The sequence below is a fragment of the Bubalus kerabau genome, chromosome 10 (assembly GCF_029407905.1).
Source record: "Bubalus kerabau isolate K-KA32 ecotype Philippines breed swamp buffalo chromosome 10, PCC_UOA_SB_1v2, whole genome shotgun sequence".
In the NCBI taxonomy this organism is placed as follows: Eukaryota; Metazoa; Chordata; class Mammalia; order Artiodactyla; family Bovidae; genus Bubalus; species Bubalus kerabau.
The window spans coordinates 67,583,203-67,727,381 of record NC_073633.1 but is presented as its reverse complement, the minus strand read 5'-3'; the positions used below and the strand labels follow the sequence as shown (position 1 = coordinate 67,727,381).

At 40.7% G+C, this 144,179-nt stretch overlaps 1 protein-coding gene and 1 non-coding gene across 9 annotated transcripts; one reads left to right on the top strand and one right to left on the bottom strand.

The window, feature by feature from the left end:
- The first annotated feature begins 72,319 nt into the window (after positions 1–72,319).
- SEMA6D (semaphorin 6D) lies at positions 72,320–130,809 on the top strand. Of its 8 annotated transcripts, XM_055538048.1 has the most exons (20): positions 72,320–72,612; positions 73,518–73,711; positions 115,477–115,640; positions 116,034–116,145; positions 116,711–116,771; positions 116,882–116,944; positions 117,050–117,151; positions 117,385–117,475; positions 118,368–118,487; positions 119,160–119,248; positions 119,968–120,185; positions 120,285–120,416; positions 120,731–120,886; positions 120,978–121,151; positions 122,448–122,588; positions 122,684–122,761; positions 123,188–123,288; positions 123,648–123,704; positions 125,183–125,350; positions 127,083–130,809. In XM_055538048.1, the coding sequence occupies exons 3-20, from the start codon at positions 115,532–115,534 to the stop codon at positions 128,369–128,371; spliced, it is 3,261 nt and encodes a 1,086-aa protein (XP_055394023.1). In that variant the 5' UTR covers positions 72,320–72,612; positions 73,518–73,711; positions 115,477–115,531; the 3' UTR covers positions 128,372–130,809. The 8 variants fall into 8 exon arrangements, with proteins under 8 accessions (XP_055394023.1, XP_055394024.1, XP_055394025.1 ...); XM_055538049.1 differs by lacking the exon at positions 73,518–73,711 and having other exon boundaries at positions 115,481–115,640; XM_055538050.1 differs by lacking the exon at positions 73,518–73,711 and having other exon boundaries at positions 125,183–125,338.
- TRNAH-AUG (transfer RNA histidin (anticodon AUG)) lies at positions 96,334–96,405 on the bottom strand. Its single transcript has one exon. It is a non-coding gene; the product is annotated as a tRNA-His (tRNA).
- Positions 130,810–144,179: the final 13,370 nt, after the last annotated feature.

The window sequence follows — 144,179 nt, the reverse complement described above, 5'->3', positions numbered from 1 at the left end:
CTGGTAAGGAAAAAACTGATTGCTTGCTTTGGATAATGTGTTTCAGGAATTCAGAAAAGTGGAAGATCGTTAGTACAAGTCTCATAGAAGTCAGGAGTTGAATGGAGTCTAGATTATCCTCTTGCCCTTCGTACCATGCTCTTGAGATCTGTCACCAAGACCTGGATGTTTGGCCTTTACCATCTCTTTTCTATCCATTTCCTCTTTTTCCTATTGCCACCATCTCAGTTCAAGGATGTGAGCCCTAAAGAAACAGCTGGGACTGTGGTGACTTGAAAGAAACCTGGAAGCCTATAGTTCTGGTTTTGCCAAAAGAGGTGCGGAATTCTCTGAGTCTAGTGAGATAAATGTGAAAGCATTTCATAAAAGGTAAATTTCTGTAGAAATGTATAGGATGATCACTCTCAACCCCCAGCCTTCACTGTATGCTCCTATTTTCCTGTCTCCAAACAATAGCTCACATCAACAAGGTAATCATTTTCCTAAAGTGTCCCCTTGATTATTTACTGCTTCTTTCTAAAAAAGTTAATTTCATTGTATTATTTATTTACCTACTTGACTGCGCCAGGTCTTAGTTTCGGCATGCAGGATCTTTCGTTGCACCATGTGGGATCTAGTTCCCAGACCAGGGATCAAACCCAGGCCCCCTGCACTGGGAACACAGGGTCTTAGCCACCGGGCTACAGTGAAAGTCTCTGATTATGTTCTCCTTAATGAGAAAGACATCATCAGGCTACACAGTTAGATCCCAGACTCATGTCCCTGCTCAACTTTATCAAGCAACCTCCACCCTCTGTGACCCTGCCTTCAACCCAGCGGTACCAGTCACTCCCTTGTGCTTTGCAGCCACTGCATCTTGCCTTTGCCTGAACGGATCTTGGAGGATGAGAAGTTTGTGTGCCCGTCAGGAATGGGCTGGTTAAATACTAGAGCACTGCCCTAATTTCTCAGGTTGGTGGCGATCCCCTCCTACTCTTACTCTTCATAACTTTGTTTCCTGAATCCTTTTTTTTTTGTCCCTGACATCGTATTCTGCTCTACCTTCACTAGGAAATTTTAATTCCTGATGGTCAGGAAATAATTCATTTGGAATTCTCTACTCTTTTCAAACAGTGCCTTGCACATAGGCACTTCACTCAGTTTAATATTGAGTGAGTGAATGCTTCTAAGATAAGAGAGAAGAACAAAAACCAAAATATATTGTTTTCAGAAGCTATGCCACCAGAACTTTCTGGGGATTTTTTGAGCTTGCAGAGGACTAGTATGTGAAGAGTTAAGAAAAGTTTTACTAACAACTGCAGCTGTTTGTGGGGGAGCTCAAGGACATTATGAGATTAGCAGGAATAGGACTTTGAAGTCTGTGCTAGTCTCTGGAATTCCCCAGTCCCCCTCTCCACCCCCAGCTCCCCGCTTCTCTTCTTCAAAATCCCCACCCCTCTCCACTTTCCAGGGAGTGTTAAAAATGTAACTATGGAATTATGTAGCTAGATAATACTGAGTACTTTCTGAGTCGTATTTACACAAAAGTCCTTCTTGGGCATTCTTTGGTCCTCTCCAAGCAGAGACTGTACTCTTATGGCATGTAGTATTAAAATAATGATAATAATAATAAAATTTTACATGTTGCTTGTGTCCCACTCATCTCACAAGAAAGCAAGGCCCAAACAAAGATTCAGAGATTCAGTTGGCTCATTGGTGTCTCATTTATTAAAGGAAGTGGTCACTTTTGGTCTCTGATTTGCTTCAGAGTTAGATTTTCGCCATAATACTGTTGCCCACCAATGAATGGAAGTACTTGGGGTAGGGGGGGAGGCTTCAGTCCAGCTATAATAAACCTGATTTTAAATTAAATCAGCATTCAGTTACAATAACCAAAATTATTTAAATATTGAAACATACAGAAGCCTAGTACTCCTTGTACATGAAGTTTGTGGTGCCAAAAACTCAAGAACCCTGGTAGATGTACCCTGTGTGCATACTTAATACTCCTAGTTCTCTTGGCTAGGAAAGGGTATGATAAAAATACTTGTCTTCTTAGAAGATAAACATGCCCATACACCTGGCAAGATAGAACTGAGGGAAGATCGGTTTACAAGGAAAATGCAAGATAATGAGAAATTTTCTTAAATCAAGGCTTTACATAGAAAAACTTTAAATAGAACTGTAACCTGAAGCTATTCACATGTAAGCATTCTTAATGTGCGATGGAATCTGCACATAAAAAGAAACTTGACTCCACAGGAATAATAGAGACTCTTCAAATAGACGATGAAAATAAAAAAGTCACAAAAAGCAGAGAAAATCGACTGCTGGTACTTATTCCCTAGAACCTGTGCACTTTTCCCAAACTTTAGAAAAAATGCCAGCGCCTTCACAGCAAAGCCTGATGAGAACAGAGTTGATGCCACCGGCGGCTCCTTAATGTGCTGAATGTTCCTTTGACGGACTTGCTCTTTTCTATACAGAGCATGAAGGTTCTCCAGCAGCCACTTAGAGTCTCAATGCCTCTGCAGAGCTTTGCCTAAACCCTCTCCCCAAAGCAGTAATTATTGTCTTTGTGATTCAATGAGGTGCATTAAAAATAGTTATTTAATGTGCATTACCAGTATTTTCTATGCCTTGTCTACACAACAATAATGTAAGTTCCTCGTTTGTTTGGATTTTTTTTATTTTATTTTTAAACTTTACATAATTGTATTAGTTTTGCCAAATATCAAAATGAATTTGTTTGGATTTTTAATTACTTGTATTCATAGGAAATGGTTCCATGGTGGTTCAGATGGTAAAACAAACAAAAAAAATGCCTGCCATGTGGGAGACCGAGATTCAATCCCTGGGTCAGGAAGATTCCCCTGGAGAAGAGAATGGTTGCTCACTCCAGTATTCTTGCCTGGAGAATCCCATGGACAGAGGAGCCTGACGGGGTGCAATCCATAGGGTCGCAAAGAGTTGGACACGACTAAACGACTAACACTTTTCACTTTTACAGTAAACAACCACACAGAGGGCCTGCATGTACACAGAAGACATGCTTATCCATGAAAAATGGAGAATTAATCAAGAATTAAGAGTGCCTCATCCATTCCTAAATCAACATAAGGCACCTTTGATACATTCAACACATAATTAATGAGACTTACTTATATTGTCCCAGGTACCCATCACTTCATGGGAAATAGATGGGGAAACAGTGGAAACAGTGTCAGACTTTATTTTTGGGGGGCTCCAAAATCACTGCAGATGATGACTGCAGCCATGAAATTAAAAGACGCTTACTCCTTGGAAGGAAAGTTATGACCAACCTAGATAGCATATTCAAAAGCAGAGACATTACTTTGCCAACAAAGGTTCGTCTAGTCAAGGCTATGGTTTTTCTTGTGGTCACGTATGGATGTGAGAGTTGGACTGTGAAGAAGGCTGAGCGCCTAAGAATTGATGCTTTTGAACTGTGGTGTTGGAGAAGACTCTCGAGAGTCCCTTGTACTGCGAGGAGATCCAACCAGTCCATTCTGAAGGAGATCAGCCCTGGGATTTCTTTGGAAGGAATGATGCTGAAGCTGAAACTCCAGTACTTTGGCCACCTCATGCGAAAAGTTGACTCATTGGAAAAGACTCTGATGCTGGGAGGGATTGGGGGCAAGAGGAGAAGGGGGCAACAGAGGATGAGGTAGCTGGATGGCATCACTGACTCGATGGACGTGAGTCTGAGTGAACTCCGGGAGTTGGTGATGGACAGGGAGGCCTGGCGTGCTGCGATTCATGGGGTCGCAAAGAGTTGGACACGACTGAGCGACTGAACTGAACTGAACTGAACAGTAACTAGGCTCTGAAAATTCAGTGGTGAAAGAAATAGGATATCTGCCCTTGGGCATTCACAATGATTTGGAATTTTATCTTCCATATAGATAATATTGATGTGACTATAAATCTTCTACCAAAGTCCCACAAAATGAGTATTGTCCTAACCTAAAATGAGGAAGAAAAAAAGGATGATGATTACTTTTCCTCTCCAATTTGAGAGACTCATCCTCTTTCCCTTTAAGTCAATGGTGTTAGATTACCATTCACACCACTGTTCAGTCAGTTTTTCATTATATGTTGGATCTTTACCCTTCTCTATATAACTTGCATGACCCCTTTATTGAGATGTAGGAGTGAATGGGCTTCAATGGTAACACATCCCTTGCAAATCAATGGAACTAAACCTGGCTGCACATTTAAATACCTTAGGATGCTTTTAAATACATTACAGATGCCTAGTTCTCACCCACAGAGAATCTAATTAATTGGCCCAAGGTGGGATTTGGGTGTTCATATTTTTTTATTTCACTTCCTAGGGGATTCTGATGTGAAGCCAGGGTTGAGAATCACTGTTGTAATCCCTGATTGTTCATAAGTATATTCTTAAATCTTTCTGAATAGAAAATCAGGAACCTAACAGGGAATATTATGTGCATAGGTATTGTTTCTATATTTACTAGTATCTTAAATAAGATTATAAGAAGTCCAGGAAAATTGCATGGATCAATATCATATTAAAGTGACCATGCCCATTATTTTAAATGTTGCAAAAGTTTGAAAGAACCATTGTAGTAAGGACAGAGGTCTTAGGATTAAACAAGCAAAGCTCTACAAATTTTTAATGTGTTCTTGAAATTTCTCTATTTCAAAGTGTCTCAATATCTCAGCTTTCTCATCTATAAGTTAGGGATACCAAGGTTTATCTTGGAGAGCTCTTTTAAAAGTTAAATGAATATTCAAGTACAATTGATCCTCACTATTCCCAGATTCAGTAATTGTAAATTACCCTACTTGCCAAAATTTATTTGTTATTCCAAAATCAACACTTGTGGCATTTTCCTGGTTAATTGTGGACATGCAGGGTGATGAAAATTTTGAGTTGCATTCCCAGCTGAAGTTGGACAAGACTATACTCTGCCTTTTCATTTTCATCCTTCCGACTGGAAACAGTTGTCCTTTCATGGCCTATTTAGTGCCATGTTTTGTTTGTTTGTTTTACATTTTTTGCTCTTTGTCAGTAATTTCACTATTTCACAAAAGGGCCCCCGAGCACAGTGCTGTGTGGTGTTCCCAAGTGCAAGCAGGCTGTCGTGTGCATTCTAGAGAAAATGCGTGTGTTTGATAAGCTTCACTCAAGCATGAGCTCTGCTGTTGGCCATGAGTTCAATGTTAATGAATCCATGAACATTGACAAATATATAGTGAATAAGGTGCCTTTGAACAAAAACACACACATATAACAAGGTCATATATTGATCCATTGACGTTGTGACAGGCTCACAGGAACCTAACCCTATGTTTACTTGATGAGCAATGGTTCGATATTCTCTACGACTTTGTTTGTGGTGACTTTATAGAGTATAACTACCATGAATAACACGAACTGACTGTGTAAAGTGTCTAACATCTTGCCTAGAACCTAATTCTTGCTAGAAAATGTTAGTTTCTCTGCTCCTCTCATGCATTATTAGTTTTCATCTTTAAATTATTTTCAAATTAAGTCCAGATATCAATGGATGCATTGATTCTATTTGTAATAAAATCCTTATCTGTAAGGACAATTCCATGTGAGCATATGCTGTCCAGAATTGAGCCTTTCATAATGGAGAAGGCAATGGCACCCCACTCCAGTACTCTTGCCTGGAAAATCCCATGGACGGAGGAGCCTGGTAGGCTGTAGTCCATGGGTCGCTAAGAGTCGGACACGACTGAGCGACTTCCCTTTCACTTTTCACTTTCATGCATTGGAGAAGGAAATGGCAACCCACTCCAGTGTTCTTGCCTGGAGAATCCCAGGGACGGGGGAGCCTGGTGGGCTTCCATCTGTGGGGTCGCACAGAGTCGGACACGACTGAAGCGACTTAGCAGCAGCAGCAGCATAATAGTGAGACTTCAAGAAATTTTTCAAGCTCAAAAACCGCTAGAAAAATGTTTAAAAATCTTTTGTCAGCAAAAAAGGTTCCCAGCACCAAATGCTACTAATAAAAGCTGCCTTGTGGAGGGGAAGAGCCTCTTGATGAAATGTTAAGCCTGCAAACAGCTACAAAACACGTGGAGAAGGATGGTGATCGTGGATGGTAACATCAATTAGAAGCACAGACAGGCATGGGAATGAATAGACATTCTTGACAGTGGAAAATAGTGAGTGACAAGAGGCAAAAAAAGAGAACAGCTACAACTATTAGGACATAAAGAATGCCCTATGTAATGCCTGTAACCCTAAGAGAGTATCAAGCTACCATATTGAAAACAAGACATCAACAAAGTACTGTCTTGGTCACCCGTTTACTGAATGTCAGAACTACTCTAAATACTATGCTACTCCGAACACTAGAATATGTCGAACCTCTGCAATAGATCAGAGCGCTGGAAAAAATATGCAGTTTGATTTGTCCTCCTCTGGTGAAAGGCAAAAGATGGAAGTATAAAAGTAATGCTGATAACATTTATAGGCAAAAATGGGTGAGCATAAATAAATGATAACAAGTCAACTGAGTAGTAAGCTTTTAAGCCTTAACAGCAGAATTAAGAATGGAAATCTATGAAATATTTGTAGATTCTGAGTATCTCTGTACATATTGACATATTTAGGATTTCTAAAGAAGCAACATGATTCCCCTTCTATTGAAGTTGTTTTTATATCCTTTAGCAGAGTTTTATAATTTTCTTCAGCTTGATCCTACTCATGCTTAGTTTTTTCCTACGTTTTTAACATTGTTAGTGTTGTCATGAACAGTACTTTTTCTGCTTGAACTTTGAACTAGAGGTTACAAGAATACAAGGAAGTTTATGATTTTTACATTTCCTATTTTTTTTTAATATCTTTTAAATTTTAATTCCAAAAGAGAAAGAATATATCTAAAAAACAGTGCATATTCTCTTCCTTTGGAACATTTATACCTTTTTTGATACAATACTTAAGCTAGTATTTATAGGAAAATTTGGGCTTCCCTGATAGCTCAGTTGGTAAAAAATCCATCTGTAATGCAGGAGACCTGGGTTCAATCCCTGGGTTGGGAAGATCCCCTCAAGAAGGGAAAGGCTACCCACTCCAGTATTCTGGCCTGAAGAATTCCATGGACTGTGTAGTCCACAGGATCCCAAAGAGTCAGAAACAACTGAGCAATGTTCACGTTCATAGAAAAACTTATTCTGTGCAGTGACAGAAGGATTTAATTTCTTTTTTTTTTTTTTTTTTTTTTTTTTTTTTAAATTTTATTTTATTTTTAAACTTTACATAACTGTATTAGATTTGCCAAATATCAAAACTTTATTCTGACTTGGATGTAATATTTGTCTTTTATGAAAATTATGGTAATGGTTGGTTTGAAGTAGAAATCTTTATGATGCTAATGAAGTGTTATTCTTTACCTAATATGTTATTGCTTTTTTAAAAAATGAGAAGTCCTTAAATTTTATACAAACTTTTCAACATCTCAGTAAATTTATACACTGTATCCTTTGAAAAACAAATGTAATTAATTGTATTAATAAATATACCAAACCATCCTTGGTTTCCTAGAGGAGGAGGGAAGAGCCTTCACAGTTATAATGTAATATTATAGTATATAGAAAAATATATTTTCTCAATTCTTAGAGGCCATCAATTATTACAATAAAGAACCTTTCAAAGAGAAAAAGAAACATTACTATGTAAGATATACACAATGGACTATAAGGTGCTTCTCAATTTCAAAAACATTAAAATGTAAGGAATGGATAGCTTAGAATTAAAGAAATACAGTCAAAGGCTTCTGAATTTAAATCGCAAAGATTAATTTTTATTTTAGCAATAGAATTCATAAATAACAAACAAAGCTATCTTTGTTCAATTTTGGTATTGAATTATGCAGTCTTTCCTTCCCATACTTATAAAGATTCGATCCATCATCTTCTAAAATCTGTAGGGATACTTATGTAACCATAAGTAATCGCATTAGTCACAATATTCTCTACAATAGTAGCAATTTGTGTTATAAAAGAAAAAGTTAATTATATTAGGCACATTCTGTTTAAGAAAGCATAGGAGACTATCATTCAACTTCCCTAGATACACACACAGACACACAGCAGTTTAGAATATAAAAAAAGAAAAGATACCCTTCTAAATAACAACAAAAAGTTATTAGGAATAAACTTAACAAGAAATCAACATGATTTGTCAAAACTACTGAGGAACAAAAAGGGCATACCTTACCCTTGAACAGGAGATCTTAGCATTATTAAGATGTCAATTTTCAAATTAGTGAATTTGATAGAATCCAAATTAAAATACCAATGGAATATTTTAAATTAGAAAGAATCTAAAGTCCTCATGGCAAACTGAACACATGGAAATAGCCAGGAAAATAGAAATAATAAGTGAGGTATAACTCAATTGTTGTATAAAAGTATTTCCACGTTTAATAATTTGGTACTAGCACATTATATACAAAGAAAAAAAATAAAATAATATAGAGTACAATTCCAAATACGTATAGAAAACTTGGTATATGATAACTTTAATGTTAAAAATCAGTGAAAAACAGGACTTGTCTAATAAAATGGTAGTGAGAAAGTGGCCAGCCAGCTGCAAAAGAATAAAGCTACATCTGTTACTAAATACAAATGGATCCACCAGTCAAATGTTTTTTAAAAATGAAAGTATTAGAAGAACATATGGGATCATAAATTTTGTGGGAGTTTTTTTGTTGTTTTTGTTTACAAACTTGGGAGTGGGAAAGGTTTCATAAGCACAGAAGTGATGACTAATAAATTTGATTAGAAAAATTAAAAGTCCTCACATGACAAAAATGTTTTTTTAATTAATTTATTTATTTTAATTGGAGGCTAACTACTCTACAGTACTGTGGTGGTTTTGCCATACATTGACATGAATCAGCCATGGGTGTACAGATGTCAGCCCAACCTGAACCCCCCACCATCTTCCCTCCCCACCCCGTCCCTCCGGGTTGTCCCAGCACACCAGCTTTGAGTGCCCTGCTTCATGCATTGAACTTGGTCTGATCATCTGTTTTACATATGGTGATATACATGTTTCAATGCTATTCTCTCATATCGTCCCACCCTCACCTTCTCCCACAGAGTACAAAAGTCCATTCTTTATGTCTCTTTTGCTGTCTTGCATATAGGGTCATTGTTAACTGTCTTTCCAAATTCCATATATATGTGTTAACATACTGTATTGGTGTTTCTCTTTCTGACTTATTTCTTTTGTAAAATAGGCTCCAGTTTCATCTACCTCATTAGAACTGACTCAAATGCACTTTTTTATAGCTGAGTAATACTCCATTGTATATATGTACCACAACTTCCTTATCCATTCATCTGCTGATGGGCATCTAGGTTGCTTCTATGTCCTAGCTATTATAAACAGTGCTGCGATGAACACTGGGGTACACGTGTCTCTCTCAATTCTGGTTTCCTCAGTGTGTATGCCCAGCAGTGGGATTGCTGGGTTGTATGGCAGTTCTGTTTCCAGTTTTTTAAGGAATCTCCACACTGTTCTCCATAGTGGCTGTACTAGTTTGCATTCCTATCAACAGGGTAAGAGGGTTCCCTTTTCTCCACACCCTCTCCAGCATTTATTGTTTGTAGACTTTTTGATGGCAGCCATTCTGACTGGCATGATTTGTATGCCATAACAGAGGGATGATTTCCTTTATGTATACAGAGTTCTGAAAATTCAATAAAAGACAGGGTGAAGATCATGAATACACAGATTAAAGTACAAATGGCTTATCAATTAAATAAAGATGGTTAACCTCACTTAAAATTAAACATAAATTAACAATAAAATTTTTACCCAAACATTAGGAAATTCTGAGTATACATGTTGGCAAAGGTGTAGAAACTGATACTCTCATATTGATTTGATATAACTTCTGTAAAGGGTATAAATTTGTGACACATGTTATAATTTGACTAGTACTACTCTGCAACCCAGAAGTTGCTCTTTTAGGAATTTACATAAAATATATAATTGCACATGTTCTTAAGTACAATAACAAGAGTAATAATGATAACTACCACTTATCAAGCATTTGTTATAGAACAATTGTTATTCAAAATGCTTTACATATAGTACCTATTTAATCCACTCAAACATCCTATAAATTATACATCAATTAGGAGTGCTATTAGCTGCAAATAATTAGTAAATTCTGTTTCTTTGAGAGTTGGACCAGAAAGAAGCCTGAGCACCAAAGAATTGATGCTTTTGAATTGTGGTGTTAGAGAAGACTCTTGAGAATACCTTGGACAGCAAAATGAAACCAGTCAGTCCTAAAGGAAATCCGTCCTGAATACTCATTGGAAGGACTAATGTTGAAGCATCAGTGAAGATCCAATACTTTGGCCACCTGTTGTGAAGAGCTGACTCATTAGAAAAGACCCTGATGCTGGGACAGATTGAAGGCAAAAGGAAAAGAGGGTGGCAGAGGATGAGATAGTTAGATAGCATCACCCACTCAATGGACATGAATTTGAGCAAACTCTGGGAGATAGTGAAGGATAGGGAAGCCTGCTATGGTGCAGTCCATGGGATCACAAAGAGTCGGACATGATTTAGTGACTGAAAAACAACAATGCGGTTTAGTAGTGCATCATCTAATTAAACGAGAAGTTTGGAAGTAACTGGTCCTAGGTGCAAATCTGTGGTGTAGCATTCCGGGCTCTGGTTGATGTCTTAGCAGTCCTTGTGGCCTTCTCATGGTGCCAAGAAGGCTACAGCAGCTCTGATCATCTCACACATCAAATGGTAACGTTAGAAGCAGGGAACAATCCAGCGTCTCCTTAGTCCATCTCTTGATCAGGAGCAAAAGTCTTTCCAGAATCCTCACCCAGCACAAACTTTCACTTACATTTCACTGGATAGTTAATATTAATTGCAACATTTATTGAGTGCTTAAGAAGTATGAAAGTGAAGTCACTCAGTCGTGTCCGACTCTTTGTGACCCCATGGACTGTAGCCTACCAGACTCCTCCATCCATGGGATTTTCCAGGCAAGAGTACTGGAGTGGGTTGCCATTAAGAAGTATGAGACCCTGCTATATGTTCTTTATATACATTCACTCACTCCTTTAATCTTCACAGCATTTTTTTAATGCAGTAGGGACTACTATTATAATTTCTTGCATTCAATGAGTTTAAGTAGCTTCTCCAAATTTACACTGCTGGACCCAGGATTCTGACTTCACAGTCATGCTTTTAACCGATACCATATCTCCAGATCTTGCGTCTCTGCTTAAACTTCTCACTGACAAAGGGCATTCTCATTGCCAATTTTGCTAAAATCAATCATTGTTTATCCTCTAGAGCTGGAAGAGGGGCTCAACTTGGCTGAGTATATTGTATGGCCACCAAGACAAAAGTCAGTGTTCTAAATCTTAAACAAGGAGGAAATAGCCATTGGGTAAACAATCAAAAGAATCTATGATAAATATGTGCTATTGTTGTCCCCAGTAAACAAATAAGGAAACTGAAACATAGATTAAATAGCTTGCCTCGGGTCATGCTTCTTGTGAGGGACCTGAGATATTTCTTGAAAATGCCTGGAAGTGATCTAAATGTGTATGAATAGGAGACCAAGTTAAATAAATTATGGAGATTGATGTAATATGATAGTTTGTAGTTTTTTTTGAAAATGGGATAGATCAATATGTAAATATGTATAGTGGACCCAGTAACTGGGGAGTGGAGAAAAATTATTTTGACGGGATAGTTTTATATAATATTTGAATTTTTGTCATATATATGTGTTGCTTTTTCAAGTAAAATATATAATTTATTTAAAAACTAGTTTTGATGTTACAAATGGTATTTTTCTGTATCATTTTACAAACTTCCTGAAGATCTTGAAGAGTTGATTTTTCACTATATTTCTTTACACTTGTTTGGACAGTTTACAGGAACTCATGTTTTCAAATGCAAATTTAAATAATTTGAAAAGCAATCAGAGTCTGCTGTTTTCATCTGTTAATAAAGTCAGGTTTTGGATAAAGAAACACAGTATCATTTGCCAAATATCTTCTCAGAGCAAAGGAGAGCCAGTCCGTTTTGTACTCTCAGTGACAGATATATTCTTTTTCATATTTACTTCATTTTCTTAGGAAACCAAGTAAAAGAAAAGTAGATTTTCTTTCTTAATCCACTTCAGATGCCAGTTTCATCCTTGTACATTTCTTAAAGGAACATTTACCTGACAGGCTCCTTTCCTCCTCCGTGAAATTTCCAATATGCTCTTCCCCTGGGAAACTGTTTCATAAGAGATGTGTATGAAGATTGAACTCGACTCTATTTGTTTTTGAGATGGCCTATTTTACATGGCTCCTTTTTAGATTCTTTTACATCTTTTTTCCCTACTTAAACAAAAATGAAATCAAAATTGATGATGATGAAAATACTGATGGCGTAATCTCTGCCTACCAGACTAAATTAAGATTTTCTAAATCCATTTTTGGCGTCGACACCTTGGCACTGCCCTGCTAAATCTACAGTCCTTAAGATTTTCTGGGTGAGGGGTGAAGCTATGGAAACTGCGTGAAGAGCTGGCTTCTTACATTCTCTCCTGAAGGGAGGAACTCAGAGAGAAAAGCAGTATTAGTGAAAAGCTCATTCCAGGAAGTGAACAGAGGAACTGAAGCTCTGGCTCTGTGGGAAAATGGAGACTTTGAAGGTAATAATGCTTGTGCGTCCAAGAAGAATAATGACCAGTTTGTGTCCTGAGAAGGTGATGCTGGAGTCCTTTTGTGCAAAGAAAAGCCATGTTGCCTAGTTACAGAGAGATTTTGCTCTAAGTGTCGAAAGTTCAGGCAGGAGTAGAGTTAGAACCCACATCCCTAATACAAAGCAAAAAGATTTTTAATGATGCTAATACAGAATTTTGTTATTCAAACACAATTCTTGTCCCAATTGGACAATTCATTCCAGGAGTCTTGCACAAATCATGGTTGAAAGAACTCAGGTGCTTCTTCATTTCATTATTTGATATTCCTAACACTAGCAATAAATTGACATGAGGCCCCTTCCTAGCTAGTCACTACAGACTTCAAATGTGGTATGCAAATCACAGATATGTATCTGACTTGATTCACCTTGGAAGCACAAGAAAAGCCAGGGTGGTTGTATGTTAGAGTGAATCAGTGTGTGTCGAGGTGTTTGGGAAAAAGATAAGTTGCAGTGTCTCCAATGCTGAGTTGAAAAGAGATGCAGTGTTGGAGCAGTAGTATTACCCCCAATCTCCCTCTCACAGGCAATCATAGTCATCTACGTGTGATTGTGTTGTGTTATCACAGTCTTTTAAGTACCATCTCCCAGAGCAGCAAGACTAGTAACATCAGAATGAAAGTTCAATCATCTCTGTGATTCTGTCATTCTCTTTTAATGAACCGGTGAAACCTAAAATTAGCCAAGTCTTTATGAAATAGGATTTGTCTCTGTTTTAACTGTGAGTGACAACATTATAAAATTAGAAAGACCAGAAATTCAGTTATTAGTTCATCACTCTTTGTGCATTCTTCTTAAAATGTACCTTCCTTTGTCTCTATCAGAACCCAAAATGCATCCAAATACATTTCAGCAATAGCCTTCCCCAATAGGCATTCTCTGTGTTTACATATTTACATCACTTCTTGGGAGTTCATTTCTTTCAAACTTGTATTTTAAACAGACAATATATGAATTCAGTTCAACTCAATACATATATTTTGAGTTGAATAGAACACAGCATTGAGTTGAGCAGTACACAAAACAGATTTTTTAAGCAGATGGCATTCACCTAGATTGCAGGGTTCAGTTGTGAGAGAGAAGAGGGAGCGCAAAGTAAGTGGTTATTGTTCACAGACAGAGACACATTGACTCATGCAGAATAACAGTCATAGATATGAAAAATCAAAAGTGTGTATATTTTGGGAATGGCAAATATTTCAGTTAGGATGAAACAGCCCTATGTTACATGATGGGGAGAAGTAGACTCAAAAAGTAAATTGAGATCAGACTCCAGAAGTCCATAAAGATCAGAGTGAAGCACTCATCATATATTTTAAAGCAATTTTGATGATCAGATGAAGTAACATGCATAAGGTATTTAGTAGTGCCTGATACAATGTAGGTACCCAAACAAACACCACCTCCTTTAATTTTGTGGGTAGTTGGGAGCTTTAGAGATTGCACAGACACTAACAATTTCCAGAAGGAACGCTGCAAGAACATTGTTCACTTTGAAAAAGGCCAAGCATGTTCAGCAAGGGAAAATTACTTTGTTCCAACTAGCAAGATACTTGAAATCTTTCTCTCCTCTGACCAGTGAACTGTTTATTCTGACTCAATACAGTGTCACTAAAACTGAATTATCTTATTTCTTCATCCTGAATTAATCCTGGATTGATGTCTGAAGCACTAGATTCAGGAGTTTGCTTTATTTTGTTTCCACAGTAGTAATGGGGTCAGGAGCTTTGAAAAGAGACCTTTTCATGTAAACCAGTGATGGACCTTCTGGTGTCCGTAAATAAAAGCCTGTGAGACTTGATGTCACAGAAAGGGAGCACCTGTGATACAGCGATCATAGTTCTTCACCCAAATTCTGAAACAAGATCCATCAAAAGATCTTGATGCGTCTTTGAATTCAAGGCAGCCTGTGAAATGTAATTTGAAAAATGAACTGCTGAGTTTTCCAAATGTTCTAGCAGTGGATGAAAGAAGAGAAAAAAAAAGTTTGAAAATTCAACTGTCCTTCACAAAAATCTAGGCACACAGATATGATATTGAAACTCTTCTAAACCAGCTTGTCTTGTTGGGAAATCCAGCTCCACAAATCAAATTGCCCATGGATACCCAGACTACAAGGAACATTCATGGGATCAGAACCTGAAGTCCTTAGACTTCTGGGTCTGTTCCTATTTATTGTGTCAGACTTCTTCATCTTGGCCAAGTAGATATTTTTCTTATGAATAAAAAAATCTAGAAATCAGTGTTAGAACAAATCTGAAGGCAGGTAACACTTGGACACGTTAATAGAGCCTCAAAACAAAACAATGTTCAACACAAGGTATTATATCTACAGCAGATATTACTTAATAATAGTTAGTCCCTCTCAACTAACATACCCCTTTATACCCACATATACACACACATAAAATGGTGACACTCATTTTACATTTATAAAGTGCTTAACTTATGCCTTACAAATGTATGTACAACTACAGAGGAATTTTCTCTGATTGGGTTCTTTTTGAAGATTCCTCTATATTACAGCTGAGTTCTGTTTATAGAATATCTAGTGAGCTCCTACTACATGTGCCAGGCAAAATTCTAGGGAGCAGTGAATCCAATTAAGAAGACTTCTTAACTTAAAAAAGGCAGTTCAGTTCAGTTCAGTCGCTCAGTCGTGTGCGACTCTTTGCGACCCCATGAATTGCAGCACGCCAGGCCTCCCTGTCCATCACCAACTCCCGGAGTTGACTCAAACTCAACGTCCATGGAGTTGGTGATGCCATCCAGCCATCTCATCCTCTGTTGTCCCCTTTTCCTCCTGCCCCCAATCCCTCCCAGCATCAGAGTCTTTTCCAATGAGTCAACTCTTCGAATGAGGTGGCCAAAGTACTGGAGTTTCAGCGTTAGCATCATTCCTTCCAAAGGCAATAAAATAGTTATTTAAGATCTAAATCAGTACTATGACATGAACTGAACCGTTTATCATGTATTACATCCATAAAATGGGACTTCCCTAGCAGCTCAATGGTAAAAAAAGAAAACCCACCTGCAATCCAGGAGATATAGGTTTGATCCCTGGGTCGGGAAGATCACCTGGAGAAGGGCATGGCAACCCACTCCAGTATTCTTGCCTGGGAAATCCCATGGACAGAGAGCCTGGTGGGCTACAGTCCATGGGGTCACAAAAAATCAGACACAACTTAGCAACTGAGCATTCACGCACAGACATAAAATATTAAAAAACAAATACCATACTAATGTAACTGTAATTTGTACCAGGGGTCTATTAATCCCTTCTCAACAGGAAGTGACCCTGGGCAGATCTTTTAGCATCTCTGTGAAGTCGCTTCCTTAAGAAGAAACGAGATATCTCTCCTTAGGAGAAATGAGATCCCCTTCTTGGTCCTGCTTTTCATTTCTCTTTTCCTCTGTGTCCAGTTTTCACTGCTTCTGTCCTCTTCACTTGAACCTCACCAATCTGTAGCAATTAGCCACTTCCTAGGGTCAGAACTGAACAACTAATTGCAAAGTTTACAAGCATTTTCTTTGTGGTTGTTTAAAACTCGTCTCTAGAGTTGGGTTTTACCAGTCAACTTTTTATGCTGTTCACAGCATTTGCATGGATTGGACAGATAGATGCAAATGCTGGGCAGTTTCAGTCGACATCTGCAACCATGGCTGCTACAGAAATGCTGTTACCATGGAAGTATTGTATTCACCTCCCCAGCTTTACTGGGCAGTGAGGGAAGTAGGGAAAAATTCCCAGGCTGAGTGTCACATAGAAGATCCTTTTTCCTCTCAGAACCACTTTATACTTCATAAGTTCATTTCTTTCTCCGCTATCCATGGCAAATGTCCATTGACTAGGTGTGGTTTGTATTTGACTTTTCAATTTAAATTGTGTTTATGAATTATTCTTGATATTTTCAGCTCTTGAGTAGGAAGAATAGAAGGTCAAAGGAAAATTCTTCTCCACTCTATACGTGGCTTTAGATCGTCTCCACTGCTCTTGTGTTACAAGGTGCTGCTTTCCATCTCCCCATTCTATCCTTTCTGCCTTTTCTCCTGTTCATGTTTTGGTGTTTCATTTCCTGCTTTTCCTGCCCATCCTTTCTCCCATCTTCTCAACAAAACAGAACAGCAGGTGGACAAAGAGCAAGATGTTAGAGAGAGGATGTGGGCAAACTTTTCAGTCCCTTTTTAAAAAATGTTTACCTTTAGTGACTAGAAGAACTTAACTAGTCAGCATTAAATCAGTTTTAAGACTCACATTTTTACAGATGAAGAAACAGCCTTAAGGAATTAAATTTGGCAATAATACAAGCCAAGAGTATCCAGAATAAATTCAGTGTTCCAGAGTTCTTCCTATTGTTGGATCATGTGTCCCAGTTCTTAGAGTGTAAAATCAAGCCAGCAGTTAAACAAAATTGTATATGACACCTCTTTCTAAACTTACAAAAAGTGCTTTTGTTTACCAGTTCCTACTTGAAAGCCCTGTTCTAACAACGTTTGCATCTTCACTCCATTATGAGAGTATTGTGAAAGAAAACAAGAAATAGGACTGTCATCCTCCTTCAGGAAGTTGGGCCCAGACATGTCTCTGTATGTAATGGCAAGGCCAGTGCCCTAAGAAAAACCCCTATTTTACTCCTGTTGAGTAATTGTACTAGGAATTATATTTAGCACCAACCTGGCTGGGGTAAATTTATGACATTTAAGGGATAATCCCATGCTTAGTCACCAACTCCTTTATTTTCATTTAGGAGACTTGGGGAGGCTGCACCTAAGAGAATGCTTTCAAACAAGGCAAGTGCTATGTATTTGTGGCATCCTTCCAAAGGCAGATCTGTGTAGGGGGAGCAACACAGAGACACGGATCATAAGTATTCACAGCCCTTAGTAGGCAGAGTACAGTACAGTACAGAAGACAGTAGTGAATATTTTCTGCTCTCATAGAATTTTTTTTCTTAGAGTTACCAAAATGCAGCTAAATTGCTCCCACTATGACCCACTTGTAAGAGTCCCCTGCTCTTTTTGGTTCTTGTTCCCTAGTCTCTACAATTAGCAAATGAAGCTTTACAATGTGAATGCATTTTGCATCATCTTCATCATCATGACCCTTACCTGGTCCTAAATGGCCCTAAACAAACTGCCACGCAGGATGTCCAGCTACCCCGAGGCTGCCATCCTGGGAGAGAGCCCAAGCCACGTGGAGAGGCCACTCCCAGGCTGTCCAATCAGCAGTCCCAACTGAGCTCAGCCTTGGAGTCACTGCAGCCTGGTCATCCAACATGGGCGTGAAGAAGCCACCAGATTATTTAGGCACCAGCTGTTCAGTCAACCCCAGCCTTCAGGTCTTTGCAACTGAAGCACCAAAAATCCTGGAATAAAACCAGGCCATCCCCACTGTGCTCTCTCCTAATTCCTGAAGCCCACTATCTGCCTGCATAATCAAAGAGTTGTATGACGACACTGTATCTTGGGTGGTTTGTTAAAATCAAGAATAATTGATCAGCCTCGTCATCATTAATGAAATTTTCACTCTAAAGTTTTGGTTTTTTGAAGCCCTAAATGATTGTACAGAACACTGGGGGGTATTTAAAAATGCTCTTCAAACATATACCCATGTATATGTATGACTGAGTTTTCACTGCTGGGTTTTCACTGGTTGTTCACCCTGGGTTGTCTACCTGAAACTATCTCAACACTGTTAATTGACTATACTCCAATATGAAATAAATAGTTTATAAAATAAAAAGGTTAAAAAAAAAACGCTACTCAAGTACAGCATAATCAAATTGTGTGTGGAGCTATAAGCATTCTCTAGAGCATCAGACCTCATGCTTCCTAAAAAGCTACACGAAGATTAGATTGGGTGATCCCCATGAAAACCCAGATAGTTCCATAAACTGTGACACTGAGGGAGGTATCCAGGTTCTGGGGACCTAGTTGGGCAGGCTCCCAGATAGGAAGGTTTTGCCTTCTCTTTTTTATTCCTGTTTCTGTTCTGACATTTTTAATAGACTTAATTCTCTGCTTAAAAATCTTAATATACACAATTAATTAAAATGTTCATGTAATTTGTTTTGGAAAAATTAAAGCCTTAGTATTACTACTGTACAGTATTTCTTTATCTCCAAGCCCACTCCCAAGTGTCACTGATTTTATTTCCCCTTTAATATACCTTGTACCTTGGAATATACTCTGTAAAAACAGTAATCTAAAACAAGGCACAGTATTAATGGCTCTGAAATAACTTGGGTCAGTTTGTTCTGTGTCATACTATAAACATCTTGTTGATCTAACACTGGAGATCGTTAGACTGAAATGAAGCCAGACCTATTCCAGCCTGGTCTTGGCCAACTAATTCCCACCCTGCTGTTTATAACATATACGCTATTCCAACAGCTTATGTATAAAGAGCTGGGTAATATATAGGCTCTATTCTGTTTCTGGCTGCTTTCTCTGGTTTCATACATCTCAGAAATTACAAAATCAATGAGACAAATGCCTCCCTGCCTTCCATCTACCTCTCTCTGCATGATCCACTTCAAGAAACCAAAAGCTTATTTGAACCTGCAGAGTGAGACCCTCTGAAGATTGGGAAGCAATAGTCTCTTCCAATAAATACCTTAATATCATTGTTCTTAGACCTAATGAATAGTTTCCTCTTCCTTACCATAGCCAGCCTCTGTCTGCCACTGCAGCTTCATCTCTCCCAACTTCCCCACTTTGCATTGAGATGCTACCCTTTCTGAATGCTCTTCCTTCAGTTCTAACCCAGGCAGAGCCTTGCCTCCATGCTATTCCTCTGCTGGAGAACTCTTGCATCTTCAGCTTTCCCTCCACCCTCAGCCTTCACCTACTCTAAGTCAGCTCCATTCTCACTGTGACTCATTTATTTACGGCTGTGCTGCGTGGCTTAAAGGATCTTAGTTCCTCGACCAGGGCTTGAACCCAGGCCCTTGGCAGTGAAAGCACAGAGCCCTAACCACTGGACTTCCACTCCTTCTGATTAAAAAAATATTCAAACATACAGAAAATTTGGAGAATATTACAATGAACATCCATATAGATTCACCAACTGTTATTTTGCTACCTTTGGCCTCATTTACATCTTTCTTTGTTTTAAACATTATTGAAGTGTGGTTGATCTATAATGATGAGCCGATTTCATCTGTATCTTTCTGCCTTTCCCTTTTCTGGGTGGTTTGAAAATATGTTGGACAGAGCAGTCAGGCCATTCTTTCCCTGATTCTTTGAGCACAGAGCTCCTCAGAACAAACACTTTTTAAAAGGACCATCTTTTGAAGTCCTTTCCGATACCCTTTCTCTCCCCATTATTCACGTATACACCTTGATTCTGGCATCTGTAACTCATACTTGATAGATTATAAGCTTATATCCTCTTAATCAGCTGTAAGCTCCTAAGGGCAGGGCTCCTTTTCTTATTATTCTCTGTCTCATCAGATCCTAGCCCAATGCCTAGCATATGGTACATGTTTATTACCTGTTAGTCAAATAAATGAATGGCTGAACGAGGGCCATCCTCTCTTGGTTTCCTGTCCCGGGACTCCAAACCCCTCACCTCCTTGGGCATCGGCCATTCCTGCCTTGACAATCTGGAGACTGCCTTTCTCATTCTCAGGGCTACTCTTCAGAACTCTTATCACTCTCTCACCCTAAGCCTTGCTTCTTTTACTATCAAAAGATGACCCAGCCTCTCATTTCACATATGTCTGTCAATTCTCACATCAAAGTCCTTTTCCTCCAATGCCTGTATCTGGCCTTTCCTTTTCAATTATTTCAGAGAAAAAGACATCTTCCTTCCTTTCCTGTGGACACTCGCATCTGTGCTTCATCACGTCCTGTTCTATGTGGTGTACAACAAACTGCCTCAGGGTCTGACCTGGATTTGAGTCCTAGCTCTAACATTCTGCAGCTGTTTCCAGCCTCTCTTCTTCCAGAATATGGGAATTATATCGTTGCTGCTGCTGCTAAGTCACTTCAGTCGTGTCCAACTCTGTGTGACCCCGTGGACGGCAGCCTACCAGGATCCCCCGTCCCTGGGATTCTCCAGGCAAGAAAACTGGAGTGGGTTGCCATTTCCTTCTCCAGTGTATGAAAGTGAAAAGTGACAGTGAAGTCGCTCAGTCATGTCTGACTCTTAGCGACCCCATGGACTGCAGCCTACCAGTCTCCTCCATCTGTGGGACTTTCCAGGCGAGAGTACTGGAGTGGGGTGCCATTGCCTATAAGTAATTGTAAGTTTCACTCACTGCTCTTGTGAAGCAACTACCTGGCGTGTGCTAGCCATTGAGTCTGCACTAGTTCTCATCTTTGCTTGGTTCCCCAGACCACATCGAGTTCTTTTCCTTGTTGGGTATCTTTGGACATGTCACCTTTGTCTGAAGTGTCCCTAGCAATTCTCCACCTCGAGAAATTTCTGCCATCTTTCAAGATCTTGTTCAAATAGCACAGTCACTGCAAAGCATTCCTGGAGTGTAACCCTCTCTCTTCTTGAACTTCAGGAAACAAAGACTAGACTCAGTCAATCCTTCTCTGTACTCTCTTAACCTTCCATAAACACTTTTGCAAAATATTCTCTGTGTTACACTGTGAACACCTGCCAAGGGTCTGTCACACTCACTTCTCTGTGAGCTGTCCATATCTTCGTTTGTCTTACACACCCACGTGCTAACCCCAGCACCAGGAACATGGTCTGTTACTCAAGGAACAATTATATTTTACAAAATGTCCTGAATGAGAAAGGTACGGTTTCTGCATGTCGGTTCTTGCTTGGTTAGCAAAGTGCCTTACTGAAGAACCAAGGTGAAGGCTCCTGGGGAGTCTTGGCCAGTGCACAGTAGAAAGCCATCTAAGGAAGAGATCTAAGGAAGCTATGCTTCAGTGATGTCTTCCTATCACTCCCTTGAAACAATGCTTAGAAAGTTTTCTGTTCTTGTGATGAGTGCAAGAAAAATCTTCTAAGGGATGAAAACAATGAAGGAACTGAAGAACAAAAGGAATCTCCAGTGCATCCTTCCTAGACGAACACACACTCTTCAGCACCTAGGAACCCAGCCAACTCCTTTTCTTTCATTTGTTTTTAAAGACCCGCTATTAAATTCCCATATCCAGTGCTTTCCTTGTGGATATCTGCTTTTTCCTCCTATTGTGTTAGTTACCCAGCAATAGCCATTCCTATCTTTTTTTTTTTTGTAATAAGAAATATTATACAGCAGTATTTTATAAGAATTTTGGTTTCCATTTAATTACTTTCAGTAAGTACATTTAGTAAACCAAGTTAGCATTCCTGAGAAAACAATGGTTTTGTCAAGATGATAGCTTTGAATTTAGATTATATTTTGATAATAGAATATAGAAAAAAAATACCCTTATGTTTTTATTCCATTTTCAAAGAAATTGGTGATGGGTTTTTCTCTTCTAATTTAAACATTTCCCTGCAGTGTTGATAACTCAAAGCAAATCTCATTATACAAAGTGCATAAGAAGTAGAAAAAGCTGCTGAATTGAGTTGAAAAATGAAACTGAGTAGTTTTGGCTGGATATAATAGCTGTTCCAAGAATTTTAAAAATACCTATCATTTGGCTTCTCACTATACTAGGCGATGTAGGGTATACAAGAGAACTGTCAGTGGTGGCCCATACTCTCAAGGGTGTATATAAATGTGGGCACAAGTCAAATTATGAAAGAATGCACTACAGTATTTATTCCTATGCTGCTGCTGCTAAGTCACTTCAGTCGTGTCCGACTCTGTGTGACCCCATAGACGGCAGCCCACCAGGCTCCCCTGTCCCTGGGATTCTCCAGGCAAGAACACTGGAGTGGGTTGCCATTTTCTTCTCCAATGCATGAAAGTGAAAAGTGAAAGTGAAGTCGTTCAGTTGTGTCCGACTCCTAGCGACCCCATGGACTGCAGCCTACCAGGCTCCTCCCTCCATGGGATTTTTCAGGCAAGAGTACTGGAGTGGGATTTATTCCTATAGCAAGTGTCTATAGAGGTATAGATGAAATCCACAGGAAATGGCCGGATGGAAATCTTTTGAGAACTAGAAAGAGAAACGTAAGCAGGGGAGCAGGTAGGGTTGAATAGGTAGGTAGAGGGACTTCACACAGAAGAAAAGTGATCATAGCTTTGGGAAGTACAAAGAATAGACCAGTCTTTTTGTTGGAGTACTGGGTAATGGAAGGAATAATATATTTGAGGCTGAGGGATGAAGAAGGTAATGGCAACCCACTTTCCAGTATTCTTGCCTGGAGAATCCCATGAACAGAAGAGCCTGGTGAGTCCCAGTCCATGGGGTTTCAAAAAGTCAGACATGACTGAGCGACTAACACTTCAGCAACTTCAGGGATGGAAAGCTTGGGCTGACCAAGTAAGGAATCCAGACAGTGGGGATCCAAGTAGTAAGTGAGCAGCAAAAACATGCCTTTTACTGCCACAAAGGATGGATTGAAATTGGAGAAGATTGGAAGCAAGAGTAGACGTTCAGATACTATTACAATATTTTAAGTTTGAAAACCTGGTGGTGGTAGCAATAAAATGGAATTGAAGAGATGTGAAAGAAGAAGCTATACAGCTTGGTGACTGGATCAATATAAGGGCAGGAAGAGAGAAAACGTGAGTAGAGACAAATAAAATACTAGTGCTTACAGTGGAATAGGGAGCTGAGACATCCTGCTTTAAGGACAAACATGTGTGGGTATGCTTGTAAAAATAACTACCACTATTATTTGAGCATTTACTGCATGCCAGGTAGTCTGCTACTAAGAACAGCAAACTTTAAGTCCTATGTGCCAGACACTGTTCTAAAAATGCTACCTGTATGAATTCATGGAAGACTTTTAAATAAATCCCTATGTGATATTATTATCACATATAATCCTTATAATATTTCTATGTGATATTTTTATCTCCCTTTTACAAAGGATTTCCTGGTGGCTCAGACAGTAAAGGTCTGCCTACAATGCAGGAGACCCAGGTTCAATCCCTGGGGTGGGAAGATCTCCTGAAGAAGGAAATGACAACCCACTCCAGTATTCTTGCCTGGAAAATCCCATGGACAGGAGGAGCCTGGTAGGCTACAGTCCATGGGGTGGCAGAGTCAGACACAACTAAGCGACTTCACTTTCACTTTCACTTTACAAAGGAAGGAACCGAAGTAAGAGAGGTTAAGTGACTTGCCAAAGGTCACACACAAAGTCAGGACTCAAAACCAGGTAGCCTGGCTCCACAGTCTGAACTCTTAACCACTCTACTGTGCTGCTGAGCATTTTACATGCCTCAACTCATCACACTGGACAGAGAAAAACAACAGTGAGAAATGGCTTTTCTGATCATTCGTATTTTACGTTATCAAAAACTGACTCTTAGAAAGTGAAGTATTGTGAGGAATGCCAATACTCTATTGACTGTCCCTGCATGCTAAGTGATTCAGTCATGGCCGACTCTTTGCGACCCTATGGACTATAGCCCATTAGGATCCTCTGTCCATGGGATTCTCCAGGCAAGAATACTGGAGTGGGTTGCCAAGCCCTCCTCCAGGGGATCTTCCTGACCCAAGGATCAAACCCACGTCTCTTACATCTCTTGCATTGGCAGGCAGGTTCTTCACAACTAGTGCCACCTGGGAAGCCACTCTATTTGTAGACCCCCAGCAATTATGAGAGAAGGCAAAACCCAAGATCTATGTAAAAGTCAACCACATGGAAATTGGAACCCTCAAAGTAGTGGAAATAGGAACATAGAGTTAAATCTTGAGTTTTTAAAAGAGTATATGCCAATAATACTTTAACTTGAAATAATTACATTACTGATATAATTTATTCTATTACCAAGTTGTATTAAAATGTTTATTGGCAATTGTGAGCACATGCACTAATGATTTCAATAAAAAACATTTGGACTAGGTTTTATTTTCCTAATTGCATCAGCTTCTCTTTCTGGTTAAATAATGATAATTATATAAGTTTGATATGAACATTTCACTCAACTTGAGTTGCTTCTTTTCATTTTCCCACTGTAGGCAGTGTATTAATAATTATCAGAATAATTCAGTGCAACATAATAAATATGACCTAATAATATTTAATCACATTAATAATGTAAGTGGCAAAAATTAAATGACATTCAGAAATGTTCCTAAAGTTTTAATGAATCAGTTGCGTTATCAGAAAGGCAAGGAACTTTTTCAAATGGGCTTTGTATTGCAAGACAACTCCTTTAGTTTCTGATACCAGAGACAGAAAGATCCATTATCCTTCTGGTTGCTGTTGAGAACAGAAAAGGACTACTTCTGTGTGTTTCATCAGGTCCTAACTAGCTATGCCCCTAGTCTGGCACTCTTTCCTACCTCTAAAAGATCCCCCAGTGGCCAGATATCCATTTGAGCCACATCCCCACTATTACTGTTTGTGAAGGGAAAAAAAGAACTAAATTATTTACAAGAGTTAAATCTGTACCCAATCATAGGAAGCCTGAGGCTAAAAATCTGTTGTATACTTTTCTCCTTTCTGAAATAATATTAAGCTCAGGCATATATAATTATACAGAAACCACTAGGCTACGAAAGATGAGAAAATATAACACAATTATCTCTTCACAAACCTTTGCTGAAATCTGACAGAAATCAACAGGAGCAGAGAACACTCCCTCCCCCTCCCCTTTTCCCTCTGCAACTTAACCCCTGCTTTCAATCTGGGAATGGTGCCTGCACTCCTGCCACACAACCACTGGGCTGGTCCAGAAAGCATTCCATGGGAGATGTCACGTTCAATCCAGGGATAAGGTTTGCAGGGAAGTTTGTTGTTTTGATGCAATGGCAACACTGTGAGCTTCATAATCAGCTGAAAACCAGCCCAGTACTATGGGGCAAAGCCAGCTCTGCTCAGGAACTTGCCATGATGCTGTGGAGAAAGGAAGGAGAGCTGTTATGTGAGGATGTGGGGGCTGGGGGTGGGGAAATGAACACCAGGATAACTGGGAGAAGAAAGAGAACGAAAAGAAACCAAGGAGTTGATTTCTAATTTGCCAACTAACCCGATGCCTGCAAAAATGCCCTTCTGTCCACATAGGAAAACTGGCAGGCGTAGTGTGTAGATGTCTCCTTGGGAGAAGCAGTGCAGTGCTTCCTTCCCTTTGGATACATCTTTGGGCTTGGCCCTCGGTGAGATGCTTTCTCCAGCTCGTTTTCTTGTAACAGCTCTGTCTCTCACTTGGTTCAGTCTTTGCATCTTCTCCTTTTGGCAGTTTCATCTAACTTTGTCCCCGAACACTCTCTGTAGCTCTCCCACCACACTTTGCAGCCTATGGGACAGCCCCAACTCCACACCAAACCAGCTCTGGCTCCCAGGACCCTGTGCTGGGCAAAGTGTCGCCAAGGCACATTGACTTGAACCCTTGAAATTGGGAAAATTTGGTTGCAGAATCATTTCCAAATAAGAACTCAGCATCTATTTCAAAAATCAGTCTAAGGGTAATTTTCAAATCTCTGAAATATCTTCAAGCCTGTTTTTTCCTCCTAGTAGAAAGGAGAGTGACAAGGAAGGGTTGGAAGGAAAGTGGCTTGTGGAAAGTTCACCTGATTGCTTGGTCTGCATCATCATTGTCAGAAGTCATTGGGGCCACATTAGACCCTTGTGATTCTCCTTGAATAAAACACAGTTTTGATAAAGCTTGATTCATGATGAAAATATCATCAATTTACTATTGTTTGATTAAAAAAGGATATATTGAAATTCCCACCTACCGGGTCACCTTTGCCTCCTTCACTGATGTTCTGACTGCCACAACTCTCTCTCATCCTATTTGTAGCCATGGTGGTTGGTAGGATGAGGATTCTGTTTATCATCACTTCAGATCACTGATTAGACTTTGCCTTTTCAACCAGAACACTAAATTATAATACATCTTCAGAAGCAGCACAATCCAGCCAAAAGCAAGCTTAAAGGGGAGGGATGGCAGCTGGACAAGACTGGGGCTTTTGTAGTCCCAGAAGGAACTGTGTACATGAGGATTAAGGTAGAGCTAATCATAGGAGCAAACTATGGAAACAACACCGTTTTGCAGCTGCCCTTTTATTGAAGAGTCACAGGGCATCTGTAGCCCTTCACCAGCAGAAGCTGAAATTCCTATTAGTTGGGGGGTTAGTGAATAATTAGCACCTGCCAAATTTTAGGTCTCTTGGAAGATCTCCTGGCTCAGAGATGTAAGTGAAAAACTAATGGAGGGCCTGCATGTAAGCAAATAAAGCAAGCTGAGTACCTAACAGCATATCAACAATGCAAAGTACAGAGCAGGATTAAGAGGTGTTTGATCAAGGAGTGACCAGTGTAAAGCCATGTAAAAATGTTTCTTAGATTACTTGCTTTGTGGTGTTATCAACACTATTATTTCCCAGTTAGTGCATATAATTTAATTGACTTAATTTTCCAATTTTCTGATTCTTCTCCTTACCCACTGCTATTGGCAGATCTGTGTGCCCCTAAAAATTCATGAGCTTCCCAGGTGGCTCAGTGATAAAGAATCTGCTGCCAATGCAGGAGCTGCAAGTTAAATCCCTGGGTAGGGAAGATCTCCTGGAGAAGGAAATAGCAACCCACTCTAGTATTCTTGCCTGGGAAATCCCACGGACAGAGGAGCCTGGCAGTTACAGTTCGTGAGTCACAAAAGAGTCAGACATTACTTAACGACTAAACAACAACAACCAAAGGTCATACATTGATGCCCTAGCCTCCAGTACCTCAGATGTGACACTATTTGGAGATAAGGCCTTTAAAGAGGTAATTGAGTTAAAAGGAAGTCATTCAGATGGGTCCTAATCCAATCTAACTGGTGTCTTTATAAGAGGAGATATTTGGGGCACACAGAGAGACACTAGGTTGTGCAGACACAGAGAAAAGATACCATGAGGACAGGGCAGGAAGGCAGCCCCCTGCAAGCCACGGAGAAACCAAACCTGCCATCACCTTGATCTTGGACTTCCAGCCTCCAGAACTGTGGGAAAATAAATTTTTGATGTTTAAGACCCCTCATCTGTGGTATTTTATTACTGTAGCCACAGAAAACTAATATACTCCCTCCCTAAGAAGAATTGATGTCACTTAGCCTTGTGTTTTGCTGTATATCAGAAGAATTCCAAAATAACAACTTTCATGCTAAGTCAATTCAGTTGTGTCCAATGCTATGTGACCCTATGGACTGTAGCCTGCCAGGCACCTCTGTCCATGGGGAAATAGCAACTTACAAGGCAATCAATATTTATCTTGTGTGGCAATTCCGTGATCATCAGGGGTCAGTCACCTTCTGTCTTTCTGTTCCCCTTCCCAGCTCTGGCCTCTGTGATGGTTCTGGGCTCATTTGTCTCAGGGTTTCCTAACCCTTTCCCTGCTCTTCCCTGTGCTGTAGGGAAACTGACTCCTGCAGCTTGAGTTCGCTTGGTTCCTGGGATCATAGACTTCTGGCTGCATTTCTGAGCCAGTGAGAGGCACTGGCTGGAGTTTGGGGCACAGGAGGAGGGAAGAAGACTTTCTGCCTTGGGCTGCCCCTCTGAAGCAGCCGTGTCTTCCTGGGGCTCCAGCTCCAGCAGGGCAGGTCCGTGGTGTTACAGGTGATATGGGATGATTCTGCATTCTGGCTCTAGCAACACTGTCTCCTCTTTTGCCTTCCACTGTGGCACTGGTAGTGGTTACCTTCTCTTGCTAATCTTTAGGTCTTCTCACCATTCTGTTTAAGCCTCTCGGCTTTTCCATATGTTTTTTTTTTGACCATGCCATGGGGCATGTGAGATCTTCCCCAACCAGGGATCAGACGTGTGCCCCATGCATTTGGAGCACAGAATCTTAACCCCTGGATTGCCAGGGAAGTCTGCCTCTCAGCTTTTCCAATACCTGTTGAAGCAGTTCCTTGCTTTGAATTCCATCAATGTTAAATACAAATTGTAGTTTTGTTTTCCTGGTTAGACCCTGCCTAAAGCAACTTTTGGGCTTCCCAGGTGATGCTAGCAGTTAAAGAACCTGGCTACAAATAAAACATAAGAGACCCAGGTTCAATTCCTGGGTCAAGAAAGTCCCCTGAAGGAGGGCATGGCAACCCACTCCAGTATTCTTGCCTGGAGAATCCCATGGACAGAGGAGCCTGGCGGGCTACAGTCTATGGGGTCACGAAAATGTCGAAGTACTTCGGCATCTCTAAACTTGATTTCTTTCTTATTAAGCTCTATGAGATCTGATACTTTTAAGTACACATAGCCCAATATTTCAAGTTTTCCATGCAGACAAAAGATGGGAAATTACAATCTGTGCAACTTCAGGAATTCTGACATTGAGTTGTTACTCCAGTCAAACTCAAATAGGCTCTCACTTTCAATTCTGTGCAATGATGGAGGGCTAATTAGATTACTCTGCCAATCCCAAGTAACTATTCACAAACAAGCTATTAGTGTGGAATCTGAGAACCAAAGGATAGAGAACTATTCAGATTATCTGAATTATATTTCAGATAATCTGAATTATATTTTGCAGCATTAAAATTTCAATTTCTCTATTACAAACCACCCCAAAACTTTCATCTTGAAACAAATATTCATTTGTGGTTAGGCTGGACCCAGACGGGGTGTTTCTCTCTTAGGGTGTCTCATGGAGTCACAGATGGTAACTGGGGGGTTCCAGTCTTGTGAAGTTTGGCTGAGCTGGACATCTAAGAAGACTCACACTCTTGGCTAGAAGTAGATACTAATCATGGGCTGGGAGCTGAGCTGGGGCTATTGACTTGTATAGCCTACGCATAGCCTCTCCGTGTGGCTTGGACTTCTCACAACACTAGAACTGGGTCCTAGAGGTGCACTAGAGCGCCCCTAGAGGCTCAGGTAGAAGCTGCTCAGATCTCTCACAACCTAGCCTTGCAAAGGAGAAGGCAATGGCACCCCACTCCAGTACTCTTGCCTGGAAAATCCCATGGATGGAGGAGCCTGGTAGGCTGTAGTCCATGGGGTCGCGAAGAGTCGGACACGACTGAGCGATTTCACTTTCACTTTTCACTTTCATGCATTGGAGAAGGAAATGGCAACCCACTCCAGTGTTCTTGCCTGGAGAATCCCAGGGATGGCGCAGTCTGGTGGGCTGCCGTCTATGGACTTACACAGAGTCGGACACGACTGAAGTGACTCAGCAGCAGCAGCTTTGCAAATTTCCCATGTCACTTTGCTGCATTCTATTGGTCAAGCGGATTCAAGGGGAGAAGAATCAGCCTCCATATCTTAATGGGAAAATGGCAAAAATCACACTACAGACACACATGTGGGAATGGATAATAAGCTATAGCCATTTTAGAAAATGTAATTTGTCATAGTTACTGAGAATCAAGAGTTTGGTGTCCATTTCTGTGTGACTTTAGTTTCAATGTCTTCCCTCTCTGGGTCCCAGAGCTTCAATTCTTAACTGAGAGAATTGAACAAGATACACTTGACAGTTTATTCACACTAAAGACATCCAGCGTTTGGCTCCTTGTGAAAGACGACATCTGTATCTCTCTGAAAACCAAGAAATAGTATAAAAGGCAAAGCTTAAATTGCCAGCAATTCTCATAATGTAGCTTTTAGACAGAGAATGTAAGAAATTAGATGATTAAAGACTTTTCACAAAAGCACACCATGTTTGAAAGCTGTAGAGCAGCAAAGAAGCATTATAATTGTACTAAATTAAAAAAGCCTCAGTAGAAAAAGGGAGTGTGAAAATGGGGAGTATCCTTTCTCAACAAGAACCACCCTGTGAACATTAATTTTCTCCTGCAAATCTCAAAGCATTTGACACATTCACTAGCCTAAGGTTTTACTATTTTCTTTTTATTGGAGAGGCACCACTGGCACAAAGAATGTAATTTTATCATAGAAAGTTAGAGCTGAAGGGGACCTCAAGTTCATCTTATCCAATGGAGTGATACAGGGCAAAAGACTACAAATTATATACACCCACTGAGATCGTAATCTAGAGATTAGATGATTTCCTCAGCATCCAACAGTGAGTCAGTTGTGTCAAAAAGGTAAAGTTCCCAGCTTCTCAGCAACAGACTAGCAGAAGCCCCTTTCTTAGCCCCTGACATTCAAAAAAATGCTTTATGATTTCAAGATGTTTTTATTTCCTCCCTCCCGCCTTCCCTTCCTTCCTTTTCTTTCCTTCCTTCCTGTTTTCCTCTATTCTTTCTTATTGATATATTATGTATCAGAAAGTGCTGCATAAATTATTTCAGTTTATCCTCACACCAGCTTTGATGGTGCTAAATACTATTGTCCGCACTTTACAGCTGAGGGGAATGGGCACTTGTAAGCGAAGAGACTGGCCAAAACCACAGAGCTAGTAACCAGCAAAGTGTTTCAGGTGAGGCAGTGAAGTATTGACTTCTATTCCAGCCCACTTTCTCTTTCCTTTTAGTCCTAAGTATTGCTCTAATCACTAAGATTTACTGTCTTTTTTCTATGTGTTGGGTTCGGTATGAGTTTATTTTTTATAGTTTATTTAATCCTACACATAATTTCATATCTTTATACGACTTTCTGTTCTTACCCCAAAGAACTGAGGTCAATTGCATAAATGCAAGTTACCTTTTCACATCAAAACTTAGATATTTATTGGTAAGTTGGAGCTTTGCCCACTGCTCAAAGGACTCAGTACAGACCACTGCTAGATGGTATAATAGAAAAAGAATATATATGCAAAATATACCTCTGACAGGGTGTTAATATCTAAAATACACAAGGAACACATGTATCTCAATAACAAAAAGACAAATAACCTGATTTTAAAATGGGCAAAGATCTTGAGTAGACATTTCTCCAAAGAAGATATAACAATGACCAACAGATATGTGAAAAAAAACACCCAACATCATTAGTCTTCAGGAAAATATAAATCTAAACCACAAGGAGATGTTACCTCACATCCATAAGGATGGCCGTTATCAAAACGAAAAAGAAAACAAAGCGAAAGCTGAAGATGAAGTTGGCAAGAAAATGGAGAACTAGAACCCTCATACACTGTTGTTTGGAATATAAAATGGTATGTCATCTATGGAAACTAGTGGGGAAATTCCTGAAAAAACTAAAAGTAGAGCAATCATATGTTCCAGCAATCCTACCTCTGGGCATTTACCTTAAAAAAATGAAGTCAGGTTCTCTTAAAGATACTTGCATTTCCATCCTTATTGCAGCATTATTCACCTAGCTGAGAGATGAAAGCAACCTTTAATAGCCATTGACAGATGAATGGATTAAAAAAATGTAGTATATACTTCAATGAAATACTATTCAGCCTTAAAAAGGAAGGAAAATCTGACACATGCTACAACATGTATGAAAATGAAGAAAGTGAAGTCGTGTCCGACTCTTTGCAACCTCATGGACTGTAGCCTACCAGGCTTCTCTGTCCATGGCATCTTCCAGGCAAGAGTACCAGAGTGGGTTGCCATTTCCTTCTCCAGGGCTTTTTCCAACCCAGGGTTCAAAGCCAGGTCTCTTGCATGGCAGGCAGACGCTTTACCCTCTGAGCCACCAGGGAAACTTGAGTACATTAAATTAAGTAATATCAGTTATGAAAGATGAAAAAATTTTAAAGATGTGCTGTACAGCCCTGTGCTTATCATTAACAGTACTTCAAGGTTTGTTGAGAGGGTAGATCGCATATTATGTGTTATTTATCACAAATAAAAAAGAAAAACATTTGAGTGAATGAATAAATGGATGAATGAATGCCTGCTTCAGATCAGCCTTTGCTACTCAATTACTGTATGACATTGGACATGATATTTAACTTCTCCAAAGGGAGAGTTGGACCATAAAGAAGGCTGAGCACCAAAGAATTGATGCTTTTGAACTTGGTGTTGGAGAAGACTCTTGAGAGTCCCTTGGACTGCAAAGAGATCAAACCAGTTAATCCTAAAGGAAATCAGCTCTGAATATTCATTAAAAGGACTGATGCTGAAGCTGAAGCTCCAATACTTTGGCCACCTGATGCAAAGAACTGACTCATTGGAAAAGACCCTGATGCTGGGAAAGATTGAAGGTGGGAGGAGTAGGGGATGACAGAGGATGAGATGGTTGTATGGCATCACCGACTCGATGGACATGAGTTTGAGCAAACTGTGGGAGATGGTGAAGGACAGGGAAGCCTGCCATGCTGCAGTCGATGGGGTTGCAAAGAGTCAAATACAACTTAACAACTGAACAACACCACCACCAACAACAAATCCTTAGATAGTAACATCTTTTTTAAAAGTGGTGATGAGTTAAAGATTGGGCTTGTGGTTGCCAAGGAGCAAAGTGGGGAGGAGAGAGAGGGACTGGGAATTTGGGGTTGGTAAATGCAAACTATTATATTTAGAATGCATAAGCAGTCAGATCCTACTGTATAACACAGGGAACTGTTTCCAATCTCCTGAGATACACCATAATGGAAAAAATATATTTTAAAAATGCATATATGTGTAAAACTGAGTCATTTTGCTGTACGGCAGAAATTAGCATTACATTGTAAAGTCAAATATACTTCAATAAAAAATTAAATTAAAATTTTAAAAGTGGTGATATGAAATTGAAATGAAATGATTATTAATTATAAAGGATTATAAAATGAAAGATAAGTTTATTACTGTTATCATAAATTGTATTAGCATTTCCCCACCTGAAGAAGAGATTGTCATGGGGATGTGGTTGATGTTGGCAAAATTTTTCAAGTGTAATCGGTAATAAAAGTATTTAGCATAAAAAATACTCTCTAAGAAAAAGCTTTTAGGTCTAATGGCCTACTTGTTTCAAATAATATTCAATTTTTATTATAGAAGCCAAGTTTCAGCTCCATAACATTAATCTTACTAAATGTCACTGAGTAAGGTATGATTTAGGGGACATATATAAGCCCTGAAAGGGTAAAGTTAGCTCTTGGGTTTCTTCTCAACCAGTTAATATGTCAGGAGACAAAGATGCTGCAGCCTGACCTGAATTTTTGTGTCAGTTACATCTGCAGTATTCACATCATTTTAAATCATATCAAAAGAAAATATGTGAAGAATTGGTGACCCCAGTGACTTGATTCCCTCTTTATTCCCCCATTTCTAGGACTTAGTTTGTGTATCCCATATATCAAGTCTTGGATGGTTCTTTACCAGGATGGCTTAGCCATATCATTCTATGCAAGCAAAAAGCCAATTAAACTATTGCAAATCAATTGGTGTTATGTTCTAAGAATGATACAATTCTGTCAAGTAATAATATCCTAGTTAAGCTGAAAATGAAATCAGTTTTGATGTAGTTTATATGGCCTGAGCAGTACACAAAACTTTGCTCACAAATGTCCATTGAGAGAAATGAAAATGGAAACCCTAGACACTACACAAACACCATTGGAGAGGAGGAGGAGCGATTTCCCCAGCAACAGATCATGCTCAACACTAATGCTAAGCACATAAATGCTGTTGATTGATTTCCTGAACACAATGAACACACTCAGGTTTAATTCCCATGGCCACATCAAGACTCCAAACAGCAGACCATGAAGAGAAATGATTAGTCTGTGCACATATTTTTATGTCAATTTCTCCACCTAAAAGCAATGATGTTTAACTTCTGAAAATAGAAAAGCTGGTAGTTTACACAAATTTGAAAATTCTTAAATTTGCATTGTATTATAAACTCAGCATTAGGAAAGCATGGCACTTTGGTATTTAACACCTACGGAAGGCAATATTAGTTGTATATCTTCATTCTTCTCAGAAAAAAATCAACCTTGAACATTTTATTTGTATTGATATTTGACTTGTTTTTTTTATAAGTAGACAATATGCATCTAATGTATTATTATTAGTGTCAGCATCACATACCAGTGTTAGCATAGCTGTACTAGCACATGGATGATTCATTCTTCTCTGTGAGTCGAGGCACTGGGGCCATGGCTGAGGGAGATATTGACTGCACAGAAGAAATGCATTGTGTCTTCACTGAGTTTAGTTCTGGTAACATGTAACTAAGCTTACTATTTTTCAAGCAGCGTGCATTTAGTGACCCTGTTAATACCTAACAATAGCAAAATCCAAGAGATGCTGAGGACAGATGATCAAGAGGCAGAATTCTTTAAAGGGATGGATATGTTTTGTTTCAGTTGATACAGAGCCATCCTCAGGAAGACAGACTCAACAGTCTTCACACTTAAGCAGTTTCAGCAAAAAGAAATGCATTACAGGCCCCATTCCCCTCTTCCTAAAAGATGCTGATACCTTCTTGCAGCCACATCAAATGCTGCCTGCATCAAGAGAAGAGTCATGCTTGCATTGGCTTCATGTGGGCTATGCAGTTTTATGGAGTATTCCCAGTCTAATAATAAAAATAACAGCAATAATAACAGCTACTAACATTTATTCAGTGTTGACTATATGTTGTTTGGTACTGTTCAAAAAGTTATGGGTATAAATGTGTGTGTGTGTGTGTGTGTGTATATATACATGTATTTAATGACTATATATATTTTTATGACCATATCATATATTATCATTTTTTTTTCTTTTTAAAAAGTTGAGCTAGGGACTATATCCATTTTACAACCAGTAGGGAAGCACAGAGACATGAAATAGAATGTAATCTCCATGAATGCAGGTTTTTTTCACTAGTTCACTGCTGTTTCCTATTCTTTTATAATGTTTGAAACCTACCTTGTTGAGTAAATGAATGAATGAATGAATATAGTTTGTCTAAGGCTACTATGCCAACAATTATCCAATTATAATTGAAAGTTAAATGTTTAGCAAATTTTAAGACCATTTAATATGAGGATTCTATTTTTAAAAATTTATATTTGAAGATTTATCACAATGATAATCAGTTTCAATGACAAATTCCTTAATTATTTATTCCCATGATATTAATTAAGATTAAATAATGTTTTGAAAGACTCACAACCTTATTCCAGGCCTTCTCAAATGTTTCTACTGAAGAATCCCTACAATCAGATGAGAAGGAAACTTTCTCTTCAAGGGGTCTTGTTGTATATCATGAAAGACCCATTGAAAGCATTAACTATTTTTGGTGAGTCATGTTTTGTCATAAAATTCATGACAGTTTTGTGAAATATCATCCAATAAGTTTTCTCAGAATCCCTAGAAGACAGAGCCTTTAGGCAGGTTCTCTCCTGTTAACTCTTCAGTGTTGTTAATGCAATCCCAGGGAGCAAGAGGGAAGGAGAAAGGGCATGAAGCGGAGAAGAGAAAGTAAAATGGGGGACATTGTCGAAGTAGCCATTCAGATCAGATCAGTCGCTCAGTCGTGTCCAACTCTTTGCGACCCCATGAATCGCAGCAGGCCAGGCCTCCCTGTCCATCACCAACTCCCAGAGTTCACTCAGACTCACGTCCATCGAGTCAGTGATGCCATCCAGCCATCTCATCCTCTGTCGTCCCCTTCTCCTCCTGCCCCCAATCCCTCCCAGAATCAGAGTCTTTTCCAAAGAGTCAACTCTTCTCATGAGGTGGCCAAAGTACTGGAGTTTCAGCTTTAGCATCATTCCCTCCAAAGAAACCCCAGGGCTGATCTCCTTCAGAATGGACTGGTTGGATCTCCTTGCAGTCCAAGGGACTTTCAAGAGTCTTCTCCAACACCACAGTTCAAAAGCATCAATTCTTCAGCGCTCATTACCTATAGCAAAGGAAACTAATGTGCTTATCTGACGGAAGTCTTTTTAAAGGCAATATGGGGACTACTGTGTTGCAGAAAAGTTCATTGGAAAGTGTGAGGGGAGGGGATAGGGAGAAATTTATCTACTGGTCTCTTTCCATATTTATTACAATCTGTCCCACTGGGAGTTAACTCCTCTGCACTATGGATTGGACCATATAGACCCTGCAAGGAACCATGGAGCAAGCCACGTCTATAGGTGTGGTAGTTCTTTATCTGAGTCCAGAAGTAGGGGGAAGGTCCTGAGATCACTAGTGGGAGCCTCAAACCAAAAAATCTCTAGGATCCTAGAGGTAGGTGAGGCCCAGAGGGTCTGAGGCTGACAATATGAGGAATCTAATATAACTCACAAGTAAAAACTGACATCAGGGAGTGGCACATTCCTGTTACGGCTTTGCATCTGCTCTAGACTCCACTCAACATCTTTAGGAGAACTAGTAACCAGAGGAAAAGCACAACCTAATTATGGGGAGCAGATCTGAGAATAGGCCAGAAGAAAAGTACATACTTATGGCCACAGAGCCCACTGGAGAATAGGTGGGCTCATAGAGAGGAATAGAAATGACAATATTGGATATTGTTTGTTTAAATGAAAATGTGAATATTTACTCTCAGCCACTGTCCAGATATAAGACGTGGATGGTACATTCCTGCACAGTGGCAAGATATTAAGAGGACTTTAGTCATTTATAACCTCCCTGGCTCTTAGGTGGATAAGTCATATTATAAAATCATTTGCAATGGTTCACAAATAAAATCAAGTCCTGAATTGGGGCCAAAGAGAAAAACTTTCAGTGTTTACATGTTTTAGAAGAGTCATTTCAGTAAGTTCCAACCTTCTTAAACTTTTGAAAGTGCTTCAATGACAGTTTCATCCATAGACATGAAGAATTATTATCTAAACATAGTTGACTAACTTCAAAATTTTTCAGAGGAATGATGCACATAGATTACATGATATGAGATTCTGAAAAAATCTCAAAGAGGTTTAGGACATTCAGTAATAATGCATTTACCTAGGTTACTAACATCGTGGACATATAAAACAGTGTAAAAGTATCACACAAGTTCTCTGTTGCCAAATGTGGTGAGGCCTCAGGGTATCTCCACTGTCGTTCTTTTCGTCCTCCTGGTCAGTCACCCTCCCAGCCCCCTCCAACTCTCCTTTCACAGTTGTCTCCCGGCATATGGTCTCCTTCTTATTTCCATATGTGTGTCAAATTTCTTTTATGAACACATAAAAGATAGTCTTATCAAAACTGTAGGTGACATAACTAAAGTAGTGTTAATTATGACAGACAGAACAGTCCAAAATAATTTGAAAGACTTAAGCAATGGAACAGACCTAGAAATACCTTTTTTTACAGAAATAAAGTGGAAGCTCCTACACTGGTGAACTTCTACAAATAATTCTGAACATTTGCTATAGGCCTGCCACTGTGTCTGTACTATGGATACAGTGATGGGCAAGACTGAGAGTTTCCCTGCCCTCAAACATCTTACAGTCCAGGAGAGACTCTGAGCAGGGAAGGAAGATCATTTAGCAGAACTAAAATGTGTGGCTAAGTGCTATAGGAGTAGAAACAGTGTTGGGGATACCCAGTTTATCTGGTACATATCTTCCAAATCCCAAGAAGTGACATTTAGGCTAGAATCTAAAGAAAGATTGGGGATTAGTAGGTAAGGCAGAGCTGTAGAGTAATTCAAAATAGCATGTGTCATGGTTATTCAAAGAATTGGAAAATGTAGCAAAAGTCAGATCATGAAAGTCCTCTTAAGCCACGATAAGTGATTCCATTTTACTAAAAAAGCAGTGGGAGCACACTGAATAGTTTTAAGCAAGAGAGTAATATAGATCAGATAGGAGTCTTGGAAGTATCAACCTGGAAGCATGTGGAAGATCGACAAATGTAGGAGAAATCCAGGCAGAAGAGTCTGATGACCAGTGGGAACAGAGAGAAGACATGTCTTAGGTTGAAGCAATTGGATGTCTTTGCCAAGTTACTGAATATGAGATATGAGGTGGTGGGGAAACTCATTGATGATTCTGACATTTCCAGCTTGAGTGTGTATGCTTATGCCATTCGGTGAGATGAAAATATTAGAGGGACAGCAGTTTAAGCAGTTTAAGAAAATAATGACTGAAATTTGAGTCATGTGGAATTTATGGGCCATCCCAGTAGAGATGACCAAAGTACAGTGGGACATAAGAATCTGGAGCTCATGAATGAGTCCAAGTTCATTGACTGAACTATGTATATGAGAGTCAACATATACATGATGACTAAAACTATTGGTTTAATGAGGCCAGAGTATTAGAGATAGAATATATAGGAAATAGGGCTTGACTATACATTCACTAAGTTCACAGAGTCAAGAACACAATGTGGCTAGCAAATGTGAAGTAACGATAGGATACATAAATGCACAATTTGGCTCCAAAACAAGACAGTGGAGAGCTCTGTTCTTCTTGGGGGTGATCAGGCCATGCTGAGCATCATGTTAACTGGTGGGTACCACACTACAAGAAGATTCAGAAGAGGTGGTGGTGATGAAGAGATGGAAAACCAAGCTAAAACATAAGAATTACTTATAAGAATAAGAAGCAAGCATGAATGTTCAGTCTAAATAAAAGACGATTCTTCAAATATTAGAAATGCAGTCATATAGAAGCTGAATTAAAATGATTTTAATGATAATGATAAAAATAATACCAGTAAAAATATTCATTTTTCCACAATTATTCATTAAAGTCATGGAGATAGTACACTCCTTGTCACTGGGGACATTTAAACGTCAGTTCAGTGAGGACCTGGAAAGAACTTTGTGGCTAGAACGACAAGATCAGGTAGATGGGTAGGTTAACAACCTTTAATGTGCTTCCATATGTAACTAATGAGTGTGTGCTCAGTCGCTCAGTTGAACTCTTTGCAATTCCATGGACTATTGCTTGCCAGGCTCCTCTGTCCATGGGATTTTCCAGGAAAGAATATTGGAGTGGGTTGCCATTTCCTTCTCTAGGGGATCTTCCAGACCCAGGCATCAAACCCATGTCTCATACATCTCCTGCATTGGCAGATGGATTCTTTACCACTGAGCCACCTGGGAAGCCCCCATATGTAAGCAGTACCCTTCAGTTATTCAGATTTATCACATACATGTGTTAGTGAGATGAAAGGACTTAAAAAAAGAGGACTTCTGGGGAGGCAAAGGAAATGAGTCTTGGCTGATTGTGCACGTTGGCAAAAATGGTATAAACTGATTGAGTCATAGATAAGCCATTTTGAATCGTGACAGTTGATTCAAATATTTTAATAGATTTAATACTGCTTAAAGACCCACCCAGGAAAAGGAAAAGGAAGGGTTCCAATATGATGGCAAATATCAGCTCAGACTTGACATTGAAAGGTAAATGGATGATATATGTTCACATTCATCATCCTCAACAGTTACACTTATATTCAGATTTTTTTAAAGTATGCTTCTAATTTTAGTCACCCCTTTGCATTATCATTTTTATATGGATAGTTGGAATATCTTTAGGCCCTGCTGACCTGTTCAGAAAAGGCTGAAAACTTGAACATTGCTCTAGGAAGGCAGTCCCAGACAGCATGTGACTGAATTCCATGGTAAAAATTGGTTTGGTTCCTTCCTGAATGAGGATGTAAAATTATACCAATCAGGTGGCAACTCCCAGAGAATTTGGTCACAAAAAGGCTTAGCCATTTGGTTATATCTTAGAGTGGGGATTCTGGCCTTATAAAGTCAGCTTCTAGTTCAGTGTGGTGATTGGAAAGAACATTAGAAGGTAAGCAGATGGCTGGATTGGTTTCCTTAGTGTCTTTTCCCTAGTATCCCAATGTAAAGGCTTGCCCTGGGCACTGAATAAAATGAAGAGCCTTCAATGAAGAACCCCCATCAACACAAAAGCTCTAGCAAAGGGGGGGATATGGCCTCTACAAAGCCTAATTTCTCTGGCCCCACCACCAACCCACAGCCACTCTGCCAACTTATTTGGGAAGTAGGCTGACTGCGTATTTCAGAGCAAGGTCCTGACTCCATCCTGCCCCATCTCCTTGGCAGGCCTCTCCTCAAAGCCTCGGCTTCCACGGTGTCTGATGACATGAGCTTGCTGGGGCACACAGCTTCTCTGTATCCATGAATCTGCTCATCATTTCTTTTCTGTTCACAGCTCCTCGGGGGTTTCCTGGGCAGCAGGAGATTTGCTATGGGGCGGGGAAAGCAGGGATTTAGAGCAAAGTGTTTCCCTGAAACATACTGCCTGGGCAGGCTGGTTCTGCTGTTAAAAGCTCCTCCACGGCCATATGCCTCCATTCCGCTATTAAGTGGAGTGTTACTGTCATACAGACAGAGGCGCCGGCTCCCTCCATCACTTACACCCTGTGCTGCCCATCTGCACGCATGGCATTTTGCCCATTTATGAGTTATAGACCAGCTACAATAGGAAACAACTTGCATCTACTGCAAAGCTCAGAAGCTTCAAAACCTAGGCAGTTCTCCCTTGTGGATTTGAAGTCACTGCTTCCAGCGCCTGGCCCATAGTTAAATGATTGTGTACCTGTTCTTGATCTGTTTCAAGCTGACTGTGTATGGTGCCGAAAGGGAAGGAGTGGCAACTGAATGAGTCAGTCTTTCATGATAGATGGCAAGAAGAGGAACTGCAGATGTTAGAAATGCTATAGTTGTTACATAGACAGCACCCACTTCCTAGCTTGATTTCAGGCTTTATCCACATTCTCCACAAGGAATTCCTCATTTTCCCAAGAATGGTGGGGGTGGGATGGGAGTAGAGGGGTCAAAGACTATCCATTTCCATTCATGTGTGTACAGATATTCTGTAGACTCCACAAGTTGTTTCTTTTGATTCCTCCACCAGGAGGCACAGTAATAACAAAGCATTAACATGTTATACCTTCAAAATCCACTCAACAGACTTTGGCACTGCAGAGTGGGTCCCAGTGGCACCAAACTTAGAGTTCCCAAATCATAAGCAAACTTTGTTCCAAACATCCTCTGTAGATTTTTGTTTCAGAGTTAGTTTTTAGAAGTTGGAACTTTTTTTTTTTTTTTTTTTTGAGAAATGATGCTGTTTCTTAACATTTCATTTCATAATAATTTTGAACTTTAAAAAGTTACAAAAATATACACAGAGCTCTATTATACCCTTCATCCAATTTCCCTCTTCATGTTACATAACCATGGAACAAATAATCCATAATCCAAACCCAGAAATCGACACTGGTACTTTAGTATCAGTAACTACTCTGTAGACTTATTTGAATTTCATCAGTTATCCCTCTGATGTCCTTCTTCAGGTTCAGCAGGCAGTCCAGGGTCTGCCTTGATCTTCCTTAGTCTCCTGTAATCTGAGATGGTTCTTCATGCCTACAGGCCACTTTTGAAGAGTACTGACTAGTTATTTGTTAGAATTCACCTCAGATTTGAAGTTAGCTATGTTTTCTCTTGATTGAAATGAGGTTATGCATTTTTTCCCCAAAATTCCAATGAAACAATATTGAGCCCCTCTCAGAACATCCTATCAGAAAGTGCTTGAAGTTAATATGTCTTATTACTGAGGCTATTAACTTTGATCTCTTGGTTCCAGTGGTATCTCCCAGGTTTCTCCAACGTAGAAGTTACTGTTTTTCCATTTGAACTGTTATTTTTTAAAGCTAGACTTTCAAGATAACACTCAAAACCTATGTAACCCATCATAGTAAACACTGCGCACCTCAGGGTGCTTGAAATAAACAGAAGACAGAGACGCTGAAGCATACTTTTTCTCATCTGTATCTATATTTACTGGAGGTGGTCGGCAGCATAAACACTCACTCTGTCCCTGTCACTGTCACTGATGCATTTGTCTGAAGTTGCAGGATAATACACTGAGTTCAGAAGCAGTTGTTACTCTCGTGATAAAAGGAGAATGATGTGTCAGATCATCCTCGGTTTGAATCATAGATCTGTGGTTTTGGACAAGTTATTAACCTTCTCATCTACAACATAGTGATAATAAGATCTTTCTTGCAGGATTGATTTGAATATTAGACAACATAAACTCAAGGTTTCCATGTAGGGCTGTGCCCACAATAGGCACTTAATAAAAAGTATTAACCGCGTCTGATGGGAGACAGGTGTATGTCATGAACGTTGGTCAGCTGTCCATTTTCATGAAACCTTTGTTAGCCTGGTTTGCTCACTCCTTCACTCAGAAAAATTTATATTGAGTGCCCACCAGAGGCTAGGTGCAGGTCATATAGTCCTTGCCTTCATGGAACTTACTCTCTAGTGAAAGAAAAGCCAGTAAACAAATGGAAAACATATAAAATGTGAAACTCTTAGAAAACTGGGAGAGGGAACACATGTTGATGGAATGGTAAAAAAAAAAAAACAACAAAAAAAAAAACATCATTCAGGAGCTGACATTAACTGTGAAGCACAAAGGATAGCACAATTTCTCTGTGCAAAGAGACAGGGAAAAGCATTTCTAGTAGACGGAACAGAAAAGGCAAAAACTCTTAAGATGCTTGGGATGTTTTCAAAAAAAGAAAGATGGCCAAAGTGACTGGAACACAGTGAAGAGTTTAACAGTTACTTGTACTAAAAGCTGAGTGCCAAAGAATTGATACTTTTGAACTGTGGTGTTGGAGAAGACTCTTGAAAGTCCACTGGACTGTGTGGAGATAAAACCAGTCCATCCTAAAGGAAATCAGTCCTGGGTGTTCATTGGAAGGACTGATGCTGAAGCTGAAGCTTCAATACTTTGTCTACCTTATGCAAAGAACTGACTCATTGGAAAAGACCCTGATGCTGGGGAAGATTTAAGGCAAGAGAAGGACACAACAGAGGATAAGATGGTTGGATGGCATCACCAACTCGATGGACATGAGTTAGATCAAGCTCTGGGAGATGGTGATGGACAGGGAAGCCTGGAGTGCTGCAGTCCATGAGGTTGCAAAGAGTTGGACACAACTGAGCAACTGAACTAACTGACTGCACTAAAATAGCCCAACTCTTCAGAAAACTTATTCACATATTTTTTTCCTCTTAGTTAATGACTGTTTAGAGTTCTGTTCAGCTTTAGGCATTTATCTAAGTTACGGGTGGTGTTAGAAATGAGTTTTTCACCGCACCCAGTCCTTACCTTAATTCTGCTCATAAATGAAAGTGTTATTTACTCCAAGGAGTTTTCCTTCCTCCACTGTGAACATATAAAAATATTGAATGTACACCCACTTACCATCTCTGCTTTCCTGTGTCTTCCATGCCAACCACCATTCTGCTGCCCTAGTAATGATCTTGCCTAGGTCCACTTGCTGATTACACACATTTCCTCTGCTTAAAAAAGTCCCTAGGCATGCTACAAGCAGCATTCCTTCAGCACAGAGAGTTAAGCTGTGAAAACAAGGTTGTCTAGCTCTTTAAATATTGTCACGTTACATTAAAAACACATTATACCTGACTCTCCAATGCTCAGAGGAAAGCAGAGTCATGTAAACCTGTCAGAAAATTCTTGGCTGGCTGAGCTGGAAAGGGTGTTTCAGTTTTCTTGGGGTCTGGTTGCAGATGTGACCATCGCAATGCATACTAATGACCATCTCTTTTCTCATTATGTAGCAATGACCCTGAGAACTCATTCTGGTATCTCACTGCTCTGCTTCAAAAGCATCTTACGAAAAGTGCAGTCTGCAATCATTGACAAAGAAGACGATATTTACAAATGATTGATTTTCTACAATTATAAAAAGCTTTGATTTGAATGGAAATTTTGCTAAAAGACTTTCCCTCCTGAGAATATTTGCCATCTTATAAAGAACAGTATTAGTGTTGTGTGGACTGAATTGTGTTCAAACCCCCACCACCAGCTGAAGTCATAATCCCCAGGACCTTAGAATTTGACCTATTTAGAGATAGATAGGTCTTTATAGAGGCAATCAAGTTAAAATGAGGTCCTTTGGGTAGGCTCTAACCCAATATGTTGTTGTTTTACATGCAAGTTGTGTCTGATTCTTTTGTGACTCCATGGACTATACCCTGCCAGGCTCCTCTGTCCATGGGATTTCCCAGCCAAAAATATCGGAGTGGGTTGCCATATCCTCCAGGGGATCTTCCCAACCCAGGGATCAAACCTGTGTCTCTTGTATTGGCAGGCGGATTCTCTACCACTGAGCCACCAGGGAAGCCCTAATCCAACTGGCATCCTTATAGAGAGACATTTGGAGACAGAGATGGGCACAGAGGGAAGGCAGTGTGATTAGACATAAGGAGAACACTGCCACCTACAAGCCAAGGAGAGAGACTTGGAGCAGATCCTTCTCTCACAGCCCTCAGAAGGAACCACCCCTGACAACACCTTGATTTCGGACTTCTGGGCTCCAGAATTTTGAGACGATAAATTGCTATTGTTTAAGCTCCCGATCTGTAGTAGTTTGTCACAGCAGTACTAGAAAACTAATGCAGTTGTTTATCACCTGGGAAAGAAGAAAAATGAGAGGGAGAAATCATTGAAAGTGAAATAGGTCTTCTATCTCAAGTACATTCCCTACCCCCACCATCACCAGGACCCCCCTGTTGCTCTAACGCAGTGATTCTCGGTTATGCCTGAACATTATTAGAGTCACTTGGAGAGTTTTGAAAGAAAATTTGACTTCCTGGGCACCCCAGGCCAATTGAAATAGTATGTCTTGGAGCAGAGCCTGGGATCTGGTGCTTTTAAAAAGTTCCCTAAATGATCCCCATATGCACATAGATTTAGAAAGCTTACGTTACTTTCATGCAGTGCTGTGTGTGGCACCCAGGCCAGCAGCATAAGAGTCACTTGGGAAACTGTTAGAAATACAGAGTCTCAGGCTACACATCAGACCTACTGGGTCAGAAACTCTTGGAGTTAGGTTTCAGGAATCGGTGTTTTAATGAGACCTCCAGATGATGCTGATGCATGCTCACATTTGCAAAACACTGGTCCAGTCTTTTGATATTTCGTATGATGGTAGCTCATGAGAATCTGAAAAATTATTCAAGTTTTCCACCAACAAAAATGTATATATGCACAAAACTTTGTGTTTAATATCAGATAATGAACAATCTACCTATCTGTTCCATGCATGTTTCAGGGTCAAAAGATACCAGCTTAAGAACTTGAGACTTTTTCTCTTTACCTCCAACTCACCAAACCATAGAGAAGAGAGTTTTTTACCCTTTCTTAATTGTGAATGGGCTTCCCTAGTGGTTTAGATGGTAAAGAATCCACCTGCCAATGCAAGAGATGCAGGTTCAGTCCTTAATTCAGGAAGATCCCCTGGAGGAGGGAATGGTAACCCACTCTAGTATTCTTGTCTGGGGAATCCCATGGACAGAGGAGCCTGGCAGTCTACCAGCCATGGATTCACAGAAGAATCAGCCGTGACTTAGTGACTAAACACAGCAACAATGATTGCAAAATAAGCAGACTTCCAGGAAAAAATCTTCTCCCCCGCCCCCCTCACATGTCCCTCTCCAGCTAAATCAAGGGCTGGCAGAAACCTAGGCCTCCTTCTTTGGGCCATCGATCTCCATACTGAGGTTTGCACGCCTGTAGCTGAGCTGTGCATTCACTCACCTGATAACAAATGGCGATATTTTTCCTAGGCTCACATGAATACAAACAACCCAGCTGTGCAAAGATCAGCGCATGTGTCTGTCGTGGCCAGTGAGCTGCAAGTTATTGTTTGCAACAGGGCACAGGAAGAAGACGGCAGCTTTTCTTACATCAGAATCATTTTTATATGAAAGTGACAAAGATGAAAAGTCATGGCAGAGAAGGTTGGTAATTAAAATACATCTGTAGCCAATTACAGTCTGTGTTGCAGTTACTGAGATCATGAAGTTTGCCAGTTACAGAGAGAGGATCCAGAACCCCAATCATGACGGGCTTTTGAGCAGGGCATTGCCTTAGGCAAAAATTAAGTTAATATTGATGGAGATTATTTATTCATTAAATGGCAACATAGTGCCTGACACATTGCCCCCAGGGCTTAAAACCTAAGTTCCGCATATACGCATACAGGCAAATTGCCTCGCCACTGGTGGTCAATGCTTGTTTGATGGCTGTTCTCAAGGAAGTCCCTTGTCTTGAGTCCAGATGTAAATCAGACTTCTGTGGACTCAAGCTGATTTGTGATACCAAGGCCAAATCCAATTCTACTTTTTAAAATTGAGAAAAGAAAAAAAATAAAAGTAATGTGTTCCTTTCCCCCTTTGCCTTTAAGAACCATGTGATCATAGCCATGTAAGCTATGCTCCTTTCAGCGAAGCCTTATTTCAGACCCTAGTAGATTATGGGATTTAAAAATGTAGAGACAGTTTAGGCATCTTTATGCCCTTGCCGAAGAATTGATGCTTTTGAACTGTGGTGTTGGAGAAGACTCTTGAGAGTCCCTTGGACTGCAAGGAGATTCAACCAGTCCATTCTGAAGGAAATCAGCCCTGGGATTTCTTTGGAGGGAATGATGCTAAAGCTGAAACTCCGGTATTTTGGCCACCTCATGCAAAGAGTTGACTCATTGGAAAAGACTCTGATGCTGGGAGGGATTGGGGGCAGGAGGAGAAGGGGGCGACACAGGATGAGATGGCTGGATGGCATCACTGACTCGATGGACATGAGTCTGAGTGAACTCCAGGAGTTGGTGATGGACAGGGAGGCCTGGTGTGCTGCGATTCATGGGGTCGCAAAGAATCGGACACGACTGAGCGACTGAACTGAACTGAACTAATTCCCTTGCAAGGTGCCATGAATAGTCTCAGCTAAAAGCAGCTAGAAGAGATTCTCTCATTTGAATTTGGAAACCTGATAATCTCTAACTAGGAAAAGAGAAGTCATGTACACACATGTGCACAGACACACACACATGAAGATTTGTAGATCTTGTTAAATGAAGTTCTTAATTCTTATCATCATCTGATGCCTTCCCTTCAACTGTCAAATTTTCCAAATGTAACATCTAAACGTAACATTTATTATTTTTCTATCTAAGAAAATATATAATGTATTTTAATCCCCAAAACTAGTATAGGAAGAAAAAACTGAAGTCACATGAGTAAAAGTCCATATTGGTGTGGGATTTGAATGTCTGTATGTGACAGAAAGTTGATTCATATTGGATTTTTGTATGTTTTAGAGCCTGAAATGAGTTATTGATCTGTGATAAAGTAAACTGACATTTTTGTAACCCACTATGCCATCGGTATATCCAGTAAGCGCAAGTTTCAGTAATATATTATTAGGATCAAGTCATTGGTAGTTTTAGCAAGCATTTGCAAACATTTGTTGCAGAAGAGAGCATATACATATTTACAAGTGAAAGTGTTAGTCATTCAGTAGTGTCTGACTCTGCAACCCCATGGACTGTAGCCTGCCAGGCTCCTCTGTCCATGGGATTCTCCAGGCAAGAATACTGGAGTGGGTTGCCATTCCCTTCTCCAGGGTATCGTCCTGACCCAGGGATTGAACCTGGGTCTCCAGCATTGCAGGCAGATTCGTAACCATCTGAACTACCAGGAAAGCCCCATATTTACAAATTTTCAAATGTGCATGTGTATCTACGATGTTTTATTCTCTTCTCTACCTACTAGGAAATATACTTTTCTTTAGCATAAGTTTTCTCACCTCCAATGTGCTTCCTTGATGTCAGTTGATGATGGATTAAGAGGATGATCTAAACTGCACTTTTTCCAGGCTTTTATTAGGGACTTAAACTCTTGTTTTCAGTCCAGAGCCTCTTTAGATGACTCAGCCTTCAAATCTACCAGGTTACATTATGTATTCCAGGTATTGGTTGGAAGTTCTACCATCTCCACCCAGCCCCAGAGTCAAAGTTGCCTGACCTGGCACTGAATTTCTGAACATCTCTAGAGCAACGAGCCCACTTGTTCAGTTCAGGAGGGAGAAAGGACTTCCAGCGGTTTCTCTCAGCCTGAGCAACACACTGCTCTCTGGGATGTTGCTCTCAGGGACTGCAGCTCTCCATTTCTATTTTTAGAAGTAGGGGAGGGAAGGGGGAACCAGAGGGGTTCTCTGTGGTGAGAAAAACTTGGCAGAAGCTCCTAGTGACTTCTCTTGCTGCCAAGATGAAGAGAAAGGACGGAGGCCTGCTAAGGATCTGACATCTGCTCTGCAGCTTCTTGGAGGCCAAGCACTGTCAAAAGCACTTCACCCCCAGCCTTACCATGTGGGAATTAATACTCTCATTTTGCACCTAAGACACTGAGACTCCAAGGGTTTGGTTATTTTCTCTGAGTCGCACGAGTAGTGATAGGCCCAGCTTGAGAACCACTGCTCTAGGCATGGCCTGCACATTTCATGGATATTCATACAATAATGATGATAATAATGCCTCTCTCATGGATTTGCTATAAACACTCACATTTGTAAAGTATCTATTTAAGCACTTGACACAATAGGGACTCAATCCATGGAAACTGCTATTATTATTATTATCATCATCATAATCACCATTATCACCTTGTTAATACTACCCAGGCTCCTATTACTATGTGATGGTGTGCTTGTCACTTCAAAGTGTCTAGTAAATTTTATAAAATTATCTAATTACCAAATAGAAAAAAGATATATTTCCTGCTTCTCATCACTCTCACACCACACCCAGGTTTTAAAGAACATGCTAGAGTGTGTCAGGAAGGGATTCCCCAGTGGAAATGGTAAAGAATCCACCTGCCAATGCAGGAGACTCAAGAGACATGGGTTCGATTCCTGGGTGAGGAAGATCCCCTGGAGAAGGAAGTGGCAACCCATTCCGATTCTTGCCTGGAAAATTCCATGGACAGAGGAGTCTGGCAAGCTACAGTCCCTGGGGTCACAAAGAGTCAGACATGACTGAGCATGAGCACACATGTAGTGTGTGTCGGTAGCGCTTCTCTTGTGCAGGAAGGGTAGGGGCAATGCATGTCTGTGAATTGGCTGGAGACAAGAGGACAGAATGTAGGGACCTGAGGATATCTCTCCTTGCTGCCAGAGCCGAGAACCACAGGAAGTCCATGACCGTACACAGATGTATCCTGCTGTCCTAGAAAGAGTGAATCCTGCCTCGCCTTCCCCTCTGAACTCTCTGGAAGAACTTCCCAGGACACCCAGAGAGCCCACAGTGATGGCTTGTTGTGCTAGCTAACCTCTTGCCTTTTCTTTCCCACTGGCAAAGGTTGTGGCAATCTGTCCCATTGGTTGATTGATTCCAAGGTTGATCCTATTTTTACTTATTTTCAGATAATAGTCCAATAAATTATACTTGTTAGAATTCAGACTCCAAAATCCCTTTAGCCCATCACTTTTCAAGTATTCCTCAGTCTCTTTCAAAATCTTTTTTCCTATATCGAGAAGTTTGCTGACTTGAGATTTATTCTAATTAATCTAATTTTATGTGTAACAATAATTAAACCTTTCTCATTTTTCCACTTCAACCTACCTACCCTTTCCTTTAGATAAGCCTCCCAGCATCTTACTGCATATACTTATCATCTTATTTCAGACACAGCCCTGTTTAAGGGCAGCCCTGTTTGGTAGCAGATGCTATGACTGAGTGCCAAGAAACTTGGATTCTATTTCAACATGGGGCTTCCCTCACTCACTAAAGCCCAAAGATCAGTAACTTCCCTGAGCCTCAGTTTTCCCATAGTGAAACAGAAAGCTTAGTCAAAGATAGTCTAGAATCCATTCAGGTTTTAGCCTATTCTATCAAAAATCACTTAGTCTAGAATCCATTCAGGTTTTAGTCTATTCTATCAAAAAAATCACTTAGTCTAGAATCCATTCAGGTTTTAGTCTATTCTATCAAAAATCACTTGACCTTTAACATATGCATGGAGAAACTGTGTACACTTTTCATTTCCCCTCAGAATAACTACCACTTATTATTAAACTATGGGTTTGGTGAGATCCCTTTGGAATTACATATTTTTGCATAATCCATGAAATTTAATATTTGGACAGTGCTTATGATGAAGTGGGGGAATGAGCAATAAACAGTTAAAAGAAAGCTGTGCAAAATGTTTTGCCTTTGTCTTTATGTAACCAATGGAAGTGATGAGAAAATGAGAAAAAAAAGGGCCAGAGTAAGCTGAGGTATTTTTTAACAGGCAAAATAATTAAACTCTCTGATGGCAAGAACAAAATTTTATAAATGCTTTTTGCTTCTACTTTAAAACCTCTAGCAATAAAAATAAAACTTTCTTTAGACTTCCTTAAGGCATGGCTATTAAAATCCTTCTACCAAGGAAAACTTCTCAAGAGAGAAATGAAAAATTTTTTGATGTGGATGGAACCTAAAAAAGTGAATCTACTAAATGAGCAACATTTATAAACTTGATTATTCTCTTCCTGTCTGTAAATCACCTGTTACTTTCTCTCCTCCTTTATTTGTTCCTCTGGTTTAGCTGATTCACACGTGTGAAATAGAAATACATGGCACACAGGCTTCCAGTCCTTCTTGCTGCACCCATGGCAGGCATAACTAATCAATCATAGTCCTCTTTCCCCACGCTTTCTTCTGCAGCCATAGCATCTTTGCCAGAGCAGCATCCCATGCAGTCACTATCAGAGCTGGCATAATGCATAACACTTACTTGTCCACCAAGAACTAGAGGCTAACTAGGTCCCTAGTAGTATGATTTTCCAGGCCTGCCACCCCCACAGTAGTAGCTTTGTCCATCATATCATTCAATAAAGTTTAAAAATGGCTGTGAGAGCAAAGGCAGTTATAAGGGAAGTTACTATGATTATGAAAGAGGGAAAACATGAAAAAAATATAATTAGTAAATTGCTTTTTTGCCAGTTATCTATATAATTTATTGAACATCTACCCTGTGCCCAGGTCAGAGATGATGAGAAGGGTAAGCCTGTGCTAGCCTTTTGAAGGCCTTTATTTCACTCCTCCTTTAATTCAGCACTATTCAGGACTTCCCTTGAGGTCCAGTGATTAAGAATTCACCTGCCAATGCAGGGGTCATGGGTTTGGGCCCTGGTCCTGGACGATCCCACGTGCCATGGGGCAGCTAGGCCCATGTGCCACAGCTGCCAAGTCCACCCTCTGGAGCCCGCGAGCTGCAACGACTGAAGCCAGCGGGCCTCGAGTCTGCGCTCCCAAGAGAAGCCACAGCAACGAGAAGTCCATGTACTGAAGCTAGGGAGCAACCTCCACTCGCTGCAACTGGGGAAAGCCCACCTGCAGCAACGAAGACCCAGCACAGGCAAAAAGAAATAAACATGTTAAAACCCACTATGCAATGGGTACTTAGATTTCATCTTGAAGCTAATCTCTACATAATCATAATGATCTCAGAGAGAGCATTGAGCTGTCCTGAAGAGACATCTTACTAGTTTCCTGCCTAAGAATTGAACCTACCCGCTAGTCCATCAGGGGCTAGAGGCTAGAAGCAAGGTTCCCTGGTTCTTACCCCGTTTGAAAGTGAAAATGTTTCAAGGAGGCAAAAAGTGTAAAACCAAGTACAAAGTTCATTATTAGAGCTATAGCACAGCATATGGGAGAGCACACAGAGAAATAGTTTGTTTATCGAAGAGTTGACTCATTGGAAAAGACTCTGATGCTGGGAGGGACTGGGGGCAAGAGGAGAAGGGGACAACAGAGGATGAGATGGCTGGATGGCATCACTGACTCGACGGACGTGAGTCTGAGTGAACTCCGGGAGTTGGTGATGGACAGGGAGGCCTGGCGTGCTGCGATTCATGGGGTCGCAAAGAGTCGGACATGACTGAGCGACTGATCTGATGTGATCTGATCTGATTGAAGACTGAAGCTAGACAGAGCTACACACTCAGAAAGGGTGTGGGCATCCTTCCTAATGAGGAAGAGCACAGTAAAGAGATGACTTAAATCACTTATGTAAGACAGTCCTTCTGGGTCTTTGTTTCCATTTGACCAATTATCTCATTTCTTTTCCCACACTTGACCTGTACGAGGACCCTCCCCAACATGCACGAACAACTTATTGCTAGGATGGATGTCACTGCAAAGGCCTGTGGGGGTATATCCACACTTACTATAGAGTGGAGCCCCCTCCCTTTTGACCCCAAGGAGCCTTCGTGCATATGTGCATATAGAAAAGTTTTCCTTGACCTCGGGAGTGGTCATCTTATCATTTTATTTCAGCAGAACTCAGCTTCTGTCACTAGCTTTGTCTTTGGAGTGTCTGGGGGTGAACAAAACTTCAAATTTACTCCACTTTAAAAGCACCAGTTGTCCAGTCCAGGAGCCCATCTATCTTCTACCTCAATAGGATTTAGGTAAAAAAACATGAGACCCAATAATTATTGGAAATCTGCTGTGTGCCAAGTGCTATGCTAAGGGCTTGACCAATGTGATATCATTAAGTCTTTAACAACCCTATGAGGTTTGGCATTATTCCTGTTTTATACATGAGAACATTAAAATTCACTGAGGTAAAGTAACATTTCCCATATCAGCCTTTTCCAAGGAATTGGGATATAAACCCAGCTTTATCTGTCTCTATGCAGTGCTCTTTCCACTATACCAAATTACCTCTAAAAAGACCTGAAACATTTGGCACTCTTTTTATTAACATATCAGCAAACTGAATCCTGGAAACATAAGTTAGCAGCAACAGAGAGTAGTGGCTGTCTCTTAAGCTATGCCTACACATGTTGCTTAAGTTACCCTCTTATATCTACTGTCAACTCAGTAGGAAAGGAAGGGAAATATTTAGGAGAGCAAAGCCAATATTGGAAAAACAAGAATACCCAATTCAAGATTTTCCTACTTTCCAATCACCTTCTTATAGCAGAATGTTTGTCAGGGCTTCCCCAAAATGACTATGGTGCAATGTGCGTGTATGTTTAAGGAAAAGGACAGATGGGACGATTTTGAATACGGCTCTATGAATTAACATTAAAATGTTCTTATTTCATATTTGCATTTACATTTTTGAAAAAGACACAATCTATTGAAATAATACCCTAAAAGAATTTATAAATTCTAAAGCAGGTGTACATATTGTTAATCAAGTGCTTAATGTTTACTCTAGTTAGCCCATTAGCTAACTGTAATTTATAACCTGCTGTATTGTAGTTTTTATAGGCTATATGTTCATTTTATAGTGCTTCAGAGCCTTTTGTGTAATCAATAAAAATATTTTCATGCTATTTTTATAGGAACAGAAATACAATTTTGCTATTTAAAGTAAATATAAAGGTTTGCATTTGCATATTTGAATTTATGACATTAACTACTGCTGTAACTTATATCATACTCGATAACAACACATATTTAGTCTGCTATGCAAATGTTCATGTATGTCACTATGTTTATGGAAAAGAGAAAAGAGCCCATCATGAAACAGCTCACTTTCTGACAACTTCCAGAAACTTCCTGTAAGATGGCTTTTACTCTTTGAACTTTCTCATGAAAGAAAGTAGAAAATTAATACAGTAATATAGATGTGTGTGCATGCGTGTACTAAGTCACATCTGACTCTTTCTGACCCCGTGGACTATAGCCCGCCAGGCTCCTCTGTCCATGGGTTTCTCCAGGCAAGAATACTGGAGTGAGTTGCCATCTCCTTCTCCAGAGTATCTTCCCAACCCAGGGATTAAACCTGTGTCTCTTGCATTTGTAAGTGTGTTCTTTACCACTAGTGCCACCTGGGAAGCCCACAATAATATAGACACACCTGGCAAAAAAGACTCTTCATGAAATATCCAAATCCGTAATAGAGATAAGAATAACTGGCCCAGTTTTCTTTCTATCATTTTGGAGAGGAGGGAAGATGGAGTGGGTTTATGTGTGTATTATTATGTGAGAACATACTGAAAAGTTTTACAAGGCTTTAGGTTTTCTTAATCAAGATGAAGCTTTTGTTGCTAATAAAATTAATCCCTACTCAATGAAAGAAGAAAAATTCTAATAGTACATAGAAGTACATAGAAGAAAGTAAGTTTCTTTCTTACATAAAGACAGAAAATTACGTTTTAAAAACTTAGGAATTTTAACATTTTGATTTATACACAGACACTCTCCTCATTTTGGCTTTGTTTTTCAAAAATGAAAGCATATAAAACAAGAGATTCTACAGCTTATCTTTATATATTAGTATATAGTAGATATATTTATATGCACAAAATAGTAACATGTTTTATCACTTTAATAGTTGTATAGTGTTCCAGTGACTGAATACAACCCGAATTTAAATATTCTCCCATTAATAGATACTTTAGGTTATTTAAAATTTATTTTTATCATAAACGGACTGAAGTATATGTGTGTGTATATTTATATATATACATATATATATATATGTATATCCGTGAGCAGTTGCCTAATTCTTTTTAAAAGAAGTAGTTCACAGAGATGGACTGTATAGTTAAAAGGATCAGCACATCTTATGTTCAAATATATAGTGTCAAATTGTTCCCATCAACACATTCAAGAATGCTTATGTTCCCATACATACTGAACATTCTATTCTTTAAAATTAATGTCAACCTTATTGAAGAGAAATGATAGCTCATTTTGATTTGCATTTTGATTACTAATGAAAATGTTACCCCTTTTATAGATCAGTTGGTTGAAATCACCTGCTCATATCATTTGCCTTTTTGTTATTGGCATATTTGTATTTTTTTATTATTGAAGTATACTTAATATATTAAGAATATTAGTCCTTTCACTTGCAAAAGAATGAACATAGACCCCTACATCATACCATAAAAAATTAATTCAAAAATGAATCATAGTGTAAAAGCTAAAACTATTATACTCTTAGAAGAAAATATACAAGTAATATCTTGTGACCTTGGTTTAGGCAGTGGTTTCTTAGATATGACACTACAGCATAAGCAACAAAATACAAAATAGGTAAGTTGGAGTTCACTGAAATTTTAAACATTTGGGCTTCAAAGGACACCATCAAGAAAGTGAAAGACAACCATGGAATGAGAGAAAATGTTTGCAAATCATATATCTTTAAAGGGACTTTCATACTTAATATATAAAGACCCCTTATGCCTCATTAATTAAAAAGGCTAATAACCCAATTTATACATGGACAAAAGAACTTGAATAATTTCTCCAAAGAAAATACACAAATGGCCAATAAACACATGAAAAAATATTCCACATCTTTAGTTACTAAAAAAAAATGCAAAGCAATACCACAGTGAGATTCTATTTTGCAACCACTAAGATGCTGTGACCCAAAAGAAAAGACAGTAGCACGTGTTGGTGAGTACATGAGAAATAAGAACTCTCACACATTGCAGATAGGAATATAATATTATTCAGCCAATGTGGAAAACAGTTTGGCAGTTCCTCAAAAAATGAAATATAAGGTTATCTTAACAATTCAACATCTAGTTATATACCCAAGAAAAATGAAAACATATGTCCATGCAAAATCTTATATATGAATTTTCACAGCAATATTATTCATAATAGCCAAAAAGTTAAAATAACCCAAACGTCCATCAACTGATGAATAGATAAACAAAATTTGATACACCTATAGAAGAGAATATTATTCAGCCATAAAAATAATTAAATACTGATATGTTATACAACATGGATGAACCATGAACCTTGAAAATTTTGTGCTGAGTTAAAGGAGCCAGACACAAAAGGCCACATATTGCATGATTCCATTTGCATGAAATGTCCAGAACAGGCAAATCTAAAGACAGAAAGTAGATTCACAGTTACCAGGGACCGGGGAAGGAGGGATGTGGCATGCCTGCTTATGAGTACAGGGTTTCTTTTAGGGCCGATGAGATGTAATTAGACTGTGCTGATGAGTGCACAGCTCTGTCAATATGCTAAAAAACCACTGAATTGTATAAGAGAATAAACATTATAACTTGTGAATTATATCTCAATACAGCTGTTATTTTAAAAAAATAATAATAATAATCCTTTTGTTCTTTCAGTTTCCAGGTGATATTTTCAGGTTTTATTGTATTTTCCACTGTATATAAACTTTTGCATTTTTATAGTAAAAAACTAATCTTTTTCTCTGATTTTTGGTTTTGAGTCATATGTAGAAACTTTATCCCTATTTGAGGTATGTGGAAACAATTATTTACACTCTTTTTAAAGTTTAGATATTTGATCCATTAGAAATTTATTTGGAGGTAGGCAATCAAGTGTGAAATAGGATTCCAGCTTTTTTTCCAAATTGGATAGCCAGTTTTTTAATTTGGTTATTTAATAATTTATCCTTTTGCTGTTGTTTGACATGCTACTATATTTATATTTAATTTGCATATTAAGATGAATTTAATTTGTACTTTAAAATGTGTGTCTATCCCTATACTCTACTCTGGTCCATTGACTTGAATGCTTCTTCCTGCATCACTGAAGCACTGTTTTAGTTGTTGTAGCTTTAATATGCACATTTTTGCATGAGTAAGCAAGAGTTATCTTCTGTCTGAAACTGTAATTCTAAACGTTCTTTAAAGTAGTCTTCAGTACCTCCACACACACAAAAAGCAACTGGGAATTCAATGGCACCCCACTCCAGTACTCTTGCCTGGAAAATCCCATGGATGGAGGAGCCTGGTGGGCTGCAGTCCATGGGATCGCTAGGAGTCGGACACAACTGAGTGACTTCACTTTCACTTTTCACTTTCATGCATTGGAGAAGGAAATGGCAACCCACTCCAGTGTTCTTGCCTGGAGAATCCCAGGAACGGGGGAGCCTGGTGGGCTGCCGTCTATGGGGTCGCACAGAGTCGGACACGACTGAAGCGACTTAGCAGCAGCAGCAGCACACTATATTTAGTCCTAAGCCACTTCAGTCACATCCAACTCTGTGCTGCCCTATGGACTGTGGCCCACCAGGCTCCTTTGTCCATGGGATTCTCCAGGCAACAAAACTGAAATGGGTTGCCATTTCCTCTTCCAGAGGATTTTCCCAACCCAGGGATCGAACCCACATCTCTTATGTCTCCTATTTGGCAGACAGGTTCTTTACCACCAGCACCACCTGGAAAGCCAGACTGTATTTAGTGGCTTTCCTGGTAGTTCAGGTGGTAAAGAATCCACTCGTAAAGCAGGAGACCCCCAGTCAATTCCTGGGTCGGGAAGATGCCCTGGAGAAGGGATAGGCTACCCACTCCAGTTTTCCTGGGCTTCCCTGATGGCTCAGCTGGTAAAGAATTCACCTCTTGGACATATTTATCACATTGAGACTTCTTATATAGAAATTAAATCTCATTTTTCATTTACCCATCTCTCTTTATGCACCTCAAAAGGACATGATAGTTTTCTTCATATATATCCAGCACATTTCTCTCCAAGTGTGTCCTCAGGTTACCTATGTGTGATTTTCCTTTGTGAATGCAATATTTTCCCATTAAACATGGCAATATCTGTGTGGTATTTGGCTTATAGGAAAACTGATGATTTTTACATTATTTTATGAACTATTGATCTTGCTAAACTCTCTTATCCTTCTATAAATTTTACCATGTTTGCTTCTTTCTTTCTAATATCTATGATTATATTTTACTTTTTTGATTTATTGTTTGGGCAGCACATTCAAAATCATAGCAATAGATGACTGATATCCATGGCTTTTTTTTTTCTTTAAGAGGAATTCTTGGATTTTAACACTAAGAACCATATTGGATTTTGATTTGAGCAGTTTACATTTTCACCATGGTAGAGAATTATCTTATTCTAGTTTTGTTTCAGAGCTGTACTCAAGAGGTATTTAAAATTTTTAATATCTGTACAGTAGTAGTAGGAATACATTCACCTTTCTGGTAGTAATCTCTGTGTTATCACTCAAATTGTCCTTTCAATAAATTTGTATTTAGCCAAACACTGGCCTAAGCACTAGGGATACAAATATGGTGCCTGCTTTTTAGCACTCACTGCTGAAGACAATTTCTTTTACTCTCTTTATACTCTGAAGAGCTAACGGGACACAACATAACAGTGGATCACTAAAGCAATGGTGTCCATGAGAGAGGAGAGAAAGACACTGGAGAAACAGGTCACTGATGCAGAAGGAAAAGAGATAAGGGTGGTGCATAACATTTATCAAAACACCCTATGAGCTATATGACTGCCATGGTGGTCTTTGGACTTTAGTAATGCCTAACCTTAATAACCTAATCCTTAACTGCAAGGAGATCCAACCAGTCCATTCTGAAGGAGATCAGCCCTGGGATTTCTTTGGAGGGAATGATGCTAAAGCTGAAACTCCAATACTTTGGCCTCGTGCGAAGAGTTGACTCATTGGAAAAGACTCTGATGCTGGGAGGGATTGGGGGCAAGAGGAGAAGGGGACGACAGAGGATGAGATGGCTGGATGGCATCACTGACTCGATGGATGTGAGTCTGGGTGAACTCCGGAAGTTGTTGATGGACAGGGAGGGCCAGCGTGCTGCGATTCATGGGGTCACAAAGAGTCAGACACAACTGAGCGACTGAACTGAACTGAACCTTAATATATAGTTTTACAGTTTTACTCTATAAAACTTACATGCATTCTCACAAAAGTACTCTACTCCTTACTCCTACTCATGTTACATATTATACCAACATTACAGAAAAGGAAACTGAAACTTGGAATTGTTGGGATACTAAAGCTAAGCAAAAAAACAAAATCTGTGCTCTTTGCAATCACTGTAGTAAAATAATTGAATAAAGTAATATATGGTTTTATGATTTCCATAATCTTTGGCAGAGGGTTTTAGAATTCATTCTTCCCTGATTTTTTAACCTCCCTCCCCCCAGCAAAGTCCCCATTTCCCACTTAAACCAGACAATCACTTGTTAATCACACCAGGCTTCCCAATCTTTGCTTTTCCCAATCCCTCTGAATTGTAGGAATCCCTAAGGCCAGTCTTCTGTGAAAGTCCTATGTCCTTGTCCCACATTGACTTGTGCTGATCAAAAGGCAAGGGAGGAGGTACTCCAATCAGGACCAGATGCTCTGCTGCAGTATGAAAAGACATTGGTTTTTCCATCAAGCCCTGAAGGCTTAAGGCCGTTAGCAAGAAGTCAGAAACCTTTTCATGGTAGCCATGCTCCTCAAACCAAGCAGAACCTGCTTCCGCAAAGTGGGAGTTGCCTCAGTCCCAGAGTCCTTTTTCCAGTCCTCTCCTTTGACGGAGCACACATAAGAAGAGACTATTTGGGCAACAGGATGTTGTGTTTTTCTGCCTTTCTCCAACTTAAGGCATATCAGAGGCAGAAAGTGGTAGAGGGAGCTCAGGAGGCCAGATCAGCAATTCAGTCCCTGGTGAAAATTGCTCCAGATCTCACAGCTGAAGTGGAATCTTGAGAGCTCTCTGGCATATTAAATATTCATCAAAAGCCAAACACTACTTTTTCAACATTTGACTGATATAAGTGTAGCTTTGTCCCATCTCTACTCTTGTGTTGATCAGATATACATCACGCTAAACTACAGTTTTAATGAAGTCAGTTTAAACGATACGGAAAGAATCTTTTGTAGTTTATCCCTGCCTTTTGTTTCCTCTTAATTTAACCATAAACTAAATGGATTCATAAAATGTTTATAGAGGGCAATAAAGTGATGTTTTTAATGCAAAGGTTGCTTATGTAATTAAGCATACATTCTATGACATTCTGTGTAATTTGAAATAGTTTGCATGAAATTAACAAATACTTATATCTATTTTATTTCTTCTTCTGTTAATGGCAAATAATAAAACAAAAAGAAAACAAGTAAGTTCCTGCCTATGTAAGTACCTACATTTTGGAAATTGAAACTGCAGATGTTGCTAAAGACTTTTTCTTGGAAATGTCTCATTAAATTTAATTAGATTCCTTATTTGTCTTCCTTTTCTTTCACTCTTTTGCTCTACTTTTCTGCCCATCTCTCCTTTTTCTCTCCTCTCTCTCCTCCCTAAATGTTAGGAAAACACTATGTATTTTTAAGTGACCTATATAATATAAATGAAAAACTAATCACTATAAGAAAAAAATAAAGTGGCTGTTTTTCTAATCCTCTAAATTTGACAGTATAAATTTTCTTGAAAATACTGTTACTTCAAAGCTCACTGTGATCATTACATAATATGACAATAATCATGGCTACCACACTCACTTTTCATAAACTTTCTTTTTCTAAATAAGAAGGAAAACTGTCCTTGAAGAATTAAAGTCATATTCTATTTTATCTAGAACTTTTGTAAGGAGAATTGGAAATGATCTAATCTTTATCATTATAGCATTTCATCACCTAACTGTCAGGATGTGATTTCTTACTCTGAAATGATCCACTCTCTATTATATTTCATGTTAACATTTCAAATCAAGTAAAATGGTGATGTTCATGTTGTCCAAGATAATTTAGAGAAGAAGCCACTGAATTGTATTCCTCTAAGTTCACTTAGAGTTTAGCAGCAAGTATTGATAATCAGAGCCTACAGATGCCTAATTTTACATGGAGTGATAATGGTTTAAGTAAACTAATTTGTGGACATTTTTCCTCATCTAAGAATTAGATGAGAAAGGACACTAAGAAAGACAGAAGTTCCCTTAGCAAACCTAACACAATGATTTTGGATAGTTTCACAGAAAGTTTTTAAAGTATCCATCAGCATTTTTTATAAAAGTGTCAGGCTGAAAAGATATCACCAGTCAGCTCAAAAAGGTACTAGATAAAATATGATGAATTGCCACATCTATTTTTTCTATGTTTGCAAGATATGAGTGAGAAGTGGGAATAACCCCATAATTCTCCACTGTGTGGTTTCTGTGTTGGAGGAAACAGTCCAGAGGTGGGAAGGGTAAAAGTTTCTCAGTGCGTCTGAGGACATGTGACTTCAGAGTATATTCGTTAGCCAGGGGCTGCCCTGGTGGCCCAGATGGTAAAGAATTTGCCTGCAATGTAGGAGACTGAGTTTGATCCCTGGGTCGGGAAGATCTCCTGGAGAAACCAATGACTACCCAGTCCAGTACTCCTGTCTGAAGAAGTCCAATAGTCAGAGGAGCCTGGCAGGCTACAGTCCATGGGGTCACAAAGAGCTGGACACACGGGACAACTAGCACTTTACTTTCAGTCATTCGGTGATTCCCTCTTACTCTCTGTAAGTATTTAGCTCATTTAGATTTTGGTGTTTCTCTGGAAGGTAGAAGTTCCCTTGTCCACTAACTGTAATTATAAGACCAGTTTCCAATTTTCTGTTGGATATCCCCTCAGGGACACCATACCAGCACTTTAAGCTCCACTTAGCCAAAACTAAACGTAATTATTCCCCCTGCAACCTGTTCTACTTCCTACATCCCCATCACTTATAATATTTCAACTTTTCTTAAATTCAGGAAGACAGAAAAACTTGGAAAAATCTCCCACATCTCCACCTCTGACATTCAAAGATCAGCCCACTCAGCTGCATCACTCATATACATAATCCTACTTTTCTATTGACTCCACCAGTTGTCTTCTGTCATGACCCCTAATAGCATCCTGACTTCTCTGATGCCTCCTGTTTCTCCAAGCTGTGCTTCCCTCTTGAGAGCTGTCTCGCAAAAGTATAGCCTAGATTAGGATGACCTTTTCCTCAAAACACTATGATTTCTAAACTCTCTGAGTAAAATTTTCAAATTCCAGCAAGTGCCAATTCAGAAATACCATACAATGATCCTATCCTGAGCTTTCCGTCACATCTCCTCCTTCTTTGCCTCCAGAAACAGCAGTCATGCCCCAACTCCACCATACCCCCTACCACCCACTTCCACTTTTGCTGTCTTCGAGGTCCACAGTACTTTGGCCATAATCCTCTCCCTTTGACACCTGTCTCTCAGAGTGCTGGGCTCAGCTCATATGATCCCACATCATTAAGTCTTTCACAACCATGCTATTATTCGAGCCTTCTTTTTCTGTCTACAGTACTCTTTCTCTGCTTCTGGATGTAGCATCTCCAGCATGCTGCCACATATGATGTTAGCCTCTTGCATATTTTGTTTCTCCAGCTAGGATGCACACTCTGTCACTCATTCCATTCACCAAATGCATCCAGGCTTCCAGTCCCCATCACTGTTCTAGACAATAATGATACAAAGAGCTACTTCTCTCTCTCCAGAAGCTCAGTCTAGTAAGTGATAAAACAGGTCAGTAATGTGATATGGTGAAATAAGTATAATAAGGAAGTCCAAAGGGCAGGGGATACAGAGACCCTGTGATAAGCACCAACTTAGATTCAGAAGACTCAGGTTCAAGGTCTGGCTGTGCTGTGTAAGTTGTGATAAATGAATTTCCTTGTTTCAGTTTTTTTCATTTGCAAAGTTAAAATCCCTACCACTTAGTGTTCTTGAAGGCTCAAAATAAAATTAAGTAGTGTATTTGCATTTGTTCCACCAGATTCACTCTCTGTCCTCTTCCTCTACTCCTTGCCTCTAGAAGTTGACCTCTAAGCAAGGTGTTCCCCTCCACATCACCACTGTGTTTCCAGGTTCCAATAAATGCTCCCTCCTCTGGCTGCTCAGGTCCTCGGGGTAGTCAGGCCCCAGAGTAACTCTCCTTTGTGGGTTACCTGCACCTTTGCAAATAATTTCTTTATTAAAGGCTCCTCAAATTACCCAAGTCGAATGTGCCATCTGTTCCCTGCCAGGACTCTGACGGATAAAACTGCTTTTCAGACTTGAAGTTGCTGTCTAAATGCAAGTTATTTCTCATTTATCTCTGCACAGAGCTTTACACAAAGCAGATTGCTGCTATTAATAACAAATGGTAAAATGAATGCTTGCAAGGATGAATGAGTGGATGATCCTACCCTCTTCCACTTCACTTATGTTCTTCTCTGGAAAATATCTCCTTGTCACCTTGATTGGATTTTGTGATGCCCTGATCTGATTTCTGTTCTCCTTGGAACTTACTGTCTCTTAGGTGAAACGTTTCTGCAGATAGTCTAACTCAGGCTTTGTATGTTCCTAGTGGTTTAACTTGGAAGTGTTAACTTTGTCTGAAATTTCTAAAATATCTGCTTTTAATAGGCTGCACACTTACCTGTTATCAAAATGGATTTATTTGTTCATTTGTTTGTATTTTTTGTTCATCAACGTAAAAGTTGGCAAATAAATCAAAAGCAAACAAACTGATTGTTCTCCTTTCACTTGAGAACCAAGAGCATATTTAAGGAATCAGTAACCCAGATTGGGGTAATTTTTTTCAAAAGCACAATAAATAAATGAGGGGTAAATGATTTCCTCCACTGACCCCTTTTCTAGGTAAAATCCTAGCCAATGAATGGACAATTGGATATCATCACCAACTGATCTAAACAAAGATAAATCTCAGAATTCAGTATCTTGATATTTATGAAGAGGTGAGATCATGACTAATTAGGCTTTAATATGAAATTAATTTATTTACAGCAATTACAGACTATCTTTTTTTCCTTAATCCTCACCTATCTCAATAAAATAAAAAGACAAACATTTCCTCTTATTTTAGCATTAGGTGGATGACTTAAAAATGTGAAACTGACCTATGGAAGCTATCTTTATAAAACATAATTTTGAGTAAACATATTTAATGGTATGCTTTGATAATGAGCAGGTATTATTCATTAGCAAATAATTGTATAACTGGAATTCTTAATTAAAATTTGTGGTGAGAAATGAATCTGTTTATCCTGTAATTATGACCCAGAGATTCAGAACATATTGGGATAGATTATGAGCACAATTCCCCAAATATTAATATAATAAAAGAACTCACAAAGCCTTTAAATAGGGGCTCTTGGAGGAAAACTACACATACAAACACACACACCATGCACAGCATGTGTATGCATGGATTCAGATGCAATAATATTTGAAGAGTCAACTGTTGAATATAACTATTAATATAACATGGAGATATTCTTACTTAATGATGTGTGATACTATTAAAAATTTCACCATTAAAAACAGTACTGCTGGACCTCTCTAGATTTTCCAGAAAGGCTCTTAGCCAATAGTTTCTTATTTTAGCTTTGTAATTGAAATACAAATTCAGACAATTGAAAACTCTGTGAGACTCCTTTTTAAAGCTTTCCTTAATAATACATTTGAAGCAATTGTTCAGCATCCATCACAATTCACACTTTTAGAAGACGGCCATGCAGGAGTCCATCCTGGCCCATAGTCAACTGAATCAGATAATGTTTAAATCTAACTTGGCTACTAGGGTCTCCCTGGTAAGAAATTCTGTCAAAAAAATGAAATAGGCCTTGTTGTTTTTACTTGCTGACTGTCAACATGTGATCGGTTCTAGATTCAAAGACCAGAGAGATCTGGGGACAAGAACATGAGTGCAGAATACCCTGTGGAACCAAGCAAAGGCTAGATAAGCTGAAGGTTTCTCCTAACCTCATTCTAGAGCATAAATGAAGCGCCTGTAGCTGGGGCTGGTGGAGCAAGCACTACCTCCTGTCACCTGCTAAGTTGCTTCAGTCGTGTCTGACTCTGTGCGACCCCAGAGGCGGTAGCCCATCAGGCTCCCCCATCCCTGGGATTTTCCAGGCAAGAACACTGGAGTGGGTTGCCATTTCCTTCTCCAGTGCATGAAAGTGAAAAGTGAAAGTGAAATCGCTTAGTCGTGTCCAACTCCTCGCGACCCCATGGACTGCAGCCTACCAGGCTCCTCCATCCATGGGATTTTCCAGGCAAGAGTACTGGAGTGGGGTGCCATTGCCTTCTCCGTCCTGTCACCTAGTTGGTGCCATTGCTGACTCAATGCACACCATATCCCAGACCCGGATTTAAACACTTGTTACCCAGATATATCTCCTATGTGCTGCTGGGCCTTGCCACTTCATCACGGTCTAATAGGGCACTGGGGATTTGAGACAACTCCTCTAATTACACTGGAGCACTGACAGTGTTTGCTATTGATTTTTCTCCCACAATGTCAACTTCTTCTGATCCTCTGTACACATACTATGCTCACTCCCCTGCATATGAGCAGTGTAATTTTTAAATGACTTTAACAGATTCAATATTAACAAAATGCCTGTCATAGTAAGCATCCTATCTGAGAAAGCGAAAAGAAACAAAGAAAGGAAAAAAGGTACTGTGTGCCTTTATTTTGAAAGACAGGAATTACCCAGAATCCTATTCCTTTTTTTGAACCAATAGGTGGCACTAGCGGCTGCTGGCAATACCTTGGCTCTGTGGCTCCAACATGGAAAAGTTCTCGTACTTAGAGGGTCATGATGATGATGATTTTGTCAAAGCTTTGATGATATAGCCCTAACCACTAACTGAAACATTTGTAACCTAACCAGTAAGGTTGATTTTAATATAAATTCACATGCTGCTAAACAGGTCTGTTTTCTCTTTATTTACAAGCAATCCAGGGGAATTTCATGGGTAATAGAATACATATAATGTATAGAGGTTTAAGCTATGTTTTAAACCCCATCAAAGGGTCCCTGACACTAGTTTATAGGTAACAAACAAAAACTAGTAAAGGATTAGAAACTGAAGCACACATTTTAACCTTACTCTGAGTATCTAGTTGAGGGTTTTTTTAATGTTTTTATTTCCTTTATAAATCAAGACATGTTTTTTTTAAACTTATGCTCTATTTTTCAGAGCATAGTGTCCTTGAAAGAAAATTAGGCTTGAGAGCCAAACAGACCTTATTAGACTCTAGGCTCCATCATCTACTGGGGCTAAAAATCCTGACAAGATGGTTAACTTAAACAAGGATGGGTTTCTTTGTTCCTAAACGATGCCTGTCTCCAAGAGCTGTGTCAGAATTAAGTGATACTATCACAGCTAGTCACAGTTTCTTCTCCCTTTGTTGATTGGAATTTTAACATTGACTTAAGCAATGATAATAATAATAATAGGAAAGGAGATCTATTTTTAAAAACAAAGTAAAAAGATATATTTTTGAAACATGAAATTTTCTAATTCTTTGCCACTTTTGATTATTTTTGTTGTCTTTGTCCTTGGTTAAGACATTCTAACGTTTATTAGGTATTATTTGGTCCCAGTTCTTCAAGGTCAGAGGCTTGGTTACTGAAGATTTGTGGAGAGAAGGCTGTCAGGAACTTACACAGAATCTCATAAGCTGACGTCCCCGTATCCTAAGCTTTCCTCCTCAACGTATGTATAAATAAAATTAAGCAACTCAAACTGAGTTAACACCTCTTTATTTGACCTTTCCTTCACAAAGTTTATTTTGCTTCTGTTTGTTCAAAAGATTTTCGATAAAGTGTTGATAGCATCCTGCGTCTTGTCTGTTTTCAAAAGTGCTAGTATTATTAAAGGTTGTTTGCTGTTCATCCCTGATGGAAAAAGAAAAGCCTGATTCTTTTTATTTGTCTTGAGAACTCAGTGTCCTTCCACACAGTGGCACCTGAGGAGTCATTAGCAAAACTAGCTAAGTAACTGATTTATTATTTCCATAAATGCATGGTGCATTCCCCTTCCTTTGGAGTGCACAGCAAAATTAGTCATGCTAAGATGGAATAATCACAATGACTAAAAAAGCATATTTTTATCATTCCAAACATAAGCAGAACTGTGGTGGTATGCTATCATAGTACATAATAATAGAAATGAATTATGTCAGTAAAATCTTGAGGTTTAAGATTTATCATGATAAATATTTTTCATTAAAGTGAAATATCTTGGCAGAGTCACTTTCATATGCAGACTGTTGACACAGGAGACCAGCTGTGCCTATGCAGATGCTGAGATTTGGGTCTATATTATTAATGATTTATCATGTCATGGAGAGCTTAGATTAGTTTTGAAAGCAATCCCTTGGCACAAAAGCACTTTCTATAATGTGCGAACGCAAGGAATACTATATGTGCATTCCAAATTAAAGTAATCACAGAAGCTATAGCTACCTTTGAAATTTCAATACCTCTAGCTTTTTATTTTGAAACATGAAATTCTACATTCTAAACTATGATTCATGAAAATTCATGCAAAATGTTATTTCATATCAACTGGATAGTAAGTGGTATATCTGAATTTATATATGTATATATATATATAAAATACACACACACACACACACACATAGATGAGGAAATTAAAGCAATGGAATGGAACAAAAATTTATTGCAAACCTATTGTATGCCACGTGCTTTTACCCTAAGTCTCACATTTAGTGTGAGGTTGGATTAAGTTTCTAATCCAATTCTGCAGGATTCCAAGGTTGCTCTGCCTACAGGGCATGTATAATAACATTGGCTAATATTTATTCAGTGCTTGCAGTGTTCCAGGTAAGATGCTAAACACTTTACATGCATTATCACACTCAGTTTTCATAAAATCCATTTGAAGTATTGTTATGACTCCTGTTTCACAGAAAAGAAGACTGATGAACAGTGTAGTTAAATAAATTATCCCAGGAGTGGGGGGAGTCTGGATTTGAATCCAGGTTGTGGCATCTGGTCCCATCACTTCATGGGAAATAGATGGGGAAAGAGTAGAAACAATGTCAGACTTTATTTTTGGGGGCTCCAAAATCACTGCAGATGGTGACTGCAGCCATGAAATTGAAAGATGCTTACTCCTTGGAAGGAAAGTTATGACCAACCTAGATAGCATATTCAAAAGCAGAAACATTACTTTGCCAACAAAGGTCCGTCTAGTCAAGGCTATGGTTTTTCCAGGAGTCATGTATGGATGTGAGAGTTGGACTGTGAAGAAAGCTGAGCACCAAAGAAATGATGCTTTTGAACTGTGGTGTTGGAGAAGACTCTTGAGAGTCCCTTGGACTGCAAGGAGATCCAACCAGTCCATTCTAAAGGAGATCAGCCGTGGGTGTTCTTTGGAAGGAATGATGCTAAAGCTGAAACTCCAGTACTTTGGCCACCTCATGCGAAGAGTTGACTCATTGGAAAAGACTCTGATGCTGGGAGGGATTGGGGGCAGGAGGAGAAGGGGACGACAGAGGATGAGATGGCTGGATGGCATCATCGACTCGATGGATGTGAGTGTGAGTGAACTCCAGGAGTTGGTGATGGACAGGGAGGCCTGGCGTGCTGCAATTCATGGGGTCACAAAGAGTCAGACACAACTGATCGACTGAATTGAACTGAACTGTCTAATGTTTTCAAAGAATTCACTATTTACCACTGCTGTTAACTGTGACCTCAGTATTAACCACTATTATAACTAAGAGGTTAGGTTTCTCTTACACAGTTACTACCAGTGTGGCCTTAGGCAAGTCATTTAAACCCTTTAAGCCTCAGTTTCCTCTTCTACAAAATGTAGATAATAATAATACTTAACTCATAGAATTGTTGTGCACATTAATATTTTTAAAATGTTTAAAAGAGACTGATACACAGTAAGCACTAATGTTTTATTTAATAGCTGTAATAGTTAAGGAGTGGTATTCTCTGATGATTGAAAAACTTTTACAGTTACACACTGATTTTCTATAATTTTCAGATGAATTTTATTGTTAAAGCTGTATTAGAAATGAAACATAGAAACAAAATTTTAAGCTTTTCCTAAAGCAAACAGACAAAAAAATAGATTGTAAAAGAAGTTATTACTTATCACATCACTGCTGGGAGATGTATACAGATAACACAAAAGCAAAATCCTTAACTATCTAAAACACAGACCATTTTAAGTATTCTTTCTAGGTGTTAAAAGAGCCAAATATCTTCTTTCTTTCTTGATTCATTCATTCTTCACTCATTCAACAAACACCCTTGCATAGATATTGTGCTTGCCCTGGGGATACCAATGAATCAATCCCTACTGTGAAGACTGTATTCTCTGGTTCAGCACATAAAAGAGTAGTTGGGAAAGTTGTGGCTTCCCTTGCCAGATCTATTTAACAAGTACTTGTTGAGTGTCCACTAAATGCCAGGCACTGTGCTAGGCACTGGGGTTATCCGAGTAAAGAAGACAAGATCTTCGCAGTTAAGAAGCACCCAGTAAGGAAGACATCCTGAGCAATTATTTTCCCTTCCATTTGGTAAATCAGAGAAGTGAACTTGCTAGGAGAACACAGAAGAGAGATGCTTATATCCATCTTGGGGGCTAGGGGGATAAGGGAGATTCTGACATCTAAGTGAAATTATTAAATGATTAAAAGTCAAGAAAAGCAGAAACTAAAGTACCTGAAGTGATGGAGAAAGAGTACCCCAAGAAGCAGACAAAAGTGAAGACATGGAGACAAGAGACAGTGTGACAGCGGGGAACTTTACACAGCAGGGCTATGCTAGAGCCTAAGGGATTCCCAGGTGGCACAGTGATAAAGAATCCACCTGCCAATGCAGGAGATAGAGACTCGGGTTTAAGCCCTGGTTTGCGAAGATCCCCTGGAGTAAGAAATTGCAACCCATTCCAGTATTCTTGCCTGGAAAATTTCATGGACAGAGGAGCCTGGTGGGCTACAATTCACGTGGTGGCAAAGAGTCAGACAGGACTGAGCACGCAACAGCAGCTAGAGCCTAAAGCATACTATAGTGAGCAGAGAAAGTCCAGTCTGACTGGAGAAGTAAACAGGGCTAAAAGGTTAAGTGTGTAAAATCAACTGAAAGGACAAATGCTAATAAACTGCACAGAGTGAGCAGTTCCCTTAGATTTCTCTCCACTAAAACCCAAATGAAAAAAGAGTGTCATTTTCTTGACATTCAAGACCCTGGGAACCAGAGAAATGACTAATCTTTAATAATAATATTTTTATCTGACCAAAAGTAATATTTTGATTCTTTTTTTTTTTTAGATTTCCACTATAATGTGTTATTTCTAAAATACATCTGAAACAAACACATAAAATGTTAAAATGTGTTGAAGTTGAGTGGTGGGCATATGAATGTTATAGCCTTTAATCTTCTAGTTGTTTGAAAAGTTCTTTTACTTACAAATTACACCTTGAATATAGGGCCTGAATAACTCACCTAAGTCTGCACTTTTACTTGGTAAAAGTAACACTCAGTAAAAGTGTTCTTTACCATTCTTTCGGTGTCACTAAATTGTCCACTTCCGTCTCTCTCTTTCCATACTGGACCAAACATGGGGATTGGCTTTGAGGTGTACACTGCTACTTAGACTGAAAACATGTCTAACCCTTGGCTCGAAATGACCTATCAGCATATTCTTCTGCAACCTAAAAGGTGTTTTCATTCTTGAATTTAAAATTCAGTCTATGGTAAATGGCACTCTCTGGGGTGGTACTATTTAAAGCTGGCCATCGCAGAATTTCAACAAAGAATTCACAAATCTGGAGAACTCAACTTTTTTTTTTTTTTTTTTTTTCTTGACTGCTACTGCAGACAGAGGACAACTCGTAAGCTTTCTGCCTCTAGGTGGGTGGCGATATGATTCGTCAAGCCACTGGTCACTCCTTTGCATATTCATTCAATGCACAGAGCCCTCTGCCTGCAGCGGGGCTTGCTCTCTTGATGGAGAAAGGACAGAATGACTGGGTACGAGTGAAAGAGGCAGAGCTTTCTGGGTCAAAAGTTGGCTGGGGAAGGGCCCTGACTGCCAAGTAACTTGCAATGATGTCAGAGCCCAGCACAACCTGAAAACACCAGCCAGCCAAGCCAACAAAAGCCTTAACAACAACAGAAAAATCACAAAGCTGTGTTGCCAAAGCTGTTCTTTCCGCCCCCTACCCTTTACTTGGAATGGGAAGAACAGCAGGAAGAGAGCTTATATTTTAAAAGACTCCGGGTGCATCCTCTTTCTTCCTTTTGGTAACAAAGTGTTAACTAGTAAGGAAACAGTTCTCCGGATGAGTCCTGCAGCAGTTCCTTGGGGTGTCTTTTTTGAGATCCTTTTCAAGGCTGTCCTGGAAGTTTCATAAATAACTCAGAACCGGGTCTTTTTTTTCTAACTGTAAACAGGTAACTGTGCTTGGGAGATGCAGGAACCATTGAGGAAAGGAAAATACTTTGCCCCTTTCTCTCTTTCACGGTAATTAACCATGCTCAAATGAAAATTAAAAGTTTGGCGGAAAAGCTTTCGTCTTTTTCTTTAAATGAGGGCATCATGGTTCATTCCAGCCATTTAGAACCCTCAGTGAGTCATAATTCAACTGGAAATTTTAATAAAACAAAGCCCGTTCTTGGATATGAAGTTTGAATTAAAATCCTCTCATTTTTAAATGTGTGACTTTTTTCCTTTCCTTTGTGACAGTCAATTTTAAATGATGTCACTTCAAGGACATTTTCATTTCTCCCACAACATATTACACGAAACACTTGCCTGTAAAACCGGCTCATTAGCCTACAAAATTATACTGTACTGAATAGCTTTCATTCAAAGTAGAAATGGGATTTTTAGTAGGCAATTTCTGTATTTTGTAAAGATAAAACAATGTTTGATTGCTTCTCCCCAGCTGTTTTGCTTAGTGGTTATAAAGAGAAGTTGGGGGGGGGAGGCGACAAAGGTAATATGGGGCGGGCTTGTAAGGATGTGCATAAAAAAATAAATCTTAGATCAGAAAGTAAGGCATAACTTTACGGAACAACTGTGCCTGCAGCTCCTCTGGGCTGCAATGATTTGTCCTCTAGATGTCTGGAGGAAAGCTCTGAAAAATCTTTCAGAGAGAAAAAAGAGGGAAAGAGGGGGGAAAGCGAAAAGGCTGCTTCGCAGGCTGCAGCAGCCGCCGCGAGCCGGATGACTGAGGCGCTGGGAGTTGCTGGAAGGAGCAGCTCTTGAGAGGTGGCGAGAGGGAGGGCGCGCAACCGAGCGCCGGGGAGGAGGGACGCGGAGGCCACCGAGGGGTCAGCCTGGCCGCGGCGCCGGGCTGGGGGCCTCCAGGCGGCGCTGGCCGCGGCGCTCGGACAAGCGAGCGCGCCGGGCCGCCCGCGCCTCCTGCTGTCCGCGCCCGGGGGTGGGCCCCGCGCCGCGAGCTGCCGAGTGCGGGGAGGGAACGAGACTCCGGCTCGCCTGATGGATTGACTTGGAGATGGATCGAATTACACCATTTGCCGTGCCTCGATTTGTTTTGCTCCCACTTGGTCCGGCTGCTGCTGTCTCTGCCGCTGCTGCAAGGACTGGTGGCGGCGAGATTCAGGATTATACCGAAGAAACCAAAACCTAAAGAGACACAGGGATATATATATATTTCAATTTTTTATTTTCATTTCTCCTTGAGCGTAACAACCTTTTATTATTTTTTTAAACCAAGCCTCCCCCCATGAGGTAAGACAGCCCTATAAAAATTTGCTAATGCCCTAGGCGCCTGGTGGGGATCGGACCCAGATCCTTAGAGCCTGAATCGCTTCTAATGTGTGTGTGTGTACGTGTGCGGATGTGTGTGCGTTGGCACTGGAGAGTTGATTTCTTTTCCAAGCAGCTCTCCGCCTGCCGTGCAAGGGACGCGCAAAAGGCTGGAGAGGTTTGGTGGACGCGTCAAAACTGGCATTGCTGGAGGCTTGGGGGGAGGGGCCCTTCAACATTGTGCACCCATCCACACCCCCCCCCCCCAAAAAAAAAAACGGAGGAGAAGGAAGGAGCTAGCAAAAGTTTCTTGCCAGGCAGCGCCAGCTCCGCGCTCCCCCACACCTTATCAGGGGGAACCCGAGCTGCTTAGGTGCCGAGCACCACGTCTCCAGCTCTGGCCACCGCCGAGCCGAGGCTAAAGGAGCCGGCTGCGGGCTCCGCCGGCCGCTTCCGCCCGCCCGGCAGCCCCGGAGCCGACTCCGGCATCGCCGGGCCAGGCAAGCAGTGGACGGGCTAGCACTCGTCCGCGCCAGGAGAAGGGGCGCAGCGCAGCCGCCGACACCCGGGCAGCTCTTGGCCGACGCCAGCTACCTGTCGGTGCGCCTCGGGGTCGGACGGCCCACCGGTAGTGCCGAGGGGCGGGGGCTCGGGGGACTCGGCCCCTCCCCAGCCCCCCGGCTTCTGCCCCGAGGGCGGCCACTTCCCACCCTTCTTCTCCCCCTGCTGGCCGAGCACACTGCGGCGGGCTCCAGGGCCCGGTGCTGCCCACCACCGACCCCCGCCTACCACCCGGCGCCCGCGTTTCTCTTCCCAGCCACTCTCCCCCGCAACTTTCCGTGCTTTGTTCTCCCGCTGGAAATGATTTACGGAAGCGTCTTGGACAGGGTCTCCGCCAGGCGGCAAGAGCCCAGCGCTGAGATGTGTTACGTTCTCATCTACCCATCAATTATGGATGGAAACAAATAAGGAAGAGTCAATTTTGCATGAGCCCCTTCTCCGGCGGCCAGAGGCATCCGCAGCCGGGAGGGAGCCGCCGCGCGCGTCGGCAGCCGCTGGCAAGGGGGATGGTGAGGAGAAGGTAGGGAAACTTTTTATTTCCCGTCTTGACAGCGGTGGTGTTTATTCCTAGTCTGCAGAAACTGATACTGCAGCTGCCTTGGGTAATTTGGAAGGGCTTAAAGCTTCGTCTATCATGTATAACTCTTGGATTGAAATAAAAGGTCATAAGGACTTGAAGGTGTGGATGAGAACTGGGTTTGGAAATTTTTTGCCGTATAGACTCTTGGGACCATTGCTGTCAGGTGATTCTTTAAATCCCGAACTTGCGAAGAGCTAAATGCCAAGGAGCTAGAGATGAGTGAGGTAGCAGTGTTAGAGAAACAGAGTAATATTCTCCGTTCCGAGGTGACCAGTCACTAACCAACCGAAGTTCCAGCATCCCAACCTCTCACCGCGTTCAGCTGGGAGATTCACACAGAAGGATTATTATAGACATACAGACTTTGTAAACAGTCATTGGCCGTTATGTCCCTTGCTACGGGCGACTGCTTTCCCTTAAAAATAACCGTAGTGTTTCCAGTTACTTGGGAGAAGAAATAACTGGGACAGTTTTCCCAAGAACTTCTGGATCCTAAGAATTTAAATCTGCAGTAAAATGTTGCTTTTTAAGGATTATCCTTCCCTCTACTTGATATTTGGGCCAGTAAAGTGGATTCTTTTATTCAAGGCTGAAGTCCGAGGGAAAGGTTTAACATTTTTCTAATCTGCTTTGGTCTCCCCTCCCTGCCCAGAATTGGATAGATACTTGTTTGGAGAAATTTTTCAAGGTTTCTTTCTTGTAGAATTGAGAAATCTTATCCCAGACAGCTCAAGGTGAGGATTTTACTGTTCTTTTGGTGGTTTAACAATAGGTTTTGATGCTGGCTTATTCATGTGGTTGAAAAATCCCCTCCCTCTCTTTGGTATCTAACTCAAGAAATTAAGTTGTGTGTAGTCATGTTTAATGTAGTAAGTGACAGGCATATTCTGTCAGGCTGGTGAGTACTATACAGACATTTACCCTGGCTCAGATAAATAGAAATTGCTAAATAAGTTCTGAGATGTAAGCCTATGTTACCATGAACTTGAACATCTTTAAGTAAATAAACTGTGGCCCAGCCATAACTTGAGTTTTGTATTTTATAGTTGGTGTCTGCTTTGATTTAGGTCCCTGGATTGTTCCCTTAGAAAGACAGTTAAGTCAAAAAATCCCTGAGATTTCCAAATGTGTTGTTTAGCAGACTGTTTTTTTCCAGTGGTATATTTGGTGAGATTTTAACAGCCAGCACCTAGTTCAGACTGGATTCTAGTTGTTACCTTTGTTTCTATGAGGGATGCTACATAGGTGAACTTTTTTTTTTTTTCAGAAACATTTCTGTGATTCAGGACAATGTGCCAGGATTATTGTGGCTTCTCCTTCACCAAACAGCTTGTTAACTTGACTTTGATTTAGATTTGTGGGCATTCTGCCCTTGTCCTCTTTTATTTATTTATTAGTTACTTATTTATTTTGAAGTCCTCTAATAGCACCATCTGGCCTTGTCTCCCCTCATTTGATGGATTTGAAAGATGGTCGTGACGTAAACTATAGAGTGGGGGTTACTTACTTAGAAATCCAGTGGATGTCAGTTCACTCGCTGCTTGCTAAACAGGAAGGATCTGTCCAGTACCTGTTCTGGGGTAAGTAGGCCCCTGAATCCTGTGTGGTGATTTCTGTTTCTTTAAAGCACACAAGCAAAGTAAGCAGGAATCAGAGCTTGGATTCGCGAAGATACCCATAATTGTTAAGGACTTATTGAAACTGGAGAAGTTCTTCACTTCTTGCTGCTCCATCGTAATAAACCTTGGTAATTAGCTTAGTCATTGTTCTTGCATTTGAGTTTCACTAAGTTACAAACAGTGAAAAATGCATCTGAAATAGGGTCATTTTTCACCCTTCTGATGCATTTTATGCAGAGTTAAGAGCCTGGCTAAATGCCTAACCATTATTGGTGTAGGAGTAGAAGGTGAACGCTTTCCTTAGCATATTGCAAGATAAAATATTACCTTTTATTTCAATTAATAGACTTGAAGCTTGCCCATTCTAGATTCATTCCTAGAGGAAGCAAGAGGCACTTGGGGTATGCAAGGCAGTCAGCATTTATTGAGTCCCTGTTGTTTGCAAGGAGCTATGCTAGCCAATGTTCCAACATCACATGAGGGAGACATGTTTCTCTACGTTAAACTTAGTAAGAATCTAAAGAAACAGAGAATGGCAAAACTGGATCATTTGGCAAGAAATGTAAATCTGCATCTTTTTCCGAAGCATGCGTGTTATTTCATCCTAAAGGTTTTAAGGCAAGATTGTCCATACCAGATATTTACAAGGGGCCAATCTTCCTGCCTTCAACAGTAATAATGCAATGTACTAGTAGTGTAATTCACATGTTGAAACTGTCAATGGAGCTGGAGATCTCGCTGTCAGTAGCTCCTGTGAATGGAGACTTAGTATTAAAATCTACCAAAGCCAGTGTCTTAGGTTGCAGCTTATTTTGTGAACAGCTGCCAACTTCCAGTTGGGGGAAAAAAGTGTGTTTTGATTTATTCCCATGACACGTGGTGAGAATGAAAATCATATAACTGTATTAAGCATATCATAACCTTTTCAGTTACGGTGGCTATTGTCAGGCTGACTTTTTCTCCTCAGACCTGACAGCATGGCAGTGTGGCTGATAAGTGAATCTGCTTCCATTCATCCCAACAGGAAAACGAGGAAATGTTCTTACTTTGAAAAGCAACTGTTTATGTAACCAAGAGCAATCAAATCAGTGCTCCACATAGGTACCACATGAGGTATACTTATTTCTCAAACTTTTCTTTTCTATTAAGCTTTTGTTAACTCACCCAGATTAGCATTTTAACAACCCTGAAGTGAACTTCTGCCATTCTCTCTACTTGGACACAGTATGTAGATCATCCATCATTCTGTCCTTGGCTACAACAGGCTGCTGGCTCCATCACCATTTGGAGCTACACAGAATCCATCCGACTGTGAACAACACAGCTGGCTACAGCAATTTTTTCTTCCACACCACTGGCAGCATTGTCTGGCTGTGGTAACTAAAGTTAACACCCAGAACAGGAAGTTTCCATTGTTTGCCAACCTGTGCTGTGCCCCTCACCCACTTTAGGGGCGGTGGGGGGGGCACCTGCAGAAAGACCCTGCTGGCTTGCCGTGGCCTGTTCCACTTAAGAGGAGGCTTGCCTCAACCGTACAGGACTCACAGGAAAGCCTCTTCAGACTTGATACAATTAAATCATCAGAATTACAGAATTAGAAAGAGTCATTCAGTCATCACTCATCCTAGACCTTTAAAACTCAGTCTACCGAAAAGGAAAAGAAAATAATGAAGTGCCTTTAGCTGGTGATCCCGAATGACTGAAACAGAAAAAGACCCTGTCTGGTTGTTTGAAAAAGTGAACACATCATTGTTTTATATCTTATCACAAAGAACATGTAATGGACCTAATATCTGAAACCCAAGCCTAATGGAACCCAGTGCATTCTATAACATTTTTTTTCTCTTCCTTTTACTCAGTTAAGATACCTGTTACAGTAGCCATTGCTTATTAAAGAATGGCATGAATTAGGTGGACATGTTTGTAAGGTTATGTTGCCAAGCTTTTAAAAGAAAAAGACTTTATAAGTACTGTTTTTGGAGTTTGATATAGGAAGGGAAAAAGACCTTGATGCTGGGAAAGATTGCAGGCAGGAGGAGAAGGGGACGACAGAGGATGAGATGGTTGGATGACATCACCAACTCAATGGACATGAGTTTGAGTAAACTCCGGGAGTTGGCGATAGACAGGGAGGCCTGGCGTGCTGCAGTTCATGGGGTCACAAAGAGTCGGACACAACTGAGCGACTGAACTGAACTGAACTGATAGGAAGGGGAGAGGGTCTCATAATTTGGTGGGAGCTAGTCTTCTCACCCCTTTTTCTAATGTTTACTAATGAAATCAGCTACAAGATACCTGGGATGATGTGATGATGATGGTGGAGGAGAAAGAGGAGAAAGCAGCGACCTTGACAACTGTCACTTATCATTAGTCTGCTTACTAATTTCTAGCTACTACGCTAAGATCTTTATCTTAATTATGTCCTGTAACACTCAGACAGCTGGAATGATTAAGGCGGGTTCTGTTATTTTCACTGCTTTATCAAAAAAGTGGAAAAAGAAACTCAAGCACCTGAGAGGTTAGGTCACTGTCCTGAGATCATAGAGCAGGAAAGTAGTGGAGTAAGGATTTGAACTCAGGTCTGCCTGACATCTCAGCCCACCCTGCCATCACTGCACTGAGTTCTTTTCAGGAATCCGGACCCCCAGGCAATTTTCTGACTCCTTGATTCTTCTGACATTCTTTTTCAATGAAAGAGTTCTATTTTGAGGGTAATCTTTGCATTGATTGAAATGATATGTGCAGAATATGTATGCTTTTAACTTTTGGCCTTTCTCTGAACGAAACTGTATTGACACACTCTTCCTCATTTTAATTCTTGTTAGGCAAATAATTATGACATACCCTTCTTTTCAAGTGTCCTAGGGTAGTATCTTCTCCCACCATTTTTTCCCTGTTAGGTTTTCCTGTCCAAAATTGCATGGCACAGGAGAAATGGCAGTATTCATCACTCTACCAAAAAGTGCTTCTGCATCAGGGTGCAATTGACATTCATTTCCCTGATCTTGGCAGGTGAAGATCCATTATGTATCTTTGTCCCATTTCCCAGGAGTATTTATGGGCCCCATCAGCAAAGACAGTGAGAGCTGCAGCTGTTCAAGCTTTAGTGGCATGACGATGAAAAGTGTATTACTGAAGTTTGACTGCATATTATACTATAATATACACTTTTCTTACTTATAGCTGAGGGAGAATCCTTTTACCTCTGTGAGTAATCAGATATGTTGTTTGAGAAATCATCATCCATGCATCAGCATTTTTGGTTGATCTTAAAACAAATACACATTACCACTACCTATAGTGCTGAAATTTAAGGTTTTCAACATTTATTTATGGAAAGGAAATACGGGTTTTAAAAAGTCCAATATGTTGGTACATGTATAAAAAGTCCTTGGGAAGATCTGCAATTACTTAGCCTATTATTGGAGTCTGTATTTAAAAATAAAGTCAGGAGTTTCTACTCAGGCGAGGAACTGGCACATATGAACCAGAGCAGATGAAGCTCTTTGAGAAAATAACACTTCCATTCCCAGGAGCCAGCTGTCAGTAGACCAGGGACGCAGACTCCCCCAGTGCCTACACTGGTCGAGGCCTCCTTTGTCATTAGAAGGGTCTCTGGAAACACTTTTTGGTCTGCAGAGTTGTCTACATATATCAGTAAGTCCCCAAACCTCCCCTGGGTAGTTGGTAGATCAAGTAAATGTATTTTTAAAACTATTGAAGAAGAAGGAGGAGAGATAGAAAAAGGAGGGATAAAGAATGTTGCAGTTGCTTCTGTTTTTGTCATTGCTGGGGTAACCATTTGTTCATACAGCTAATTTTTACCAAGTGTCTACTCCGTACAAGGAGGTGCCAGGGTGGGGAAACAGTTCAAAGAGGCACTGACATGGATCCAGAGCTCAGGGCTCTTACTGAGTGGTGTATTGAAGACGAGGTAAACACACAGCCAAAATAAAATGGCCAGTGTCTTAAGTGCCAGAACACACACGGACCTATGGAAATTGAGAGCAGTGAGAAGTTATTTCTGGCTAGGGTGGTCAGGGAAGGCTTTGTGGAGCACTGATATTTGAGCTGGTCCTTGAACTAGGTAGGATTTGGACAGGTGGACACTGAGGCACAGTAGGCGAGGTGCTGAGAGGGAGGGCATTCCAGGCATAGAGAACAGCTTAGGCAAAGGCCCAGGGATGGGGGTGGGGGGTCTAGCTCACTTGTCCTCTTCTGAGTCCTGACCTAGACTTGCGTTTCAGGTGTGAAGAAGCAGTTTGCCATGCAAATCCACAAATATTTACTGAGTGTCTCTGGTCTGCTGTACTGAGCCGATCAGCAGATGGCCCTGCAGCTTAAGCCATCAGAATGGATGGGATCAATCTTGTGATGATTCAGAAGTTTGCTTCGTGATCAGAGCTAAAACCCCCACATCAACTGCCAACTGGTTCGGTGTTACACAGGGCATGGCAAAGGACCACGTGGTTTGCCTCATATTACCCTGCAAGCTGGTTGCCCCCACAGAGGGGTTTATAAGACTCAGACTAGAAGGTTGCTGCATCATGGGCTTCAGCTTTTTGCTTTAACTTGAAAAGACTAGGTGTAGACTCTTAACAAAGAACACGTTGCACATGTAGATATGGGTTTGGGGAGGATGTGGAGACAGGAAGTGGAAGAGAGAGAGCAGCAACTTGTTGAAATTGTGAGAAAAGCATGAGTTGGACTCCAGGTGCTCCTTCGACTGCAGGCCCCAGGAGCTTAGACTGTTTTATTCAGCCCTGTAACTTAGCAAGAGTGTGTGACACATAGTAGACATGTTGCAAATATTGTAGTAAACACATTAATTGCGTCTTAACTTCTTATTCAATTGTAGTTATAATCTATCATGCCTGCTGAAGTGTGCAAGCAATGGGGTTGGAACTCGGGCAACCTTTTCCTGATAGAACAAGTGAAACAGCAGCAGCAAACAACGTGGAGTTACTAGTGTAATACTTCCCTTTGGAAGACCCATCCTTGAGGGACCCTGGGGGTCTAGCATCCCTTCCTGAGTCTGAGCTTTGAGGATAACTCACCCCCCATTAGTGGCTCCCCCCATCCTGCCTTCCCAACTCCCTTACCTTCTCCCTGCTTCCCCCCATGCCCATCCCTCCTCTATGTGGGGCTGTTTGGGTATGAGGATTCCCACACCATTATTAACCCCTTGAGTTACCATAAATTGTAGTCAATCCACAGTTACATTAAACAGTGGAGGTGATAAGCTTTCTGGGCTTCCCTGGTGGCTCAGTGGTAAAGAATTCACCTATCAATGCTGGAGACACGGGTTCAGTCGACCCCTGGGTTGGGAAGATCGCTTGGAGAAGGGAATGGCCACCCATTCCAGTATTTTGTCTGGGAAATTGCATGGATAGAGGAATCTGGCAGGCTATAGTCCACAGGGCTGCAAAGAGTTGGACACGACTGAGCGTCTAAACAACAACATAAGCTTTCTGAGAGGAAATACCAGAAGTTCTCAGTAGTATAAGCACGAGAACACATACTAAAGGAAAAGTAAAATGAAAACAATTACATTAAGGGATGATTAAGCCAGTTGCTTGGCCAAGAAATGCTCCAGTGGTTCAATTTTCCTTGGTATATATACGTCTTTTATAAGTTAACGGTTGCATGACAGTCTGAGAGCAGATTCTTAGTCTAAAGGATCACTGCCAATGAAAGATCAATCAGAAATGATAAGATAGGTCAATGGGGGAAAAGGGTTAAGCATATACAAATTCAGTATTAGGAACTTTTCAGGAATATTCCAGTGACATAAAGCAGAGAACCTGTTGGATTTAATAATTAGTCTGGCTCCTACCCAGTTACTTTCTGAAGTGAAGGGCATGTTGCCTCCCCTTGCATAGAACACAGTTGCCTTCCAGACAAAACCTAAAATAAACTGTCCTGGCTCAACTTGCCTAATAATAACAGCTAGCCCTCACCGTATGCTTACCAGGTGCCATGACACTGTGCCTGGTACTTTATGTATATTATCTGATTTAATCCTTATGCTACCCCTGAGAGTGGAGGATGGATGAGTAGCTAACTCAGCATTTATTAAGTGCTTACTGTGTGCTTGATACTCTTTGAAGTGAATATATTAAATCTTCTGGTCAGAATTCTTTGAGGTGGGTGCTACTGTTATTATTCCTGTTGCACAGGGGAAAACAGGGATGGCAGATTAAGTAATTTTACCAGGGTCAGACAACTAATGAGTACTAGAACCAGAGGACTTGGGCCCGTGAGAAGCAACTTAGTACAGCGGTTAAGGACATGAACTCTGGCACCAGCTTACTGGGGTGTGAGTCCTGGCTATGTGATCAATAAACTGTGTGATTTTGTGCAAATTACTTAACCTCTCTGAGCCTTAGTTTCATGACATGAAAGGTGGACGATGATGAGTGGTAGCCACCTGGTAGGGTGTTTGTGAGACGTACATGAATTAATATTTGAACGGCACTACTTGGCCTGTAGTGAATACTATATTTATCTCAGTGTCTGTTAAGTAAAAGTAAATGCAGTCTGGCTCCAAGGCCCATGCTTTCAGCCCTTATACTATGCAGTCTTTTCACATGTGGTTCTGTCATATCTCTTTGACTGATATATAGACCTTGAAGCCAGTTTTACAACCAGCTCTCCTCCACCCCCACACACTACGCTTGCCACACATTCAGCCAGACTGCAGAGGGGAATTTGGCAGGGGAGCTCCAAGGCCCTCGAGATGTACCCAGACCTTGATGCCTAGTTGCCTAGCCCTGACCCAGATAGCAGCCATTTCAGATCCATGATGTCAGAAATCTGGCTCCACGGCTGGTTGGGCTGAAGGACAAAATGTAGGTGATTGGCATGTGTTCTATGCTGTTTGCCCTCGAGGCCAATTAAAGCCTGAATAACATCATGGAAAATCAAGCCCGTTGCTGTCATACCCACATCTTGGATCTCTACCAGTGGTCCTCAGACTTTAAAATTGACATGCAGATTCCCAGGGCCCCAGCACCAGTGGGTCTGTGTTGTTGGGTCTGGCATGAGGTCCCAGCGTTAGCATTTTCAGCAAACTCCTCAAGTGACTCACATTCTATGGTACCTTGACCACAAATGGGGAAATGATGCTCTGGTGTAGCCAGAGTTTCTCAAACCTCAGAGCACCTGCAGTTTGCCCAGCATCTTGTAACATTCAGATTCCCATCCAAGCAAGGTGCTAGACATCAAGACTAGTGTTGGCAGGCCACTGGGTAGTAGGTTGCAAACCTCTTGCCCACAACACAGGGAGAATACATATGAGCTAAAGGCAACCCAGCCAGCTCATGAAAGAGTCAAAAGAGTAATAAAATCTGCTCAAAGCTGAAGAGACTTTTTTTTTTCTTAGTTTGCAAAGGATCCTCCCGGTGAGCAGAAATTAAGAGAGAAAAAGGGCATTCACTCACTTCTGCTGACTGGCGTATATCATTTCATAAATGGAGTCCTGGTCCAGTATTCGTAGCAACAGTCTTTGATTTAATGATAAACTGAGATAAGGGTAATCAAACTTCATGCTTCAGGGCATTAGGTGATTGCCTGCTGCGGTCAGGATGAGATCTTTTCCCTTGTGCTTTGCACAATTGACTAGATGCATTTGAGACAGGCCGCAGGCTGTGCTTGCAAGAGCTGGGGCAGGAGGTGTGAGCAAAAAACGCCGCTGAATGAGACCACGTGGGAAATGGCATTGTGTGGGATGAACAACCCCATCATCATTTGGCCTCATCATTTTTGTTTCATTTTAAGATTCTCCATACCCTCTGTGTATATTTCTATAAACCACATGATGAAATCGGCAGCTTGCTGTGTCTGGAATGACTCAGACTCCCAACTTTGGCCAATAGTGGGCTCTCTGAATGACCTAAGGAAAGCACTGTCCCCCTCGGAGGCTCTGGCTCCTCATCTGTGGACTCGCAGTTAAAATGAGCATCACATAAGACAGTGTTGATAAAAGGGCTTCATAAAAACCAAAGTACCACTCAAATGTAAGGGATCATTATGATACAATGAATTATACTTTATGGAATCACCATTTATCACAATCATAATATAGCCATCTCATCTCTATGTAATGATATCATACATAATGACAGTGAGCATTTATTGAGTTCTTCATTTCTGCCAAGCACTAAAGAGTTTTATTTACATTCTCTTATTTAATCCTCATGTCAGCCCTTTGGGGCACATGTTTTTTTTACTCCCATTTTTTAGATAAGGGCACGGATGCTCCAGGAGCATCAGTTAGTTTCCTGTTGCTGTTGTAACAAATTACTACAAACTTAGATGTCTAAACAACAGGGATTTGACCTGACAATTCTGGAGGTTTGAAATCCCAAATGGGCTTCACTGAGCCAAAGTCGAGGTGTCAGCAAGGCTGTGTTCTTTCCAGAGGCTCAAGGGAAAAATCCATTTCCTTCCCTTTTCCAGCTTTTTAGTAGGCTACCTGGTTTTCTTTGCTGTGGCCCCTTTCTCCAAACTCAAAGTTAGCCATCCTATGACTCTGACTTCTGCTTCCATAATCATGACTCCTTGGATTCTTCTGCCTTCCTCTTCCACCTTTTAAGGACCCTTGTGATTACATTGGGTCCACCCATGTAATCCAGGATAAATCCACCTATTTTAAGATCCCTTACTTAATCACATATGCAAAGTTCCTCTTTCCATATATTACAGTATATTCACAGATTCTCAGGATTGGGCATGGACATCTTTGGAGATGAATGGGAACGTTATTCTGTCCACTACAATTATGTACCTGCTAGGAGCACACAGTGGCAGTCAGAATTCATGCCCAAACCTGTCTGACTCCAAACCGCGTGATGTCAAACCACTCACAATAAAATCTTGATTCATTCAGTGAAAGAAATAAAATGATAGAATCTAAGTAGTGAGGAGGGCCATGTTACTTTTATAATATCAATTGGGGGCTTTTAAATCATTATAATAGTAACAATAAAAATATTAACCTTACTGGTCTTCATGTCCTACTTTGTCCTAGGCATTCTATATGCAGTCATTCACTTTTTTCTTAGGAGGGTGAATATTATTTACCTGAATAACTGAATTGAAGGGTTCCTAAATCCAGCTGTCTTTCATGGGGTGACTAAACAAAGACAGAGTGGGGGACCATTTTGGAGGACTATGCTGCTGCTGCTGCTAAATCACTTCAGTTGTGTCCAACTCTGTGTGACCCCATAGACGGCAGCCCACCAGGCTCCCCCGTCCCTGGGATTCTCCAGGTAAGAACACTGGAGTGGGTTGCCATTTCCTTCTCCAATGCGTGAAAGTGAAAAGTGAAAGTGAAGTTGCTCAGTCGTGTCCGATTCTTTGAGACCCCATGGACGGCAGCCTACCAGGCTCCTCCACCCATGGAGGATTTTCCAGGCAAGAGTACTGGAGTGGGGTGCCATTGCCTTCTCCGTTGGGGGACTATACAAAGGTGTTTTAATGAAGTTACTGGTTCAGCAAAGGATGGTTGGTCAAAGGTGATGGAGATAACCAGGCTCTCCTTTGCTGGCTCTGACACTGTCTCTGGGCCAGTCGGATATGGTTCCTCAGGTGACAGTCACCCCGCCCACTCACAGCCAAGACCATCTCCAATTTATGAGGCTTTCGTGTCCTCAGAGGTCAATCAGGAAATCAGATGCTGTGTTTGATAGGAAGTGTGGGAAGTTATCAGAGATCTCTCCCTCACTCTTTCCTTGTCCTCTCTTCTTCTCTGCCACACACTTAATAGCTAATTTGTGAGGCTTAATGTAATTTTAAAGTTCAAAACATGGTCCCATCACTGAAAAGGCCATCAGAGCAGTTTAAAAAGGAGAGGACAGAGCTGGGAATCTGGAAACCTGGCCTGGCATCACTATTAGCCAGCCAGCTATCTCTGGACAAAGCCCTGGCCTTCTGTGCCCCTAGTGCTCTCTTTAGAACAAAGTGAGGTTGGGATGGGCATCAAAGAGAATCTAAATGATTTCCAAGTTTCTTTCTAGTAGTAGCATTCCTTAATGTTATATCTATCTTTGTATTTTAATTGCCACATAGTATCACATCTATTGGTGATTTCAAAAAATATGAACCCACCTCATGAATGTGTATATAACCATCTGTACAAAGACACACACACACACAAATAGCCCCACTTCTCAAATTTATTATTGCCATTTACATTTTATAACACTTTGCCCTTTTCTTTCAGGATTACTTAAAACTTCATTGCTGCTAATATAGTTTTTATACTCAATTTTCAGAAATATATAGATAATATTTTCAGTTAGCAGTAATTGCACCTCATTCAGCTCTCAGGGGTTGATACGCTACCATGGCACAATTTCCCTGTAATTTTCAGTTACATCCCTGAAGAGCCATTCCCCATGGAACACGTAGGACAGGCAGGGAAAATGAGTTTCAAAGTAGAGAGGCCAAGCCTGATTGGTAGAAAGCTATTGCATCTAGTGTTGTAGAAATGTGTGGGGCTACATCTAAGGTCAGGGAGAAAAAGGATACCTTGACTGATTTGCAGAGTCTTCTATGCGAAATAGAGAAAGTGCATGGTAGTCTCAATACAGCACATTTGCCATCTTTGATTTAAATTTTTTTGAGACATTTAGTCCCTTGGACTGCAAGGAGAGCCAACCGGTCCATTCTGAAGGAGATCAGCCCTGGGATTTCTTTGGAGGGAATGATGCTGAAGCTGAAACTCCAGTACTTCGGCCACCTCATGCAAAGAGTTGACTCATTGGAAAAGACTCTGATGCTGGGAGGGATTGGGGGCAGGAGGAGAAGGGGATGACAGAGGATGAGATGGCTGGATGGCATCACTGACTCGATGGACGTGAGTCTGAGTGAACTCCGGGAGTCGGTGATGGACAGGGAGGCCTGGCGTGCTGCGCTTCATGGGGTCGCAAAGAGTCGGACACGACTGAGTGACTGAACTGAACTGAACTGAGACATTTATCTCCCTTAAAACACTCATAGGTGCATGCTAAGTCGCTTCAGTTGTGTCCAACTCTTTGCGACCCCATGGACTAGAAATCCGTCAGGCTTCTCCGTCCATGGGATTCTCCAGGCAAGAATGCTGGAGTGGATTACCATGCCCTCCTGCAGGTGATCTCTACCCAGGGATCGAACCCAAGTCTCTTACATCTCCTGCACTGGCAGGCACGTTCTTTATCACTAGCACCACCTGGAAGCCATCCTCATTAATGATCTCTGTATAGGTTGACGAGTATTTAGAGCAGATGCCATCTGGCGCGATGTCTCAGAACAGAGCTTGAATTATCTGACCTGTGAGAAGGCAAATAAGTAACTCAATGGATAAGTAAACTTGGTAAGGATTACTTTTGCCAGTTCTTTCCATTTTCTTTGTTGTTGTTGTACAGTGACTAAGTTGTGACCAACTCTTTGCAACCCCATGGGCTGCAGCACGCCAGGCTTCCCTGTCCTTCACCATCTCCCGGAGTTTGCTCAAATTCATGTCCATTGAGTTGGTGATGCCATCTACCATCTCATCCTCTGTTGTCCCCTTCTCGTCCTGCCCTCAATCTTTCCCAGCATTAGGGTATTTTCCAAAGAGTCGGCAGTCTTGGGCAGAGAATGGGACCACTACGATTAGCTTACATGGAGGAGACTGGTTTATTATTGAAAACATGTACAAAATCAGCATTTTGTTACAAACTATTTTCAACTGAACAACAACAGAATTTGTATTTATACTTTGTTATATATGCATGTTGTATACACGCCGTGTAACATTACATAAACATGTTCATGAGGGCTTACAAGCTAGAAAACTTTGGCATTTGGCCAGAAATATTTTTCTGCCGTTATGAAAAAATTTTGCATCCCTGGAACAGCACTATCATTTAATTAGGCAGTTTAAAAATGTAAAAACTATGGCATTGGTGGGCAATGCTACAAAAAAGTGGACAGGATATATCAAATGAATTTGCTCTCATATTTTTTTTTCTTTTTTTTCTTCCCTATGGCTTGTTTTAAATGAGACGTAAGATACCCCTGCCAGATTTACACTTTGAAACATCATAATAAATACAAGCCATAATTAGGAAGCCACTTCTATCTGGAGAGGTAGAGACAGAAACATTAACTCTCTTCTCTTCAGTTCTGAGACAAATGTGAGTCGTCATCATGAATGTTACCCACATTTTTGCCTTTCTGTCCCTTAATGAAATATATTGCAGACTACCTGAGTGGAAATCTCAGCCTGGAGAAGTCTTCCTTCACTCTGAGTATAGTGTTCAGCCTCTTTTCCTGTTACAGTAATGCAGTGAATCAGATCCTAAAGCCCCATAAAAGATAGGTGAGGAGGCTCCTCCTTTACCTGTCTTTATCCAAATTTGCAATAAGCTATAAAATTAACCACCTAGATTTTCAATATCAGAAATTGCTACTTTCAGGGTTTTATGACTGCATTTTTGCTCACCAAAGTGAAACTTCACTCAGCCCTTATCAGATAAAAGTCTCATTCCTTAAAGGCAGGCCGTAGCCCTTGCTCCGCTGTTTTGTGTATAGCCAACCTTCCAAAGAACTATTAGTCTTCAGGAGTCCAAACAGTCCTAAAGGCAAATTCTGTCTGATGTGCCACTCGACCTCTTGGAACCTTGTTTTCCTCACTGGAAAATCAGGATAATATATCTCCTTCATTCACAGTTTGATGTTTTGAGGTCTTTCTTCAGGAGAAATATATGCAAAGCACTGAGCATGGTATCTGACATAATAAAACTCAACAAATTGTTGTGTTGTTATTATTACTTCTGTTTTCAAATCAGGGATGCTTGGCAATATATGAAATACTCGCATCTGAAGTATTTTGTAGTTCTGCACATGGATAGGCTCTGTAAAATATATCTGGATAGCTACTTCTAAACACAAAGAGAAAAAGAACATAAGAGCAGTTCTGCTAAGAAGCTGGCATTTCTTGAGCACATAAAAGTATTGTAACACTATCACATGTAAAGCTCGCTGCTCACATTTTGGACATGGTACTGGCAACTTACTTATGCTGGGGCTAGGAAATTTTTTGTGTTGTGAAGTATTTTCAGATTATGAATTGTGTCACTTAAATAATGGACCAAGTTCTCAGGGTGACTTACTGTATTAACTCAACCTGTCCCTGGGTCTGAGGTGTAATTTTCTAGCTGCATTCTTTCACTCATTCACCTACACATTCATTCACTTATCCACATGGTAGATCATTTTTGACCTTATTCAGCGTTCAAAGAGATGTTCTTCCCCTTGGCCTTCAAAGAGTCACAGTTTAGTAAGTACTGACATAACTGCAGCCAGGATCAGTTTCATGGATGTGTTACTTGTGCACTCACACTTGGCCCCATGCCCAGAATGTGCTGCTCTAGCCATCTTGAAATTCTTAATAATTTTTGAATAAGGAGCCCTTGTTTTCATTTTGCACTGGTCCCTGCTTATCATGTAGCCTTGCCTGATTGCTCCTTTTTACCAATGCCATTTATTCTGTAGCATCTGAGTAGATAGACATGAGTTGGAAAGAGGCATGTTTTCTGGCTCTGCACACTCAGGCAAGGCACATAATTTCCCTGGGTTCTCTCAGTTGTAAATTGAGGCAGAATAGACGTGGTGTTCAGGGCCACTGCTAGTAATCTGCTCACTTCAAGAGAGTATAAGACATGAGTGTCAAATGATGTCAGGCCTGGGTTTGGGTTATAACTGGGGTGACTAGACTCTCAAAATTATGGTATGGGGATTATATGAGATCAAAAAAAAAGTAGAAGTCAGGACTCTTCTTGAGAAGTTGAGCTGTATAGCTAAAACTTTTGACCTCTAGACTAGGCCTACATGCTGTATGGTGATTTTATAACATAGAATCAAATTGATTCAGCACTGGAATTATTCTGCTCATTTCATTTGGATCTGTCCTTTCCTCTCGATAGATTTTATGCTGATATCCCAGAGGAGATGTAACTCACTCCAGGACTTTTGCCACGCTTAGAAAAAAAATCTATATCTGAGACTTTAAAACTCTAATATACAAATATTGGCATCCTTGAGAGTTCTCTAATATACTGCCCCAGTTTTGTATATTACAAGGTGATAAACTATTTAGCCAGCCCACTGGCATGGGCCACTGACCAGTCAAAACAGACCCCACAATGTGGTGCCAAGTGAATGCTGGTTCTGGGTCTATTCTGTGTAGTCTTTTCTTTAACATTTTTATTGGAGCATAGTTGCTTTACAATGTTGTATTAGTTTCTACTATACAGGAAAGTGAACCAGCTATATGCATACTATGTCCCCTCTTTTTTTTATTTCCTTCCCATTTAGGTCACCACAGAGCACTGAGTAGAGTTCCCTGAGCTATGCAGTAGGTCCTCATTAGTCATCTATTTTATACATAGTATCAATAGTGTATGTATGTCCATCCCAGCCTCCCAATTCATCCCACCCTCCCCTTTCCCCCTTGGTATCCACACATTTGTTCTCTAAGCCTGTGTCTTTATTTCTGCTTTGTACATAAGATCGTCTCTACCAGGTTTTCTCAGATTCCACATATATGCATTAATATACGATGTTTGTTTTTCTCTTTCTGGCTCACTTCACTCTGATGACAGTCTCTAAGTCCATCCATGTGTGTGTGCTAAGTCACTTTGGTTGTGTCCGACTCTTTGTGACCACATGAACTATAGCTCACCAGGCTCCTCTCTTGATGGGATTCTCCAGGCAAGAATACTGAAGCGGGTTGCTGTGGCCTCCTCCAGGGGGTCTTCCCAACCCAGGGATCAAACGCGTGTCTCTAATGCACCTCCTGTGTTGGCAGGCAGGTTCTTTACCACTAGTGCCATCTGGGAAGCCCAGGTCTATCCACGTCTCTCTACAAATGACCCAATTTCTGGGTAGTCATAAACTTAGTTTTAACTTTCAGAAAAGGTGCCCCTCTACTCATGGTGGCCCAAATATCTAGTTCCGTGGTGACCCAGTCTCTCCAAGGTTCAAGAAAGAGGCACCACCAATGAATCTGCATTTACTCTGTGTGAGAACCATGGTTTTTCTGGTTCAGTCATTATGACACTTCAGAACACTTGCAAATTCTGTATTAAAACTTATAGCTGTTGAATGGGAAGCATGGATTTCAGGTATACTCAGGTTTTTTATCAAGTTGAGGTACCAACTTGATAAGTAAATACATATTAAATAAAGACTATCAAAGAAAAACAACTTTAATTGAGATGTGGCAATTATCATTTTTAGATGGATCTTCATTTCTGCCTGGAGCCACCTTCCACTTGAGCAGATTTTAGATCACAAGAGAATTTGGTGCTCCAAGTATCTCTCATCACCCACCTAAACATTTACATCATTTAAGTGGACCTTTTCCACTTTACAAACATATTGTTGGCCTGTTAAATACAGAGATGGGAGGCTGTTCTGTAATGTGAAAGCCCACAAATATCTCCAGGGTAAGCCACAGTACCACGAGCCAATTAAAATCAAAGTCTTGATGCTACAGACTTCATCGCTTAAATATTAAGGAATTTTTACTTTGACACTGATCAAGAGGTGTTAATGTAGATTCTTTTAAACAACTCGATTTAAGGTGTGTATATGAGAGAAAGAATAGTAATCTTTTTGACTTTTGAGAGCTGGAAATATCATCTCTTTTGGCCTCCTAAAAGTTACTCAGTTTAGGGGTTGTTTATTCATTTATTTTAATTTAATTTAACCTCATTTAATTTTAGTTTATCTTGGTAGAGAACATCTCGACTTCTGCCTGTTTTATTGTGTGTGTGCAATAAGATGCTTAACTTAGGAGCCTTGGAACCAAATGGGAGTTTATACTTTAGCTCCCAAGACTTTTCTTGAGCCCCTAATGACTGGCTGACTGATGTGTTTACATTTATATTAGTGTTGAGTGGGCTGATTCAAAAAGGGCTACAGATGGAGCTGATGTCTGACTTCTTGTTGCTCTAATACCTAGAAGCAGAATTATGGAATTATCTTTCTGTACTATGGAATTTATTTTATGACTAAGAAAAATGGCTCAATGCGACCAAATTCTGAAATGGAGTCAGTGTTCCTGCAGCCATTTATCTTTTAAAGTAAATTGTAAACAGCTCTGCTTGGACATTAGCTTAGGAAAATGTGTACTTAATGTTTGGCTACACACACAAATAAAAGTATGTTTAATGCTTAGAATGGCACTTATGTGGCTCATGGTGAAGTAGGCTGATGACCCCAGCAAGAAGGCTGGCAGAGAAGTCATCCTTACTTCTTGCCACTCTGCTCACCGGGCTATAAGAGGATGTTTGAAATTTGAGTGAGCCAGGTCTTTCTTCTGCATTTTCCTGTGCATGTTTTTAGGATAGAGAAAGGAGACCTTAAAGCCAATGTTTAAACCACCAGGGTGAAAATGGGTTTGGCTTTAAATATCCAAGGACACAATTGCAATCAGTTATTCTTTTGCTTTTACTGGCATGCGTTTGATCACTGAGAAGTCTAAACCAGGTTTTCTTTCTCCTATGTGACTAGAATTCTTAATTTTTAATGCAGAAGACAAACACCATCTTACTAGCACCAGGAGAACAGCAGTGATTTTGAATTGGGATGGATTTTTGTGAAAATCATATTAAAGTTCACTTTAAAAGTAGAAACTGCTGTTGCTGGTTTTATTTTAGCACTTTATATTTTGGAAGCCTAGGAAAGAAAAAACTGAAGGTTAAAAGTGGGGGAGGGGGGCGCGGTGGCACAGGGTGGGAAGCAAAGCCAAAATTATGATATGCTAACTTAACCGAAATCTCTGAATTACCTCCATTTTCTTTTATTAGATGCCCAGAGTGTAAAAATGATATATAAAATTATAGAGGACTTATTTTCTAAGACATTATCATCTAAAATAATGTTTTAAGAGACAGATTCCACAGGATCCAAGTATTAGTTCTTGGCTTTGGTCAACAGGTCAATAATTGCCTTCATCAGGAAAATGTTTAGCTTATTTGGGTTGGAGAGTGACTTTATATTTTTAATGGATCATTGCTCAGTCTCTCCTTTTATAGTGTTAAAAGTATTATTCTTAAAAGGGAAAAATCCTAAAATAGCTTATTTTGCCTTCATACCCTTTTAACATTTGTCAATATGTATCTCTGTTTTTATAGAGTTGTAATTAACGAACATATAATTTTACACTCTGATTTCCCCATTTGGTATCACATCATAAAGTAAGGATTACTGGTCTTCATTATTATCATCTTAGTGGTTGCATGATATTCCATGAGCCTGGTATAATGCACTTTTATTTTTACTACTTCTCCATGTTAAATAAGCATCTTCCTTGTTCTTCTGTAGGTCTTTTGCTTAGGATGAAGTGAAGTAAAAATCACTGAATCGGGGTTAGTATTGTTAGCATACATGGATGGGAGCATGTGTGCACACACTGACAAACTGTTTTCTAAATGTTGTAATTTTTTTACCCTGCCATGTGTAAATTAATTCCAATTAACATTATTATCCTTCAGAAAAAAGACATGTATTTGCCTTTTGTAAAAGGTACCTTGTTGATTTAATTTGCATTCCTGATTATTAACAAGAAGCCTGATTTTTTTTAGAAACTGAGACAAGACCTTTTAGGAACAAGTTTAGTCCTGCTGACACCTAGACAGTCTGAAGGCTGGGAATTGTGTGAGCATCTACATTCTGACCAGCAGCTTCCTGTGTCTCTACCATATACTCAGCTCTGACAGCTAATTTCGGTCTTCAGCTGGACCAAGAGGAGAAAGCAAAACAAAGCAGTATTTCAGGCCCCAGCGAGTACCTTAAAGGATCTAGGAAAGAATTCTCCCCCAAACATGCAGTATATCAATTATCTAGCTTCATTAGAGACCATTGCAAAACTGAGTGTTTAAAATAATTGCAATCATTCATCTGACTCAAAAAATCTACAATTTGAGCAGAACTCAGCACTGCTCCACTTTAAATCAAGTAAGGTGACTCAATTATGAGCTGGAGGATCCATTTCGCAATTGGCCCACCCATGTGGGAAGCCCATGTGGTTGCCTATAAGCTGGGAGATCAACTAGGGCTGAGCCTTAGTCTCAGAGACTAACCCACAGTCTAGTCTCTCTCTACATGGGCCTCTTCATGAAGGCCTGATTTTAAACAGCATGGGCTCCCTCATACTATGGGGTGTGTGTGTGTGTGTGTGTGTGTGTGTGTTCAGCCGTGTCCAACTCTGAGGCCCCATGGACTGTAGTCCACCAGACTCCTCTGTCATGGAATTTTCCAGGCAAGAATACCGAAGTGGGGTACCATTTCCTACTCCAGGGGATCGTCCCAACCCAGGGATGGAACCTGAGTCTTTTGTGTCTCCTGCCTTGGCGGGCAGATTTTTTTTTTACCGCTAGTGCCACCTGGGAAGCCCCATACTATGGTGGCTGGGTTGAAAAGTATCTGAAGAAACAGAAATTGGAAGCTGCCCACTCATTACCTTCTGGACCCACAGGTGACAAAACATCAGTTCCACCATGTTCTTCTCTATTCAGGCAAGTCATATCCTAGACTCAAAGGAGGGATCTATATACCCACTTCTAAATGGGAACGGTAGATGATATTTGGGGACCATATTTTTGAGAGGCTAAGAATCTAGATATTTGAAACATCATAGTCTGGGAGGTATTATAGCATTGATCTCTACCCCTGCTTTCTAGAATACTCCAGGAATGAGTTCTCCAATTGTTTAACTCACCTTTCCCACAGCAGGGAATTCAGTCATTGAGTTGTGTCTCTTCACTGACTTTTCCACAAGCAGCATTCCTTCCATTCCCCAGCCTTCCCTAGGAAGCCAGGTCTCGGGGCTTTTAATCATCTGTGTCATGGCTCTTTTCTTCTAAGACAGATATTAGAAGTGGGCCTGAATATGTGATGCATCTCAAAAAAAAAAAAAAATAACAACTTTAAGTATATTTGGTGCATTTACACCAGTAAAATGTTTAGCATCTGATGTGCTGGCAGATTCCAAGAGAGAATTTAGAACATAGAAGACACTGAAATCACCAGAGGTGGTCTTCAGGAAAGATTAGATTATCACAGGGCCGGGAACACAGAAACAGAGTTATGTCAATAACGATACTAACAGCAATAACCATAATAGCTAAGACCACTTATTTGCCTGCACACTTTTCAAGGTTTTCTGACTATTAAGCCTGTAACCTTTAAACAGTCCTTTAAGATAGTCTACTTGTTCTCTATTTTTTACAGGTACAAGGCAAAGTAGGTTTTCCAAGGTCACATAGCTAATGGGTGGTAGAACCAGAATATCCTTAAGCCCCATTTCCTCAGTGAATTGTATGAGGGTGTTTATTCTCAGGCACAGTGAGAAGATGGGCTGTCGACTCATGGCTCCTTCTATGGGCTTCCATATTGACCCCCTTTTTGCAGCCGTTTCTCAGGGTTGAGATGGAGTATGGACAAGAGTTTCCTCTCTGCTGTTTTCTTACTGGTCATTGATGATAGAAAAGAAAAGAAGCAGACGAGCCTTCAGAGGCGCAGACTTTCCTTCTTACGTGCTCCCTGCCACATCCATGCTGCCTGGCCTGCTGGACATTTCCAGGAAGGGATTCTTAAGGAAAGCTTTCTTTAACCCTGGAGACCCAGGAGCAGAGGGACCTGGTGGGCTTTCCACCTCAGTTTGTGTCCACACGGGAGGAGCACCTGAACAAGAAGGTTCCCTGATTTTGGAGGTGGGTCCCCATTGCACCCCTGCCCTGTCACCTCGCCCCCCCAACACACACACACCAGAAGCAGCTTGAAGACTCTGATGCTGGGTCAGAGATGGTAAGGAAGAGGCCCCGGCCACTTCAAAGGGGGAGGTAGGAAGAAGAGGTGGAAACCAACTCCCAAGGCTTAGGGAGACAGGATTTTTGCTCCCTTCCTGCATGAAAGTCCTCTTATTATTTTGTTCTTTAATAAAATCTTGTATTTATTTGCTGCAGTTACCTGCTAGGTCATTAGACTAGAAGAAGACATGAATGCTGTTTACATCGTCAAATAACAATAATAAAAGCAAGCTAAAAATACGACTATGCTTTTCTTAATAAATTAAAAAGTCCCTTTCTCTTCTCCTTTCCATTTCTTCTGCATTATCTTTTTCTGGTGTCGTGATTAAGACCACAGACATTGGAGTCCAACTGACTTAAGCCCTGCTATTTAGTTTTGTGACCTGAGGCAGATTACCTTTTTATTTTCTTATCTGAAAATTTGGGAAAATAGCACCGGCTTCCTAAGGAGTGTTTATTAGCACAGTGCCTAGTATTTCCTTAGCATTCAACCATGGCTTGTTGTGCTCAGAATCTTCTCTGCTTTTCCAGTTTCTAACATGTGCGTGTTACTTGGAACTCCAGGTATGTCCCATGAAAATAAAAGAGGAGTATATTACTAGGCAAGCCCTGCTGTCTTAGAGAAGTGGGCATGGGAAATATTTCATGTAGTGGCCCGTGAACTTATTTCCACTAAGAAGTCTCAGATCCTGCCTTCCAGGAACTCACTCTCATTAGAAAGAAAGACAAACTCGTAGATGGTCAGTGCAACCTACCATGGTCAACCCACAGTCAAAATGGATGGAATGTTGCAAAAAGAAACAGAAAAGGGTTCAAACTGGTGAAAAGTCCTAAGGAATGAGTAGGAACTTGCCATCAGAGAAGTCATGGAAATGGTCCCTGGTCCAGAGAACAGCAGGAGACGAGAGTCGGCAGCCCATCAAGGCCCTCAACTTGCAGAGTAGCTGCATCCAGGGAAGGAAGGAAGGGAAGGGGAAGTCTCTCAGTCGTGTCCGACTCTTTGCGACCCCATGGACTGTAGCCCACCAGGCTCCTCCGTCCATGGGATTTTCCAGGCGAGAGTACTGGAGTGGGTTGCCATTTCCTTCTCCAGGGGATCTTCCCCACCCAGGAATCGAACCCGGGTCTCCTGCATCATAGGCAGACACTTTACCATCTGAGCCACCAGGGAACTCAGGGAAACAGGAAGGTTAATAATACTCATCTGAACCAAAGCAGAAGCAATGTCAGTGTACCGTGCTGTTGCAGACTGGGACTAAATAAAGCACTGATAATAACACTACTACTTCACACGTATAGCACCTTTACAATCTACAGAGTATTTTTACGCTCACTTTCTCACTTGTCCCTTTAAAAAACCATGGTGAGTTAGTCAGCAGTGATGCTTCCTTATATCACCTCCATAGAAGCACTGGGCTGGCCTAAGAGCGTGGGAGGCTGAAGAATCTGACACGTGTGAGTGGTAACCTTGCCCTGGGATCCCTCTGCTCCTCTGGCCTCCATTTCTTCTCCCTTGGGCAGGCTGGATGCTGCAAAAGACACAGTAAGCAGAGAAGGAGTAAAGGATCACTCGAGACAGAGCTTAGGGCCTGGGAACTTTGGATTAGGGCACCTCTGAAAGGAATGCCCCCACCTCCCTTGGCTTGAGGGTCATGCCTGTTGGTGGCTGCTACTTCTTGATTTCCTGCCACCCTGAGGGCTGTCTGGGACCTTAGCATGTAAAGCATGAAAGAGGCAGCTCTCCGTCCCCCAGCTTGGTGTAGACACAACTTTGGAGGAAATTATGAGGTCCCTCCTGACTTTCTTCTCCAAGTACCACTTACCAGTTCTCTGCTAAATCTCCTTGTAAGCCCACTTTTGTCCCTGTATCCTTTATACAAAAGACCTCCAACCCTCCATCTCCCCTGAGTTTTTTATCTTTCCTTTTTATCAAGGAGCTCTGAGTTTGTGATAAGGGTGGATGGTAAAAAGGAAAGCCAGCCACACTTTTCCCTCCAAAGGTAAGCAGGCTAATTTCAACAGTGTTCAGCCTGTTTGCATGAATAAAGCACCAATTATTTTTCTATACCTCCCCAGGATGCTGCCTGGGACAGCGGTAGAATTGTGGGCCCCAGCTCCAAGGCATTAATCATTAAAGGAAATAGGTCAGAGAATATTGCTGGAACATTATTGAAAGTCCTGTATATCTATCCCAGCAATAGTAAGATCAGTGGAAGTCCCAGTCTTCCTGTGGTCAGATCAGCAGTTGTAAGAGACCACCTTCCCCACATACTGCAACATCATTCAGTGTTGCTGTGTATCTGTTACTTGGTGACTGGGGGTAACCTATTGCTAGCAGTTCACCATGAGTGGGAAAGGTGCTCTTCCCAGATTTTGTAAGTTTTCTTTTTTTCTTCAAAAGATACAGAGTTGCATCTATCAACTCATCTAATCAATAGCCATTAAAAAAAATAATAAAACCAAAACCTATATGGTACCGATGAGCCTATTTGCAGGGCAGGACTAGAGACGCAGACTTGGACATAGTGAGGAAAGGGGAGGATGGGACCAATTGGGAGAGTGATATGGACAGTTTACAATACCATGTGTGAAACAGATAGCTAGTGGAAAGCTGCTGTATAGCCCAGGGAGCTCAGCTCAGTGCTCTTCGATGACCTAGAGGGGTGGGGTGGGGGAGTGGGAGGGAGGTACAAGAGGGAGGGGACATATGTATACAGGTGGCAGATTCACTGTTGTACAGCAGAAACTAACACAACATTGTAAAGCAATCATACTCCAATTAAAAACAAAACAACGATGTACCCACCACTTTTTAAGGAATATATTTATGGATGTAAAGGACATAGTCTTCGCCCTCAAGGAATTCACAGTGTGAGGCTGGGTGGGGGGAAAGAATATTGAGAAAATAAGGAAGTTTATTTATTCTATTTTTATTTTCTATATTCTATATTTATATAGATACATTTATCTATATTTATTATCATGTACATAGCATATTGTATGCTATGTGCTCTGATAAAAGGCGAGCCCAGGTTTTGGCAACAGGTGGAGGAAAAGAGGGGAGAGCCTGGTGGGACGTGATCTCTGATTAGAAACGGACCCCATGAAGCAAAAGGGAGGACAAGAAGGGCGCCCGAGGTGATAGGCACAGCATGTGCAAGGCCGACAGACAGGAGAAACAGTGTTGTTTTTAGAATTCAGTGAATTCATACACCCAGAAATGGGGTACTAAAAGAGGTGTCCTCTAAGAGAAGTGAGATCCAAATGCTGACCTCTGGACCTTTTGGGTCCTCATAGTCGTAAGCTCCTTGGACAGCAAGGAGATCAAGCCAGTCAATCCTAAAAGAAATCAACCCTAAATATTCATTGCAAGGACTGATGTTGAAGCTGAAACTCCAGTACGTTAACGACCTGATGCAAAGAGCCAGTTCATTGGAAAAGACCCTGATGCTGGGAAAGATTGAAGGCAAAAGGAGAAGGGGGTGGCAGAGGATGAGATGGTTGGATGGCATCACCTACTCAGTGGACATGAATTTGAGCAAACCCCGGGAGATAACGAAGGACAGGGAAGCCTGGCGTGCCGTAGTCCATGGCGTTGCAGAGTCAGGAGAACTCTGTTCAGTGACTGAACAACAACTTGTAAATTCACTGAATGTCACTGTGGAACCTGGGTTTTCTTTTTCTATGCAAATCCACTTTGAGCCTCTCTGACATTAGCCACTGAGGTGATAGAGCAATGAGCCTGGAGACAGATGACCTAGAAGCCTGACCTGCAGCAGTTCTTGAACTCCTGGTCTCTACAATAAAGATTGATTCACTCACTCAGCAAACATTCTGTAAGTAGATACTGTGTACCATACAACACAGTGGTTGTGGTTGTAAAGATAAAGCAGAGAACAGAACAGACGTAACTTCTGTCCTCATGAAGCTGACATGTTGTTCAGTGGAGATAATTTCTGTCTTAAACCTTTAAGGACCAAAATAGATAAGGTATATCTGCTTTAAAAAGTGCAGGATGCTATAAAAGTGAACAGCCCATGGCCCGTGGTCTCTGGTCTGGGATGACTGTCACTGAGAGCTGGGAGTTCCTGATCCCTGCCTATATACACAGAAGAAGTTAGTGAAATACCTCCAGCAGATCAGCTACCAAGTACCTCTAGGAATGCAGAGAAGGGCTAAGAAACTTAGTGGTTCCTGGCATATGTGACCTGAACTTCCCACAAGCATGTCCCTCAATTTAAAGAAGAAATTGAAAATGATCTTTTTGACCAGAGGGAGGGCCCTCCCCACCTCACCCCTGGGTCCACAAGCTAGAGATCAGCATCTAAAGGCAATATTTCCCAGACCACATGAGTGTGAGGGGGAAAAAATGCACCCTCTGCCTTTCCATCTGGCTTGGAGTCAGAATGCCAGATCCACACACGTCAGCATGTGTGGAGACGCGTCCTGTGTTGAACGCATCTGTCGGTTTGTACTACAGAGCCCGTTTGTGGTTTGGTGTTACAGATCAGAGGCAGCGATCACAGCTCTCCTGTCTCGGGGTTCAGAGGGAGCATGTGCGTTTTGTATCCTAGGCAACGCCAATGCTATAGGAAAAATCTACAAGTGTGAATTGGGAATTCTGTTCCTTTTGGTGAAGAGCCCTTTTCAACTCAGGCACCTAAGTCAGAATCAATAAAACCTAATGACTTAGAAGGACCTTAGGGATCATCGATGTTCTAGCCCAACCCCTTGTTTATAGATGAGGAAACTGAAGCCAGAGGAGGTGGGGCCTCTGGGCTCCTAGAGAATCTAGATTTCTCAAGCCCCTGTTATTGCCAGGTGTGTTTGATATGTTTGATGTTTGGGGTGAGATTAACATCCCCTCAGGTGAGTCATAAGGAGAGGCGAGAATAAATGTAAATAAAGGTCATATAACACTTGAGGCATAATTCTTTCCAGCAATAGTTTGAACCACACAGCCCTTCCTCAAGGTTGTGCGGTTAGCCTTGCACCTTCCGGGTACTCACCTGACCACAGAACAGGATCAAAGGAGCTCAGGGCACCTCACCTCTTTAGGCACCTCACCCAGTCCTCACAGCATCTTTCCCTGAGAGGAGCGGCTAATTCTCCTCACTTAACAGGGAGACAAGCACAGAGCAGTTAAGCAGCTTGCTTCTGCTGCTGCTGCTAAGTCGCTTCAGTCGTGTCCGACTGTGCGACCCCATAGATGGCAGCCCACGAGGCTCCCCCGTCCCTGGGATTCTCCAGGCAAGAACACTGGAGTGGGTTGCCATTTCCTTCTCCAGTGCATGAAAGTGAAAGTGAAGTCACTCAGTTGTGTCCGATGCCCGAGGCTAATTAAGTGGCAAAGCTGGATCTCCTCCCCAGGCATTCTGGCTCCAGAGTCATGTTCGCAAGTTGGTATTACACTGCTCAGCACTCACTCAGGCTCCAGCCCAGAGGAGGAAGGACCTGACTGCTCATACCCTCTGGGTTTTTAATCGATTTGGTAAAATCAAAAATTGGCATCAATTTACATAGACTCCCATTTTGCTTCTGTGAACACAGAGGTTTCTAAAGCTCATAGATTCAGAGCCCAGACAAAGGGCTCCAGGTGACTCCCAGGTAAACTGACTCTGGCCCTGACTGAGCCCTCACAGAGATTTCTCTGGCCATAAAATTCACTTGGGCGGTTTATTAGTCCAGGACTGCTGGCTGAACCCTCACTGAAGACTTAATTTGCATCAGTAGAACAAAAGAACATTTTTTAGAAGTTGTTTTGAACCGATTATAAACTAACAGGAAATTGCAACAGTAGCAGAGAACCGTGTACTTTTCACCCAGGAAGTGGATTTTTAAAAACAAGTCACAGTTCTTGAATGGAATACAGATAATAGTAGTGCTATGCTTTAGATCCTTCTGAACAGTTAATGATCATTCTCTACATTTCGCATAGACAAGCAGCTGTTAACTGTGTTTTCAAATAGTAGGGCAGATACAAAGGCATCTGGAAGCCATAGTGCTTGGATCAGGAATTTTTGGCTTTACAAATAAGTTTAAAGTGCACTTTTCTTTCTCTTGGTTGTTAAGTTTAACCCTTCTATAAACCCTTCAGCAACTGTTTTAAATCATGACATCACCTAGGAACCTCTGGTGAGGGGCCTTGCAGAAGATGAAACAGGAAGACATGAGCTTCTTCATGTTAGAGTGAATCCCTGCCATGGGCAGGGCTGAGCAACGTAGATCACTAGACTTCAATGACATCTGGGTTCTACACTAGTTTCACGACTCCTGGACCTTAAGTCCCTTAATTTATCTTCTCATTCTTTCCTAGGAATAGGAGCAGCAACCCATCCTCAGTCCTTCCTTGCCTGGGTATTTTTCACGTCCTTTGAAAATCCTTAAAAAAAAAAAAAGAAGAAGAGGCACTGTGGAGGATACTGAAAGCTATGTCTCCATAGAGGCAGCATCAGACATGCCAGTAGAATCAGAGCAAACATGCTCTACTTCTGTCATCTCAGCCTGGAGGGAAGAACCAGGCACGGGCCCAGACCCTATTATACTGAACTGAATGTCATGGCTCAGGCCATACGGCAGCCTCAGCAGGTCAGCTGCTAGAAGAAGCCAATGTTCTAAAGACAGGCTGAGTCCCTTGGCATCTCAGTCATCCCTTGGAACCCTGAGCTCTTCCTTTGTCTAGAATGGTTCCTTTCGTGGAGGCCAAAGGGGAACAGCCAAGTCGGGCTGGGACCACACATTTGGAGGAGATAACAAAGGAAAAGCTTTTCATGTCTCTTGTCACTAGTCAGCCTTAAAAGCCTTGCGGTCCTCCTTGAAGAAAGGACACACCATTGTGTTCATTTCGGCCACAGCAACCTTCTGCTTTCTCTCTCTCTCTCTTTTCAATTGTAGATGATTCCTGTGTTTTATATTTTCACAAAGCTAGTTCTCATCCTGATCTCTTAAGAAGTTGATGTGTTTTGTCGTCTGCCTGGCTAGCAGATAGTCTCTGCTTAGATTGGGGCTCATCCTCTCATTCGTTTCTTGTGTTATTTTCACTTTAAATGAAGATTGTTTCTAGAGTGGTTTAGCTTTAAAAATGTTACCCAATTTGAGTTAGGACGGACAGGCAAGATCTTGCAGGCAAGTTGTCACTGGAATTATGCTCCCCAGAGCCATGGTTCTGATCAGAGGTTGAATTCTGGGATTCCTGATCAGATTTGCTTAGAATTTGGCAGAGACAGGTTAGATCCTGTTTTCTGTCCCTTCCTGCTCAATTCCTTTTAAGTGCTATTCCTTTTTGAATTATTAATATTTAGCCAGAAGCATTACTGATGGAGATATTGTTATGCTTTGCTTTAAGAAAATCTAGGTTTAAAGGGAAAATCTTACATAAGAGCTGCTTTAATTTTCAGAAAACTTCTTTAAATAGCCAGCTTTCCTCATGCATGTAGAATATAATTAAAATAAACAAAACTGACCCAGCTTTTAGGAAGACATTGATTATAAAAGCAAGGCATTAATAAAGAACACAACAGGCTTCCATACCCCACAGGGTGCCCTTTCCTGCCTTCTGTGGTGTCTGCTGCCACCTTTCCTTCTCTTCTATCAGAATCTAGCCCCAAGGAAAGATCTTATAAATGTATTCATACTGATTTCTGGCTTATGTTATGCTCTAGCACTACATACTTCATACCTGGAAAAAAGGCTGTCAGCCAAAGAAAAGAATTTCCCATTGTAGAGTCTCCAGCATCAGGCAGCCATTAGGCGGGCTGGTTTTTATTTTATTTTTGCTTGTTGGGTAGTGGGGAGTCAAATAGACTTCCTTTTCTGCCTCTATATGCCCTGCTTTTTAATCTCAGGAATAGCTCTGCTTTCCTTTTCTTGTACTAGGAGACTGTAAAATGAGGAGGAATTTCAGTGTGGGGGTTGGAGGGCGGTGACAGAAATCACTTGTCTTGGCCTGTGTTGCCCATCCCTCCTGGATTAAAGAGCAGTTTGTTAATGATGCGAAGGTGTGAAAGGAGGCATCTGTTGCCATTAGTAAGAACCTGTTGGTTGGAGCACCTAGAAGTGCCCGGGGCTGATGAGGCTTATGTACCAGTGCTGTCGAGGAAAGTAGTAGACCCAGGACTTGGTGATTGTGGCAATGGTGGGAAAGCATTCAAGCCAAGGCACCTGCCATCACGGCTAAGTCAATCACAGGCGCAGCCTTTGTCTATTTTTTCCTCTATCCTTTATACACTCATTGAGGACTTCCTTACATGCCAGGCTCTGTGCCTATTGCAAAGGATAAACAGGATGAATACAATGCACTCTTTCTCAAGCAGTCCTGGTTTAGTAGGGGAAAATGTGGAAATAAGTAACATGATGAGTGGTAAGTTCTGTGTTAGAAGTATTTACACAGTATCATAATATGATTAGTCATCCTGAGGGAAACAGAGGAGCCTGGGGAGAGAGGGATTTGGAGTATGGGAAGAATGGGAAAGTGGCAAAGGCCAGGGACATTTTGAGCTGGTAAGTAGACAATTTCCAGGAAGAGCTTTTGAGGGAGAATAGTGTGTGTAGAAGACACTACTTTAGGATCAAGGTTGGAAAGCATCTAAAACTGAAACCGAGAAGCTAGCAAGAATCAGATTGTGGAGGACCTTGTGCATCTTGGAAATGAATTTGGACTTTATTATATAGGCCTTCAGGAGCCATAAAATAGTTTTTAGACAAGGAATTAACATGATGCTATTTGTACTTTGAGAAGATTATTCTGGTGGCTTTGTGGAGACTCAACTAGAAGTCTAGAAGGGCAGAAAGCAGTCCAGAGTGGATTCTAGAATGTTGAAAAGAGAGAATCAACAGGATGTACTGACAGGTTGAAAATGGGATGGTGGGGCAGGGGAGATCTAGGGTGACTCCCAGGTTTAAGGCTTCAGTGACTGAGTAGGATGTTGAAATACAAATAACAACAACAATTGTTCTAACAGTAATCGCAACAACAATAGTTGTAATTGTTGGATCTATACCAAGTACAAAAGATTTAGCTTTGTGCTTTGAGTAGATTATTTCATTGAATCATTGTAATATTAGTGCTAAATTATCTTCATTTTAGGCATGAAAACTTGAGACTTGGAGAGGTAAAGTAGCACACCCAGGGTCACATTGCTGATAAGTGATAATGCATGAATCTGAACCCAAGCATTTGAAGCTCAGAGCCTGCCCTCTATAGGGAATTTAACAAGAGTATAAGTCAAGGCACAGTACCTGAATTTCAGGCTTGCACCTTCCAAATTTAAGTTGCCTATATTTTACAAGCCAAAATATCTAGCAGGAGAGTTGCACAACTGGATCTGGAGCTGAGGAGTATGGTCTCTGCTGGGCACATGGAGTTGAGGATTCATCAGTTAACTGGTGGTAGTGAAGAAGGTGGGTGTCATGTGGGTGAATCTCCAAAGAGCCAGTTGGAGTCATGAAGAACCACATCTAAGGGTGGGCACGTTTGGACAAGTTTGGGAAGGTTGCTGAAATGGAGTAGCTAGAGAAGTGAGGAGTTAACTAGGAAATCCAGAGGTCCAGTTTCAAGATTTGATGGAGGGACCAACATGACAATGTTTCAGGGAGATGAAAGAAGATTTAAAATGAGAATTGACTTGGATTTGACCATATGGTAGCTGATGGGCAAGAATTGACGTTAGACTGGGGGGGGGGGGGGGGATTAAAATTTTAATAAAAAGTAAGAAAAGGGAGACAGTGAGCTCAGACTTCTTATCATAGAAGTTTGACTGGAGAGGGGGTGAGAGACAGGGAGGTAACAAGGCAGCCTTAGGATCGGGGCACCCAGTTTGCGATGGAGTCACTTGAAATGCTGGTATGTGACAGGGAAAGACCATGTGGAGCAGTGGGTGTTACACCAGGATGTTTAACTGAGCAGGCAGGAAAGTTAGAATCTGCCCTCCAACCCCAGAAGGAGCTCACAGACTGAGAAAAAGTGCTCCTACACTTCGAATGTACCTACCTTTTATTACATGAAGAAACTCAAGCCCCAAAAGTGAAGTGACCTGGTGCCTGGTCCCTTTCCGCCCCCGCTGCTGGTGTCCATGGGAGAAGCAGCCCTGATGTGCCTTCCAGTCTCAAGCTCCCAGTCCTCCAGACCGACTCTTCCCTGCTCCATCAGAAGGCACATCCTTCTAGATTCTGACATGTCCGCAGGGCTTCATCTGTGTTGGGGGTGGGGGGCAGTGTCAGAGAGCTGCTTTGCCATTTCCTCAGTGTGCCAGGGGGCAGTGTTGTAAGTTGTTAATTATAAAGTGTCATTAACATAACAGTACAGGGAGGAACCATCTCTCAAAGTCAGGGGGTTTTCAGACGTCTCTTCATGCCCCAGGGTCAGGGAAGACATTTATTCATACCTGGTGCATGGTCCCAAAGCCCTTGTGCAGAAGAGGAGTGGGTGGCTATGGGGTGGAATGTCAATTGAGAATTTCTTAAGTGAGAGAGCTAATGCTCTCCCGAGAGACTCTATCAGTCAAGAATCACTAAGTGAGCCTGGATGTAAGAAGCTACCTACGCTGCTCAGAAGGACCCAGAGAACCCCTAACTCTGCTTAGAGGTCTTCTGAAATCCATGTCATCATCCCTTCTTCTCATCTTCTTATACTCCAGAGGTTATGCTGTCAGCCTGGCTGCCATACCATTCTCATTAAATACTGATGTTGAGCACCAATTAAAATCCATAGCCCTACACAGAATGAACTGCCTAGAATCTAGAAATGTGAGCGCTCTATAAACATAAACTTCTCTTTTGTAGTTGACCTTCAATTACAACCCTCTGTGTGTTGGTAGACTCCAAGGAATAGCAATTAACTTTCTTCTCTTTGCTCTTTTTCAGTCTTCTTAAACCCATTGCTCCTTTTCCGTTTTGTCATGTGAGGCTGTCAAGCCATAGACATAACTCCTGTAACTCCGCAGGCCGTCTTTCTCATCGACTGCCATGTGGACAGTGCCCCCTGGAATTTCACAGACTGTGGAATGAATGGTACCCCTTATGCTGCAGCCTCAGGTCCACCCCTGTTCTCTCCTGCTGTTCACAGCACTCTCAAATAAAAGAATAAATGCTATTTGGGAACAGAACCTGGGGTGCCTGTCCTCCCTGGGTTTGCTGCTCTCTCTCGTTGTTGTTGTTTTGTTTAACAGTATTAAATAAATCTAAATCAGACAGAAATCCAAAATGCTAATCTTGCCCTGAGAGATTTACCAGAGCTCGTGGTATTCAGGGCACACGATTAGTTCTTTTGTTTCTTGCTTCCTTTACACTTTATTCACAGTTGTGTCAATGTTGACAACTGTGAGACATGCTTGTCCCAAGGGACTGGGAAAACTCTTCTCCAAGCTCTGAAAAAATTAGGAGGACTTAATTAGGTCAAGGATGGGAGGCAGGAAAGGCCATCCAGAGGGGGAGAGGAGCAAAGACTTGGTGGCATTTAGGTAGCACCTGACACATTCCGGGGTCAGGTGGTAGAAACACAAGTAAAGAGGGAGAGAGGCTTGAGATAAGGCTGGAGAGGGAGCCAGGACTCAGATCAGGAAAAGCCTCATGGCAGAGATCTGGACTTTGTCCTAGGGGTAATAAGAAGTTCCTGGAGGATTATGAAATTCTGTGATGGGATTTATATTCTGAAAACCTCATCTCACTTCATCTACAGAATGAATGGGAAACAAACAAGGGGTAGCCAGAAAGTAGGTAAAAAGGTCAGAAGAATGTGGTAGAAGGGAAGGGAAGGATCCCCAGGGCTTGAAAAAGCTGTGGACCATCATCTGTGTTTCAGGTTACTGAGGGACCCCATGACATAGAGCTAGAAACCATCCATTGTGTTGAGCTACCTAGAGGTCATCAGTGTTTTTAGAAAGGAACTATGGAGAGAGGAGCTAGAACAGAGGAAGGAGAAAGCAGAGTGGAGGGTGCAGAGATGATGACAGTGAGAATGAAGAACCTTTTGTCAGTGTCCGTGAATGGAAGGAAAGAGGTAAGCTGCGGCTGGAGAAAGATCTGAGGTCATGGAGCTTTTTCACCTTCTTTTTTTTTGAGAGGAGAGCAGTTTGAGCAAATTTAAGTGCTGATGGATAGTTTTTATGCAATAAAAAATTATAGAATATGCCAGTAGAGAAAAACATAATCCATGTTTGTTCGTTTGTTTTTTCTGTTCCAGGGAAAACAGCAGGGATTGGATTTAAGGCACATGGAGAGGAGTTGGGGAGTGAAATCCTCTTAAAGCAAGAGAGAAGGAGGAAAACTAGAGGAAGAATCATATAGGTTGATATTCTTGGTAATAGGAAGTGGGAAGGAATAAGGATGTTCTTATCTTAAGGCTTTATTTTCTAGGCGAAGTAGCTTCCAGGTAGGAGGGAAGAATTTATAGAGTGAGGAGGGAGAAGAGATAAGGGCCTTGAGGAGAAAGGGGAAGGTTTAAATTTACCGATTCGGGATGTGGGCAAATCTAGTAGAAAAATAGTGGACCCCACAGTTTTATAACTATGACATTAGTACGTACCAAATTACCATAAACTGTGGTTGACTTAATTGCTCAGCTGCTCTGGAACAGGTGCAGACGGCTGAGTTCATCCACAGTAGAAACTTTGTGAGAACCTCTGACACAGAAACAAAAGATGAGGGAGTTTAGAGTCCAGGCAAAAATGTTGTTGAAGTGATTGACTACTGAATATCACATGTAAGATGGATAAAGTGTCAAGACTGGGGATGGATAATGGATGAGAAGAAAGTAGCCTCAAGGCCCTGATGAGAAGAAAGTGTTGTCATGGTGAAAGCAGCCAGATAAGCAAGCTAGAAGGACAAAAGTTGGGGATCAAAGCATGTAATGCTTGACTTCATGATCTGGGGGATGAAGAATCTATAACTAATAGCAAGTCTGAGAGTGGAACCATGGACCAGGACTGCTAAAGTCTTTGAAATGTTTTTCTTAGAGAAAGTGACTGGGAAGTTATTAGCTAAAAGAAAGGAGGAGGGAAAGAACCTCAAGTAAGCAAAAGATTTTTTTGTAAAAGGCTGGAAGCTTAAGGTCTCCAGATTGATTTGTGTGGGTCTTCCCAAGGTTTCCCAAAGGCACTGGGAAACTGGGAAGAAGCAACTCCCCTTTCAGATCCTGAGGTTGGGGGAGTATGAGTCTAAGCAGCTCCTGTTTGAGAAGGAGCATTTCTAGAAGAGAGCCAGGGATCTAAAATCAGCGTGGGTTTTGTTGTTGTTGTTGTTTTTTTAATGCTTTGGACTGGGGAGAAAATTAAGTAGGCCTGCTCTATTTCTGAATTCTCATTTCCTTTGAATTAATATAGTTTTATGGGAGATAGACTATAGATCAGTTTCTCTGTCTGGGATTCATCAATTCCAAATATGGCCACTATGCTTTAATCATAAAAGAACCTGTATTAACCAACCTTATAAATTTTCAAAGGAAAATTTAAGGTTAAGTACTTAAAGAACTTCCTTTCAGTATTTCTTTTATTTTGTGTCTGTTACACAATAAATCTCTCAGTTTTTGCTTGTCATAAACATCTTATCTCGCTTCATTTTTGAAGCACATTTTCACTGATTATAAGATTTTAGGCTGGAAAAGTATTTTCCTTCAGCACTTTAAAAATGTCATTCTGTGGTCTACTGGATTCCATCATTTCTATTGATAAGTCAGCTGTCAGTATTCTTGCTTCTTGACAGTAAAATATCTTAGCTTTTAACATTTTTAAAATGTTTATTTTTAGCATCTTGACTATGATGGATACACGTGTGTTTTTTCTTTGTGTTTATAAGTTCTTAGAACTCCTTTAATAGGTGTCGTATTGTCTTTCATCAACTTTGCAGCCATTATCTTGTCACAAATTGATTCTATTCATTTTTCTCTCCTCACTCTCAGGGATTCCCGTATGTAACATCTTTTCACAAGATCTTATGTATCTCTTATTCATTGGTCTGTTTTTTCCAACTTTTCTGCTTCCGTGTTTCTGTCTGATAATTTCTATTAATGCATCTCCAGTTCACTAATCTTTTCTTCAGCTGTAAGAAATATGTTGCTAAAGACATCTATCAGAAAGCTGTAATTCTGTGCTTTTTAGATGGAAAATTTCTGTTTAATAATTCTTTTTCAGTAGATTCTAGGGAGCTGGTGAAATTCTTCATCTTGTCATCTTTTTTTTTTTTTTTTTTTTTGGACAAAATAAACATAGCTTTTAAAACTATATCTGAGAATTCTAGTACCTGAGTCCTATTTTCTGTTGTCTTTTTTCTCTCTTAGTTCTTGAAATGTCTTGTCATTTCTTTTGGAATGAGCACTTTGTGTAAAAAATTATAGCCTCTGGGTGATTATCTTTTCTGTAAATAGCTAGAGGGAGAGGAATTTACATTCATCCAGTCCAGACTTAGTGAGTTTTTATAAGGCTTGATCAGTCTCTAAAGATCTATACTATAATTTTCAGAGGTCCAAATGAAAGGCTTTGAATATTTCTAGGACCCCTGTCCCCCCGCCTTGTTGTGTGGGTCCTAAATTGAGACTGCCAAAAATCTAGCATTTCATTATAACTACATTCACACCTTTATATAATTTAAGAACTAGCAAAGCCCATAATGTGAACTCAACTGCTGAGTGTGGGGCTGATTTCCTTGTACTTCCCTTTTCTCCTAAATCCTATCATTTCAAACCCTGGCTATCTTGGCAACTCTGAACTCCTTTAAAGAGCTTTTGTCTTTATATTTAAGCTTAAAATCAGGAGTGTAAGGGGAAGCCCATGTAAGAAAATCCAAGCTGTACTTACTCAAGTACCCCTGCTCTCTCACTGAAAGGAATGACCTCATGTAAGTAGGTACTTTACTATAAATGTACACATTAGAAATGTGGTTCCCACCTCCTCCTCGGAGGCGTCTGTGCCTGTGAAGCTGTACCTTATCTTCTACTGCTAAGTCGCTTCAGTCGTGTCCGACTCTGTGCGACCCCGTAGACAGAGCCCACCAGGCTCTCCCATCCCTGGGATTCTCCAGGCAAGAACACTGGAGTGGGTTGCCATTTCCTTCTCCAATGCATGAAAGTGAAAAGTGAAAGTGAAGTCTCTCAGTTGTGTCCGACTCTTCGTGACCCCATGGACTGCAGCCCACCAGGCTCCTCCATCCATGGGTTTTCCAGGCAAGAGTACTGGAGTGGGGTGCCATTGCCTTCTCCAATACCTCTATTATTGTTATGATGATGTACATAAGACAGTTGTAGGTAGTTATACAAAATTAAAGAGTAAACACTTTTTCCTTTTGCCCCATAAGATGTAACAATAATAGTCATGATAATATTCACTAAAATTTACTAGAGATTTACTATAGACCAGATTCTGTGTTAGTTGTTTTGTATAGATTATCTCAGAAGAACCTGTGAGGTAGTAAAGGTAATTATTCGTATTTTACACTTGAAGAAACTGAGGCTTAAAGAGGTTAAGTCTCCTTAAATAAGGTCTCAGAGCCAGGAAGTAAATGGCACAAGCAAGTTTAAACTCAGATCTTTCTGGGACTTCTTTGGTGGTTCAGTGGCTAAGACTCCGAATTTGCAATGCAGGGGGCCCAGTGTTTGATCCCTGGTCAGGGAACTAAATCCTACACACCACAACTAATTGTTCATGTGCTGCAGCTGGAAGATCCTGCACGCTGCAGCAAAGACTGAAGATCCCACATGGTGAAACAAAGACCCTGTGCAGCCAAGTAAATAAACTAAAAAAAATAAAACAAAACTCAGATCTTTCTAACCTCAAAGTCTATGTTCTTTACCAACATCTCATCCTGCCTCATGTCTTACCTTCATTCCACATAATTGGTTTGATAGTCTCACTAGCCCTGGAACCCTGAGATTAAATATTTCCTTAAATAAGGCGAGAACAAAGTAGTCTAAATGGTTTACATACAAATAAATCTCCTTGTTGGTCCATTTTTCTCAGGTATTTCCAAATTCTTCTCTTCCCTACTCAGCTTTGTTTTGATATGTATTTCACATTAAATATTTCCATTTATAATTTCTATGGCAAATCTGAAAGTAGTTTTTTAAATACAGCTTTAGGCAGGGACAGGAAGTAATTAGCAGTGGGGTTTTATTTTTGGAAGATGAGATTGGTGGGGAACAGGGTATAGCGAGAAATTGCTTTCTGCAGTGTCAGTTGAATGAGTTATAGGAAATGATGGCTCAGCCAGCAGCTCGGTGCTTGCCAGTGAGTCAGCAGTGATTCCATCCTCATCTCAGTGCTGGAATTACAGCTGTAAAAGACACTCTTCCTGGTGAGTGCCCCTCCCTGCCTTGCTGTCTGGGGCATGGAGGCTCTGCCCACATGATGGGAACTGTTCAGTTACCTGTCCCAGTGGACAAAGATTCACAGAATTATCTTGTGTTCAGGCAAATGTTTCTATGTTTCTTTAGGATTCATTAGTGTTTCTCATTTTTCCATCTGATACCCAGCAGAAACATCCAGTGTGGTATTCATGTCCTAGCAGAACTTAATTCCTAGGGCAACATTTCATATTTTTATATGTCCAGGGTCTCTTTTTTTTTTTTTTTTTTTTTTGGAGTATAGTTGATTTATAGTGTTGTGTTAGTTTCAGGTATACACACACACACACACACACACACACACATATATATATTCCTTTTCAGACTGTTTTCCCTCCTAGGTTATTACAAAATATTGAGTATAATTCCCTGTGCTATATATTAGTAAGTTCTTATTGCTTATCTGTTTTATCTATTTCATATATATTAGTGTGTGTATGTTAATCCCAAACTCTTAACTTATCCCTACCCTCCTTTCCCTTTTGGTAACCATAAGTTTGTTTTCTCTGTCTGTGGGTCTATTTCTGTTTTCTAAATAAGTTCATTTATATCATTTTTATATATTCTGCATATAAGCAATATCATATTTGTTTTTCTCTATGGCATACTTTCACTTGGTATGTAATCTCTAGGTCCATTCATTTTGCTGCAAATGGCATTGTTTCGTTTTTATAGCTGAGTTTACACACAGTGTCCCAGGTGGCACAGTGGGAAAGACTCTGCCAGTGCAGCAGGAGATGTAGGAGATGTGCATTTGATCCCTGGGTTGGAAGGACCTCCTGGAGGTAGAAATGGCAGCCCACTGTCGTGTTCTTGCCTGGAAAATCCCATGGATAGAGGACCCTGGCAGGCTGCAGTCCAAGGGATCACAAAGAATCAGACATGACTGATCACACACGCACGCATGTATATATAAATGTATATTGTTGTTCAGTCACACACAGTCTTTGTAACCCCATGGACTGCAGCATGCCAGGCTTCCCTGTCCTTCACTATCTCCCATAGTTTGTTCAAACTCTTATCCATTGAGTCAGTGATATTATCTAACTATCTCATCCTCTGCTGTCCTCTTCTCCTTTTGCCTTCAATCTTTCCCAGCATCAGGGTCGTTTCCAATGAATCAGCTCTTCTCATCAGGTGGCCAAAGTATTGGAGCTTCAGCTTTAGCATCAGTCCTTAAAATGAATATTCAGGGTTGATTTCCTTTAGGATTGACTGATTTGATCTCCTTGTAGCCCAAGGGACTCTCAAGAGTCTTCCCTAGCTCTACAGTTCCAAAACATCAATTCTTGGGTTCTCAGCCTATATGGTCCAACTCACACATCCTTAATGACTACTGGAAAAACCATAGCTTTGACTATATGGACCTTTGTTGACAAAGTGATGTCTCTGCTTTTTAATACTCTGTCTATATGTGTCATAGGTTTCCTTCCAAGGAACAAGCAAATGTTTTAATCTCATGACTACAATCATTGTCTGCAGTGATTTTGGAGCATGTCTTCTTTAGAGTCTTTAAAATTGACAAAATACTGTGGAAAAGCAAGACAGGGAGATGCCACTTAAGGAGAAGTAGTAATTGAAAGAGGTTCTCTTCTGTGAAGATTGAAAATATGCGCATGTGGCAAGAAAACTAGAACCAGATCATCATAGTTGTTGGGTTGGGATGGTAGGATTATCAGTGATTGCTTTTTACTTTATTTTCTATGTTTGATAAATAGGCTCAAGTTGTAAAATTTATTCTAAAAACAACTTTAGCATTTTAAACCTTTGGGAAAACAAGTGACCAAATAGCTTTAATATTTTAGGATGTGTTTTTCCCAGACTCTGCCTATGTTGTTAAGGTCAACTTGGTCATATGCATGGTGTCCTACAGGAAAAGAGAGAGGAGGATTAACTTTGCTCAGAATCTGTAGGTGTCAGGCACTTAGTTCTTTTTCACCCAATGGAGAAGGTGGTATTATCCACATCTTATAAATAAGCTAATGCTGAGAGAGATTGAAGAACCTTTCCCAGGTTGATAAGCCAGTAGGTGGTGGAGTTCCATTCAAACCCAAATCCCATCACCACCAAGTTCTACAGTCTTTCATCTCAAGTACAAGATGATGATGCTGCAGGTTCCATTCCACCTGACTATTTTCAGGACATTTTAAATGTGTTAACTTACTACTGGACTAGTTGTACATTGAATAAAATTGTACTGCAATATTTTTCTCTCCTTTTGTAAAACTAGGATTCCAAATGTTGCATATATATACATGGCTTCTACTTCGGTTAAAAAGATAAATATTGAAAGTGTTACAAAGAATGCATGTGTGTGCATCTGTGTTTTTGACATTAAGAAGATGAAGCAAAAAAAAATTAAAGGGATTTCCCTGGCAGTCCAGTTGTTAAGACTCTAGCCGGGGTGTGGATTCAATCCCTGGTTAGGGAACTAAGATCCTGCATGCTGTGTGGCACAGCAAAAAAAAAGATGATGATGATGAAAGAGGTATATAGTAAGTATTAGTTGAGTGGTTGAACTCCCCAAGAATTTGAAGTGATTCTTATGATCCCTGCTAAAGTTTTTAGATATAAAAGAATGAGCCTAATAGTATAATAGCAGTAAGTGACAGTTTTGGTCAAGGAAGGGGTGATACTGTTACGAAGCAGAGCTTTTACCATTTCACAAAAATATCCATTGTCCCAGCAGGGCCTTAGTTTATTTTCTTAATTAATTAATAATATTTAAAGATTTTAAAAAATTACAGCTAACAATGTACAAACAATGCTATAAGCTTTGTTCATATACTGACATGCAATACACTGCATATATATAACTGTACAACTTGATAAAATTTAGCATAAACCTACACCTATGAAATATCACTTCAGTAAAGATAATAAGTATATTCATTACCCCCCAAAGATTATTTTTGTAATGCTCTATTCTCTAAGGAGAAAAACCCATTTAATTTCATTATCTAATTTGATGAAAAACATCTGGATAGAGACTCAGGTGATGTCAGTCTGGACTCTCTGATCTTGCCCTAAATAGTTCCATGAAATTCAATGAGTCCCTTAATTTTTCAGGCCTTAGTTTTCTTATCTGAAAAATGAGGGGGTTGGACTAGGTGGTCCCTAAGGCCCCATATGGCTCTAAAGCTTAATAAAGCTAAGAGGACAGGCATACTTAGGGTATTGGTTTGTGTCCAAATGTTTTCATGTAAAAATATAGACTTCCCCAGTGGCCTGGTGTCAGCTGTGCTGGTCATCCCTGCCCTGCTTTGCCTGATTGATTGATCGTGAAATCATTTCATTTCTTTTCATTCTCTTTCACCCTGATTCAAGGTCATTCATGTCATTGCTTTCATGCTGTTCTTTCTAAGCTTAGGGAACTGTTCTACTTAAGAATTTAGGGGGTAGCTTGAATAATGCTGGGAATTTGGCAGTGCGTTAAGGGGCTGAGAGGGGCTACAGGCCCATCAGCTCCTTGGATACTCTCGAGGCAGCTTGGGCATTTTGGGGGGATGGGGAGGGCAGAGACAAGCCGTACTGGATTTATTTCAGGGATGGGGGAAGGGAGGCAGATTGGCATTTAATTAAAATTCTAATCCCAACTTTGCCCATCTTCTTGCCAAGTCAGCAGCCAGCATTTGTGTTTGTGGTTCTGGTGATTTTGCTGTGATGACATACGTAGTTACCTCAAAAACTCTTGCAAATGGGCCTAAAAATTCAATATGCCCATCAGATGCTTTAATCAAACTTGGCAGAATGCCGCCTTTGGCCTGTGTTTTCAGAGGTGTCTCCTCCACCACTGCCATCTTTCTGATGGGAGGGGAACGTTGGAGAGAGCTCATGACGGAAACTGAACTGATTACAAATGGCAAAGCTCTTTGATCACAGCAGAGATCTTTCCAAACTCTTTCTGTTTTCCAGGTAGCTAAGTGGACTCTCTGAGGAGGGGCTGCTCTGCCTTCACCTTGGCCCAACCATGAGGTTCTTCCTGCTCTGTGCCTACATGCTGCTGCTACTGATTTCCCAGTTGAGGGCGGTCAGCTTTCCTGAAGATGATGAACCCCTTAATACCGTTGACTATCACTGTAAGTAATCTAAAGAATACTCTTTTCTAAGAAGGAAGGGTTATTTTGGTTTTAATTTTCTAAGCATATTCATTTTTAGAAAGAGGATTTTATGTCTTTAAAATGTTTTACATCCTCATTTATCCATAATCATTTCCTAGTGTCTGAAGAAAATGGGATAATTTAGTTAGGCACTTTTCTAAAGCAACCTATATATAGGTTATATGTTTTCAGTTAAAAAGAAAAAGACCATTTGGTGGTATTCACCATCTCTTATTCATTCATATTCAAGACCTTAAGAAAAGAATTTAGTTAAAACCCTTCTACAACTAGTATATACAGCTAATCAATGCTGTATATCGATTCTTCAGCTCCGTAATCCTGACTGATGGTTTAGCCCATTTTTACTTGCAGATTCAAGGCAATATCCGGTTTTTAGAGGACGTCCTTCAGGCAATGAATCACAGCACAGGCTGGACTTTCAGCTGATGTTGAAAATTCGAGACACACTTTATATTGCTGGCAGGTAATTTTCCCCTCGTTGGTTTATTAGATTAAAATTCTTTTCTCTTGTGGTGCTTGCATTAATGTGTCTAGTTCATGAAAAACTAATATGCGATTGTGATCAAAAATTGCAAGTAGCCAAAAATACTCACTTGAGAAGAGTCAGCGTTGTGTACCAGGAACAAAATACAGCAAAAGCCTTCAGCAGTCCTATTTTATTACTGCAGTCAAGAAATCAGACACCATTCTTTATTCCTAAAGCACCAGGAGAAAAAAAAAATTTTTTTTCTTTAGTCTTTTTTTAACTTGGAATTATTCAAGTAAATATTAAAAGTATGTCTATGCTAATACTGAGTAGTCATTTGACCCATGCCTGAAGAAAAGGACTTTCTTCACTCTCTAACCACAGTGATATATAAAAGCATCTCACTAATGAAAAAGTACTCTTTGTTGACTTTGTTGGAGACAGAGAAAATCCAAATGATCTCTAAAACACAATAAAAGCAGCTCTGTAAAAATAAAATAAGCAGCAGCTTAACATGTTTATGTATTCACATGGTATGACTTAACTGCCTTGTTTCACACAGGGATCAAGTTTATACAGTAAACTTAAATGAAATCCCCAAAACAGAAGTAATACCAAACAAGGTGAGCAACTGTAGTTGGCAAATTTATTTGCATTCCCTTAGAACTTGGGTAATGTCCCTCTCCCCTCAGTATTTAAAATATTGAACTTTGGTTTTGCTTGATTGATACAGAAACTGACATGGCGGTCAAGACAACAGGATCGAGAAAACTGTGCTATGAAAGGCAAGCATAAAGTAAGTAAAAGAAATATATGATCACTAGATTGAGTCTGTACGGTGGCTTGAGCCCACGATGTAGGCATATGGAATGTCTAATGGTAGTGTCGTTACTTTCTTTAGGATGAATGCCACAACTTTATTAAAGTATTTGTTCCAAGAAACGATGAGATGGTTTTTGTTTGTGGCACCAATGCGTTTAATCCCATGTGTAGATACTATAAGGTAAGTATATTTTATACAATGTGCTGTTTTTAATCAATTCTTCTTCCTCTACTGGTATGGTGTTAGTGTCGAATCCTTTCTTCTATAAATCTAGTAATGTGTCTTATCTCTAACACTATGAAAGAATAAAGACAGAATTTTTCCCATAGAATTTCAGTACAAATAAAGCAGTATTGCCTTCAAACATGTCCATTGAACAGATGTGACACTAGCTATTTATTTTTCTTTTGTAGTTGAATACCTTAGAGTATGATGGAGAAGAAATCAGTGGCCTGGCAAGATGCCCATTTGATGCCAGACAAACTAATGTTGCCCTTTTTGCTGGTAAGACTCTTTAGTGTAATGAATATAAATGATTAATGAGATTGAAGATGCAAGAGGAATTTAAAGGAAGGAAAAAAGCTCATAACTAGAATAGCTACCTTGACATGAGTGTTTCAAAGACTAAAAGCTATGAACAGATTTTCAAAAAAGAGGAATTATAAGTGAGCATATTATAAGTATTCTGACACTTGGCTCTGTTGTTAGGCCAGTGACCCTGAATAAGCTGAAAGTGAAAGTGTTAGTCGCTCGGTCGTGTCAGACTCTTTGCTACCCCATGGACTGTAGCCTGCCAGGCTCCTCTGTCCGTGGAATTCTCCAGACAAGAATACTGGAGCCGTTCCCTTTTCCAGGGGAATCTTCCCAACCCAGGGATCGAATCTGGATCTCCTGCATTGCAGGCACATTCTTTAACCATCTGAGCCACCAGGGAAGCCTTTTTTGAATAAGTTGCTTACCTTCTTGGTGCTCCAAGTTCTCATCTATAAACTTAGATAATACAGGTCAACCTGTCACAAGTTGATTATGAGCATCAGGTTTTAGATTTATTTGTATATATAGCAATAATGTCAGTGAAAACACTCCAAAGGATGTAACACACTACATGGGAAAACATGGGCTTCCTAGGTGGCGCTGGTAGTAAAGAACCAGCCTGCCAATGCAAGAGACATAGATGTGGGTTCAATCCCTGGGTTGAGAAGATCCCCTGAGGAGTGCATGGCAACCCATTCCAGTATTCTTGCCTGGAGAATCCCATGGACAGAGAAGCCTGGCAGGCTGCAGTTCATAAGGTTGCAAAGAGTTGGACACAACTGAAATGACTTAGCACACACATAAGATAATACACTTATGATAACTGTGGCTATTTTTATTTAAATTATAACCTTGGTTTCAGATGGGAAGCTGTATTCTGCCACAGTGGCTGACTTCTTGGCCAGTGATGCTGTTATTTATCGAAGCATGGGTGATGGATCTGCTCTTCGTACAATAAAATATGATTCCAAATGGATCAAAGGTACCTTTGAAGAGCAGTATTGCCAGGGGTGGCAGGATGGGTACATGGGAACAGGAGCCCTGGCATTGGAAAGTTCAGTGCATGACTTTATATTGTTAATTTAGAGCCCAGTACAAGCTGCCTTGGTTGGCTGCATTAGTGGGAAATGAGGAGACCAGTAGCTATGTCTAGAAAGTAGATTTCTATCTTAGGTGACCTCAAAAAGAAAAAAAAAGATCACCATTCTGTGTACCATTTGCCTAACTAAATGCATGCACTACTCCTTGCCCACTTCCTTCTAATTATCCTGGGAAGTTTAACCCTGGGAACTGTTAGTTCATATCTTCACAGTTATTTTGTTCTTTGGAGTCTAGAAATCAAGATTTTTAATTTTCAACATAAAAAGTTTCCTTTACTAGCTAAATAGGTTAATGAATAAATCTGTTGAAACAAAGACCTTTGCTGTAGTTCAGTTCCCTGTAGGCTTTTTCTAGTCCATTAGCTAACATTAAAGACTCTGGGTTTTCTAAAGCTTCAACATACCCATAATGGGACTCCTGAAACTTGGTGGCATATCAAAGTTCTTGGCTTGAAAGTAGCAGTGTGATGTCTGTCAGTCATGCCTAGCAGTCGGGATATGATGCTAATTGAATTACCCTTCAGGAACCAGTTTGTTTTCACTTTCTCTTTCAGAGCCACACTTTCTGCATGCCATAGAATACGGAAATTACGTCTATTTCTTCTTTCGAGAAATTGCTGTAGAACATAACAACTTAGGCAAGGCAAGTATATGCCTGTGCACTCGTATTGCATGGAATTGAGCCCACCTTGGTAGGTCTTTGCATGTTTTCCAGCACTCAGTGCATTCAGGGCCAAGTGCAGAGAGTTGTGTTGCTTAGCAAGAGAATAGTTGCTGGGAAATAACTGAACAATGGCCAGAGTGGGAACAGCAGCCTTGAGAAGGTTTCATTTATTTTTTCCTGTTACTACAGAGAATGTGCTGCAGGCACCCTTGAGCTATGGATGCTTCTTTAACTCTTTAGAAATCTATTGATAGCTGCTCTTTCTTAGTGTCAAAAGGCAGGATGGAAAGGAAGGGCCCCTGTTCATTGACGAGTACTTCAGTCCAAGTCCGTAAGATTCTAAAATATTGCATCGCCTTCTATGCCAGGTTTAAGGATCGTGCGTTTCGTTAACAATATGAGAAGCTAAGTGGGGAATGAAGTATGGGAATGGTTTCCATCCAGCCAGGCAGCCCAGTGGCTCACTTGTTAGGGAGCTTGTTTGGTAGAACAGGAAAATGGCCCTCCTTTTTTGTTTTTCTCACAGGTAAATACAGTTTACATTCTTATTCTACAGATGCCTAGAGGGAAGGCTGCTGGAGTCTTTTGAACCACGTGTATCTTTTATCATTTTTTGTCCCTCCCTTATCTGGAGCTTTTTGCTCCTGTTCTCCCTCCATGCTCATGATCCTGTCGCCTTGCTTTTGTCCCCTGGGCAGGCTGTTTATTCACGTGTGGCCCGCATATGTAAAAACGACATGGGTGGCTCCCAGCGCGTCCTGGAGAAGCACTGGACTTCGTTTCTGAAGGCTCGGCTTAACTGTTCTGTCCCCGGAGATTCCTTTTTCTACTTTGATGTTCTGCAGTCTATTACAGACATAATACAAATCAATGGCATTCCCACGGTGGTAGGGGTGTTCACCACACAGCTCAACAGGTGAGAACCGACCCCCAGCGCTTCAGAAGGCGCTCTGTGTCTTGTTTGCGGGGACCCAGAACAGGTCTGCCGTCCCCTGATGCCATTCCTCTTTTTCAGCATTCCTGGTTCCGCAGTCTGTGCGTTTAGCATGGATGACATTGAAAAAGTATTCAAAGGACGGTTTAAAGAACAGAAAACTCCAGATTCTGTTTGGACAGCGGTCCCTGAAGACAAAGTACCAAAGCCAAGGTAGGGAGACAATAAAGACGGGAAGGATTTCTGTCTTTAACAAAGCCCTCTGGTCACTGGAAGCATGCATCCTCAGCCAGCGGCTGGGCCCCCCTCCCTCTCCAGGAACGGTGGCCCTGTGCAGCGCTGCATATAGAAACTCAGTGACTATGACTGAGAGCCTGAATGTGGAGAGCCCACAGAGTTCGTGGAAATAATGTTTCTCAGAGGGTTTGGCTCACTCTCCTTCCCCTCTTAACGTTTTCTTCCAGAATAGACACCTTTTCCCTAGATACAAATTGTGAGGAGGGGAAAACACACTATTTTCCTTTCAGGCCTGGCTGTTGTGCAAAGCACGGTCTTGCCGAAGCTTATAAAACCTCCATCGATTTCCCGGATGAGACCCTGTCATTCATCAAATCCCACCCCCTGATGGACTCCGCCGTCCCACCCATTGCTGACGAGCCCTGGTTCACAAAGACTCGGATCAGGTAAGACTGGGCAGACACGCAGGCCCACTCCCGTTCAGTAGTCCCCCTTCCTGTTGGCCCCCTGTGTAACCTGATTCACCTCCTCTGGCAGGTACAGACTGACGGCCATCGCCGTCGACCATTCTGCCGGACCCCACCAGAACTACACAGTCATCTTTGTTGGCTCAGAAGCTGGCGTGGTGCTTAAAGTTTTGGCAAAGACCAGCCCTTTCTCTTTGAATGACAGCGTATTACTGGAAGAGATTGAAGCATACAACCATGCAAAGTAGGTGTATTATACCAGAACGCTTTTGGGGACTTCCAGTGTCTGTTTCATCTAGTCATTTCCTTTCAGCCCTCTATATTAGCAGTGGTAGAAATAGAGAAGGTAGTGGCACCCCACTGCAGTACTCTTGCCTGGAAAATCCCATGGACGGAGGAGCCTGGTAGGCTGCAGTCCATGGGGTTGCTAAGAGTCAGACATGACTGAGTGACTTCACTTTCACTTTTCCCTTTCATGCATTGGAGAAGGAAATGGCAACCCACTCCAGTGTTCTTGCCTGGAGAATCCCAGGGACAGGGGAGCCTGGTGGGCTGCCGTCTATGGGCTCGCAGAGAGTCGGACATGACTGAAGTGACTTAGCAGCAGCAGCAGAAATGGTGGTGGTTAGTCGCTAAATCATGTCCCACTCTTGTGACCCTGTTGATAGTAGCCCCCCAAGCTCCTCTGTCCATGGAAGTCCCAGGCAAGAGTACTGGAGTGTGTTGCCATTTCCTTCTCCAGAGGGTCTTTGCAACCCAGGGATAGAACCCAGGTCTCCTGCATTGCAGGTGGATTCTTTACTTATTGAGCCACCAGGGAAGCCTCAAATTAGTAGTGGTTTGGCTTATTAGTATTGTGGTTTGTTTGTTTTTCTCACTGAAATAAAAACCCGGATTTGGTGTTTTCCTGAGTCTCAGGGTTTGGAGGGTGGACAGTGATACATTTAAAAATAATTAAGCCCTTGTCACCTATGGAAAATGAGAATATTTTACCCAACCCCTCTTACCTTACAGATCTATTTCAGGATGCTGCATCCAGAACTATGCTACAGCTGGTTGCAGATACACACACACACACACACACACACACACACACATATATACCCCATAATTCTTGCAACCACTGATATAAAAAATTATATGAACCATTAAAACAAACGAGATAGATGAGAGTAATGGAGCAAAGAAGACTAAGGAGAGATCTAGAAATAGTTAGCACAGGAAGATTAAAATGCATTAGAACATTATCCTTTTTCTTCCCTATAGGGAAGAAATGCAATTCCCTTCTATCATCAGAACAGGAAGCCAATCTTTAAAAAACCCTTTGTCCAGCCTGAAATTTAACTAACCATGCAAAGCAGTAGAAGATGAATCACATAATTATTACATCCTAAACTGTGTACTTGCCTAGTTTGCTACTGAGAGTATTCCTTAACACCTCCCCAGCTCTCAGTAATTGCCAAACCTCACTTGCCTCGCCTAGTTCATATAGCTCTTGACTTACTAGACATCTACCTTGAAAATGTCTCCCACAATATAGGTGCAATGCTGAAAATGAGGAGGACAGAAAGGTCATCTCATTACAGTTGGATAAAGACCATCATGCTTTATATGTGGCGTTCTCTAGCTGCGTTATCCGCATCCCCCTCAGTCGCTGTGAGCGTTATGGATCATGTAAAAAGTAAGCTGATGTTTCTTTCCTTGCCCTGGGTCTTTCAGGATCATGACCTTTGATAATGAGAAAATTCAGGTTACCTTCTGTCTGGCTGCATACAGGTCTTGTATTGCATCTCGAGACCCATACTGTGGCTGGTTAAGCCAAGGGGCCTGTGGTCGAGTGAGCCCAGCGATGCTGTAAGTACACTTTGTCACATTAACTGAGATCCTCTCCAGATGTGCTTCTGTCTTCTCCAGGGCCTCTAAAACTAGGGGTTGTAGAAAAATTTCAATAACACTACTTTTCTTTTTTCTTTTCTTTCTTTCTTTCCTTTTTTCTGTTTTTGTTGTTGTTGTTGTATGGGAGAAAGAAAAACAGAAAATCTGGAGCTATGACAGGCGAAGGAGATTGTAGACAGTATAATACTTAAGGGAAAAGGATAGATGGCGAGAAAGAAAACAATTCTCTTCTGCTCTCTTAAACACTCTAGTTCCTAAATGTTGAATACAAATATTCATCTTCGCAAGCTATGTTGAAATGTCCATTTTTCTCTCTCTGCTCATTCTTACTAATCTGTCTGTGTTCTTGGTTCTGCTCTGGTTGTCACTTGTGTTCCTATGAAGGCTGTTAACTGAAGACTTGTTTGCTTTCCATAACCACAGCGCTGGAGGATTTGAACAAGACACAGAATATGGCAACACGGCCCATCTAGGGGACTGCCACGGTAAGACCGAATCTTCCTTTCCCTCCTGGCACTTCTTTTGGACCACATTTGCACGTGAACATTATTTTACAATCAGCCTTTTATAATGACTCAGTACACATGCCACCTAGCATTTAACTTGAACTTCGCAAAAGCTGAGCTGTTTGATCATGGGGATAAGTTAGAGAAGAATCTTACTTTTTTTTTTTACCTTCACCATTTACAATTCCATAGGAAATCTAGAGAAAGGTAGTCTAACCAGTAGGTTCATTTTTTAATTTATAGTCCTTTCTTTTGACTTTTTGAGTTAATGGAATTCATAAATTTTTGCTTTCTTTTGGTTACTTCTTACTGATTACTTGTTCCTTTAATTCTTTTAGAAATTTTGCCTACTTCAACTACACCAGATTACAAAATATTTGGCGGTCCAACATCTGGTTAGTTTTTTTTCATTTTTTTGAATTAACAAACCTTTTCTTTCCTTCAGTTCAGCATTTTCAGCCCCTTCTCCCCTCCTTTTGCGCAGTTTGGCAGCCCCTCATTTTTGTGCTTTGACTCATAACCCCCTGATGGTCCCAAAGACTTTTTCTTACTCAGCACTTCACCTTGTGTAGCATGTTAATAGTCCATCATTGACCAAGGCGCACATCCTTTAAGAAAAATCCAATGGATTAACATAGGCTGCATTCCAGCGGCACGCCCGTCCACCTGAGCTTTCTTCTCTCACCCGTGTGCATCATGAATGTTCCCTGCAGCCATCTATTTTTAATGGATGGCAGAACTTCATTATTTCCCCCTTCTCTCCTCACCTTTCCTAAGACCTAGTAAACAAATACACATTTCCCCAAAATGTGTATTTATAAATTTTAGAGATCTTTTTTGGAATGGTTTGTGGTAATCCCTGGAACCTTTGAATGCTGTGATCTCAATGGTGTGAAGAAGGTCCCCATCGAATGAAGCTGGTTTCTGATGTATTAAGACGTCCACTGGGTTCCCTGTGCCTCCCCGCCCCCGCCTTGTCTTCATCTGTTCTGGAGTCTTCATCTGTGACCGTTGTACCAGTCTGAATTTGGGTCTCCGGAGTTTTCGCCTAAAATCATACAGTTCCATTTTGATGGAAAATCTGCTTGGCAGAACTCAGTAATAGACGAACTAAGAGGTTAAGTTACTCCCGATCCTGTCGCTGGTTCTAAAATTCACTAGCTGTTTCATTCCTCAGAGGGGAGAAAAGAATGGTAGATCCTATGTATCAGGACACCCTTAATCAGCTCGTAAATGCCATTTCTTGTGCATGAGTTGCTTCTTACTCTTTGGGGAAAAAACTCCGCACGCATTCTGGAAAGCTTCAGTGCTTCCCCATGGACAGTGACTCCTCAGTGCACTCAGGAGTCTACAGATGGGCCGGAGGTCTATGCTAAAGCAGGACAGCCTGTTTGTCAAGTCCAAAATCGAGTGTTTATGCAGAACCAACCAGGTGCTTTCTGATGAAGTTACACTCTAGGTTCCCCAGTGAAAGATATACAGCTTCCAACCATCAATCACAATTATTTTTTAAAAATACACAAAAAGAAATGAAATGATGCTGTCCCACAAAAAGATGAGGAAATCACAGTCTGTGGGATTCATATTACCTTTTCCATGGGTGTCATTAATCACCCCAGAGGTTTCAGTAGGAGTATTTTGAGTGTATTCAAATTTGAAATCTGCTTCATGTGTCTTTATGATTCATTTTTAGTTTTTCTTTTTCCCTTGCAAGAAAGGGATTTGGTGTAATCTCCTTAGATGTGTTTTGATGAAATCCTCGAACAGGCTTTCTCATAAAATTTGCTTAAACTTTACTTGAAAATACCACAGTCCAGTCAGAAACAACGGGCTGACATTACCCACGTTAATAAAAATCTGTTTGCCACCACAGACATGGAGGTATCTTCATCTTCTGTTACCACAATGGCAAGTATCCCAGAAATTACACCTAAAGTGATTGATACCTGGAGACCTAAACTGACCAGCTCCCGGAAATTTGTAGTTCAAGATGACCCAAACACTTCTGATTTTACTGATCCTTTATCAGGTATCCCAAAGGGTAAGGCCTCACCAGGGAACTCGTCTCTCACTGAGTGGAAACCTGATTCCTAATATCTCTGAGGAGTGGATGGAGGTGAACCCAGATGGAGCCACCTCTGCTACTCTCACCGCCTCCACTGGCCGCGGTCGCTCCGGTCTTCTGTGGTTACGTGGAGTGCATTCCTTAACGGCGACAGAGGTGGAAAGCTGAAAGAGTTGGTGAAACAGCCACTCAGACAATCTAACCCACGGTGGCTTCTGTCTCAAGAAGCTGGACCCTGCTGGATATCAGAAAATGCCGAGGGCCACCCGGGCAACATCCCAAAACAAAACTCGTTAATTGCAAATATCCTGATACTGGCTGTTTTATTTAGGAGCCTTTCCCAGTCTTTTGTTTAGCTCCAGTTTACAATGTGATCTGAGAAGTATTGATATATGCCAGGCACCAAGTTGTTCAACACCACACACAATAAAACATAACAGAGCACTTGTCCGGAACTATCATTTTCGTCCCATAATAGAAGCAGTTATCAAATAGCTGCCTGTTGAATTACCTTATTAAAGATCTATGACTCTGGGGGGAAAAAAAATCTGTTCTTTAGTGCTTACTAAACTGTGGTATCAGGTTTCCAATCAGTTTTTATGGCAGTGCATTGTCATTTATGATTTATGTCTGTTGATTTTGGATTTTTATGTTTTCATTGTAAACAATTTTATAATCATTCTTCCTCTTTTATTTTCTTTCATGATTCCATTTCTCTCTACTTTTCTTTGTCTTTCACATTGCCACTGAATTCCATTGCCCTCAACATTGATTAAAAACAACTAATGTTTGAAGGCCTTAGTACTTACTAACCTGGAGCAACAGAATCTTCAATTCACTCTGACTTACCTTATTCTGGGATAGCTGTGTTTATAGCATGTAACAGACTTGGATACCTCTTAAACTAACATCTCTAAATGTCTGTGGTTGCATTAAAAAAAAGCAATAATTACAAACTAATTCTTCTTCTTCTAGTCTAATTTAAATATCTCATAAAATATCTCAAAACAATTGGATAATATAATTTAACTGTAATATATAGTATACTTCCTTAGACTGTCTGGATTTTTTTCATAGCAGACAATTCAAGAGTGCTTCACTCCAAGATGGAATGAAAAAAAAAGCAAACAGGAAAGGTTGTATTTGTAGCTAACAGTGACTAAGCAGATGCTTTTAGTTTGTGAACAAATTATATAGTTTCATGCTAATTAAGAAGAGCATAATTGTCTTAGCATAATTATTTTATCAAAATGTGTATTTATATAGATTCATACGTTTCCCTAATCCCAGTAACTGCCCTTTAATGCTGATTTATGAATTAAGAGAAAATCATGAGAAAGAAAAACACATTATGAATTTAAAATGGGCCAGTTAGAAAATATATAATTTCTAGCCCTAATTTTTAGATAGAAATGCTTAAAATTTTGTATGTTATATAACAGCTATTTAAGAGGGATTGGAAGGGAAAAGACTAATACATAATACAGATCAATGGAAGAGTTATCCTTTATTGGTAGCAATTGTAAGTGTCTCTGGGGACCCTATTGTGATTAAAGAAACAAAATGAGATTTGGGAGTCCACCTCACTCTCCAAGCTAAGCATATGGACCATGTGAAGGTAGTGTTAATTCAAGGCAAGCCATTTGCTGGCTAATACAGTTGTAAAGAAGCTCCCCACTCAGACTCTTCTCCTGTGTGTCTGTTGCAGGTGTACGGTGGGAAGTCCAGTCTGGAGAGGCCAACCAGATGGTCCACATGAATGTCCTCATCACCTGTGTCTTTGCAGCTTTTGTCTTGGGTGCGTTCATTGCAGGTGTGGCAGTCTACTGTTACCGTGACATGTTTGTTCGGAAAAACAGAAAGATCCATAAAGATGCAGAATCTGCCCAGTCATGCACAGACTCCAGTGGAAGTTTTGCCAAGCTGAATGGTCTCTTTGACAGCCCCGTCAAGGAATATCAACAGAATATCGATTCTCCCAAATTATATAGTAACCTGCTGACCAGTCGGAAAGAGCTGCCACCCAATGGAGATACAAAATCCATGGTCATGGACCATCGAGGCCAACCTCCTGAGTTGGCTGCTCTCCCCACTCCTGAGTCTACACCTGTGCTTCACCAGAAGACCCTGCAGGCCATGAAGAGCCACTCAGAAAAGGCCCATGGCCATGGAGCTTCGAGGAAAGAAACCCCACAGTTTTTTCCTTCTAGTCCTCCACCACATTCCCCACTAAGTCACGGGCATATCCCCAGCGCCATTGTTCTTCCTAATGCTACCCATGACTACAACACTTCTTTCTCAAACTCCAATGCTCACAAAGCTGAAAAGAAGCTTCAAAACATTGACCACCCTCTTACAAAGTCAGCCAGTAAAAGAGATCACCGGCGTTCTGTGGATTCCAGAAATACCCTCAATGATCTCCTGAAGCATCTAAATGACCCAAACAGTAACCCCAAAGCCATCATGGGAGACATCCAGATGGCCCACCAGACCCTAATGCTGGATCCCGTGGGACCTATGTCTGAAGTCCCGCCCAAGGTCCCTAATCGCGAGGCATCTCTCTACTCTCCTCCCTCGACTCTTCCCAGAAATAGCCCAACCAAGCGAGTGGATGTTCCCACCACTCCTGGAGTTCCGATGACTTCTTTGGAAAGACAGAGGGGTTATCATAAAAATTCATCCCAGAGGCACTCTATATCGGCTATGCCTAAAAACTTAAGTTCACCAAATGGTGTTTTGTTATCTAGACAGCCTAGTATGAACCGTGGAGGGTACATGCCCACCCCTGCAGGGGCAAAGGTGGACTATATTCAGGGAGCACCAGTGAGTGTTCACCTACAGCCTTCACTCTCCAGACAGAGCAGCTACACCAGTAATGGCACCCTTCCGCGGACGGGACTAAAGAGGACACCGTCCTTAAAACCTGACGTGCCACCAAAGCCTTCATTTGTTCCTCAGACCACCTCCGTCAGACCACTGAACAAATACACTTACTAGGCCTCAAGTGTGCCCTTCCTTGCGTGGCTTTATCCTGTCTATGTTGTTGAGAGGATGATATGGTAAGGGTACCTTAAGAAAAGAGACTCGCTTGTATTTCAAGAGAAGCAAGTGGCCAAAGAAACTCTTCCTAACTTTGGCAACATCAGAACTTGCCATATGTAGCTACTGCAGCAAGGCTTCTGTGTACTTGCCTGAAAACAAAGGAAGGTGCTGGTCATTCCATTTCTTTTGTTTGAAGCTAAAGAGATGTGTGGCTCTGAGGGGCTACCTGTAACCAGTATAAAGAGCTGATCCAGTGCTCAGAAGAATCTGTCTGTGAGCAAATACTTGAAAATGGGTTCAACTTAGACTGCCATTTTGTGTGGTCTTCCCATTAAATGTGAACATTTTAATATGTATGCATTCACCTTGCCTCTTGCACAAATGTCAAAAAAAAAAAAGGTAATGTCTCAAAGAAACGAACTTGTAGATTACCAAACAATTTGCTAAAAATTCAGTCTTTGACCCAAACTGTAGCATCTTTTTCATGTGTGGCATTTTTTTCCATGCCACCAAGGAACTGTGTTGCGTGTGCATGTATGTGTGCGTGTGTGTGTGAGTGTGTGTGAGTGTGTGTGTGTTCTGTCCCCACTAGCATTTGTTTCGGTGCCCATTGCATCTTTTTGTGCTATGGAGTTGTTTACATCGCGCATGACTGAACAAGAGACAATAATTTCTTCCCACAGCAGTCCATTGGGTTCAGCTTTGAGAAAGAAAGCCAAGGCTGATTTTGACAGTCAAAATGATTAACTCGACTTCCATGTTACCCAATGCCAGAATGTAAGAGTACTAAGTAATTTTGTGCTGCTAGTCACTGAAACTTCGATTACAGCCTTGCCAGCTTAAGGAGATAGAGACGTTAAGAGGTATCCTTAATTTATCCACCAGTTTCAGTAGTAAAATTCACCAGTCCACTGTGAATCCAAGCCCCAGTGACTCTGTTAACCTTGGACACACTAACAAGGTTTTATTTTTATTGTGTTTGGTTTCTCCCCTGTAGTAAAATTCCTCTTGTTTTAATTCCCCTCTAACCCCAAGATGGGAAAAAAAAAAAAGAACCACACACACATACAAAACAGAAGACAAAAGAAGGGAATGTGAGAGGCTCATAGTTGGCTTAACAGGAACAGTCTATGGGAACTTAACAGTGGTGCAATCATGTTGTCTGTGTTGTGTGATGTGAGAACTTTCTCCTAAGTCATGCAGGTAACGACAGTATACTGTAAATATTACATGTGAGTTTACCTGAATCTGTGCATTTTGTGCCTTATTCATGAGAATGATAGAAGTACTCGAATATGTCAAGTGTTTTCAGTATAGCACATCATTTACTGAGTGCCAGTTGTACATGTTTTTCAACCAGCACCTGAAAAGACTTTTCAAAAAAATCATAACAACAACCTAGAACAATTAACTGTAAAGCAATCCATCCAGATAGCCGCATTACATCCTTTGCCATGATAAACATTCCACTCCTGCTTTCACTAAGGATGAATCAGTGATAATGTGAAGTCAAATGAGGTTTCCCAGGTAATGTGACACCTGCAGAAACCATATAGAGTCATTTATTCGTAGTTTTGCAGAAGCCACTTACGGTTGATGATGTGCAACCCTGACGACTCTTTCAGTTAATATGCTGCACACCACGGTTTATTGAACCTCATCTAGAAAGTATCAAGGCAGAGGAATGCTCCTGACTTAGTCAGACAAATAAGTTCAACTGATTTCCTGTGATGATATCTTATTACTTGGGGGAGGATGGGTTGCAAAAGACCAGAGCATTTTTATACAGAATGTAGAATATGGATGCAGTTATTCTTTTCTTTTGAGAATATTGTTTTATAAAGAACATGAATCCCTGAGGTCTCTGGAAGCTCAAAAGCTAAAACTTCTGTTTTTGCAACACTTCAGCTTTGAAACTAAAATAATACAGATTGATAATAATTTAAACCAACCAACGATAAACACTACTCAGTCCACCGCCGACAAACGTGTTCGAATTCACCCTGCCAATATTAATCCCGGCGTGCGGAAAATGGAACAGTAACTGTATGTGAACCCGGATAACATTTTCTAACATTGTGCTGCCTTGTAGTTTGTAATGTGAGTTCTATCAGTGTTTATGTTGAGATTTCTAACATAAAATCTAGTCTCTCTCCTGTTAATTTAATCTTTAAATGCTTTATTCATTTGTGCAAAGGTAAACACAGATTGTATCTTTTTTAATGGTACGGCATAAAAAGTAACCCTAAAGTGAAGTGGCTCTATACTGTTTTATAGAGTACTTTAACATGTATAGATATCTTGTAAACTTGTATTGTGGATGTGTAAATAATATGTACTTTGGGTTTTTAACACCGCATGTAAAGTCAAAATAAAATATACAAATCATTATATTCTGCCTCTAGATGTGCAAGAGGTTTATAAGGTGTCATATTTTTAAATATCTTTAAGTCAGTCAACACCAGTGAGAGCTTCTTTTAAAATATACCAAAATATTCTTACCTAGAATACTTGCCACCAAGTCATGGTTATTACACATTGCTCTTCTTGCAGGCTGATACTGATCATCAGAGCCCCTGAAAAATGTACAATACAGAAAACCAGGTGAACTGTATTATTTAACAGTCAAATTCTTCAGGCCAACATCCCAGTGGCTCAACTTGTCCACGTATTGTTAGTTCAACAGGCTTTTCTTTTTTTAACTTTTTTAGAAAATTTCTTTTTAATTGGAGGATAATTGCTTTACAATATTGTGTTGGCTTCTGCCATACAACAACGTGAATCAGCCATAAGTAGACATGTATCCCCTCCCTCTGAAACCTCTCCCCACCCCCCATCAGAACTTGCCACAGAGTACCCGGTTGAGCTCCCTGCTTTACACAGCAAGTTCCCACTCGCTATCTGGTTTACATATGGTGATGTAAATGTTCCAATGCTACTCTTAGTTATTCCCACCCTCTCCTTCCCCTGCAGTGTCCAAAGTCTGTTCTCTATGTCTGCATCTCTGTTCCTGCCCTGCAGATAGGTTCATCAGTACTGTTTTTCTATGTTCCATGTGTATGTGTCTATATGTTACTTGGTTTTCTCTTTCTAACTTAACTTCACTTTGTATAACAGGCTCTAGGTTCATCCACCTCACTAGAACTGACTCAAGTACATTCCTTTTTATGGCTAAGTAATATTCCATGGTTATACGTACCAAGCTTCCATCTTCTTTATTCATTCATCTCGGTTTCTTCCATGTCCTAGCTATTGTAAATATTGCTGCAATGAACATCAGGGTACCTGTTTTTTTCAGTTATGGCTTTCTCAGGGTATAAGCACAGTAGTGGGATTGCTGGGTCATATGATAGTTTTATTCCAAGATTTTTAAGGAGTCTATCTGCACACTGTTCTCCATAGTGGCTGTATCAGTTTACATTCCCACCAACAGTACAAGAGGGTTCCTTTTTCTCGACACCCTCTCCAACGTTTACTGGTTGTAGATTTTTTGATGATGGCCATTCTGACTAATATGAGGTGATATCTCATTGTAGTTTTGATTTGCATTTCTCTAGTAATGAGCAATGTTGAGCATCTTTTCTTGTGTTTTCTGGCCATCCATATGTCATCTTTGGAGAAATGTCTGTTTAGGTCTTCTGCCTACTTTTTGATTGCACTGTTTGTTTCTCTGGTATTGAGCTGCATGAGCTGTTTGTGTATTTTGGAGATTAATCCTTTGTCAGTTGTTTCATTTGCAATTGTTTTCTCTCATTCTGAGGGTTGATTTTTCATCTTGTTTATAGTTTCTTATGCTATGCAAAAGCTTTTAAGTTTAATTAGGTCCCACTTGTTTATTTCTGTTTTTATTTCCATTGCTCTAGGAATCTGGTCAAAGAGGATATAGCTGTGATTCATGTCAAAGAGTTCAACAGGCATTTTTAAAATTTGTGATTTGTATTCTCACATGAAATTTTTAATATCATTTTAGTCTAAAATTATAACTGGTAAATCAGGTTCCTGTGAATATTTATTGCTGTTTGGTACAGGATGTTTCTCAATTCCATCATTTCAGTTGAATAAGACTGTAGTAAGATATATGTTCCTCAGGTATTGAGATGGGAGGTAAAATCATGATTCCATTTGGTTCTCTTAGCATGCATGAGTTAGTAGCTGCTGTCATTGGATTCGGAAAAATAAATGAAGGAAGAGACAATAAGGGAAATGTATCCTCAGCCTTGTTTCTCCTTGGCTTTTTGAGCATTATATTCTCTTGCATTTCCATTGTCTATCTCTATTAAGTTGATGTTTATCATACTGCCTGGCCATTATACCAGTTTTCCTGGGTACAGCGATTTTTTTGTTCTAAAGTGCATCTTTCTCTTTTCCCTTTATGGTAGATTTTAGCCTTTTTCAATCGTGGACATCTTTGATAACTTAATAAATGGTATGGACTGAGAGCTGAATTTCTTTTTTTTTTTTTTTTCAGGAGATTTACAGACCCTTTAAATCATATCTATGAATCCTCAAGGTAAATGCTTAGATGCCATTTGAAAGAAATGGGGTTAGAGAACTTGGAGCTTTTCATAAGGAAGGCTTTGTAAAGAAACAAATGAATTAACCAAGACATACCAGAGTGGTGGTGGTGCCAGAAATCCCATTGGTTGGCATTTAGGTTACTCTGGGAAATAAGACAAATGAAATGCTGGTTCAGGCTAAGAAGAAATGTCTCCCATGCAAGGATCACCTAGGTGCTGGCCAGGTACCAGAAGGACTCACCTTCCTGCTGAGAGAAGCCAACTTTCTTCTCCTGCCCTCCTAGCTCTTCTCCTTCATTCTCCTTGTTACAGGAGGGCAAAGAACAAGGTGTCCAAAATAGCTCAGGGTCCAGGTCTGGGAGCTGGATTCAAATCCTGACTCCACATTTCATCAAGTCACTGCAGCACTGTACCTTTTTTCTTTACTTTTCATTTTTTATTGGAGTGCTGTTGATTAACAATGTTGTGTTAGTTTCCAGTGTATAGCAAAGTGATTCAGTTATACATATACATGGATCTAGTCTTATTCAAATTATCTTCCCATTTAGATTGTTACATAATACTGAGCAGAGTTCCCTGTGCTATACAGTAGCCTTGTTGGTTATTTATTTTAAATATTAACAATGAATACATGTCCATCCCAAACTCCCTACCTATCCCTTCCTCCACCCTTCCCCATTGGCAACCATAAGTTCATTCTATAAGTCTGTGAGTCTGTTTCTACTTTGTAAATAAATTTATTTGTATCATTTTTTTAGATTCTACATATAAGAGATATGCAATATTTCTCTTTCTCTGTCTGACAACTTTACTCAGTGTGACAATCTCTAGATCCATCCATCTTGCTGCAAATGGCATTGTCTGATTCTTTTTAATGGCTGAGCACTATTTCGTCGTATATATGTACATCTTCTTTGTCCATTCCTTTATCAATGGACATTTAGGTTGTTTCCATATCTTGGCCATTGTAAACAGTGCCACAATGAGCACTGGAGTGTGTTTATCTTTTGGGGGCATTTTTTTCTCTGGATATACACCCAGAAGTGGGATTGCAAAATATAGTAGCTCTATTTTTAATTTTTTAAAGAACCTCCATACTGTTCTCCACAGTGGCTGTACCAATTTACATTCCCACCAACAGTATAGGAAGGTTCCCTCTCTTGATTTGTTTTCTTATTTTTGAAAGGAGATGGTTCAACATCCATTTCTCTGACAGTTCTATGGTATCTGTCAACTCTATAATACCATTAGCTATTTTATGAATGCTGTGCTTAAATATTACTCTTTCAATATCTTGGTTTGTAGGCCTTTTATGACTGTGAGAGGCCTATTCCATGTTAGATGTGAGATATGTGAGATTGGCAATAAAATAAGGCATGAAAACAATGCATCTTAAGTCAATCAGCTTGTGTTTATATTTGATGCTTACCTTTTTTGCATATATAACATGCAAAACACTTAAATATCTGCTAACATTGCATTCTTTATCCAATAGATGTGAAGCCATAAACAAGGAGAAACTGGGCAGATAATAAAATCAATCTTTAATTCACAGAGGAATCAGGGGATGAGAGGATGGGGGAGGGCACTCAAATCCTGGATATCCAGACCATGGATCTACAGGGACTCACATATTAAGGAAAATAGAATATTTCTAGACTCTGTCCCATGATATAATTCTTTTTAAAATTAGGTATTGATTATTGATTGATAAATCTCTCTGCAGCATGTACTTTGGCTAATTTTAGCCGCTAGTGCTGGGTGTGGGAGAAGAAGAGTATGATAATATGTCATTTGTTACATACGCACTGTTACTTTGGACTGCTGTTCATGTGTGTGAGATGGATTCACCTGATGTTACTGTAAGGCTGACTTAAGGCCAGTTAGAGAAGCTGTGAGAGGGAAGATTTGTCAGTGTCAGACAGCCCAGTCCAGCAGAACTTTCTATACTGATGGAGATACTATATCTGTGCTTTCCAATAGGGTGGCTCGGTGGTAAAGAATCCACCTGCAAAGCAGGAGACATGAGTTTGATCCTTGGGTTGGAAAGATCCCCTGGAGAAGGAAATGGCAACCTACTCCAGTATTCTTTTCTGGGAAATCCCACGGACAGAGAAGCCTTTCGGGCTACAGTCCATGGGGTCGCAAGAGTCTGACATGATTTAGCAACTAAAACAACAACAACAACAGTAATGCTTTATGTTGGAAAAGGATAAGATTTGTCCTTCCCATTTTCAAGGTACAGAAATTGAGATCAGCGGGCCTGTGACAACTATGGAAACATAGATGACAGCCAATTTACAAATCAGGGCTAACTCATGTATTTTCACACTCAGGCCCTGTGTGCAAAGCAGCACACTCCATGAAAGGGCTGAAAGAGAATATCAGTTTTCAATCAGAAAGGGTGGCCTCTCTCTGCATTTCACGTATAATGAGGAGAGACAAAAAGGGTAGGATAATTACAGTGTCCGCGGGTATGTGCCAAACATGGAGTGAAAAATGAAACATTTAGTCAATCAGTCACATGCTTGGCCGTCATAATAAACATGTCAAATCAATTACTCTGAAAAAAAAAAAAATCCCTGAATTGAGTTGATGCAGTACTGTAGGCTGAAAGCAACCAAAGAGGATATATTTAGAGACGTTAAAAGAAATTAACCTGATGTGACCAAATTGTACCCATCTAAGTTTCTGGGCATCATGCCAGACCTACATCTGTGAACTGTCAGAGAGTCTTTGGAGAGAATTCACTTTATTTCTTATTTTGGAATTTCTTTTACATTGAGCTGGGGTTGTAGATTGGGAGTTAAACACAGTTATATTTTTTCACTTTTCCCTATGGTTGGTGGAGCTAGAGGAGTCAGACTTCATCTTGAAGGAGAATGTATTCTGATGATATGAGCTACCTAGCCTTCTGTGAGGTCTGCAATAAGCCCATAGAAAATGTCTATCAAAGCGTCAAATTTGAGGACTGTCTTGGGGGTTTTATTCTAATTCAGGTGGCAGGTTCTGGCCAGACATTACCACTTCACATTTTCAAATCAGGTTCTCCATCTAGGGGATTAGAGGGTTCTTTAACATTCTGAATGGAGCATGCCAAAGGATTGGAGAGTTTTAGAAAGTGTAAAAAAAGAAACGGAACTTTGGGGTACTTTTGCAAACTTGAAAACCTCAGGTGTTAGCAGGTGTTTGGAGTTTGAGATAGGTTCCAAAATTCAAGGACATTTCAGGTTGAGAGACAAGACCATTCGCTGGTCTGGGCAACCTGGATGTTTGCTGGTCAGTTCCAAACCTGCGGCAACTCATAAAGTTTAAATCGAACCTTAAAATTCAACCTGACTTGATGACAGCCTGGTCAGACTGCCCAAGTGAAGGCTGTCCCCTGAATAAGCCCATCTGAATACCAGGACTTACTAATCTATTATTTCCAATTACCCATGCAACACATCTCAAGAAAGGTGGAAACTGTTGAACTCTTGATGTTGGATTAATTTACATAACTATCATACATTTATTTAATGAAAATAGTAAAATATTTAACTGAAGAAAGCAATGGAATTCAAATTATTTTAAATATAAAAGGGAGTCTGGAAAGAAATACACAAAATACTAAAAAGTGGTTGTAATCATTAAAAGTAATATATTTTGAAATGTACTTCATTCAAACATATATGTTGCTAAGTTTGCTTTAGGCTTTCCTGTGGTTCAGTGGTAAAGTATCCACCTGCCAGCCAATGTAGGAGATGCAGTTTAGATCCCTTGGAGGGGAAGATACCCTAGAGAAGGAAATGGCAACCCACTCCAGTATTCTTGCCTGGGAAAATTCCATGGACAGAGGAGCCTGGCAGGCTACAGTCCATAGGGTTGCAAAGACTGACATGAATGAGTGACTGGGCACACATGCACACACACAAGTTCACTTTAAAAAGGAAAAAAAAAAAAATCCGGGAGACAGCCCCTGATTTTGATTAGTTATCTGGTCTCAAGAAAAGGTGACTTCTGTCCACTGCTGGAAACAAACTCCATGAAGCTTTGATTTAGCTGAGAGGGAGACGTCATCATGATGATCGACCTCGGTATGCTTTGGTTTCTAAGGTGTCTAAACAGTGTATTTCGATTTTAGCTGGAGATCCTAAGACTGACGTGATGGAATATGAAAACTGAAAATCCCAAAAGGCAGAACAGAGGCTTCCAAGGGAACACCTGGGGCCCAGGCAGAGAGGCCCAGGCAGTGGCTGAGCCGGGGCAGGAACAGATGCTGAGAGTCCAGAACAGCACCTCAGAAAGGAGAAGCTGCCGCAGCCTCCGTCTTCTCCAAGGGCATGAACACAGAAACCTGGAAAGGCCCATTTTCGCCTTTGTCTTCTCCTCCCTGGATTCCAGAACAACAGAAAGCTAGGACGCGCATGAACAGAGGACAGGTAGCTCTGAGGACAATCAGATTGTTACCGTGATGACAACCTGTGAAAATACAAAATAATTAGTAGAGCAAAACCCTCTCCTCTGAGACAGCACGCCAATTAGGGCTGTCAGGAAAGCTACACCCCTTCCAAAATTCCCTGTGATTCCCCCCTCACCCCTCCCACCGAACCCCTCCCTTTTTTAAACTGAATTTTCTCAACTTAACAGGTTCTCCCTTTGAAGAAACTGATTTTGCCTCTCCTCTCTATTAAAGCATGGACCACCTTAAAGGGATTAAAAAAACTTTGGGGGTAATTTTAACCAATGTAGCCAGCTAAAATAGAATTCAACCTCTATATCGGCATTTAAGCTGTATGTATCATATTTTTTCATTGGTATTTCTGATGGTCTAACTTATTTCGAGTGTGTCAGCAACCAAGCCAATTCAGTGTGAAGTTCTTGTTCTCTGAAAATAAGCCTAAAATGCACAGTTCAGCTCAGTCGTGTCCAGCTCTTTGCGACCCCATGAACTGCAGCATACCAGGGCTCCCTGTACATCACCAACTCCCGGAGTCCACCCAAACCCATGTCCTTTGAGTCAGTGATGCCATCCAACCATCTCATCCTCTATCATCCCCTTCTCCCCCTGCCCTCAATCCCTCCCAGCATCAGGGTCTTTTCCAATGAGTCAGCCCTTTGCATCAGGTGGACAGAGTATTGGAGTTTCAACATCAGTCCTTCCAATGAACACCCAGGACTGATCTCCTTTAAAATGGACTGGTTGGATCTCCTTGCAGTCCAAGGGACTCTCAAGAGTCTTCTCCAACACCACAGTTCAAAAGCATCAATTCTTCAGTGCTCAGCTTTCTTCACAGTCCAGCTCTCACATCCATACATGACCATTGGAAAACCATAGCCTTGACTAGATGGACATTTGTTGACAAAGTAATGTCACTGCTTTTTAATATACTGTCTAGGTTGGTCATAACTTTCCTTCCAAGGAGTAAGTGTCTTTTAATTTCATGACTGCAATCACCATTTGCAGTGATTTTGGAGCCCAGAAAAATAAAATCAGCCACTGTTTCCACTATTTCCCCATCTATTTGCCATAAAGTGATGGGACCGGATGCCATGATCTTCGTTTTCTGAATGTTGAGCTTTAAGCCAACTTTTTCACTCTCCTCTTTCACTTTTATCAAGAGGCTCTTTAGTTCTTCTTCGCTGTCTGCCATAAGGGTGGTGTCATCTGCATATCTGAGGTTATTGCTATTTTTCCCAGCAATCTTGATTCCAGCTTATGCTTCCTCCAGCCAGGTGTGTCTCATGATGTACTCTGCATATAAGTTAAATAAGCAGGGTGACAATATACTTGACATACTCCTTTTCCTATTTGGAACCAGTCTGTTGTCCCATGTCCAGTTCTAACTGTTGCTTCCTGACCTGAATATAGGTTTCTCAAGAGGCAGGTCAGGTGGTCTGGTATTCCCATCTCTTGAAGAATTTTCCACAGTTTATTGTGATCCACACAATCAAAGGCTTTGGCATAGTCAATAAAGCAGAAATAGATGTTTTTCTGGAACTCTCTTGCTTTTTCCATGATCCAGCAGATGTTGGCAATTTGATCTCTGGTTCCTCTGCCTTTTCTAAAACCAGCTTGAACATCTGGAAGTTGATGGTTCATGTATTGCTGAAGCCTGGCTTGGAGAATTTAAACATTTCTTTCCTAGCGTGTGAGATGAGTGCAGTTGTGCAGTAGTTTGAGCATTCTTTGGCAAATGCACAAGGGGGACAGAAACCACTGAAGAGAAAATTACCCCCATTGTTGAAAAAATTTAAATTAATCACATAACTGGACTTGTGTCTTTTAGTTTTAGATTGGTCACCTACTGCCAGGGAATGAAGAAATATCTGTAGAGGAAGAATACTTCTCTCATCTTTACATATAAAATCACCTCAAATAAATCATTTTAATTTCTAAATCTCTAGTACCTAAAATGGGTGGCCTGGGCTTACTCAAAATAAATTGGTTAAAACTTTTTGAGATCCTGGCTGCTCTGGGCCTTTATTAGAATCTGATCAGGTGCTAGTCTGACAAAGTTATTGTCCAGTGCAAGAAACTGAAGGTGTCTAGGAGTCAATTCTGTTGCAATCTTTTTTAAATGGTTTTATGCCTTTTCCAGGGATCAGATGTTTTGCTTTTTTTCTTCTCTCCTTTACTCAGACATCATTATATTTAGGGAATTGCTTAGGAAAAATACAGAATGGATCCAGGTTTATTAAATATATATAAATTTGTTTGACAACTGTTTGGTTTTGTTCACATCTGATCAAAAGATAACAGAAGAGGCCATCGCTCCTAAAAACAGACAGTCACATAACAAAACAGGACAAAACTCCTCAGCAAAATGGTTGTATTTTAGAGCTTTGTGAAGAAACTCCCTTTCATGTTGGAATAGACATGGGAAAAGAAGGAAGGGAATCTGGAAAGAATGGATTTCTCTCTAGCCTGCAACAGGGGACTTCTACCATTCGGGTAGCAAACGTCATGAGGAAACATGGCATCTTTGGAAATTCAAAACATCATCCCCTAGGAGAAAATGGATCTTCCAGCAGCTTAGAAGAGACAAAATTAATTACTGGCTTTCATTGGGAAAGTAGAAAGAGACTGAAGGACCTTAACAGCTAAATGAGAGTATCAGGAGACCCAGACAACTTTTCTAAGCACAAGCAACTAGTTGAAAGATAGAGGATTAGTTAGAAAATACTTTACTTCAGAACTATGTTGCCCTGACATCCCAGACAAAAAGCATGAAAGGCTAAAAGATCTATACTCATGTTTTTTTTAAGTAGGCAACAATTATTTTTCTTATTTATTTGACCACGCCACAGAGTGTGTGGGATCTTAGTTCCCTGATCAGGGATCTAATGGTCACTCCTTGTTTTGGAAGCATGGAATCTTAACCACTGGACGGTCAGGGAAGTCCCTGTACTGTTTTAACTGGACTCTTTGATAGAAGTTGAAGGAGAGAATGGAGGGAAAACTGAGAAAATTTGGACAGTAACAGGCAATATTTAGAGATGAATTTAAAAAAATCTCTGTATATACCTTACAGAGTTGCCATAATACTATCCTCTTTTGATGTATAAAGAATGACAACCCCCTTCCCACACATAAGTATATGCATTCTTTGATGATTTATATTAGGCACTGAAGGAATTACTAAAGGATAAACATCAGGTGTCAACATTTGATGTTAGGCTGAAATAAAATAGTTAAAACTATTATAATAACAATAGTAGAATGTGAGAGGAAGAATGACCACAGTAAAGACCATCTATGATGTAATTCTATTTATGCATGCACCTGTATATACAGATACATGAATATGTATCTTTAGATGAGCATAAGGAGCTATATATAGAGATACATGAATATGTATCTTTAGATGAGCATAAGGAGGTGCATGAAAGAATCAAGGTGTTTGGTCATCTACCCAGTAACCTTCTACACACCTTCCCCTACTGAGATTTTGCTAGGAGAGTCCACTTCCAACTACAGAGGCTGAACATGCTGGGTACTTCTTTTCCAGTCTCTCAGACAGTGAGTACCTGGAAATGTAACCCAATTCTTGCCAACAGAATTGAGCAAAAGTGTGGGAGGGCTTTGGGGAAGTTTTCTTTCCCTGCTAGAAGGGAATACATGAGGAGAATTCGCTTCCTTTGGATGTGGCAAGTGATACGTGGTGTACAAATCAGGAACCGCCACCTTAGTACCATGAAGTAACTGGGAGAAAAGCCAAAGACAGTTATGCAGAGCCACTGAACTCACCAGCTATGAAACCCCTCATATCTGGATTTCCCATTCAAGGAGAGACTAATGTTCTTGTTGCCCCATTGCTGATGGGATGTTGTTTCTTCCAGTTGAAACACCCTACCTGACAGAGTCACCAACATGCTTGAGGCAACTGTCTCACAACGGAGGGGTGATGGGATGGATATCTCTCTCATCCATCTCTTTGCCCGTACATAATTTGTTTTATATTAGTGGCTTTCAATTTTGGCTGCATATTAGAATCACCTGGGGAGTTTTCAAAAATACCAATACCTGGGCCACATCCCAGAACAATTAAATCAATTAAGTTTCAGCATCTCTGAGGTGGGCCCAGGCATGGATATATTTAGAGTGTGCTCCACAAGATTCTGATGTTCAGCCAGAATTAAAATTCCCTGCACTATGGTATGTGTTTCTTGTGTGTCATGAAAATGTTAGTATGTGTATTCGTCATCTAAAATAAACTTCTATTAATCTTCTATTGCTGCATAGCAAATTAGCACAAACAAGATGATTATTAGGGCTCCCCAGGTGGCTCGGTGGTAAAAGAATTTGCCTGCCAATCAGGAGACATAGGAGATGTGGGTTCAACCCCTGGGTTGGGAAGGTGTCCTGGAGGAGGAAATGGCAACCTGTTCCAGTATTCTCGTCTGAAAAACCCATGGTCAGAGGAGCATGGCAGGTTGCAATCCACAGAATTGCAAAGAGTCAGACATGACTGAGTGACTGAGCATACACGCAGAAGCTTATCAGCATGTGATGCTCTAGGTTAGTGTTGCTGGCACGCTGGACTGGTTCTCTGCTCAGTCTTACAGGCTGTAAGTAGGGTCTCCGCGGAGTTAAGCTCTTACCTGGAGGCTCCGGGAAAGAACCTACTTCCTACTTTTTCAGGCTGTTGGCAGAATTCAGTTTTGGTTGTACAACAGGGGTCCCAGCTCCCATGTCGGCTGTCAGCTGGAGCCACAGACATTCCTTGTTATGTGGCCTCCTCTATCTTTAAGAAAAACCAGAGAAAACTCACTGCATTTAAAGTGCTCACTTGAGCACTTCAAATGATCGCATCAGGTTCCTACCACAGGGTCAACTGACTTGGGGCTTTTTAATTTTTAAGATACAATCTCTCTTTTTCTAATTTACATATTATTTACTTAGTGCTTTTGGCTGCGCTGGATCTTCACTGCTGTGTGCGGGCTTTCTCTAGTTGTAGCGAGCAGGGCCTACCCTTCGTTGCTGTGAGTGGGCTTCTCGTTATAGTGACTTCTCTTGTGAAGCACAGCTCCAGGTATGCAGGCTTCATTCGTTGTGGCACATGGGCTTAGCTGCTCCTCGGCACGGGGTATCCTCCCAGACCAGGGATCGAACTCGTGTCCCCTACATGGGCAGGCAAATTCCTAACCAATGGACCACCAAGGAAGTTCCTGGCTTGGGGCTTTCTTTATATTTGCAAAATCCCTTCACAACAGTACCTATATACTATATGTGATAAGAAGAGAGTGAAAATCTTGGGCAGACTGTCTTCAAAATTCTGTCTGCCACAACATCTCACATTTAATGGCTGACAGCATTGATTATGTTCCACCACTGTAGAGGTTGGCAGTTCGGGGAGGACTCAATCAGGACTTGCCTCTGCTCCACACGATGTTGGCTGGGCTTTCTCACGCATCCGAGTCCATCAACTGGTGGAGCTGGTTGTGATGCTGGCTGGTCTCTGATGGCCTCACATACCTTGGACCTTAGCTGGGATGTCTGGGATGAGTGGACCTCTGTTGTAACAGGATCTCTCTCTCTCCCTGTCTCTCTCTCAAAGAGGCTATTCTAGCTCATTTCAAGGCATAGACTCCCAAGAGTGGGACTCACTTTTTGAAAGCAACAAAAGCTTAGTTATATATCAGACTTTGCACAAGTCTTCTATGTGACCATTAGTATGATCTTTCTAAAACAACTTTGATCACTAAATTACTCCCTGATTGCTCAAAAAGCTTCAGTCATTACCTTAACAAAAAGAATAAGTAATAAAGCCCAACTTTCTTATTGTTGTATACAAGCCCTTTCCCATATGTCTTCAATGATGGGTCTTCATTTTCTCCAATCATTTCCCTAAGTCATGCTTACATGCCAGTATTGTTTAGACATTCTTTTTTCCGTCTCTTTTCCTTTTTGGCCACACCATTCGGCCCTGGGGAACTTCACTGTGGCGCCTACAGTGCCAAGCGCTGAGTCTTAACCACTGGACTGTCAGGGAAGTCCTAGGAGCCAGTATTGTTCATTCAGTAATTTAGTTATTCATTTAGTCAAACAAGCATTCATTGAACATCATTATGGACCATATATAGTCTTCCAGTTGCCAGAGATTCAAATATGAACAAAGTATTGTCCTCTCTCCCCAACTCCCTGTCAGTGGATTCAAGGCTTACTTGGGGCCAGGAATAAAATTTTAAATGGCAATTAGAGTGCACACAGTGTGATAATTATGATAGCTTTCCAACCCAGGTACCTTTTTGCAAACATTCATCCGTTCAATGGACGTTTAGTGAGTGTCCACCGCTGAGCAGTATGAAAGCACCCAAAGAAACCAGTGGGGATGCTCTGAGCTTAAATTTTCCACTTTAAGTGGGCTTCCGTGGTGAATGAAGAAACAGAAAACCAACACATAAAGGTCCAGAACAGTTTATCCATGTTTCCCTAAGCAGTGCACTCCTGTGCAGAAGAGCCTCTAGTCTGAGGAATTGTGCAGCACATTGGAAAGTAGCGCTGCCCCGCAGCCTAGGAGAAGTACCTGAGTCAAGTACAAGGCTGGGGGTGCATATGGTGAGGATGTGAAATGCAACAGGTTATCACAGAAACTGGAGGTGGCAGACTTCAGGACAAAGGCCATGCTAACATTCTCTAAAATCTGTCTCCCTTCTGTTTCCCATGTTTTCTGTTTTTGGTTCTTGGAAGATGAGGAGAGAAGCAGGAGAAAGGGGTTTAAGGGATAAAGTAAACAGCCTTTGCTCTGGGGTTATTTTGTTTC

Coding starts and splice junctions, on each gene's coding strand:
- SEMA6D (XM_055538049.1), top strand. CDS start 115,532: ATGAGGTTCTTCCTGCTCTGTGCCTACATGCTGCTGCTACTGATTTCC. Junction 116,945..117,049: donor CTATGAAAGGCAAGCATAAA/GTAAGTAAAAGA, acceptor TACTTTCTTTAG/GATGAATGCCACAACTTTAT. Junction 117,476..118,367: donor TAATGTTGCCCTTTTTGCTG/GTAAGACTCTTT, acceptor CCTTGGTTTCAG/ATGGGAAGCTGTATTCTGCC.